The sequence below is a fragment of the Pezoporus flaviventris genome, unplaced genomic scaffold (assembly GCF_033815535.1).
Source record: "Pezoporus flaviventris isolate CSIRO_AGI_PZ_B2104156 unplaced genomic scaffold, CSIRO_AGI_Pfla_v1 ptg000036l, whole genome shotgun sequence".
NCBI lineage: Eukaryota > Metazoa > Chordata > Aves > Psittaciformes > Psittacidae > Pezoporus > Pezoporus flaviventris.
This window is the reverse complement of record NW_026892584.1, coordinates 3,296,269-3,415,251: the sequence shown is the minus strand read 5'-3', so window position 1 is coordinate 3,415,251 and position 118,983 is coordinate 3,296,269. Positions and strand designations below refer to the sequence as shown.

The window sequence follows — 118,983 nt, the reverse complement described above, 5'->3', positions numbered from 1 at the left end:
TCCCACCTCTTCTTCTTTTCGTCCACCTCCTGCCAATTTTATGTGTTGACAATTTGAATTGTAAAATATTCTAAGAAAGCCTGATGTTGTTAATGCTTTCTAACATAGTTGAAGCCCAATTTCTATTTTTGATTGGTTTATAGTCATTTGTGTAATAAATAGAAGCACCTGTTAATGACAAAATTAATTAAACCAACTCGTAATTGATTTTAGGGAGCTTTACTCCAGGCTTTAAAATTTTCAGTTTGCATACATAATTTTCTTTGCTTCTTTTCGTTAACCATCACCTTGAAATTCTTACTTTAATTCCATTTTAAAAAATACTTTATGATGATCCAGTTTTAAAATACTTTAATAATTTCTCTTTCTGGTAGTGCATTGATGGGGTAGATGGTGCTAAGTTATGCCTTTGCTTGAATCACACAGTGAAATTCCTACAAATATGTATCTTACATCAGCTACTGCAGCTACTCTTACTCAGCTCTGTGCATTCCAACTTTTAACTGAATTTCGTAGTCTCCCCTTTATATTATTTTGTGTATTTTAAATGGAGATATTTCATGTTTCATACAGTTTCTTTTTCCCTGTTAGGCAACCAGCTGTATGTATTTCTTGGGAAGAAGTGAAAGCAGTGTGTGATTGTCTCCTGGTGCAAGCTCAAGAAGCAGAAGAACGAGGTTACACTGTCTGTCTAGCTGAGCAGATGATCATGGAGGAATTTGGGAGATGTTTATCCCAGATCCTGCATGCATTATTAAAATTTAAAGGACTGAAACCTGAATAATTTTCAATGTATTATAAAGCCAAGAAGTAATACGGCTATGTTGCCACAGTCTCCACAATTTTGCTACTTAATGATCTTACTTTGATCTTTTGTGGGAATAATTTCATTGACTTCAGCTAAATTATTTTTGAATTATGCTGGTGTAAGTTAAGTCAGCATCACTTGCAACATTACTCTGAATAACTTATTGCTGTTGAAAGTTTTTTTTTTTTTTTTACTAAAAGAGATTTTCTGTAGTTAAGACCTTCTGAGCTAATTCTTCAGTCTTTATCCAGACTCTTACTTAAATTAACTTTAAATTATTTTACTTGATGTTTATGCAAGTACAGATAAGGCAGAAATTTAAGTAAGAATTTGCTATCTTAGGTGGGTTATTTTATGATGTGTGAAACAATTTTATTTCTGGTGGTAGTAGGCAAATCCACTAAGTTTAGCTTTGGGTCTTCTTTGGTTTGGCAACGTATTTTTTCTGTCTGCAAATGCATTATTTTTGGAAAACAGTGTTTTCAGTAGATTTAGTATTTATTGTAGGAAAAAAACCCACACCAGATTTTGTTCAACATTAAATCTGCAAGACAGACGAGCCTCATAAAGAATAGGAGGTAAATTACCTCCTTTTTACTACTACTCTAAAGTACAAGAGATTGTGTTGGGAAAATCTTTCATGTACATACTATTTAGCATTGAAATGTGCTGAATCCCACATTTGCCATACGGTTTCCCTTAAAGCTTGGAATACCTTTGTTTAATTATTCATTTTTCTTATATGGACATTTTCTTTGTGTCATTTCTTCCTCTTCTCATTACACTGTTGAGATAAGACTAGATTTTATTTTCTTTAACAGGAGTAACCTATTTGCTGACATGTTTTTTGAAAAAAAAAAAAGTCATCCAAATGAATTGGTGGATTATATAAAAACGTATGTTCTTTGTTTTTAGACATTTTATGTTCATAATGTATGCTTGTATATTTTTGGCATTTCTGCTTAAATAAATAAAGATATTCTCCATGTTATGTTGATTCATGAAAAATTGACAGGACAGGAGGTGAGACTACATGGTATTTCAAATTTTTGATTAATAAGAAGGTGGGCTTTTTTATTAGTGGTAGTTGATATGTGAATATCTTGCATTCTTTATTTCTGTTTTTAACAACTGCTGCTTGAGATTCCTGAACATCAGAGAAAATGAATTCTCAAAGTGCTCAATAAGTGGTATGGCACCATCTGTACACTTCACCCCATCCTGGGCCCACCAGTTCCGAAGATGATTTCTTCTAATTTTGGAATTAATACTTACATAAAGAAATTGTCTTAAAAAGTATTTGTTAAGTGATAGAATTACTAGGAAGTCTTAAATCAGAAGGGCACATAAGGGCTGTAGAGTCAATAGACAATCCATGAGGAAGCAAAGCATGAAGGAAAGAAGAAAGCAGCTTATATTGGCTTGAAATATATCAAGCCTTTACCATGCCTTGAAATCAAATCTCAGAAATCAACTCACTAAAATTTCCATTGGCATTGAGGTTCAGTAGGATTAATACTAGTAAGCAAGAAAATAGGATTAGGATTTGTGACATAAATCTGGATTAAAAATAGCAATGTGAAATAGAAATGCAAAATAAAAGATTATTGGGAGGAGTAGCAAAAGAAAATACATTGTAAGAGGAACTGTTAGAATCCTTGAAAAACTGAATTTAGAGTAATACAGGCTCATCTTCACATGCATCTTGAGTTGAATACACACAGCAGGAGGCAATGCCATAATATAAAATGGCAAGTTATTAAGCCCAAAAGAGAAATGAGCTCAAATATGCGAAAAAAAAAACCAAGAAGAAAAATAATAAGATTTTGACAAGTTAAGAGGTTGGAAAATAATAAAAAGTAAAAAATTCACAGGGAAAATTTAAAGGAAAAAATGCAGAGAATTAAAATGGATTAGAGAGGGAAAAATATGAAAATTCTATTACCAAAAGTAAATGGTAGAAGTGCAGGGGAGAAATACAAATAGCATTGTATGGGAAATAAATGCAGAAATGATCTACAGCTTTGAGCGACATCCCTAGGCTCTCATCTATGATAGACATGATGTATAATGCTGAGACCTTCACTCAGAGTGTCAGCTAAGAAGCTTTGAAGGAAGGTTTCTGCATTTTCTGCATGAATTTTGAAGTCACTGTATAAACGAAACAGGCATAAATGAAGTTAATATCTATTTGATAATAAAAAAAATACAAGGCACAAGAATGTGTAAGAGTTTACACTGAGGCAGTAAGAACCAACTAGTAGATGTAAAAAGCTGAAATTAATTATCTTTTTCATTATGCAGCAGTAAAACCAATCTGATTTAATATTTTTTATGTTGCAGATGTGATAAGCTTGCCTGTAAAAAACACTCCCAGGCTGTGTGGTGACTAGGATTGTAATTATATTCTGATAACAAAAGATAAATGCAAAGCAGAAGTTGATAATACATACTGTAACAGACGAGCCTAGCAGAAGCAATTTCTGTAATTGTTAGCAACCTCAAAAACTCTGTAAAAGAGAGTTACATAGTCAATAAGGAAAGTTAAAAGCTTTGTGCTCTTACATGTAATGCTTTTTGCATTGTAAAATTATTTGAGAACAACACTGACACAGCCACAGATTTCTTCCTGAAACAGGGAGGAAAGACGCACCAGTTTTATTAGCTAAGGGTAGTCCTTTTGTACTAAAGAAAAGTTTTGTTTCGTAACAAAGGTGAAAACTGTCTTGGTGAAAAGGGCACCAGAAATCCAGTCCTGAGAGGGTCAAGGGGTTGGCATAAAAAGTTCTGTACAGAAAAGATTGAGAAGGAAAAAATCTAGCTGAATAGAATTGGAACATGTGCGAACTGTATTAGGGAGAAAATGCTTTTCAAATTAGTTGATAATTTGACATTCTATTCCATACAAGGGTCCTGGAAATTAGATACTAATGAATGGAACTTCTTTAAATGGCTTTACATGAATAAGAACTAAGTGGAATTGTTTTCAATCACTGCTGCTTCATCTAGCAAAAGAAACCCTGGCCCCAGCAAATAAATACATTAAAAGGAGAAGGATAGCTAAGAAATTAAGCAGGGACAGCTCTCTTTATAGCAACTATTGTGCTCTTCTTGGTAATGGATCTTTATTTCTTTTTACAGTATTTTATAATTTGTTCAATTTCTGAATATGAAATTATGGTATATCAGAAATAGATATATTCATATTTATGAGAAAACAAGCAGGAATTAAAAACTAAGCAAGCCCATGGATTCATAATTCCATGAACTACTTTCATTTTAACCTTACAGAGAAAACACAAAGACTTTTTTGAAACTGGCAATGTGTCAGTCTCATCTGAAAAGAACAAGGAATATTACTCTTTTAAAAATAAGTAAGGATAGACATTATTTTGTTGGGTACAATTGAAAAGTTACTGAAAGCAAACATTCTCATCAAATGTCTTTTTTCTATTTAATTTTTAACCTATGGATATATCAGGCAGTATTTTAAAAGCTTGGTAAACTGTTGTCAAGATCTTCAGTGCAGAGATCTGGGCTCAGCACATTGAAATTATTTCAGAGAGGTCTCTGAAATTCAGGAATTCAGACGCTGCTAAGAGGTATCACTAGACTCATAATCATGCATTTCCACTGAAGGATGTTGCAATGTGGTATGTGAGATCTTATTTAGAGGTGTGGATCGGTACAGAATAAAAATTATGCAGGGAACTAAATTTCTCATATATACGTAACATTGGATGAGAGAAGCAAAACACAATACAAACCACTCCATGAGATCTTTACATAAGGACTGAAAGTTGCTATCTGATGCCTTCCCTATTAGTTACATTTGGAATCTCTCCCTGTTTGATTAGGGCAGGTGTCATCAAACTTAGTCAACTGTTCATTAGGGTATTAGGGATTAAATGTTTCCCTGTCAGTGTATAGATTAAAAAAATTGGAATACATTCTGACAGGAGAACCCTTCTCTTTTTAGATTACTTGTCCCATTTGAGAAGCTGACATATTTGGACAGAAAGAGAAAAGGGCAAATGTCAAAGGAGCCCCAGTTTTAATAGAGAGCAGTATGCAGAGGAACATGAAAGTAAACGGAAGTATGAGAGAAACATCTCAGAAAGAATAGTATCTGGAGGAAAGTAGTGATGTGTACAAAATAGCTTCTAATTCTATATTTGTTTTGCATCAGCTTGAGACAAGTGGAAGCAAAAAAAATTAACTGGTGAATCAAGAGGTGACTCTAAGCTACCAGTATTCATTGATTTCATACAGCTATGGAAAAGCTTAATGCTTTTCTAGAGAATATTAGAAAAGATAGTTCTAGTAGAGAGAAAAAAATGTCTTATTTTATAAAATACTGCTAAATCTAAATTTGGAACACTGTGTACTGTTTTGGTCATCTGTGTTCAAGAAATATAAACTTAATTTGGAACAGATGCAGTTCTTGGAAAGGCTCCTGGGATGAACGAGAGAATGGAATATCTGTCTTTAAATGGAGAGAACAAAGGAGATTGATTTATTCTAGACAAATAAAACCTGAAAGGAGATATGATTCCTCTTTGTAAATAAATTCAGGGCATAAATACTGAAAAGGGATAGAAACTGTTAAAAGATACGTATCACTTGAATGTAGAATGGAAAGTAAGTTTTCCTAGCCATTCAAAGAGTAAAGTTCTGAAAGGGTCTTCTAGATAGGATAGTGTGAGCCAGGAACCTAACCTAATTAAAATGGATCTTCAAAAAACTGCATAATTAATCAGATATTATGGAGACAATAAATTACGTCTGCAGTACAAGGCTTTGGGTGTCTATATATTAGCATATTCAAGAAATTTTGAAAGGAAAACCAGTAGATTATGCCATCTATCCTTTGCATGAATCTCATCCTTTGGGGCTTTTTCTAGTCACCTATGTCACACGGAAAAATATTTCTTCTCCTTGATAGTTTGGAGAAGAGGAGACTGAGGGGTGACCTTATTCGTGTCTATAAATATATAAAGGAGGAGTGTCACGAGGATGGAGCCAGGCTCTACTCAGTGGCAAACAATGATAGGACAAGGGGTAATGGGTACAAACTGGAACACAAGAGGTTCCACTTAAACTTGAGAAGAAACTTCTTCTCAGTGAGGGTGACGGAACACTGGAACAGGCTGCCCAGGGAGGTTGTGGAGTCTCCTTCCCTGGAGACATTCAAAACCCGCCTGGACACATTCCTGTGTAACATTATCTAGGTGTTCCTGCTCCGGCAGGGGGATTGGACTAGATGATCTTTCGAGGTCCCTTCCAATCTCTAGCATACTGTGATACTGTGATACTGTGATATGTCATTCTTAGAACCCTTAACTACTGAATGCTAACAGATGCTGAGGTAAACTGCAGGCATGTGTGTTCACCCTCTTAGAGATATTAAATTCCCCTGTTTAAATGCTCAGGCTTGCATTCATCAGACTTACTTTAGAATTATGAAAGAAGTTTTTTTTTTTTAAGTTGGAGTTATTTTGGGATCCTCTATGAAGGTCATATATGTATTTAATATTCTGCCAATTCAAAGATTTACTTGATGTTTCTTTCTGTAGCATGGTGTTGTTTTGAATCACTTGATTCACATGTGAAATGTACAAGAAAGTGTGGGAAGTGTTTGGGGAAGATGAAGTATATGTTCTGTAGTGCCTTCTAAACTGTACACATTGCTTATCGTCAGCAGTGGACTTTGGGTTTGAAGTTCTAACCCTGTGTGATAAAATTCCATATTGGTTTTCCTTTAGTTTAGAGATCAGTCCAGAATCCATCCAAAATATTTTATTTATATATATTTTTATATATATATATATATATATACACACATGTTTGAAGTAATTATACTTCAGGAGTCAGGCATTTAGAAAGAGCAAGGAATATCAAACCCTGAGCAGGTACCTAGCAGAGTGGGGCCCTGATTCCATCTGGGGCCTCTACTACAGCATAAATTGTTAAAAATACTGCTCGTATGTGTGAGAAAAGAAGAGGTATGTAGTGAATTTGCAAAACCCAGTAGCCACCTTATAAGCATACCCCAAAATAATGCTTTCATAAGTCTTCATTATAGTGTGGATATTTGCCATTCAGTATTACCCACTTCAGAGACCAAATGTGACTCATTATTAAATTACTTCAATCTGTGCTGATGTAGAAGCACCCCTGACACATCTCTTTGTGAGCCATTTCTTCAGAGTAATTGCATTAGTAATAGGCGATTACACTGCAATCTTATGTTCCTACAAAATTAAGGTAATTATTGTAGCTAGAAACACATCCCCGTGTACTCTGTCCTAGCAAGGAAGCTGGTAAAAGGCAATGTAATTGTCTTTTCAATTCTTCAATTCCTTCTAATAAGAGAATCATTAAGGTATAATTATATTATTGATGTGGTGTAGGAGAAGTTTTCATATCTGAAAGAGCATGGAAACAAAATTATAGTTTGAAGATACAAATTCCTAGTCCATAAAGGGGAAAAAAAAGATCTTTTGCATTTAGGTTCCTTAACAAATGTGGAGGAAATGTATTAGAAATGCATGAATGAGTTTGTGTTCTGCACTTTGGAAGTAGTAATGTCTGTCTTTGGAATAGATTTATTATGCAAAAGGTTTTTTTTCCTTTGAACTGGGTTGTCCAGAGAAGCTGATACAGATTTTTTTCTTACTGGATTGAATAGGTATTAATTTATTCATATAGGAGACCTTCTGAATACTAGTGTCAGCTTCTAGTAAGTCTGCATGCTGTAGAAATTAATTTGTGTTTTACTTTTCACCTTTCTTTAAATGTCTTTGAGGAAAACCTGACATTTCACATTTTGTTTAATGCATTATGTTTAATATAACAGCTGAGGAAGAGCAGACAGGCCATTCCCTGAGAACTTAGCTAAGTAATTCAGTGCTAAATAGTCTAAAAGGGATACTGAAAAGCCAGTTTCTTCACAGGTATTATGGGGTGTCAAAATTCATAGGTGGAGAATGCCACTAGGTCATTTGAGGGTGGCAGCTTGTGTTTGGGTGTGGGCTGATGAGAGAATGTTCCATGACAAAAGTACTCCTCGAGGTTTTACTTTCTTTGCCACTTGAATTGCTAAGTGCAAGCTGATGGCCCTGGTGTAGAAAAGAAATATTCACTTATGGAATAGTTCTTGCAATATGTGATACACAGAACTGGTAACATGCTCCAAATTGCTTTGATTTCAGAGGTAAAGCCCAGCAAGCAAGTACGGATTGCTTAATTAGCGTACTAGAATACGAGAAAAGTGTCAGATTAAGCTAAATCTCATTAATGCAAGTATCTCAGCAAATGTGGTATATAGTTGCCGTTTATTAATAATAGTGAATGAAGTGGCTCCTTTAAAATGTCTAGAAATAAAGATTATGATGGGATCATATGTAAGTTAAGACGTTGTAGTGTCATAACTGCTGCATGTGGAATTCAGTGTATCTTACATTTTTGTTTTTCTGCTAGAAGACTTGATAAAAGAGAAAAGGCAAAAAAAAGATAAAGATGAGGGGAATACAGGAATATCTTCCTCCCAAAATGCCATTGGTGTTGTATAGCTGGTATTATGAAAATTGAGAACTTATTTGATTCCAAAGCTTTTCTGCCCATGTCTAGTGGCAATATGAATTCAGAAAATTTATAAGAAAAAAGTAATATCCATGAGGGAAACTTTGGTTCATTTTAACTAATGAGAATCATTTACAGAGATCCAGGAGTTGGGGTATAGACAATGAACTTAAGTAGACTGCCCCACTTCTGTTGTGTAGAAGATAATTGTGACTGCTGAGCAGTTTGTTCTTTATTGAACAGAACTGGTATGATATTTCAGGAACCAGTCCTAGAAGAGATGAAGTCTGGCCTCTGACAAGTCATTCCTGTGTTATGGGTGGTAAAATGAAGATATGCAGGTGGCTTGCCAAGCAAGCAGCTGTTACTTGAATTATAAGGTGATTGATAGGCAGAAATACAGGAAGATATTTTCCACAAATCTACTGTGAGTTCGATCATTAAAATTTACAGTTAATTTACAGCTATGGAGATTTTTAACTCTTTATTAACTCAAGTAGCTAGAGAAGGCTTCTGGCAGGAGCTGTGATCCTATAGGGGAATCTTGCTTGAGTACACCATTAAGTAGCACAGTCTGTGGAAAAGCCGTAAGGTGAAGAGTGTGAGGAGGAAAGAGCAGCAGACACACAAAGCATTATGAACTGTCAATAACCCCCTGCACTGCTGGTGTGGGAAGGAGGTAGAAGGGTTGAGAGTGAGGTAGAATCTAGGAAGAAGGGAGGAGTAGGGGGAAGCTGGTTTTCGATTTGCTGTTATTTCTCATCATCATACTCTGATTAACTGGCAGTAAACTAAAGAGGTTTCCCTAAGTCGAGTCTGTTTTGCCAGTGATGGTAATTGTTAAGTGATGTCCCTATCCTTATCTCAACCCACAAGCTTTTTTGTCCTGTTTTTCCACCCCTGTCCTATGAGAAGGGGGAAGCATAGAGCAGCTTGGTGATCACCCAAAAGCCAACCAAGGTCAGCCCATCACAGTCTGGTGCTGCAGAAAGCCCCTTCTCCCTGAGCAAGAGGTTTTTTAATGGGTATCCTATTATATCACTGCTCCTTTTATCTTCCTGTGCATGTTTTAAACCAATTTTTCACTCACCTTCCCCTGGTTTCAGGATGGAATAGGTACAATGTTGTTACAAACAGTCCAAAAATTCCTCCTTGTTTTCTTTCCATCTTTTCCTAAGCAAACTGTAGAGATCTGTAGCAATCTGTTCAAGCAACCTCCCATATTGTCATTTCAGTCATAGCTTTGATAATTTATCACAAATTTAACCCCATTCACATCCACCACATGCGCTACTACTAGCCTGATTGTTAAAGAGATCTGGCAGGATTTTCCCTGGTACCCACTCATGAATTCTTTTCTGCCTTGCTCAGGCTTGTACGTTTTTGGTATTCTTAATCTTGGATTGAAAGGATTTTTATTATAATTCTATAATGAATACAAAAAGAACATCAGGTAGGCTATGAAAAAGGAAGATATAACTTTTAAGCTGGTTTCTGTGAACTAGTTATTTCAAAACATCTGTATTACAATGACCATTCAAGACAATAAGAACTCTAATAGCATACTGTAGCACAATACAAATGTATTCACAATGCAGAAGGATGTGACATTGGCCCATGCAGTATATGCTTTTGTAAGGAAAGAACTGAGGGGACCCACATCCTCTTTAATCTCTGTCAGAAGTGTCATATCTTGAATGAACTCTGCCAAGCTGTTTGATTTAACATTCTCCAGGTAGCTTGCTATAGCCATAGTGAGGAATAACATATAGGTAGCTCTGTCCATGTAGGACAGATACATAGGTTTTGCATTCACCTATGTACAGCACTGATTCCCGAGGGCATAGCTAACTCATCTTACTGCTTTTTAGCAATGTTGAAAATCTAGGGCTGAGAAGCAGGGCTAATTCACCTGTGAGGAACAGACGTCTCTGTATAGCCACTTCATTATGTAGTGCAGACAGACCTGTAGCACAACAGGAGTCCAAGACCCTTTCAGAGTGTCAGGGCTCAGAGTGCACAACCTCCACCCCCCTGTGGATTTTGCTGTTTGGGCTGAAGGCAGCTTAAATATGGTGCAGGTACTCTTTGCTTAGGAGTAGTTTTTCATCTGAAGCTCATACGCAATCCTTGCCTAATCTGTGTTTGAGCCATTCCTGTACCTGGTTGATAAAGACCCTGATTTTGTCACTTGGTCTTGACAACCTGGCTTGATCTCAGACCTGCTTCATTGCTCTGAGCTTGTCTGGAAATGTGAGCTGCTGGCTGAACCTGGTTACCATCATTGTACCTGTTCTGCTCCTCTTGCTCAGGTACTGTGGGACTGTGTCCATTTCAGTGTGGGCAGTGTCCCTGCCTTCTCACCCTCAGCTCCCAGCTGGTTTCCCCTGAGACTTAGCCCACCCTTGCTGCTCCCTGTCACATAGCTGTTGGAAAGTGAGTAATTTTGCCACATAAAGCTGAAATTTTTACGTGCCCTGACAGTGTCTCCATATGCTAGGAAACATCCTCTCCCCCTCAACCCACCCACCCCCCCCCATCTTATTAGCAGGTATCTGATACTTTGCTTTGTAGGAAAGGTCTATATAAACAGGTTACTGACAATAGCAAAGGACTGAACCGGGTGGGCCAAGAGGTTTATGTTGTCTACTATCCCTGAAAGTAAATCCTTTAACCTTGCTGTGCAATTCTGCATGCTTATTGCCAAGTACTGTCTGCCTACTGTCTGACCTACCTCTGCCTATCTAAAAGCTGTTTATTCTTGCTCAGCTGGCTGTGGTGAGAACGAGAGTATTCTGAGAATCAGTCATGGAGTTCAAATCCAAGTGTTGGGCACCCCATAGGTAATTTATTTTTTCCCTGTTCATCTGCTTAAAGGCCACTTTACAGTGGTTACGAATACAGGTAACAATTGTAAGGTATTGTAAACCTTAGAGAGGTTAAAACCAAGATCTTTAAATGGGTCAATGAGGTCAGGAGAAAGGAAACAACAAAGTTACAGCATTATAATTAAATCTTAAGTGAGAAAAAGAAGATTGAAGAGGAACAATATATGTGAACTTTTTTTAAGGAGAAGAGGGGGAAAAAAAGCCTTCTGAAAAAGTAGACTAGCTGCTCTCCTGTTGTATATATATTTTAGTTTGCTGATGACACCAAGCTGTGTGGTTCGGTTAATGCACTGAAGGGAAGGAATGCCACCCAGAGGGACCTTGACACACTTGTGAGGTGGGCTGATGCCAACCTCATGTAATTTAACCATGCCAAGTGCAAGGTCCTATACCTGGGTCGGAGCAATCGCAGGCACAGCTACAGGTTGGGCAGAGAAGAGATTCAGAGCAGCCCTCAGGAGAAGGATTTGGGGGTGTTGGTCGATGAGAAAATGAACATGAGCCGGCTTCAGTGTGCGCTTGCAGCCCAGAAAGCCAACCCTATCGTGGGCTGCATCAAAAGGAGTGTGACCAGCAGGTTGAAGGAGGTGATCCTGCCCCTTTACTCTGCTCTTGTGAGACCTCAATTGGAGTATTGTGTGCAGTTCTGGTGTCCTCAACATAAAAAGGACATGGAAATGTTGGAACAAGTCCAGAGAAGGGCCATGAGGATGATCAGGGGACTGGAGCACCTCCTGTATGAAGACAGGCTGAGAAAGTTGGGGCTGTTCAGCCTGGAGAAGAGAAGGCTGTGTGGAAACCTCATAGCAGCCTTCCAGTATCTGAAGGGGGCCTACAAGGATGCTGGAGAGGGACTCTTCATTAGGGGCTGTAGTGACAGGACAAGGGGTAACAGGTTAAAACAGGGGAAGTTTAGATCAGATATATGGAAGAAGTTCTTTACTGTGAGGGTGGTGAGGCACTGGAATGGGTTGCCCAGGGAAGTTGTGAATGCTCCATCCCTGGCAGTGTTCAAGGCCAGGTTGGCCAGAGCCTTGGGTGAGATGGTTTAGTGTGAGGTGTCCCTGCCCACGGCAGGGGGTTTGGAACTGGATGATCTTAAGGTCCTTTCCAACCCTAACTATTCTATGATTCTATGATTCTATATGCCTAAGTGAGAATTTCTTTTGTTGACAAAAGGAAATTGCTGTGGGACAATTTATTTTTTTCCACTAACTTGCTACCTTCTGAAAAGATGACAAGCACCAAAATCACATCATTAAATAGTCTTTCTTCAGTGTGAAGAACTCCCACATGAATAGGGAGTGATTTATGAGTTGAATCCTTATGATGAATAGCTCGTATTAGCCACAAATTAGATAGCTAGAAGATGACTGAATTATTACTCACATGACTCAATCACGTAATTATCACAGAATTGGTGCAATCTTTCTACTTCATTTGATCAAGGATAAAAGGCCCAATTCTAATACTTTTAGTGGAGGTAATCTTTGATTGTGCAAATAGTGCCTTGACTTTACAGGGGATGACTTCCCACTCTGGACTTAGAAGTGATTAATGATTCACTGGTAAAATTTAAGTAAGTTCATGATTTTCATTATGTTTCTCACAGACCAGCCAATGTAGAATACTGTATGCTGTAAAATCTGTCATGGCTAGAAGTGTTTGAGTGGAATGGGAGACTTACAAATCCAAGTTCCCCAAGGCTTGGTTCCATTGGTCTGAAATACACTTTAAATTGTCATACTGTTTTTCAAGTATCAGCTTATCATCAGTAAAATCTAGTAATAAAAGTGTTTTCCCATATAATAATTGCTGAACTACATGATTAGTAGTGAAGTGTCACTTTATATGTATCCTAACCTCATTTCCATCTTCTGGAAATTCTTTCCATGCAGCTTTAACACCAGTGTATTCTTTGGAGTCCACAGACTCCAATACACAATGTTTAGAAACACTTTTCTGCCAATTTATCTGAATTATTAGATAACTGACTTATTCCTGGGACTGGCACACTGCCTCCAGTCTTTCATATCCAAATGTATGACTTTCTAAATTAATACATTTGCCGTAAAATTCTATATATGTTGGAATTTTTCTGGTGCTTTTGAACCCTGGAAGCTTTTCCCTCCTCTAAGTCCACCAGGATTTTGGATGACCAGTGTCTGACATCCTGCATTTCAGGTTTGAGGCCTCTCAAAGTGAGTGTATACTTGCTCCAGGTTAGGTACTTAGAGTCAACCATCGTATCTTTAAGGCTGTAGAGACTAAGGAGATGGGGTGGTCTATATCTCTTCCCTCTGTTTAGTTATGACCTGTGTGCTGTCTAAATCTTACAGTCACATCATGTCTTAATCACTAAATTAGAGGATTTATGAACCTTCAGACACAAGCAGAAAAGGTCAGACCCAAACACAGAAGCTAAAGCCTGTCATCTTCACCCTATAACTTCCTGTCACTGACTGCAGTCGCACAGCTTCCATATTCACAAATGGGACCTGCAGGATCACCTGTTGCAGTCAGCTGGGACCTCTTGATCCTTTCTTCTTCTTTGGACTCTGTCCTGAGATTGCCTTTTCTGAGACCTATGTATGACAGTTGTGGCTATGATTCTTTACATTTGATGAGTAGCCCTAACTTGTTTTACAGACACCAAATACTGCCATCAATGGGGTACTAGAAAAAGGATTGTTTAGAAAGACGTCAGTGTCAAACAATAGTTTCTGCTTCTGGCTAGTAGGGAAATTTAGCTCTAGATTTACATTGAAGTGATCAGTGATCCAGCACTTGAATGAAATTTCAGGTCTCAGCTGCACATTTTCTGCTTGTTTTAGGTAGTTATTTGGGTGAATTATAAACATCATAGAATCATCATAGAATGGTTTAGGTTGGGAGGGCTTTCAGAGCTCATCCAGTTCCAGCCCACTGCCACAGGCAGGGGCACCTTGCACTAGACCAGGTTGCTCAATGGTACAGTGCTTACTAATGCAGTGGGCCATATTATTTTTGTGTCTTCATTTTCAAAGCTCATAATTCCTTTTTAAGTACAATTATGTATCATACCCAAAGTGGTGTTCATACTGTGGCCATCTTGTTTACATTTACCAGTATCATGTTACTGTTACTTGTAACTCATTTTTTGAGAAAGGATTTAAAGGCACTTTTAGCGCCCAAATTCTTTCAGCCCTCTTTTTCCCAAGGTAATGAGTCAAAACCACTTCCTGCAGATGGGAAAGTAATGCTAGGTTTAGTTGGGACAGACGTTCAGCATAGGAGTCTGCAGGAACATCACATCTGTCTTATCTCCTTATTTCACTCATCCTGCTCCTGAACTAACACTTCGAAGAAATACAAATATGTCCATACTGGGATATCCTTTCTTGCAGATATCTCTGGTTTTTGTACCTTCAAAAAAAAATCCTTCTTTTTTTAATGTTGTTTATCTCAGTATGTCTTGGAGGTAGCTATAATAATTCCCTTTGAAAACTATCCCCATCCCCAAACCTTCTTGCAGATCAGTGCTTACCAGAGAGCGGTGTGTGCAAACTGGGTCCCTGAAACTGAAGCCTTTTATTGCAAATATTCAGCTTTGAACTTCTGTCAAAGTCCATGTTGTTAGTCCACAAAAGTAAATCTAGGAATCCTTAGTGTAGAGAACAATAAGTCACAGAATCCACAGAACAAGTGCCAAAGGTCTGACTGTCATAAAAAGTTATGCCTAAATCCAGATTTTCCCTGTCTCATTCAAGTCACCAACCCCACATTCTGCTGTTTAGATGCAGCCTGGGATTGTTTTTTGTGGGAGGATTTTTATTTTCTCTATGTAATTTATTTGTCTGTATTTAAGCTGGTGCGCTGACTAGCAAGGTACAGAAGTTCCCTCAAATAACTAAAAATGGGGAACATTCTCACCCAGTCCCTCGATGAGATATTTATAAGAAAAATATATTTGCACTTTGAGATTTGCACTAACAGAAAGATATACCTCAGAAGCTGCCCTATAACTTCTTGACAAGATTGTTTTCTAGAGAGTGGACTACACTAATTTTTCCTATTGATAGTGTAAAACAGGAGTTTTTTCCCCCATTATTTCTCATTAAAACAATGGTAAAGCATCCAGACAACCACTGCACAAGACTCTTGTGGGTTTTATTACCTGACTTATGTCCTTAATTTTTGTCATACTAATAGAAGGATGTTTTTAAAATAACAACATACAGTGGGTATGTATCACTTAGTCACTGCATTTCTCTCTGTTGGTCAGTACACAGTGTTTTATTGGTTCTCTTCTCCTGTTTCTTCCTGTTTTCTAAAGCAACTACTGTTCTTTGCAATTACAACTCTAGGTAAATCAGACATTTGCATGTCTTTAAAGCTATTCTGTTAAGCACTCTTTAGCGTTTTCATGTGGAGCGCTATTACCACCTTGTGGCCATTTAGGCCATCTATTATTGAACTCAAGAAGAGTAGGGCTTGGTATACTGCAGCCTCCTAAATTGACAGCCTTCTCTGCTTCATAGTTATCCTTTGCTTTCATCTGGCTGCACAAAAATAAGAGAATGAAAGAATAAAGAACAAGCAACCCTTACATGTTCTGTGTATTATTCGAAAATCAAAACCATTTCTTTAACAGAAAAAAAAAATATAAAAAAGGCCTTAAATCTTGATTCTGCAAATGCTTGAACCTTTTCTTCTGGAACCCCTTACCATGTTTTCCCCAAAGTTTAGCATGTTGTGGTTGTTTACCTTTAGGAAAAGAATCCAAAAGGGTTGTAAGAAAGGGCATAGTAACTGTCTGGAGACATTCCGAGTGTTCAGTAACAGCAAAGGGAAAAATTATTCAGAGAATCCTCACAGAATATCAGAACAGTTTGGACTGGAATGGACCTCAAAGCTCATCCAGTTCCAATCCCCTGCCATGGCTTGGGACACCTTCCACTAGACCAGGATTCCAAAAGCTCCATCCAACCTTCTCATGTCTGTGGTCGCTAAAATAAGTGTTTGGTAGAAAGGCAGAAAGAAAATTTCAGTTCTGTACCAGGAAATGCTTTCTAATCAGAAACACGGGCTGGTTTGTTGGAGGGATTGTGCAGACTTTAACACTGGAGGTCTTACAAACTGGCTCTCTTGAGATATGGTTATAAGCAACTGATCTTGGAGAATAATTTAGACGAACTCTCGAGTTCCTTTCCTGATGAACAGTTTATGAGCTGAAGAATTATTGGATTTAAAAGTGGTAAAAGAAGTCCCTCTGTGAGGAATTCTTGGCATTTCTTTGGTAGATTGGTTAGCTTGATAGTGTGTGTGTTGGGAAAGGATGCAGTGACAGAATAATTTCCTGTTATGTAAGAACTGGCTTCTGAATGAAAAAAGTTTTGCCTAGAATCCTTCCATAGATTTCTTCTGTCTTTCTTTTCTTGTATAAATTAATAAAGATAAGGCTACCAAAGCTACAAGAAAGAGTTACCAGGGGCTAACTTCTTACTTGTGTTAGAGCCATAGAAAATTCCTGTTGACACAACTTTAGTAGCTGTATTATGTATCTCCCACCAACACCAGCATCAATCTTCAAGCTCTCTCTTCTCTGCTAACTTAAAAAGAAATCGTTGGCCCCAAGGTCAGCACGAAGTTAAGTCCCTGCTGATACACACTTACTTCCAAATGCTGCAGTTTAAAGATTATATGTAGCTTTGTCATTGAAAAAGATACCCAGAAACCACAAGCGTGGCCACCTGTGGATTCCCAAAATCCTGGCAGCATGGTGTAACTTCCAATTCCAGCTATAGGGGCTTGCCTCTGTTGAGACTAAAAACCCAAAGGGACAAATAATTCAGGTAGCAGTATGAAATCATTCTGTTTAACAGCTGTTTGAACAAAACATCTTCTCTTACATTACCTCTTAACACTTGCTTTTCAACTGGTATAAATCCATGCTGTTTCCCAGAACTCAGCACATTATTTTAGTTTGTAGCATTCCAGCCATTGGCGTTCTAGCTCCTCAGCAGTTAGCTACCAAGCAAGTGGAGCAGAACCCTGGCTTGGCTGAGCAGGGATCTTCCTCTTGAACTTAGGTGGGAAAGTTTATGGGCATTGGAAGAAAGGACGGGTGAGACAGGAGCAACAGAGACACTGACACTATAGGGAGAAAATTCATGCAGCCAAAGCCCGCTTGGCTGACTGTATTTGAGAGTGCAAGGCATTCTATGTTGTGGAAGCAGAAGGTATGACCCATGTTACAGGTGGGCTCAGAGCTTGTAATGACAATTTTGCTATGTGTTTACCCTGACATTTTGCTAGGAGGTTTTTGTCCTTGAGGTGTTGGCAAGATCATTTTATTTGCTGCTAACATCACATTTCTGCTTAGATATATGTAAACTAATAGTAAGACCAACTTTTGATAGCTCAAGTTAGTAGTGTTCTCCAGGCTTTCACTTATAAAGGGTCAGGTTTTTGAATGTATTTTGGCATCCTAGGGTTCCTATTGGTATCAAGTTGGATTTATAAGAGCACACAATTTCTTGCTTTAATAATGGTTGAGATTGCATGTAAGTAATTAAAATTTCAAATCTTTTTGGTCGGTCAGCAGCTGACCTCTCTTCCCCTAAGTCCAGAAAAGCGTGTTCTGCATCTCAAATTCATGCCTCCAAAAAATCTGACTTTGAATCGCTCTTGAAAACAGGGGAGTAGAATCCTTTATTGCTTTGATTCTTCTGAAAAATGTACCTCAAGTCTGTCCACAGGTGTGATTTCACTGAGTTCACAAAAGGTAATGTGGTAAAAATTGTTTTATTTTATTGGGGGGGGAGCTTTGGGGGGTTTGGGGGGGTTTTTTTGGTGGTTTTTTTTTTTCCATAGTGGAAAACATTCTTTCTGTCTGAGGTAAAGAATAATGTAAATGAGTAATACCTACTACAGATCATAAAAGGAAAAAATGTATTATATCTGCTTCCTTTTACCCAGCCATGAATATCTGGCTTGTCAACACTGTCACAAATATGTATTTTTGGTAATTACTGTGTTTTATGCTAACAGACAGCTACAGTGGGAAGAAGAATACCAAAATAATGATTAACACAACTGAACTATTATGTTTAATCAAACTGAGTTTTGGAAACATATGTTTGAGGGCTGTGGTGAGAGGGAAAGTACTGGCTATAATGGGCTCTGAAAAAGGAATTCAAATGAAAATGGACCAAAAGGCAGAGAATAATGTAAATATATTTGTTTAAAGGTGCTATATAGTTTGAAGTACATAAAATTAATGAAGATTTCACAGGTGTGGGGATACTTCTAAATAATACACAGACACAGTATCATTTCATCATTTCTTTTATAGCTAGAATCGCTACATTGTTCTGAAGGCCCAAAGTGACAGAAGGATTTAATGAAGAATGCACTTTGCAGCAGGCAGGGGGAGTGTTGTTTATGAAATGAGCACAGCCATAGCTTTCGATTCTGAAATTATGTTCAGATCTGAGATTTATTAAAATGAGGGTTTTTTTAATAACGCTGCTCCACTGGATGAAGTCGGTTCTTAACTGATGGAATTAAACCTACTTTTAAGGTCATTGCTACCACTAGACTGAGTTTCCTAGGTCAGGATTTGACACTCATATGTTGTCTTTGGAGAGCTGTGACTAAGTAGGTGACCAGGATGAAAGCCAAGCAGGCACAATTTGCAAAACCGTGTATTGTAAAGTGGTGCAAAAATGTAATGCTTAGCTGTATAATCACGGTTATTTTTCCAGTCTGTTCCTATTGGTCCTCTACATCTTAGGGCCTAGGTTCATTCTGCCAATGAATTTAAATGGTTACTCTGGACTGGGGGCCAAGGCACACTCTGCAGCTAGTGGAGAGAGAAGGTGATTAAGGTCTTCGCTTAGCAGAACTAACGTTCAAGTGCCTAGAGCTCCTGTGAACAGTGCCATAAACAGTTACCCGATATGTGTCCCCAAACACTGATTTGCAGAAGAGGTGCATAAAATTCTCACACAAATCTTTGTAGACTCCTTTGAGTAGTGTTTTAAGAGCTGCAGAGAACAGTAGATGCGAAAACCACCAGAAAGCTAACGATTCCTGTATCTACTATCTTTTAGATTAGGAGTTCTACAGAAATAGCACAGCCATAAGAAACTGAAGAGCTTAGGGAAGCAGGATGTTATTCCCCTACACTGACATCCGAATAAAAAGTAAACAAAAAATACTCATTCTACTAATATGACATAGGAACTCATATTGAAGTAAGTAATCAGAGCCTCAGTTTTTAATCGTGTCAAGAAATACCACCTTTAATATTGATACATGTAAATAATAGTAATAATATTCATAAATCAGATCAATTATTTTCCAATAGAATGATTTTTTATGAAATAAGAGTATAATTTCAAGGAATCATATGACTTCATAAACATTCTGAAGGGGAAATGATAGAAACAATCTGTTCTGAATTAATTATTTAAGTGTAAGTGGTAAATAGTCAATATTTATATTAGGTACAGTACTGAAGGAAAAAAAATATGCAAAAGGAATGGAACATTTTATCTTGATTTGAGATAGGTTGTATTTTGGCATTTTAGAATGTCCCCTCAGACAGATATTCCATATGAGATTCAAGTCTTCCAGCACTCAGGCTGTATGATTTATATGTACTTAATTAGTGGAGAATCCATGGACATCAATTTAATTAGATATACCACGGATGACAGAACATACACAACTTGAATCTCAGGAGAATTTGATCAATATTTAGGAATAATGTAGTGCTTTGCAAGCAATGAGATTAATTCTCCTCTGCAGCTCAACTCTGGCTTTTTAAAGCTCATTTCTGGGAGTTGCCAAGTGTGGCACATGAATTGTCAAAAACCCTATGCTCTGAGGTATTAAAACTCGTAACAACTGACATCTGTATACCCAGCTACTGAATCTGAGTAACAGAGCAATCTGTGAGTTGCAGGTTTCTGTGGTTGGTCCCTATCATGCTCAGTCCTCACAAAATTAATAATAAAGAATTATGTCAAACCCATTATCAAGCCTCCTCAGACATTTTCAGTATTCTGAGTTCTAGCTAATTTTTCTATGCTAATTTGCATTCTGACCTTTACATGAGTAGACAGGTGGGAAAATACATGTATCCTGTCATCTGCTTAATGACTTCCTAATCTGAATAGACTGATGTTGGCTGTGCCGCCAGAAATTTCCTTTTTTACACTGCACTGATCTTCATTTAGACAAGTTGTAGTGAGACTTCCTGAGAGATGAAGCACTGTATGAAATTATACCTTTTTGGTTATAGGGAATATTCTTTTTCTGTTTTACCCCAAAATGTGTGATTTCCAAGTTTCTTTTGTAAGTTGGCATTAGATGCTGTGTAGATGAAGCCCTATTTAATTTATTCCTGAATTATGGATTAGGTTGTTTTATAGCTCTGCGTGCACATGTCCATAACGTGTTCTAAGAAACTATTAATCAAATTTTTTGAGGTAGTGGTTTCATTTGGACCTCAAAGGACTTTTCTTCCGTGAATAGAACTGTTTGTTTCCTTTCAGAACCTGTGGCCTCCACAATGTCCTGTGCCTGTCAGCGCCACAATTTCATCATGACATGTATGGAAAACAACTTATTTTTCTGAAGGTGGAGTTTTAAATTATTACTTTGTCACTAAATCCCTGGTCACAAAAAGTAGTGAATTTTGCTAAGCACTTTTACCACATCTAAGACTCGTCATCTCTCTCCTTACTAGTCTCTTGCCAGCTAAAGTTTCAATATGTTTAGTCTCTCTCTGTGTATAGAAGTTGTTCCCTGTTGCTGAAGATATTTATCACTTCTCTCCACAGCTTTTCTGATTCTGCAGTGGTTATCATTTTTGCAATGAGCAAACTGCAGCTGGTATCAGCATTGGGAACAGTGGCATAATGATATTTTCTGGTTTGGCTTTGGTTACTTTCATTATAATTCCTGACATTTCATCTGCCTTTCTAGCTGCTGCTTACGTTTAAAATGACATCATTTAGAGGACCATGTACCAGGAGTCTAAGCTATTTTTTCGGAGATAATTCAGGCCATCATTTTGTGCATGCAAAATCAGAGTTGTTTGTGTATATACATTGCTTGCATCAGCATTCAATTTCATCTGCCATTTTGCTGTCCAGTCACTCAGCATCATGCAAGCCTCCTGTTCATTGTCAGAGTTAAATTTGCACGCGGAGTCATTTTAATTCTGGTAAACACTGTAACAAAGTTTGGCTCATTTTTTAGACTTTGGCTTTAGTCTTCGGTGCAGATGTGTGTTTCATCTAATCCTACACGAAAAAGGATTCAGTGTATGGAAATGAGAAAATAAAATCATAGAGAGGAAAGGGTTAGGGAAATTTTTATTTTTTTTTTTTTTAACTGGAACTTATGACATCCTTTTATTGTCTCTTCCTGTGGAAACTAATTGATTTCAAGTTGTGGTTTAAAGGCCATCCTTTACCAGGTGTTTGAGAGGCTGATTATGGAGATATTCCAAATATTTGAAGAATGTGGGTCTGAGATGTAGTGATGTAAGACATGTTTTAGATAAATAAGAATGTTAATACAATAAAACTGTTACAGAAATTGATCTAGAACGCCCCTTTATTGTTTTTTGCTCCTTTGTTTTTGCAAACAGCTCTAAAGGATGAAGAAACAATCTGAAAATTTTACCCCTCTATGTATTCTGGAATATTACTAGTATGTGTTTGAATGCCCTAATTATTAACTGAAAGGATAAGGACTGCCTTTAATAATTAGATTATAATGATCCTTTGTGGGTTTTATAATGTATGCCTTCAGCACTGCAGCACAATGAGTAAGAGCTTTTGGTCCTCCCTGCTTAGACAGTGATGCAAATTTTCCAAGGAACTCGATCCTTTGAGTTTTCAGTATTTCAATCTCAAATATCATAATTTCAAATAGATACGCTAACAAGACTATTCCAGCTATAATGAGCTAACAGCATTCTAATTTAGGTTTCAACTTTAACAAGCTGGTAATATGCTAATTTGATTTAACTAATAACTGTTTTCTAATTTAAAACTTAATTTCTTATTTCAACAGAAAAAAAATTCAATGCTAAGATTTTGTTCTTTTTATTTGATCATAGATTCAGCTGCTTTGCCATAGAAAGATGGCTTGCTATTGAGTTTTGCAAATGGATACTAGTACTGAGCAGTCAATGAAGGAAAGTCCAAGGAAATCAATGAAAAGAATGCCTCTCTATTTTAGTGAGCTCTGCTTCAAGATTATGGTGGGAAATGTGGACATTAGTACTGAAAATGAGCATTAGGAATTACTGAACTCTACTAATGCAGAGAAGTTTGACTCTACTTTTGTTTTCACATTTTTTGAAGCCCATAAATTTACTAAATAATGCTGAACAGGCAGCACATGTGGTATTCACAGTGCACATTTCTGTATCACGGAAAAAAAGAATAAATCCAAACCAAGCAAATCAAGTTTAGTGAAACCTTGTCTGAAGGGCTTGTTCAAAATCTCATTGGGTCTGATGAAAAGAATATTTTGTACATCTTGGAAAGTGAACAGCAGACATTAGTTCAGGTGATGAGTGATGACAAGAAGAATGCAGGCTGACTGAAACAGTGAAATAACCTTGGGGGTTCAAATTAGACATTAGCAATTTGGCAACTAGAATGTATTGCGCTATGCTAAATGTGAGATTATGTAATAAAGTTCTTAAAGACTTGTCAGTCTGTGCACTCCAATGCATAGCAGCATTTTAAAAAAGATGATATTTCATTGCACTATGAATACAATGAAAGTCACCTGCATGTGAAAAAGCTTACATTCGGTATCCTCTCAAAACTTTCCTCATCCTTAATGCGACAGCTATTATATATGGGCCTAGCTTTTTTGTATGGATTAAGCATGTATCCAACTGACTGCTGGACTCAGACCAAAGCATCTCATAAAACATTTTTTTTAATCTTAGAGTGGACTGAAGAGTTTCTTCATTAATGAACACAGACCCAGTATTCTTGGTGACATAGAAATAGAAGTCCTACACATAAATTTTGTGTAAATCTATTAATTTAACCTGGGCTTTGTATATGATATATGGTATGTATTCAATTTTAAAATAAAACAATGTAGTTGCTCTTTACTTTTATTTTAGCATTTCCCTACAGAAAAAACATACCAAGGAAAAATTTCACAATATAACTTTACAGGGGGTAAAGGTGGGGGGTGTGTGAGAAGCAAACAGAGACACAAACAAACAAAACAGAAGGCAGAATGCCATTTACAACTGATCAGATTAATGCAAACAATATTTCTCCTCTTTCTCTCCTTTGGATCTTCTGCTTAAAATTCAACCTAAATCTATACTACAACAAAACAAAACCACATTCTTCAAGTCTGGTTTGTTTCCTCTGGTGAAGGTAGCTCGTCACGTGCTCCCACCTCTGCAAAAAGGGAAAAATAAAAGTAGTAGCACATACGTAAGTATGCATATTAATCTTGGCAATTAAATAATGAAATACAATTTCAGTAGGATACACATTCGTGTTTTTCTTCTCAACTATAAGAGGCAAATCCTTGAACTTTTTGTATTTTAATGTATAAACCATTGGGTTTTTTATGTTAATAATTTATAATCTGATAATTATATCCTGATATAATTTCACCTTTTTAGATACAGCAATGACAGAATGACAGCATTTTAAAAGTTTAATGTTATCCAGTTATGCCTGCCATCCTACAGCCTGCTCCAGCTTTAAAGCTTGAGGGAACGATTTTTAAGAGCGAGAGCTGAAGGCCACTTTTAGTTATCACCAAAGTACTTCTTAGCAGCTAAAATGTTCACTTCATCGTGCAGATCAAAAAGCATTCCCGATTCTGAATGCTGTTAGTGGGAGTTTATCCCCTCCCCTCAAAGGAACATAACTAATATATCTAATGTAGTAAAGTTTCATTTGAGCAAAAATATTAAAGCATCTCTACCATAATAAAGCTTGGTTTTTTACCTCCTAAATCTACAGTTCTGCTTTTGTGGAAGAGTTAGTACTGGGTCTTGCTAATAAATATTGTTAAGGGATAATACAACATTCTGTGTCTTTTGAAACCTGGGAATACAAGAAATATCTCACGGAAAAGCCATTTTATATAATCTGGACATTCTGTTATTTAGTAAGCCAAATAATAATACCATCTTTCCCTAATAAAGACAGCTGTTTGTCATTACTATCCTAAGCAGGGAATTGTTACAACTTTTTTTATTCATTTGTCACAGGGAATAAGCAATTTGTATTTCTTCCATTCTGTTATTTTCTTTGCAAGTTTATATTATATTTTTGACTATTTTGTAGACAGTTTCAGAGCTGTCTGAAGCTCAGACTTTTGTTTGAGTTTAGCTTTGTTTCAAATAAAAAATAATGACAACTCGGGAGCAGCCAGATTTCTTTTTCATGTAATGCTATAATAAAGTATATACCATTCTTTTACAGCTGTAAACTCATTTTTACAATTTTTGTCACAATTTTGAGACTCCACAGGGTTTTTACTAGCAGCATTTTGAGCTGTTTGCCAACACTGAGCTTACCATTGTAGCAATTTCATGATGTGATTTTATTGCAGAGCACATGTGAAAGGGAGCTGTATTTCTTTTGCCACCAGCAAGTGTTTCAGAATTTCAACCAACTGTTCTTGGCATTAAACTGAAGTCTTATTGAATTGATTTATACTAACTCCCATGTAATCAGTCTGTATTTAGTTTGTTTTCAACTCTTCTAAAAGCTGAGTCCACACAATTTTAGTGGTAGCTGTTATTATTTTCACAGTGCCCAGAGTAAATTAAGTGATATTAGAACCCTGCTCTATTGGGTATTCATTGACCTGCAGATTGGCAAGACCACATGCACTCTTTAAATCAGGCCTATTCCTAAGCGCACTAAACTGGAATTGACAGTTCCTTGCTGCCTCGAGAGATTCTGCTCTAAGTCTTGCACACTCAAATCTGTAGCAGACATGTACTTTCAAGGATAAGAATATCTTTCCAGTTAAGTTTCACACCAGAAAGTGAGAAAGATTAAAAAGATACTCACTAACCTTTAAGATGCAAGTAAGTCAAAAATTCAATTATTGTGCGCACAATACTTTCATCAGCCAGTGGTCTTCCAAGGTTCCCTATAAAACAAATGGGTTGTTACTTCATGTTAGCACGGTAAAAAGATCTGTTGTATGTGACATTGTGGCTGGGTTTATGAGTACTCTCAAAACAAAGCTATCTGAAGTCTCTTTTTTCTTAAAATCCTTAACTAAACACCTCCTTTCATGGAAGAGTAAAGCCACGTAAAGGTAGGTAACTGTAATTCTCAGAATCGAAATTGCCCAGCTTTGTATGCTATTGCTGCATAGGAGCTGCTTTGACACCTTAATGGTCATGATCTTAAAGGCCTTATGAGTTAAGTTGCAGAAAATTTATCCTCTATTCTCTATTCCCTCAATGTCCACTAGCCTCAGACTGAAGGGAAAGGTAAATTCAGCAAGCAAATTCATCAGCTTCGCAGAACAGAAGTTCTTTGGATAGTCTGACTTTGTTCGAAATAATCCACTCACAATAAAGTAGTGAATTGTGGCCCAAAAGCTCAGAAAAGTATGTTTTTATATCTAATACAACATACTCCTCTGATCCTATGTGAGTAGACCTTTTGATGTTTTTTAAACGGCCCAGTTTATCAAGCTCCCTGGGAGCTTGTTATTGCACTTTGGGAGGTAGAGAAGTATGCTTTCTGTGTCTACTAAAAAAAGAAAAAAAGAAAATGAAGAAGAGAGGGTAGGAGGAAGTTATCTTGCTTTTTATCAGCAGGATGAATGATTGTTCTATATTGAAGAACAAAGAAGAGGTAATTTCCATAAGATTTTTAGTTCTCTACATACAGATCAGACGGGTACAAGCATCTGGCTGACACTCCATTATTACATCACTGAAAATACTATCCCTTGGTAGTACCATAGAGAACGTGTTTAATCTCAGAAAAGTCTGAAAGACTGACTTTGCAGCAGGAGGAGTGCTTCCATAATGGAAGGGAAGCTTTTAGGGCTCTAGTGGCATACAGGTCAAAAGCCTAGCACAAATAAACAATATTGATGGGGAACTGTGAGGGACACAGAGGTTTCCAGTACACAGAGAATCAGCATTTAAGAATCTATTTAAGGAATTTGCTTCTAAAAGTCTTGAAATCTAGTCTTTGAACTGACACAAAGATGCTCTTATTACATACGTTGATAATACTTGTGGTATTTGAAGCTTTCCTTAATTTTTATTCCCAACCTAAGCTGTTATGGATCTTTGTTATGACTAATCTTTATATTAGTAGGTTACTGACGCAGAATTTTTTACCAATTCATATCTGTTGGATGAATATTTTTCTTCAGCGACTCAGGCATATCGTACATGAATATTTCTATATACTCTATTGACCTAAGTTCTGCATAGCAGAATAGATACTTGCAGGTTCTAGTAAAGAAACAGCTATGCAATTCTTTTCATGAGTTCTTTTGCAGTAATAACATGTTAAGATACTTTTTTAAGCAATCAGCAAAATTTAGCTTAATAAAATTTCTTCTTTTTCAATTAAAGTAAGAATCCCGAGTTCCTTACCCAAGTTTTATATTCAAATATCCTTTGGATAGGTACTCTATAATGAACTTCAGCTTCTAAGAAAACTTTCGATGAGAGAAGAGCATCTAAAATTATGTTCTTAACAGAGGCATTTATATGAATTTTCAGGTCACACTAATTTTAGAGTTGCAGGAGTACCTGGCAAAAAGAGTTCCATAACTCCTAAAAATCATATTCATGTAAAGGAGCTCGTAGTATACCCCCAAATGGCAACATGCTGCTGCATGAACTTCTCTCTTAGATTACAAATGCCTTCCTTTCACATTGTTTCTGACTGCCGAAGTATTACTTTTACACCAGTGTTTGAAGTAGGATCTTCTTTTTCTTTCCTTTTCTCTTAAAAAGAAGAACACCAAACCACCACCACCAAAACAACAAACAAATCAACTGCCACCAAAACACCACACACACAACCCCACTATGCAGCTATGTACCAGAAAAAAATTGACAGTCTGTTCAGAGAAAGTAACAATTAGGAGCTAAATTGACAGTCATTCTGAGAATATAACAACTAGGAAATACATTAGTGTTACTCTTCTACTTACAAAGTAATCATGACCATAAATTTATAATTGAGCACTTTTCATTTATGAACTTATTTAGCATTAGACACATTTACATTGTGCTGGGTGGATTTAAAATTGCCTGTAAGAGCTCAGGGGCTGGGGCTTTGTCTTCCCTCATTAGTGCAGTGATGAGCACACTAGTACTGAAGTAAGCACTGCTTTCTTCAGCTGAGTGGGGAACAGATCACTTTAACAGTCTAAAGATGAGGTTCATCCCAGTCCACTTTAGAGGTCTGCAGCAGATTTGCTTTCTCCTTAGGAAAAATAACCTGGGTTTGTTTTTTCCAGAACTTTCTAGATCTTATTCTGGAGCAGGTTGTCAAAATAAACCCTAAGAGTGTCAGCTTCTCTTCCTAAGGGAATCTAGGCATCTATTGTAGAGGGCCAACTTTGGATGATGAACCCGGAACCAATGAAAAAACCTTTTCATTGTCATTTATTACACTCTGATACATGCAACCTCAAAACATTATGTTGACTTGACTTCAGTTTTGACCAGGTTCTCAATCTCTTGATGAAAATAACCCATCTTGCTTAAGTATAGAAAATATTGCACTTAACATTGACTTTTTGAAGCAATGAGATCTCTTACAACATGTGCCATGCAGCTTTGAAGTCTGGTTTCAGCTCTCAAGTGTGTGTGGGGGACACCAAAAAAATAAATCCCAACACACACAACTTCGCAGTTTCTATAGCTGTTCTTACTGGAAGACTTCTTTGTGGCTCACTTTGGTGGAAAAAAAACATCTAGGGTGACATCTGAAATACTTATTTGAACTTATGAAAAAAAACCCTAGGTTTATTCAAAGTAATATGATCTATTATACTTTAAAAGCAACATAACTGTACTTTTCCCTAGGCACCAAGATGTCTTAAACAATGACCGCATACAAAGAGCACACTGAATGGCCAAATTTCATTTTTCTCCTTTCAGGTGGTTATTAGGTTTTCTGTTAAAGCCTTGTGCCTAGGTAGTCAATCAACTCAAGAACAGTAAATAAATTAATAAACATGCAAACTAAATGAAAAATACCAGCTTTCAGAATTTCGTTACCCGCTTTAATATCCTCCTCAGGCTGTATTTCACGTTTGCCAGTGAAACCATGTTTGTCATTAAAAGATCTGTGGTTATCTACTGCATCTGGTAAACAAAATATCAGAAGAGTTAATTGACTTAACAACAGCCTTTGATATATTGCTTACTTTTCACGGATTTCAAAGATCAGAATGGGGACTTTTGATGCACAAAATGGTGAAGCAGCAATTAATGCATCAATAAAGAACAAACTCAGAAGAAAGGTTATTTTTTTAATGATTCATGACTTACAGACCCTGTCCTGTACTATGCACTTGCTGAAGCCATTACTGAATTCAGAGGAAGTTGTAAAAGAAGTGTAGCTTTGTACATTCATGTGTAATTTGGGAAGTTATTTTTGCTACTCTTTCCTTTAGTTTTAGAGAATGTTGCCAGTAAGTCTGCTTAAAAGAAAACTACAGATAGTTTTTGAAGGTTATTCACATAAACTATCTTACATGCCCCTGGTGCCTCTTCTCTCCCCCTTGCAGTGGGCATTTCGTTTATCAGTAAAAGCTGATCAATACGACCTGCAACAAAGGATGATTCCTATTATCCAGTCTTAGATAAATGGCATTTTGACAAGTACATTTCCCCACAGTGTGTTTGCCAATTTTGTTAGATCTGCTTCAGGGCAAATATACTTTCAGACATTTACAGACACATTCTATGATTCTAATATGTTTAAGAATGCATTAATGCTTTTTTTAGCTAACTTTAGGGATATTTACTACGACTTTGCATTTTTTTTTTAAGGTAGCTGTAGTATTTGTCATATATAACAGAATGAAAAATATAGAAGCATCGCTAATGAATGCTATTACATTAACAAGAAACAATGGTAGAAGGACAGATATTTGAGACAGCTTAACACTGCATGTCACTTTTCTTATGATCTACATTTGTGATTCTCCATTTTTGTAAATCAATGTGTTCCTGTATTTTAAAAACCTTGTACAGTAACTATTTTTCACATAGTGAACTGTTAATATTTAGTTGCAATTTTGTATGTTATTGTTTTAATTTGGTGTGCTTTAATTGGGAGGATGAGAGGGGGAGTAGTATAGAAAAGCCAGGCAGCAAAGCCATTTTCAAATAGAATTAAAGGTGAAATCTGAATTATTTTGAGAAGTCCCCAAATACCACATTTTGTCATTCTTCCCTTCACATCTAAGGCACTAGAACACTTTGGAAGGGGGATGGTATTTGTTATATGAAAAATACATTTCAGAAGCACAAAGAGGGACCAGATGTGCTTCTGGATATAAAGCATCACAGCACAGCTCTGCTTTAGAAAAAACAGGAGTTGGCTAAGATAATTCTATGATACATGCAATAAACATCTAAATGAGTGTTCTCAGAAATTAGTTTCTTCAGTCTTGCAGGTTTAGGTGGAATTACGGTATTCATAGAAAAGTAATCAGCACACCAACGTAAGCTGGTTTACAAGGACGAAAAAAGCTAAACTTCTGAATTTTGAAATTAAGAAAAGCACACAAGTGCTTGACTTACGTGGCCCAAGCAGGTAACCAGCGCTATTCAAAGTCCAGCCCCTTTTTTCTTTTGCCTTAAAGAAAAAGAATGCAGGTATGCTATTGCATGAACTACACAGTGCTTCCTGAAGACAAAGCAGACAGCACTCTAATTGACATTCTTGTAGCAGAAAATATCTTCTGAAAGCTCCAAATACAGAGATATTGTAGAAAATATAAGCCAATAATCTTGAAGCAAACTGTGAACTCTTGCCCTCTCCCCACCTAAGTCAATGATGCTGCTATTGACACCATGTGGTGTGCAGATTTCACACCATGTAAGTGAAACTGCAAATGACACTTTGGAGGCAGAAATTTAGACTCTACTCCCCAAGTTTATATTACTACCCGATAATCACCTTAACAAACAGCGACATTTTCTTTTAGTTGTGTGGACTTACACAGCAGTCTCTAAAAAAGTCCATACATGAACCATCTTTTCCAAGTCAGATGGGACATTCATTCAATTTTGGTCTATAAACTAGGCACTCCTTTTCCTCTTTAGCCATATTACTTGTTTACAAGGGAGCTAGTATTTAAAAATCCCCAAATTCTTAACTAGAAATCTGTTATACTCAAAACATTTTTAGGTGTTGCATCTGTCTAACCCCTACATAAAAATACAGTGTATATCACTGCAAGGTTTACTGTTATTTGACAGCTGAGACACGGATGCTGCCCAATGGGTAAGGACCTCCAATGGTGAAGTTAGTACTTACTGAGAAAACCAGTCCAATTGCTTCTGACAGGGTGGCACAAAGGATTAAAGACAGAAACAGGAAACTAGTGCACCTCTGCATCTGGAAAGAAACAGTGTTACAGCAAGCGGTCCGAGATACCGCTTTGCCTGGATCCCCCGGGGCACTGCGAGCATCCCCGCAGCGGGTGCCGAATTGGCACCCAAACTCCCACTGGGAAAGAGGCCGCGAGGAGAAGTACCTTGATCTGGAGAGCCAAGGGCTTTTTCTCACCGCGGTCGCCGGGCTGCAGTCCCGCGGATGATCGCTCACTGCATGTCCGCAGGTGCGGACCTACACTCTCGACCAGGGCTCCCTCCGCGCTTTATGGGCTGCAGCGCGGCCGCGCAGGAGGGGCACCCCCGGAGGGTGGGAGGGGAGCCAAGAGCCGCCCACCCCCCCGTCCTCCGCCTCCCCTGGGTCATCTTCCCCTCGCCAACCCACCGCATTAGGAAGGGCAAACATTATAGCAATTCAATTAGCGGTATTTGGGAGCGCGGCGCAGGCTGCAGGGAGATAACAGCCCCGGCAATTACGGCTGATTACGGCAGCCTTGGGCAGGCTGGTGAGCAGCGAGGGGAGCTCTCATCTGGGCAGCCTGGCCTGCGCTGTCACCTTCTGCAGCTTCAGCAGGGCTTGGGTTGGCATCAGAAGGCATAAGAGTGAATACAGGTCACTTCTCAGAGACTCGGGCACGGAAGCAGAGCTGAAGACAAACATCTGCTTGTGACGCCGGCGTACAAGATTCCGTGTCTATGCTTTGCATTTGGGAATACTGAGGATGTCGCACACCCCTGCTCTGTTTGTGATCACTGAAGCTCCTCTGGTTCAGGCCCCTCACAGTCCCTTAAAATCCCTTTGACTCTAGCATCAGACCAAAAGGAGTTGAGTCAAAGCTCTGTTGTTGCACTTCCATGGTGCTTTGTAGCTCAGATACTTTCTTTTTTCTTTTCTTTTTTTTAATGTTATATGTGAACGGGTAGGGATGGGGCTGTGATTAAACTAGCCCCAGTCTGTTAATTCATAATCAGTGAAGTTTCACCAGTTTGCTTATCTGAGTGGTGGTTGCAGCTGGCACCAGGGTGTGCAAAATCAAATTGCAAGGCAGAGATTTCGATGTTAGTTCCCTTTTTTTCTAGGCCAAATTGTATTTTCTTTGCAACCAATGGGTTTATTCACCACAAGCCTCTCATATTCATCTTTCAGTAAGCAAAACATCAGATGTTGCACAGCGTAAGTTATACTTCCAGCTCCTTTTCCTGAAGCTGCTTCAGATTAACTGCAAACTTTTACATTAATGCGGAGCCAAGGTGGCTATTAAACAGTGCAATACATCTATCATTCACCAGCTTTAAAGCAAACAATATTTTAATTCAATGTATCCTAATGCTCATAATCCGAGCTGGAAGCAGAAGCCTTGTCTTGTAGTTGTGTTTCTTACTCTCTTTTGGCAGGAGCAGTACAGTTGTAGTAATCTAGCCATGTCCCTGAATCGCTAATCTAAAACTGCTCAAATAAAGATTATTTTATAGGGTTCTTACATGCTAATATATACAAATGGGAAGCTCAAATTTGCAGGTTTCATTTGATGCTTTTTAGCACTTGCCGAAGCTGTTACATCAGCCATTGCGTGATCCTCACCCTTCAGACTAGACAGATCTGGAGAATAGCAATGTAATTTTGCAAAGTACTGTTTTCCTTCACCTTATCAAAAAATGCATTTCAGGATGAAATTGCCTGGCTTTCAGCTCTTAACTCCCCAAAAGTAATTTCTGAAACTTGAAGCTTTCGTGACACCGAGTGTTTTATTTGTTTTATTCAAATAAAACCACAGAAGTTATATCGAGATGCCAAAATTTGCATTCAAGCAATAATACAGAAAAAGTGTTAATTCTGTTATCTTTGACCATAGTTTGTTCATCATGTTCCCATAAAAAGTATTTGAGACACTGTATTTTAACATGCAATTTTCATTCCTATTTTTCATTACAATACTTGCATCGTCTTGTTAAATTACAGAGTAAAATGGTCTCTTCATCTCCACTATGGTCAGATGCGAAAGAAAGTCTCTTTGTGTACTCAAAGGCTTAATCCTTCATTTGCCCATCATACTTTTTGTCTAAATCCATCTTTAAGTTCGTGTCATTTAAATAATTTTATCAGCCGTTTCTTCAATTGATGTTCTCATTCCCTCAATTTTCCTTGGGAAGAATGCTGTTAGTCTTTTTCTCTTCCATAGGAATTTTATATTTGAATGCTCAGGCAGAATACTTAGAATAGATTTAAATCCTGCCTTTTCTAGCCTAGCTCGAAAATAGCCATCTCTGTGACGACATGGTTTATTCTCTTATTGAGGTGACTTTTCAATGTACTAATTCCTCCATTGATTTATTTGTTTGGTTAATTGTAAAGGCTGAATGCAATTTGCAGTAGCTGTTGGGTTATGCCTAATCCTCATCCTAATCCTCATCAGAGGTTCACCATCAGACGAACTCACAATAAAGCTCATCTAAAATTTACTCAATACAACAGTAAGCATTGATAACAAACTGTCTCTAATTTCTCTAAATTGATAGATGAGAGACAGGATTACCATTGGCTGTCTCACACAAGAACATGTATTCTGTTCTAGAATTGTAACAGCATTTCATAATAATTAAATGAAAACAGAGTTAAGTACCGTTTTCAGCAACAATAAAAAGCTTTGTTTTTTTTAAGGAAATAATAAGGATTAAACAAGCTAGAGAATTGAAACATTGGGCTGGGGAAAAAAATTAATTGCATGTATCAAATTGGGGCTAATTCTAGGCTAGGGAGATAAGTTCCAGAAAAAATGGTCTCCCATGCACTGGAGTAATTCTCCTACAGAAGGTAAAGGCTTTATTGGGGGAGTGCCATCCAACTAGACTTGAAATTTGAAGATGTCTATCTTTAAATCTACTTCAATATTTACAGGGGGCCACTAACATTCAGTGTCACCAGTAACTCATGGTACTGGCTTTTTCTTCATTGGAAACAATCGTGTATTTTTGAGATCAGTATTTTAACCCTGAATACAGAGATTTGCCATAACTGAGCATGGAGATCACAAATGCAATGTTTTCAGGGGTTAAATCTAATTCTGAGTGGGAACGGAACGGATTCTTTCCAGCAGTATGGTCATTGGTAGATCAAAGCATCCAGAATCAATGGGGCATTCCAGCTGCCAACAGGGCTGTGGTTTGCTTCACTGATCTGAAGATTTGGTGCTATTTTGTAAGTAAATGAAGACACTGTCACAGAGCTGAAAACTTAATGTAGTATTTCTTGCTGTTCAACAGCATTACCTCACCCTTCAATATTTGTATTTCAGCTGCTCATTGTTAACCTGAGCAGAGATAAGTTGCAGATGACACTGCTTGCCTTTGTCTGAAGATGACATAGAAATGCAATATGCAGCTATCATTTTGAAAGTAGTTTGCTCAGTTTCAGGAAACCCCTTAATTATTTTTTCCTTCCCATGTATAAAACTTGTTTTTTCTTTAAGAACAGAGAACATGTTTTGTTTTGTTTAGATAGTAATAGAAGGGTCATTCTCCTCATCCTCCTAAAGCCTTTCCTATTGTTTTCTTTCTATTTTCCCATTTTGCAATTTCTGTAAAATGTAAGTAATTTTCATTGAGTGAATCTTTTGCCCATTTTACCACCTGCAGCTCAGTGTTAAAGCGAACTGAATACTATAGATAGCTTCTGCATGAAAGGTTTGCTGTTCTGAATTACACTGATATAAACTAATAATTTCCTCTTATTACATCAGTCAGTGTGTATAACATATATCATTGCACACAGCATATATCATTTCGACAATACTGGCTGCCACATGTTAGTTGACCTTATATGTTTTAAAAGTTATTTTGGTTCAAGATGCACATTGATTTTAGACTGTCTATAAAAAAAGAAACAACAGAATGAAAACTTTGGAGGAAAAAATCTGAAAGTTAATTACTATGCACATCAATAATAATTGTGAGAAATGAGAAAAAACACTCGGTCTTGAGTCCCACTTCATAAACCTTAGAGGAATAATGTAGCTGTCCTATTTGGTTAAAATCAACCAACAGGTTCAAATCTATCAGGACAGGATGCTAGTTAGTACAACTACACAAGCTTCATATCCTGAAGAAGTCAGACTAAACCAGCAGTTCTCTTCATGAGGTTTATCTGTGAAAAGCACTGAGAATTTGAAATATCCTACGAAATACCATTTGTATGATTTTCCAGTTCTGATCCTAGTGGATCAATACAGATTGCACACCCTACTGCCATTTCTAGTCTGATGCACCCCCAGACCACTGCTATCTGGACAAGGTGGCTCTATGCAGCTTTACTGAAATTCCAGGAGAGCCACTGCACCAGCAATTCTCTTCGTAGGCTGGGGAGGATGGCTTCAGAGCCACTGCCTCTCTCAGAAGTAAATAAAATATCTCAGTAAGAGGCAACAGCACTTGGATCTCAACTCCTGCTAAGATTAGAGCTCAACTCTTTGGGAGGCACAACTCTGAGTCCTGCAACTTCTGGGAACCTCTGGCTCAAAGAACAGGTTCAGGACTTGTAGATGCAGAGGCTCCTTTCTCAAGTTCTGATTCTGATGCTTGCCTGAAGGAAGTTGGTACTTGGGTTAAGCTTCCATTTAATTCCTAACTTGCCAATGACTTCCTTCACCTTTGACAGTAAATGCAGTGGAAGCTCATACCTATCAAACACAAGCAAGATGTTTCTTCTCCTGCAAGTTCTCAGGAAGACTTACTGCCTACCCACTGATAGGAAATGATGTGAGGAGCAGCTGATGACAGCTACCTGTCTCCTGGTGAGCAATGTCTAAGATGATTACCAAAAGTTTTGAAACTTTTCTTATTTAGAAGCAACAGAGACCTGAAGTATTTTGTCTCAGTGTCCTACTCAGTATGAAATTATATTATTATATCATTTCTCACTTTGATTACTAGGGGTACCTATGTGAATAGCTCTACCCAGATGCACTATGCCATATGCATCAAGTGAAATAAACTTTGTGTATTTTGTCTTTTAATGTTAAACAGTCTGAGATTTCTCTGCTTTTAAAAAATCTTGCCTATGTTAAAAATAATATTAGCTCTTTATTTGAAAACAACATCATCATAGCACAATTAGGATTTCTGTAGTGGCTTTGAGAGCTCAAAATGTGCTTATGAGGCATCATGCAGAAGATTTCTACTATTAAATTATAGTTTTGCATTCAAATCAGAATTTTGCAAATATTGTATGTTTTGCATGGGACTTTATTTCAGCACCTCTGGATAAGTATACAATTCTGCAAAGTATAAACAATTACCACACATTGTCTTAAAGTGTAGTTTAGAATGGAGTGGTACTGGTTTACATTTTGTTAAAGCACAAAATGGAATTAGTAGGATGATATTACACAGCCTTCATTATTCTACTTTAAATGCATCCAACTAGTCTTTTTCTGCTTTGATAAGAAATGACCCATTCCATCTTACAGGCTCACTGTGTAATCTGAAAGTAGGTTAGGAGAAATTTATTGGGTTGCATTGTACTCCAGAAATGGAAAGGCTTGAGAACATTTGATCTCAGGTCAAATACAGATCAGTCCTGTATGAATTTCACATGTTCATATGAATGTTAAGTATGCTCTCTTACTTTCTTTCAACTTCCACTTGTGCTTTTAAACTAGAACTTCATTGCTCTGAGGGTTAAACAGTATCAAGGGTCTTTTTTTCTATTATCACTGCAGACAGATCATGCTGGTTCACTTTCTGTCATGCAAGTATTATGCAAAAATCATACTCTTTATTCTTTGGCTTACAAGTTCTCATAGATTTGTTCAGTTTACTGTATCATCCCAAGAAATGAAGGGAAAGAGGTTTTCTAGCTGCTTATAGACTTGAAATTTGAGTATTAGATGTCAACTTTTTAACATCAAATGTGAAAGGGTTTTTTCTAGGAGTCTACTTGTTCCTGCTTTCTACTGTGAGAGAGATGAGAGCCACAGAGATGATTAGATGACAATCAGGTGTCTGGAGTATGTCTCTTATGAGGAGAGACTGTGGGAGCTGAGGCTGTTTAGTCTAGAGAAGACTGAGAGGGGTTCTCATTAATGCATATAAATATCTCAAAGGCAGGTGCCAAGAGGATGGTGCCAGACTCATTTCAGTGGTGCCCAGCAACAGGATGAGGAGCACTGGCCATAAACTAAAACACAGGAAGTTTCACCTCAACATGAGGAAGAACTTCTTTATGTTGAGGCTAGCAGAGCACTGGAACAGGCTGCCCAGGGGGTTTTTGGAGTCTCTCTCTCTGGAGACATTCAAGACTCACCTGGACACGTTCCTGTGTAACCTGCTCTAGGTAGCCCTGCCTTGGCAGGGGGCTTGGGCCAGATGGTCTGCAGAGACACCTTCCAACCCTAATGATTCTGTGATTCTGTGAGATATTTAAGTCTAATCTTAGGTCCGCCGTGACTCTTCTTTCATCAAAAGAAAAGAAGTTACTTGTGTAATAATCATAGAACCCTGTGAGTTTAATGTAGCTGAGGGACTAAAAGGCTCTGACAGAGATAGAAGACTATGTGTGTGTATTATACAGAAGGTACATAGGTACATATGCCCAGCTTTAGATCAGGGACACTTATAATGGCTGGTTAAATGTCGTGTTTTGGAGAAATCCCAAAAGCTTTTATAAAGACCATGTCAGTAAAGGATTTATGTCAGTACATTTCCTACATTTTCCTATTGAAGTTGCATGAAAAGAAAAGAAAAGCTTCAAGTCATAGAAAAGTGCTGATATGACACCTTGCAGCATCCTTTTATCATGTGAATTCGATAGCTTATTCTGTTCAAGATCACGTAGTTTGTAGGTTGACACATTGTACACCTCTTACTTCTGTAGACTCGTTTTTTAACACCACTTTGCTAATTTTTGTTGTGATCGCTTTGGTCACATAAGTTAAAGAGGTGACTTTTGTAAATACCCAAGTTTCATGAAAGAGAGAAAAAGCAGCAATAAATGCCTTCACATGTTAAGATATTCTTGATGTATTCCTCAGAAAATTATCTCACTCAGGTCTTTTTTACATTCTTTTACATTCTACAAAAGCAGTTTAGAAAAGCATTGAAGAGATGATTACATATACATATATATACACAAGACAGCAATAAAAACAAACTTTCTGTTAACTCTAATAGGCTCCAAAAGTTTATAAAAGTAACTAAATGCATTCATTTCCATAGACCTTCTGCATATAACACTGCTAGATTTTCTCTTCTGCCTCTCCTCCTACTAGGCAATTAAAAAAGTCTCTTCGAAAAAGGGTGCTCAGACAAAGAGTTACGAATGATGTCTCTAAACTGTGGTACAGCTCACTATTGTTCTTCAAAGCTTGTTTTACCTCTAGATACAACCCTCTATGACCCAGAATTTAGATCATGCTTGTTGAAATTGTTTAAATAAGAAGAACTGAAGAAATGTTGCTTTCTAGAGGAAGGTAAATGATTTCTGTCATTTATCATAGCAACTTACAATTAGAAGAAAGCTTATTGTCCAGGTCATTGACTAACTTATTGTGTATATATGAAGGAATGTCTTTTGATTTTATGATGATTTCAATTCCCAAATATAAAGGAATTTCCATTAAAAGTGCTGTAGGAATACAATGCACTCTTTGTCCAATTTTAGTAGAACTGCTATAATTTAATTTTTTCATCACAAGGGGGTCTGACTTCTTTCTTCATACCTTCACACCTTTTTCAATCTTTATTTCTGCTTCTTAAATGGATTTATTTTTCTTTTTTTATATTTCAAAATTTATTTTGTCAGGTTAAAGGTAATTTTTAAAACTTACATTACAGTTCAGTGTGCAAAACCAGTAAGATCAGTGTATCATATTTATCTTCATATAGTATGAAAGAAATACTGTGACAGAACTTGTGAACTTTGAGAACAGGAATAATTGCTTGGCAGAGTAAGTTATTTGTTACTAAGCTAACTGTCTTTTTTATAACAACAACTAAACCATTGTTTCTTCCTGAGTCAGCTTAATCTCTCTACATAGAAACTGCAAAAGCTAGCTCTCTGTCTCAACAGTTCTTTGCTTGTAATCTTCTGGAACGCAATTTAACTTTCTTCTGATTCACCTCAGAAATGCTTCCAGGAACCTGATGATTCAGGATTTCAAGGAACACCTCAACGCAGAGCAAAATTAAAAATAAATTTAAAAACCATACCTTTTAATGTGCAATCTGAATTTGCACATTTGGAAAGACGGATCACGCTAGATGTGGTATTCTTTTGTCTTGGCTCCTCTTATCAGATGCACCTACAGTTGCTAAAATTTGGGTTGATATAATGTAGTGAAAGTTGTCTTCTGGAGAGATTTCTATAGCAGAAACCTTTGCTGTTATTGAAGGGAAATAAAAACATCTTTTACTGAAATTTCAGTCTACCAAATATAGGTAAATAGCTTAGATAAGAGTGGGAAAGGTAAATATATAATATTCTCACAAGTCTATGATATTAGAGTAATTTGGCAGTAAAACTACAGTTAGGATGATTCATACCTCTTTTGGAACTATTATTTCAAGCTATCTATAGGTTCGAGAAGACATTATTGCACAGGTCTTGATGTCTGTATTCAGAACCATAACTGCACATTTCACTAAGTGAGCTTCAGGCAATCTAACTTCAGGTGTATAAGTACCTAAATTAGGAATCAGTGATGCCTCAAGAAAGTGACTATGAGTATTTGTTAGTAATTTCCCTCTCTCTGCTAAAAAATACGAGCAGCTAACATCTTGTGCAGCCAAGATGCTCAAGTCTTATTTAGATGCTAAAGGAAGATGGCATGAATGCCTCTTTACACATAAGAATCCACTTGCCTACATTACCTAGAAGCTTTTAAAAAATATCTAAATGATTTACAAAAGTACAGATTTGTTCTTCAGAACTTCAGCCACAAATGCCTGACTTTATAAGCCATTTCACTGTGTTCTAGTTTTTTATACATAGAATATAAAAGGTTTATTCTTTATCTGAAATTTTAATTCACTAAATGTACAAATGCTGAGGAAAAACAAAGGGTATTCTTTCTTATGATCAGTTCAATGGTTAGATTCCTTTCCTCCTTCCTTCCTTTTCCGCTTTCCTTCCTTCCCTCCTTCCTTTCTGCCCTTCCTTCCCTTTCTTCCTTCCTTCCCTTTCTTCCTTCCTTCTGTTCAATTATTACTGAAAATTTACAGACTCCATTTTCCCTAAATAATCAAATAAAGCAAATTGAATAAACCAGAAAAATCACAGAAATATGCCTGGCAGACAGATAGCTTACTAGTTTTCTTGTATAATTGAATAATACGTATCAAACAAGCTTCTATGTACTGAAAAACCATGAAACGCTATAGACTTTTAAAATTCTTATGCCTGTTTTTCATTAGGTATCTACTGTCTTGAAGAGGTAAATGGTGTGCATTAACACTTCAGGAAGAGAACAAGCAATTTCATAAACATTTCTGTAAAAAACCACTTGTATCAAATGAAAATGGCTTGCTCTAGTCCTTGAAAGTTAGGAAATACAGACTCTGGTGAAGGTTGAAAGGAAGTGTTTCATAAACAAAGCCCTAATACAATACTGAAAAACTGCACATTTTTGATATTCTGTGGGAGGGCGAGTGTTTATCCAGTAGGAAGTTTTAAATTACCAAGGATTTTAAAGATTGTATCTGATATTTTGAATTAGGAATAACAGGTGCGGGAGCAAAGGTGAATTTAAGGAGGGAGGGGGAAGGAGAAATGTTTCATTTTTACTTGCAGACACCTCTCTAGGCTAAAGAAAAATATGTTTTAAAATTTACTTTGTCAAAATATGTGGACAAAATAGGGGTAGGATTTATTTTGCCCACCCACTTTTAGGTAGCTGCATGTAAGCTACTAAGTTATCTCAGAGTAACTAGAGTTAAGAGACCTCTTCAATATGACCATTGGAACTTAGAGTGCATATACATCTAAATGTAGATAACTGTATACTTTAAGATGAGATAGGTCATTTTCTGGACTCCACTGACTAGCTGTCTTTCAACTATAATGGTAGCTTGAATAACTAGTTCTTGTGTAAAATACCTACATCTACACTATGGACACGGGAAGTTAGTTACTTACAAAGGGGTCAAAATTATATCTTGCAACATGCCAAATATAATTACTTTTTGGAAAATGAGAATATAATGCTTGTTTAGAAGGGGAGCATTTTATGCTCTATAAATCAGTTTTTGATTCTCTACTCTGACTTGTTTTTACTTTTGTAGGAGTACAGGTTTTGACTGGGGTAGATTTTATTTTCTACAGAGCAGCTCATATGGTCATTAAGACACCAGTGTTTCAACTACTGCTGAACAGTATTTGCACAACCTGGAGGCTTTCTCTATTTCTTATACTGCCCCATGGGGGCGTTCAAGAATTCAGGAGGGGACACAGCCAGGACAGCAGTCCCCAGCTTCAATACATGTTCACTGTCTTTCAGATATTCCCAATATCTGGCTGGCGCGGCAGCCTGTCTGCACTGGCTTCCTGAGGGACTTTTTGTCAGAAAGTTTATTTAGTTCATGCAAATGTAGCCTACATTCAAAAATTTTTGCTGGTAATTGATGTTCTGGTCCTGTATATTACTCTATTGGTAATATGCTTACCCTTGTAAGTAGAATTAGTACAGCAGTCAACTATTAGAGGAAGTACACTCTACATGTTTTGTAAGTAGGCATTTATTCTCACTGATGAATTCAAGACTGGGGTGAAATTGTACTTCAGCTGAATGCGAAGAAAGATGATGGATGAAAGATGAAATAGGAAATCTCAAAAGGGTATTTTCTCAATTTAGCTTAGAATCTTCCATGTTTTGTGTATTGACATTAAAACAGTATTTTAAGTCCCAGTGGCAAAGAGCTGGTAAGGACTTGGTGAAATCCTTAGTATTTTAAGAGCTAAACTTGGAGCACAGCTGGTTGGAAGAATTCATTATATAGCGTGAGGAAACAATGCAAATGCTTTTGCTACCTTATTTAGCAGCAGACATCTTTTGAATATATTGAAGAACTTTCTTTGACCTTCCTGCAAGGTGAAAATGAGACACACGCTTTTTGTTTGCTCCCCTTCAGATAAACTGAGATGCCTCAGTTTTCAATTAACTCCAGATTAATTGAAAAAAACTCCAGGTTTTCACTGGGAAAAGGAAACACTTCAACAACAGGAACAGGATGGAAGGATGATCATTGTCCAATCTGCTAAGTGGCATGTATGTCTTGATTTGACACTATGAGTGATCGTTTTTGCCTTATTCATTTACCGTGTAAGTTAACTGAAACTGCAACAACACCTTTGAAAAGTAATTCTGAAAAATGTTACTATCTATTAAATCCTGTTTCTGTTAGCAGGCTTCAATCTGAAGCAAACTGGCTTGTTGACCAAAAAAAAAACCCTAACCATGAAGCTGAAAAACCTCATTTTTTGTTGTCCTAAGGTTTCATTGGATTGTTTCAGATCATGGATGTTGTATCAAATTCCAAGCTGCGCTTGTTAAAATGGGATGTTTTCCTTTTTCACTTCTAACCCAGGTATGGAAAAGTCAGGGAATGAAAACAAAACCAAACCCCAAACCTGGAAGATTCACTGACTGCATGAACAGCACAACTTGTCACATATTGTATCTAGTTTCTTTTATCACAAAGGTCCTACGGATGCTGTGTATATAATACTAGCAATTACTGCGGTTTCTGAAGACTAAGAAAAACCTGACCCTTTGAAGTGGCATTTCTGCTTTTTTCTGATCTGAACCTCAGCTATTAGAAATAGCTCAACCATTTTCTTTTCCATGATTACTGTCACCACAGAGATGTTTCTTTTGGTTTCAGAAATTCTTACCGTATCTTTGAAGAGCCTCCCATTTTTCTGTCAGCTACCACTGTATGGCCTGGAGTTAGAAAATGATTTTCATAGTTTATATAAATGAGATTTACTCATTTTGTGTATATTTATGGTTAGCTTGCTTATTTTATTTTCATTTTATTCCTGCATTAACTCCTATTTGAAGAATGTATGTGATATTTAGGGAAATTTTAGTGCTTTGAAAGTCATTTCAATATTTAGAGGTGTCTCAAATATTTTTTATTAAACTTGTGTAAACGACGACCTTTAAAATGCAATGGTGCCAACCATGGAGCCTTGTGAGTCATCCTGGGCTATTAAGAAGCAGACTCATCTTTTTTCAAGATAGCATTTTTATAACAAAGTACTAAGTCACAGACTATTCAGAAAACATTAAATAGTAAACCAGTCCTCTCATTGGCAGAACAATTCCACTGTAAGCAATGAGAATTACATTCATTTGTGTGCATTTCCCTTTATCCTTATCAGTCTGTTTTCTGGATGCTGTTTTATTGTTCAATCTGGCTCCCTGGATACTCTCCATATTGAATTTTGCTGAAATTTTTCTGAAACAGTTCTTGCCCTCTGCCTTTTTCTTTCTCTTTTATATTTTCTGAACCTTTTCCTCTTCATTCCTTAACCCTACCATGCCAATATGTTCATAAAGCTTCAGGGAGTTGAGCAGGACTTGGCTTAAGAATGTATTAACACTGGCTAGGGGTGGGGGCTGTGGAACTATTGTCCCAGTCTTAAAAAGAACATCAGTTCTTTTTAAATAAACATTACCCTTACACCAAATGCAGTACATGGATGTGGTAACCACCAAGCTTCCTTATCAAGCAGTGTTTAAATACTTTTCAATTTCAAAAAAGAAAACAAACAAAACCCCCTAAATTTAGGGTTCTAGCTCTGTATTTGGATACCTCAATATATTATTTGATCACCTGTATATTCTAGTTAGCCTCTTCTGCATCCATTTGCCTGTAATATTAAGTCTTCACAAAGTGGTGTTTATTGTGTGCGGTTCTACAACTAGATGGGATCAGACTAAAAAAAATTCAAACCCTCAACATGTGCCTAACCTTATTTAGGAAACCTCTCCAAGCAGTTTTACCTTGTAACGCATTTATAAAGCATTTATGATTTATGTAATTTAAAACTGTTACAGTCAGATCTAAGCAAAAACACAGGATTGCTTTTCTTTCCCTAAATATGCCTTTGAAAGGAAAGCCATCCTAAGATTCTCTCATTCTTCCTCACTTTCCCCTCCTGCAAAAATTTTTAAGAAGGCAAATCAGGTGGGGATTCAGTTCTTCTTGTGGTTAGGTTATAAATTGCGTTCACTGGTGCTGCTTTTTCAAACATGACATTCACTTTGATGCAGCACATACATAAAAGCACGTAATTTCATAATACATCTTTGTTAGGCTATTGACAACCATATCTGAGTAGAAACTGCACAGGAAAATTGGGATAAACTATAATTGCTCAGACTGGCCTTTGAGCACGACACAGAAATCAGTGGTGTGTTCATGTGGTGAGTATTATGGGATGCTGATGAGTGCAGGCACACAAAACAGCTCATTCGGCAGCAGAGCCACACGAGCTACTCCTCTTTGTCTGCAAATGCTTACCTACCCTCTAGCAGGGAGTCAAGCTGTAGCTTTTCTACCTCAGCAGTGGGTGTTGGGTATGAAGCCGTGTCTCTCCATGCACCCTGAATACAACGTTTGTGCAAGCTCTATGGTCCCAAGTTTCCTCCAGTCATTCAGCTGTATTGCAGAGTTTTCCTTGAAACCACCTTCACCCTACACCTTTTATTTTTACCATCTTTTCTCCTACAAAATCAACGGTGATCCTCTGGCTTTTGTCTTCCACACCAGTTTTCTCCCACTGTAATATTATTTTGCTATATTTCCTTGCCAGTTACCTTTTTCTTTAATTTCCCATCTTCAAACTTTGCCATTCTGTTATGGGTATATTCCTATCATAGATGTTCATTATTACTTTTTTACTGTGTAAGTGAGGATTTGGATTCAGGTCCCCTTCAGGTACTGTAAATCCCAGGATATTAAAGTGTCTCTGGTACACGTTCAGAATTATCTTTTTGAGAAATATGTTGGGATATAAAAATCAGCAGCCCTTGGCACCGGTACTGAAACCTCCTTTGTTTTTATCTGACTGACTTCCTGCAACTTGTAGCTGCAAACAGGCTGACATTGCTCACTGCTGTGAGTTGTTAGAGCCAATATTGTCCACCCATACTAGCTTTGAGGCTCAGCTTTTTTGTTTTCAGGCTTCACCACCATTGAACCTATTCCCAGATCTATTCTGGAAATTCAATTATTCCATCCTCAGTATCCTCTATTTCGTGGTATGGCTGCTGGACAGCTTATGCAATTAGAGAAAATGTTTGTGGCTCTGATCCTGAGTTACTTCTTGTATCTCAGGATGAGTAGTTGCCCAGTGAAGTACCAGCTCTGACCATTTACTTTCTGTTGATGGCTTGTTGGTGTTTATTCCCCCTTGATGGCTTATTGGTGTTTATTCCCCCTTCAACCCTGATTCTTTTAGGAGTCTGGTGAGATCCTTTCCTTTAGTTGGAGACCCTATAAAATGTACATCTGAGTTTCAGTACCACACCCACCACACGGGAAAATTCTTTAATGCGTAGCAACCTAATTGCCAGTACAGTTTTCACTAGTACTTACAACTAACCTCTTTTAACAGAACTGGGTTTACAGAACCAGGCAATGATTCCCCTGTCTTTGTGTGTGACGACTGCTTAGAGACCAAAGGGCCTGGATACCTCTATTCAGGTTCTGTAAAACTGGTAAATAGGTTGTGTCCTATTTATCAGTAAATATTTGTTGTGTCCTATTTATTTCAATAAATAAATTCGGAAATATAAGTAAAGTATTATAAATACAATTCAAGGTATTATAAATACAATATATATAAAGTATTATACTATAAGTAAATAAACCTGGGACTCAATCTGGGAGGCCAGGTCTACTGGGGGCTGGTGGAGCTGGTTTTTGGTAAGAGGCTTGCCAGACTGGTCAAGGAGGCTTTAAACTAGCTGTGTTGGGGGAGGGGAGCATCATTCCATCCCAACACACCCAGTCAGTTGCCAGAATCTATAATAAATGCTTGGAGCAACGTAGAGATATCCCAGCTGCTCCAGCCAATGAGCCGGCTTCAGTTGGAGCTCGGCTCAGATGCCTCTATATGAACGCCCGCAGCATGGGAAACAAACAGGAAGAATTAGAGATGTGGGCACATCTATGGGGGTATGATATAACAGGCATCACAGAAACATGGTGGGATGGCTCCTATGACTGGAGTGTTGGAATGGAAGGCTACAGGCTCTTTAGAAAAGACAGGCCAGGCAGGTGGGGAGGGGGAGTTGCCCTTTATGTTAGGGATAGGCTGGAGAGTATGGAACTCTGTCTGGGGACAGGTGAGCAGTCCACAGAGAGTTTGTGGGTCAGGGTTAAAGGGAATATAGCTATGGGAGACATTATTGTGGGCATCTGTTACAGACCGCCTGATCAAGGAGAACCTGCGGATGAAGCACTCCATAGACAGATAGGAAAAGCCTCACGCTCACAGGCCCTTGTTCTCATGGGGGACTTCAACCACCCTGACATCTGTTGGAAGGACGGTACGGCCCAGCACAAGCAATCCAGGAGGTTCCTCGATTGTGTGGAAGACAACTTCCTTCTGCAAGTAATAGAGGAGCCGACAAGGAGAGGTGCCATGCTTGACCTCGTGCTCACCAACAGGGAAGGGCTCGTTGGAAACGTGATGCTCCAGGGCAGCCTTGGATGCAGCGATCATGAGATGCTCGAATTTGAGATCCTCAGGACAGTGAGGAGAGCGTGCAGCAAGCTCACTGCCCTGGACTTCAAAAGAGCAGACTTTGGCCTCTTCAGGAACCTGCTTAGTAAGGTTCCATGGGATACAGCCCTAGAGGGCAGAGGGGCCCAAGACTGTTGGTTGATATTCAAGGATCACCTGCTGCAAGCTCAGGAGTGTTGCATCCCAACCAGAAGGAAGTGCAGCAGGAGGGCCAGGAGACCTCCTTGGATGGATAAGGAGCTCCTGAGGAAAATTCAAATGAAAAAAGAGGCTTATAAAAGCTGGAAGGAAGGACAGGTGGCATGGGAAGAGTACAGGGACGTTGTCCAGGAAGTTAGGGACCAGGTTAGGAAAGTTAAGGCCCAGTTAGAATTAAACTTGGCTAGGGATGTGAAAGACAACAAAGGGATTCTATAGGCACGTTACAAATAAAAGACAGATTAGGAACAATGTGGGCCCTCTCTGGAAGCTATCGGGAGAACTGGCTACACAGGATTTGGAGAAGGCTGAAGGTTCGGAATGACTTCTTTGCTTTGGTCTTCACTGGCAAAGGCTCTGACTGCACCACAAAACTGTTGGAAGGCAAACACAGGGACTGTGAGAATGAAGACCTTGCGCCCACTGTAGGACAGGATCTGGTTTGAGAACATCTTAAAAATCTGAACGTGCACAAGTCCATGGGTCCTGATGAAATCCTTCCGTGGGTCCTGAAGGAGCTGGTGAATGAAGTTGCTAAGCCGCTGGCCATCATATTTGAAAAATCATGGCAGTCAGGTGAAGCTCCCGATGACTGGAAAAAGAGAAACATAACTCCCATTTTCAAGAAGGGGAAAATTCATGACCCGGGGAATTACAGACCAGTCAGTCTCACCTCTGTGCCTGGCAAAATCTTGGAGCAGATTCTCCTGGAAGGCATGCTAAGGCACATGAAAATCAACAAGGTGCTTGGTGACAGCAGCATGGCTTCACTAAGGGGAAATCCTGCCTGACCAATTTGGTGGCCTTCTATGATGGGGCTACAGAACTGATGGACAGGGGTAGAGCAGTTGATGTCATCTACCTGGACTTGTGCAAAGCGTTCGACGCTGTCCCACAAGACATCCTTGTCTCTAAATTGGAGAGACATCAATTTGATGGATGGACCACTTGGTGGATAAAGACCTGGCTGGATGGCTGCACACAGAGAGTTGTGGTCAATGGCTCAATGTCCAGCTGGAGACCAGTAACGAGTGGTGTCCCTCAGGGATCGGTGTTGGGACCGGTCTTGTTCAACATCTTCGTCGCTAACATGGACAGTGGGATTGAGTGCGCCCTCAGCAAGTTTGCTGATGACACCAAGCTGTGTGGTTCGGTTGATAACGCTGAAGGGAAGGAATGCCATCCAGAGGGACCTTGACACACTTGTGAGGTGAGCTGATGCCAACCTCATGAGGTTTAACCATGACAAGTGCAAGGTCCTACACCTGGGTTGGAGCAATCCCAGGCACAGATACAGGTTAGGCAGTGAAGAGATTCAGAGCAGCCCTGTGGAGAAGGACTCGGGGGTGTTGGTTGATGAGAAAATGAACATGAGCTGGCAGTGTGCGCTTGCAGCCCAGAAAGCCAACCGTATCCTGGGCTGCATCAAAAGGAGCGAGACCAACAGGTCAAAGGAGGTGATCCTGTCCCTCTACTCTGCTCTTGTGAGACCTCACTTGGAGTATTGTGTGCAGTTCTGGTGTCCTCAACATAAAAAGGACATGGAACTGTTGGAACAAGTCCAGAGAAGGGCCATGAGGATGATCAGGGGACTGGAGCACCTCCTGTATGAGGACAGGCTGAGGAAGTTGAGGCTGTTCAGCCTGGAGAAGAGAAGGCTGTGTGGAAACCTTCCAGTATCTGAAGGGGGCCTACAAGGATGCTGGGGAGGGACTCTTCATTAGGGACTGTCGTGACAGGACAAGGGGTAACGGGTTCAAACTTAAACAGAGGAAGTTTAGATTGGATATAAGGAAGAAGTTCTTTACTGTGAGGGTGGTGAGGCAATGGAATGGCTTGCCCAGGGAGGTTGTGAATGCTCCATCCCTGGCGGTGTTCAAGGCCAGGTTGGCCAGAGCCTTGGGTGACACAGTTTAGTCTGAGGTGTCCCTGCCCATGGTAAGGGGTTTGGAACTAGATGCTCTTAAGGTCTTTTCCAACCCTACGTATTCTATGATTCTATAAATACTAAATATGTAGTTCTTAAAATAATTTATAAAATAAGTGTTCTTCCATCACCTCCCTTAAGTATGAAATTATGGAATCTTGGGATCATTCTGAAGATCCCAAATTCTGATCATCCTTCAGGGGAAAAAAAAAAAAGAAAAGAAAAGGAGTGGATGTTATTCCTTTCGAGTCTTTTTTAAGAGACTGCCAGAATCTGGCAGATTACCAACCCTGACTTTAGGGTGATGCAAGTGGCTTTCTCCATTCCTCTCTTTCTTCTCTCTTTCTTTCCTTTCTTCCTGTTTGCCTGTCTTCCTTTTTCTTAGCTGATTCCTTCACTTTCTGGACTGCAGGTCAGATCCTGACCTATTCTGCCTTTTTGTTTAGCTATCTTCTGTTATTATATCTGCTTTTGATAGTGTATTTCCTTCCCAGATACAGCTATAAATTTTACTTTTATTCTGTAGCTATGCCTTGAAGGAACTATATACATTTTAATGAGTGATGCCAAGTTTCCTAGAAACATGTCCTGGTTTTGGTTGGGATAGAGTTAATTTTGTCCCTAGTAGCTGGCTGTGCTGTGTTTTGGCTTCAGTCAGAACAATGCTGATAACACACCAGTGTTTTAGCTGTTGTTGAGTAGCATTTACCCCAATCAAAGACTTTTCTGTCTCTCATGCTCTGCTGGTAAGGAGGGGCACAAGAAGCCAGGAGGAAGCAGAGACAGGATACCTGACCCAAACCAGCCAAAGGGGTATTCCATACCACAGCATGTCATGCCCAGTATATAGACTGGGGGGGAGTCTATAGACTGGGAGGCCCAGATCACCACTCGGGTTGGGCTGGTTATCAGCTGGCAGGAGGTGAGCAAGTGTATTGGGCATCACTTGTGTTTTTTCCCCAGGGGGTAGGATTTATTCCTTCCTATCTATTATTATTATGCTGTTATTTCAATTATTGAACTGTTCTTTCTCTACCTGTGGATTTTTACATCCTTCCCCATTCTCTCTGGGTGTGCGGGAGCAAGGGGCTGGTGGTAGGGTGGGCTTAAACACTGACAAAACACTTTTTTATTCACAATTAGACTTTCAAAGTTACACAATATGTATAAATGCAATAGAGAAAACAGGACCAATAATTTAATTAATAGGAATGTTAGGGGGGTTTATGTGCTGTATGCAGGGTGGATATCAAAGCATTAGCCCTACTGCCTAGTCCTTAACCCTCAAAACTACTTCCTAATCCCTAGACACATAGCTTCTAGAAAATAGGGTTGCGACTATGTGGGTCCATCTTCATAAACCATAGTTATTCCTATGACTTAGGCAAATATTAATTATAGCAGAATATCAGGTACTCTCTGGAACAATGTTTGGCAGTTTAGCATATCAGAATGATGAAGAAATGTTTCATGTCAATGGAACATCTGTATGTAATACTCTTACAGCAGTCACATCTTCCCTATGAGGGTGGTGAGACCCTGACACAGGTTGCCCAGAGAAGCTGTGGCTGCTCCATCCCTGGCAGTGTTCAAGGCCAGGTTGGACAGGGCTTGGAGCAACCTGGTCTAGTGGAAGGTGTCCCTGCCCATGGCAGGGGGTTGGAACTGGATGAGCTTTAAAGTCCCTTCTAACCCAAAGCAGTCTGTGATACTGATTCTATGGAGCATGATTCCTGAATCAAGCTCCAATTATCTAGACTTAAAATACAGGAAAGGTGAGTTTTGTCTTTTGAATCTATTAGCTTTTGACTTAAGAACTAACAATTTCAAGTATACAATAAAGACTTAGTAGAAACCCACAAAGAAAAAACCCATATCTTAATTTGAATTCTTGTTTCCAAATTTGTAGCAATAGTTTTGTGAGCCAGTGTGGTGGTACAAATGAAATTAGCCTGTAGTTGCAGCTCTGTTTCATTTGCTATAGTGTTTTCAAGTAAATATACTTGCAAAATTACTCTTTTTACATTTTGCTGATGAAATTATGAATATTCCAATTTTTTAAGATTGTATTTTCATTATGCAAATTTGTATGAAAAAATTATACTTGTGCCACACATCAACAAACATCTTCATGTGGTAAGAAAGGAAAGAAGAAGTTCTGTGTTTCTTGTGCAGCCTGGAGTGTCTTGGCTTGGGGTTTTTGTTTTGGTTTGGCTTTTCTAGGTACCTTTCGCCTTATTTGTGCTGTACACCTTCACAGGATTTTTTTTGCATTGCTACCATCTAATGGTCATAATGTCTTGCCTTACCTCTAATGGTAGTAATTTTGTCTTGCTCATGTACAGCTTTCAGACAGAAATCATACAATGGCTTTTTGTCTTTTGATCAAAAAATAAAATAGTAGTAAAATACTGAAATTACTGCCAGACTTTCATCAGCCAATTTTTTTTCTGTTTGCATGGTACAGTCTTTTTTCCTCAGTGTTCCTGAATTTCTAATGATAAAGAGGGTTATGATTAATTTGCAGATAGAATAGCCCTTTTCTAAATGCACACTACTCAATAAATGAACAAGCTGCTAACAGTAATTAAAGTAATGTCATCCTGTGCTAAAATTGCTTGTGCTAATAAAGCTAATTGGCAACAGAAAGCATTAACTGTGATTAGTCATATGCATCTAATGTCATCACCAGTGCCTATAATTTTCTACGTAGATGGAATTTCACATCTGTTTTAAATCACTTGTCTGTTGTCTGCCTTGGTGTTCTCTTCTATATTATTGTACCAAAGATTCTTTTACTACAATAGATGATAGAAAAGTTCATTTTCTGTTTCAAAGAACTGCACAGCAGAGAACATATGAAGCATTTCCAAGTCACTTATTATGAAATAAATGTTTGATTTCAGATAAATTAATAAATCTGCATTTTCCTTTTTTTGCATATAGTTTGATACCTATTTCTAAAGCACGTATATTATTTGCAACAGAACATTCATCCAATCAACTTAGACCCAAGCTGTATTTCACAGTAAAGCAAATGAGTCAAAAGATCCATTTCGCATCTGTTATGGAAATCTGCAAAATATCACTATCAGGAAGACAAACTTTCCAGACTTCCACACCATTTATGATAAGACAAATACTTAGCTGCAAGAAGAACACCAATTATTTGCTGTGTCAACCCAAAAGGGCAGACCTTAAGTTATCAAGAGCCAGGCGGCTGAAAACACAGCTTTAGACACCAAAAATTCACTACTTACTTTTTTGCAGCATTCTTTTTTCATATTTGAATATTTCCTCCTCCCTTCGGTTGTTTAAGAGCTCACCAATCACTTCTACAAGTGGTTTTCACAAATTACATTTACTAGGCCTCTCTAATTCACACAGCTTTCTTTGTTCTTTGTACCAAATGGGTACCTTTTTCTAAAACCACAAAGGTTTTCTTGAGTGCTTCAGCTGAGGACTTTTACCTGTGCTGGATGGAGTAACTATTTCACCTAACCCCCACCATTGGCTACACTTCCTAGTTTCCTTTTATCCAGCTGCTTAGAATTATGGATTGTGTTCACCTGATGTTTGGCCTCATTGACTATGTAAAAATGTAGAGCTATGTAGAGCTACCTCAGGATCAGCAAAGGCAAACCAACTGATCTCAGCTCGCAGAGAAATGTGTAGATTAAAGTAAAGGGAACATCTGCTCTTTGAACAGCTCCAATGAGCCTTGTTTTGTTTTGCTGCAACTACCTGGCTTTTTCCACTTCAGATTTCAGGTGTATGTCCATTACTCAAAAAGCTACCTCCTTGCTTGTGATGTTTTTCTAATCCCATTTCAGAGCATGACTTTTTTTCATTATTCTTCATTTTCTAAGACTAGGTTCCAGATCTACTCATAAAAATGCTCATAATTTTGGAATTTGTCGTGCTATTACTCATACGAATTAAGATGCATCACTACGACCCGCCTTGTGGTTTATGTGACATTAATGTCAGTACCCTCACTCTTTCACAGAATCATAAATTTCACAAAGTAAGTTAATTGCAAAGATATGAAGAGCCTGATACTTACCCACATCAAAGCATTCTTAATCAGATTCGATTTCTTGGGTTGTATAGACCACAGATGATTTTGTTTTGTTGAGTTTTCAGGTTTTTTTGAGAGATCCAGTAGAAATCAAGGATACAAATTTGAAATCCCATCTAGAACTGCAGGTATTAATATTCATTTTGTCAGCTGACAACACAACCTTCATGATAATTCGTTCAAAAGGTCCGAGTGACGTGTTTGCGAGCTCAGAGGAGTTACCATATTGGCTCACTTTTACGTGTGCTTCTCGATGTCAGAAAATGTTAACTTTCAGATGACTTAGTTGGCAAAATCCTCCCACTTCTGAGAGGCCAAAGTGGTCCTGTTCTGGTTTCAGCTGGGATGTAGTTAATTTTCTCTCTAGCAGCTGGCGTAGTGCTGTGCTTTGGCTTTAGTCTGAGAACAATGCTGATAACACACCAATGTTTTAGCTGTTGTTGAGTAGCACTTACCGCAATCAAGGACTTTACAGTTTCATGCTCTCCTGATGAGGAGGGTGTCCTGGGTTCAGCAGTAGCAGTCATGTTTCTTCTTCTTGGTAGCTGGTGCAGTGCAGTGTTTTGACTTTCGGCCTGGGAACAGAGCTGATAGCGATGTTTTGGTTTGGCCAAGGACTTTGTGAGCCTCATGCTCTGCCAGGGAGGAAGGGAAGCCGGGAGGAAGCAGAGACAGGACACCTGACCCAAACTGACCAAAGAGGTATTCCATACCACAGCACGTCATGGCCAGGATGTAACTGGGAGTGAGCCGGAAGGGCTGGGAGACTGCAGGGTTGGAGGAGGTATCGGTCGGTGTTTGGTCGGGCTGAGGGGGGCGAGTTATCGGTCGGCTGGTGCTGAGGTGTTGTACTCTCTTCCCTTGTTATTTCCTTTATCATTATTATCATTGGTGGTAGCAGTAGTGATCTGTGTTATACCTTAGTTACTAAACTGTTCTTATCTCAACCCGTGGGAGTTGCATTCTTTTCGATTTTCCTCTCCGTCCCTCCGGGAGTAGGGGGAGGGAAAGAAGGGGGGGGGAGGTGAGTGAACGAGTTACCTGACTGGGTTTAAACCACGACAGAGGGGCATGAGAAGCTGGGGGGAAGCAGAGACAGGACACCTGACCCAGACTAGCCAAAGGGGTATTCCATACCACAGCACGTCATGCCCAGTACAGAAACTGGGGGGAGTTACCCGGAAGGCCCAGATCATTGCTCAGGTCAGGCTGGGCATTGATTAGCGGGTGGTGAGCAATTGTATTGTGTATCACTTATGTTTATTGGGGTTTATTCCTCTCTTTTTCCTTTTTGTCATGATTATTATTATATTTTACTGTTGTTTTAACTATTAAATCGTCCTTATCTCAACCCACAGCTTTTGCATTATTCTTTCTCCCCATTCCAGTGGGGCAAGTTGGGGGCACTGAATGGCTGCGTGGTGCTTTGTTGACAGCTGGGGTTAAATCATAACAAGTCCACGTAGACCTGGAGATTTCTAATTTTTGACAGCTTGGATAACTTTACAAGTACCCAACTCCTTTGTAGTGGCAGCAGTATTCATAAGAAATAGGCACCGTGTCTGCTTGGGCACATAAAATCAGTAATTCACCTCTGAGAAATCTCTAAAAAAAGAGCCCCAAGTTTTTGCCTGCATATACCAAAGAGTAGTATGTAATTGTTGTTAGAGGTCATGACTGCCACTAAAAACCAGTTCACCCACTGTGGTGAACTCAGATACTGACAAACCCTGCCCATGGAGCACAGTTAGGACTTCTGGTCTTGTGGATGACAGAGCATTTGCAAAAATGTTTTACAACCAAAGACTTCAGGACCCAAGTTTAGATACTCTTTCATCTCAGTTAGAGAAGTATATGATCACTATATGGGCCATGTAGCTAACAGGTGGACCATTTACCAGATTTTTAAATCATTGATCAGAATTGATATGCGTCTGAGGCATGCTGTAGGATAATCATAGAGTAGTTACTTAATTCCTTGGCATTCTTCTCATCCCTGCTTCTTCGTATCACCCTTCTCAAACTGAAGTTTTGTCATTTTATGTTCTAAAAGCTTTATGGTTCTTGCCCTCACTTTGGATCTTGCATCCTACATATTTATCATTTACTGGTCTAATGGATAAATAGAGCAGTAAGGGGCAAATTGACCTGCCTGAGAAAGAAAAGCAATACATTGCTACCTATGTAATTGCTGTCCAATTTCCCAGAATCTCACATTTTTTTTGTATTTATTGTTCTTCTGATTAGTAAGCAAGAAATCTGCAAGTGTAACTATAAAGCCTGTCTTTCTCTCACAGGTACTGGTACTGTCCAACATCAAAAGACTGGTGGAATAGGAGTAAGGAATATTTTAAGGGAAGAAAAAACAAATAATTTTTGATGGAAGAACTATCTGTATAATTCAATTTTAGTTAATGCAACTATATGGCTACATGAGCCAGCTATTTCCCTAGGCTTTCCCAATAATCACTGGAGACAAAGGTTCCTCTGCAGGAACACTGAGTCTACCTACTGCAGCTCATGAACGCTGCCTTTTCAAATATAAAACCAATTATCAGACTAAATAATTATGAGGTGTTAACAGATGCTAATTAGACATCACTCTAATCTTTAGCATCTATTAATAGATGCTAATATTAATAGACATCAGTCCAAGCTTTAGATATGAAAAGTGTCAACACAATGTCACCAATAAGTAAAACACAAAAATGTTACCCTGGTCATCATTTAAACGTATTTTCTACAGCAAATGTTTCACCAACACAAAAGTGCCAATTCTGACTAAACTTCAGTTTAATCACTTTGTTAAGAGGTTTTATTTAAGTGCATAGGGAACATTACAAATTCCCTGACAGAATTCCAGTACTACAGACAAGACTGATGATTTTTAGGGCTTTTTTTGGTACTTCTTTTTTCACCATGGAGTTAGCCCACACCAGGCAGATGATTCTGGTGTACTTCATACAGTTTAAAAACTTTTCTTGTAAGATGGAATCTTTCAGCTTCTCCGTATTCTTTCAAGACCACAAATGCCATAGATTGATATGAGTGATTATAGAGTGATGGATTATATGTGTAATTAAGGAGTATCACTATGCTGTTTATATTATTTATTATACTAAAAATCTATGAAAAGGAGGGTTTTTTCCTTACACTGTTTATGAAAGGGCAGGTGTATCTTTTAATATCAAGTTAACAGCTGTTTGAGAACATGCCACCACTATTGATTCTCTGAAGTAATTACCAGTTGTAAAGCTGATGGAAAGAACAAAAGCTTTAATCTCAAAGCCATTTAAATATTGATATTTTTATTTAACACCTGTAATCTATTACAAACAAGTTTTTATCTTTAAACTGAATGTCTTCATTTAAAGTAGTAAAATATACTATAGGAAATGCTTCAGAATACTTTAAATCCTTAGAAAATGGGCAGAAATGCAGAGTGGAAAGAAAACCAGATTACATGCAATGGGACAAGTGGTCATGTTTTCCCTCCTGGTGACAATGCAACTTGGCTCTGCAGCTCAAAGTTTTGAAGTGTTGGCTACTACCAAAGGGAGCTATTGAACTGTGCTGAGCCTCAACTTCTGCAGGGCATGAGGACCCTGCAAATTAAAACTCAAGCTGAGCACTGAGAGTCACAGGGGCTGGAAATCTAGGGACTCTGCCGTCCCTTAAATGCTCTGCATCATCTCAGGCATCAGGTCTCAAGCAGGCCTCTTTCCACTGCCCAGCTGTCAGTTCTTACTCCTCTTGCAGCACGACAGGCCATCTTCTTCCCCATAAATGAACAGGGTCCCACACAGGAAAAATACATCCTATTTGTATCTACCATTTTGCTAGTTTTCAAGAGGCGGGCAATGGAGGAGAACTAAACGAGAAGCAACTCAGAAGTTAAACTGAGCTACTCAAACAGCATGTGACAGTACCACAGTTCCAGCTGATCTGGCATGCCTAAGTGGGTTACAGTGGGTGAAAAGAAAAAACACACTACCTCAGAATCTAGGGTGCAAGAAGTTTGAGTCTAAAGGCTCAGCAGTAGGCAAGTTTTGGGTTGCTAGAGGACTCCCAAACAGTGCTTAGATACTAGTTATATTTCACATTACTATTAGAAATAAACTAAGCAGTTCTGACCTAGTTCCTCATTGTGACAAATTAAAATAGCAGTACACCAAATCATATCTAAGAAAAAGGTAAGTGTAATGCATCACAGATGTGGTGATGTACTCAGGTTTTTGCTTTTGTTTTGCAGACGCAAGGCACTGCAGTTGTATGGATAGCTGGTAAACTGAAGACAAAAGATGTAGAACTTCTTCTGGCATAGTTTAACTCTTCAGATACGGGGTAAGAACAGCTTTATTTCAGTCAGATCTACTGCCTGGATTTGTATAATAGAATATATGCCATTTCTGAATTTTAGCCCTATTATCAAACTGGGGCGCTAATAGTGCATGCTTTTTTGACTGTTACTGGTAAGTTATTTTATCCAGATCTATTAAAAGCCTTCAGCTAATATAAACTAACACTCACCTGTCAGAGGCAAATTACTGGACACAAAGCAGCAGCAGTAGGAATGAAGTGAAATTCCAGTCTCTGTTAGATAGCTCTGTAGCAGAGATGTTTTGCATTGCCTCTTTCAGCTTTAGACATACATGCTTTTCCTTATCAGCCTTCATCTCTATGTAGCTTCTAACACCCATTTACTTCATAAATACCTATGTCTTAAATATGTAATTTTTGCAGTTCTAATAACAGTTCATTCCATCTTTGCAGTCCCCAGTCTTAGTTCTGTGAAATCTTCCATGAGACATCAGGCAAAAAATGCCACATACAACACTGCCAGGATTCTTAATGAATAGAAAGCATGAGCTAATCAAACTGCACAATATATCTGCCACCCTATTTGCAACTGTCATCTTTTGAATGTAGAAACCCCCTCATTTCTGGTGCTGCTGCTCTCCCTTAAGTTCTGTAAGAAATTACCCTGATAAAGCCCTCCTCACACAAAAGGGATGTAAGTACCTTATAACGAAGGGTACTAGGCAGCGTTTACATAGATTCTGCTCTCTCCTCCACTACTTAGAGTAAGAGGAGTTTGATCAAAGTTCAAGTACTATACATCCACTGCCACTATAGATACTGCTATGGCAGCAGCAAAGCAGTGAGCAATCCTTACATATATATTCAGTAAACCAAAAACTTAAATGTATGTCAGCTTAGTAGTAAATATCATTACTTTGTTTCTCCTCAACAGAAAAGCTGTAGTTAATAGAAAAGTTTATGTTTATATTTGAATTTCTAAAACATTCTTAGAGATTTGTAGCACATCAAGGTCCTTCTGTGCTTACAAAACAGTAATTCTTGCCCCATTAAGCTTTCCACTCTGAGGTCAAAAAAGCTTTCTTGTCATGAGAACATACAGTGAAGATTGTCAAAGGTAGCAATATTCAAGCAGCGACATATTAGCTTGGGACAAAGCCGGAGCTAATCAAAAGTCCAGAGACCATATTAAGTCCTATAGTCATATACGCCTGTGGAATACCTTGATGATACATATAGCTGGGTGTTACGACAGTCTCAAAATAATCTTAAAAATTAATTAATTACCCTTTAAAAAATGCCATATTATCAGTTGTATCATTTGTGATACGCAAGACTAAATCTGCAGTCCTCATAGCAAGTCTAGAGAGAAGAGTAAGTCTCAAGACTACTGATGTAACTAGAAAACTATACAACCCTGTATTTTTTTGTCTAGCAGCAGCAGTCATTTCTATTTCTCCATCTTCACATTCCAAAGGGTCAGATTTCAGTACATAATACTCAGCCCATATATAGAGCAGTAAGGGGCAAACTGACCCGCCTGAGAAAGAAAAGCAGTACACTGCTACCTATGTAACTGCTGTTCAGTTTCCCACAATATCATAAAATCGTTTCAATTTCTCAAATCTTCACATTCCAAAGGGTCAGATTGCAGTACATAATACTCAGCCCATGCCATCAGTATAAGTAAGTAAGAACAACTTATTCAGAGGATTCAATTACTGGGCATTCTGCTTCTTTCTTCTAGCGCATCTCACAACTTCATCTTTTTCCCCCATAATTAACCTGAGACAAGCATCATGGCCATGAATTATCTGAAGAAAGTTCTCCCAGGGACACATGTCCATCCTGAGGTTCTTGTTTACATCATTTGCCTATTATTTTACTCAGCCAGCTAGAAAGATTCAACCTTCTTTTTCGAGCTCATTTAAAGCGTGGCAATGACCAAAAAGAAACAAAAGCTTTCTTGAGATCAAGATCTCCGAATCTCCTTCACCTTCCCTCAGAGCTTAACTTCATAATTTACCTGCCTTCTTTCAAGCCAGTATCTTGACATATGCAATACACATGATCTTCTCATTTGACTCTGTTGCCTACCTATAACCTTTTGGCGGCAGACTTTGAACATTTGTTACCATGAAGGATTTCCTGCTCCTAATATAAATGTTTTAGTGTAACTGACAGATCTAATGTCTGCATGAATATGCCACGCTACTCCAACACCACTTTCCTTATTCCTCTCGAGACACATAGCACAAGACTACATTTGGAAGTAGCAGCTACCCCGTTCACTGAAGGAACTGTTTACTTTGTCATTCAGAACATAGTTCATACTTTCGCATCTAACAGAAAATAATGTTGGAGGACAGGTGAAAGAGCACCAAGCATCCTCATATGCAAATTCAAGCCTAACATAACCATTAACCTGCACCTAGTTTTATGATGAAAGCCTAGTTCTGATATACTCTGTTCTACACTGTAATTGGAGACTTGCACTACGCATGCATTACCACATGGAGAAAGCTTCCTCCAGAGCTGAGCCATCTCAAAGGCAGGGGCAGGAGGTTCCATATGCAATGTGCTACCTGTAAGCCACTGGTCTCTGGACTTAGCACAAAGTCAAGGGCAGTTTGTTCTTCCGGCAGAGGCTGGGAAGTTCCTAGAGAACCACCCGGATGAGTGTACTTCACCTGGACTATTTTCAGAATTCATTAGACCACTCCTTAGAACATCTGGAGGCCTGTTCCACCACATCAGAGACCTTCCTTTCTCATACAGGATGTCAGGATGGTTTACATCTGTGCAACACCAAATTCAAAAATGTTCTTGAGGACAGCACTGATGGCAGTTGCTGAAGCAACTAGGTTTCACCACTGAACTGAGAAGAATTTAATGCAGCATGCAGAAGCACAGCAGTTAATAGATTAACAGCATCAGCACAAGCTTACAGATGAACCACTGCCATTCCATCACTTCCAGTGGAAGCCAATAGTGTTGATTCAATAATTACAAATTCTTGCCTCAGTTTCTGGGAAGTTATAAACACATCAGCAAAAAGGCTCAAGTAGTTGGACTACGATGGAAACAGAGAAATATTCTTTAACAGAAGGTGAAGTTGGTCTCGGAAACCAGAGACACCAGTTCCTTCTCCCATCATGTTACACTCAGGCCGGCTAGAGACCACTGAGAGTGTCTACACATGTAGGTATGGGACCTTCAAAATATTTTATACTTACTGAAGCACTCCAGAATGGGCTATACCATAGGCACAACTACCTCTTGCTTCTTCCTAATATTCTATAGTTCAGGGAATTCAGGAAACGCACCATACACACTGCAGTTACACATGTTAAGAAGAGAATATACCCTACCTATTGATGTGTGCACATACAAGTGACTACCTATACTATACAGCTTAGTTAAAAACTGTCTTAAGTGCTTGGACACAGCAATCAATATGAATTATGTATGGATCACATAAATTACACACTTAAAACAATTTAAATATCGTGAAGTCACCACCACTTCTGAGTTCAATTACTTGTTTTCAGAGTACTTCAAAATAGACAGTATTGAGAAGAGCTACACACTTCCTCAGCCCTTTTACCTTTTTAAGCTATTTAATTCCAAACAGACCCTGCAGAAAGAATAGGACCCCAAAATCCCGTGAACATCTCGTAATTCTTAGTTACTACATTTTCTCATTTGAATGTTGGCTGATGAATATGCACAGTCCCCCTGCTGCGCATACTGATCAAAAGCAAAACCCTTCTAAATAAAAAGCACGTGTCAGAACAACAGCTTAGCAGTGACTACAGAACAACCACTCTCTTTAACAAGTACAGCACTAACAAGTCTTTCTGGAAAGATAAAGCAGGAAAAGTATTCTGGAGAAGTCTGGCAAAAACAAGGTCACTTGAGTTTCAGCAGACACTCAGTAGGTTTATCTTAGCAATCTTGTGCCGCTGTCTGATACAAATACCAGCAGAAGACAGTCCACATCTTTCCTGATGATCTGGATGATGGGGTCGAGTACACCCTCAGTAGATTTGCAGACAAAACCAAGTTGGGTGGGAGTATTGATCTGCTGGAGGATAGGAAGGCTCTGCAGAGGGATCTGGACAAGCTGGATCCATGGGCTGTGGCAAACTGTATGACGTTCAACAAGGCGCAGTGCCGGGTCCTGCACTTTGGCCACAACAACCCATGCAACGCTCCAGGCTTGGGGCAGAGTGGATGGAAAGCTGCTCACTGAAAAGCACCTGGAGGTGCAGATTGACGGAGCTGAACAGAAGCCAGCTTGTGCCCAAGCAGCCAAGAAGGAGATACAGGCCAGGATGCTGTTCAGCAATACTGTGGCTCTCAGGATTACGGACAAGACCTGTACTTGGCACTGGTGAGACTCCACCTCAAGTCCTCTTTTCAGTTCTGGGACCCTCACTACAAGAAAGACATTGAGGTGCTTGAATGGGTCCAGAGAAGGTCCACAGAACTGATGAAGGGTGTGAGGCACAAGTCTGGTGAGGAACAGCTGAGGAAACTGAGGGTGTTTAGTCTGGTGAAGAGAAAGCTCAGGGAGACCTTATCACTCTACAACTACCAGAAAGGAGGTTGTAGCAAGGTGGAGGTTCGTCTCTTCTCCCAAGTAACAGGTGATAAGACAAGAGGTAACAGCCTCAAGCTGTGCCAGGGGAGGTTTAGATTGGGTATTAGGAATTTCTTCTCCAAAAGGGTGATCAGGCTTTGGAACAGGCTGCCCAGGGAAGTGGTGGAATCACCATCTCTGGAAGTGTTAAAAAACTGTGTAGTTGAGGCCCTCAGTGATAAAATTTAGAGATGGTCTTGGCAGCTCCAGGGTAATGGTTAGACTTGATGATCTTGAAGTTGATTTCCAACCTAGTTGATTCTATGAATGAGATTCTTTGAACTATCCTGTTGTCTTCTCAGTGACTACCTGTGAACTCAGTGAACAGGGGGAATGCTTGATTAATTAATGTTAGTCAAGAAGATGGTTTACAATTTTACTTAAGTAGAATAATCTTGCTATAAAATCAAGTACAACACTTACACTTGAAGAAGTTTAACTGGTTAATAGGGCATGAATCATGAACTCTGCCAGGTAACAGAGACATGGGTCTGAAGAGGCAATGAGCCTCTTGCAATGAACTCTTGCTTGAGTAGAAGAATTTTACCAGAAGAGTGCTGAGAGATAAATCCACTGCCCTCATCAACTGACATTTTTATGCTTTTATGCATTTATTCCATCTTCCTCAGTTTCAAGTGACTGAGCCTCTATGCACTTCAAAGAGCACTGTGAAATGTGCAACGCTAGGAAGTCAAACCTGTACAAAGGTATTGGACTTTAGTCCATCTCACAAATGCATTAAAATACCTTTTGATAAAGATGACGCAAATTCCATTACATGCAAGTAAAATTTGATTAAACAGGTTGGGTAGCACAGCCATTTAGAAGAACTCTCCACCTATGTTCAAACCTTTGTAAGCCTACCTGAGCAGCATAAAGTGTTACTAAAAGATAGCAAAGGGTGTGTACACCCCCCCTCATCTGCCATAAAACCTTCAAAACACACCTCCAAAGCTTTCTCTTCAAGTTCAGGATTCCCATACAAGTAATAATAAAGTTAGCAGGTAAAAGACATCCTACATCTCCTCAGAACAAACTCACACTACATCGAATCTAGGTCACATCCCAGGCTTAAATTCTGCCCCCCTCACAAGCTGTTAAAACCAACAATAATTGCAATAGTACATGAATAACCTTTGAATAGTACAGGAATTAGCATTAGGTAAGCCAACCCAGTTTACCTCTATTGCACCCTTTAATTAGAAGGCAAACTACACTGAAAGGTGAATTCCACTCACCACGACTACTCACACCTCCACTCAACTGGTATTACCTATCAGGAATGGAGGCAACTGGGACAAAAATCTCTCCCTTTTCAATTTTGATTATTTTTATTATTCAGTTCTGAGATTATTAACTGGATAGCGGATGGATGCGACCATTCATTAGCAGAAGGAAGGACAACATACTAGAGGACTGTGCTGAAATGCAGGCAACAGGGTGAAAGAGTTTCAAGTCATTTGCTCCTAGTATCTCCATCACTTTTAAGGGCTATGTAGCTAGATAATTCAACTTGTTTGCAAGGGACAAATAGCTCCACTGGAAAGGACAAAAGTTTTGCTCCTTACAAGAGTCACTTCTGTAGGCCAACACACTGCTTTCCTGTATTTGGAATTTCTAATTGGATTGCAATTCATATGGTGAAATGAATGGTTTTGTTTCCAAACCTGCTTGCTCAATAACAGATCAGAAAGTGGTAAGAGGACAGCTGCCAACCTTAAAGCTAATACATAAAATATTTTTGGTCAAGCTGATCTGGAAGTAATTCTGAACTGAAGTAAAAAAGCAACTTAGAAACCGATTAGATTTCATCACCTATGAAGAACAAAGAAAAGGACAACCAGAGTTACCAGTTCCACCTGTGATATTGTGGGTTTTTCCCCCCTTCAAATTTCAAACAACTTCCCAGTTTGCAACGATGAGTGGCACTGAAATTTAATGTAGAAAATGCAAGAGGAAGCAATAAGGGCAATGCCATTATACATATGTAGGTTTTGTTTGTTTATTATTTCTGTATGCAATGTAATGTTTAGGCACGTTGCTCGGGATGCCTTCTAAAATAAATCATTGGCCATTGTTTAGAGTATCCTTTTGGCTTTAAATACTGGTCAGGAAAACAAATGATGTAAAAAATAAATGAATATAACTATTACAGAAACAAAAAAAATGATTTGCATCTAAAAGTGCAGGAGGCGAAGTACTTTAACCCTTTCACCAGACAAGGTGGCAATACACACTATATTGCTTCTGTTTGTTTGAGAAGGCTGTTGGAATTTTATACTGACATAGAAAATTATAAATTACACAGAATTAGTTTCCATAATCACTATATATATATACACAAACCAGCTGAGAAAAAACTGGTTTAGAACATACAAATGAAAGCCTCACACAGATCAGTACAGTGAAAGTAACAATTAACATGCTCTGCTGCCAAAATTTGTATTAAAAACACTATATACTTTCAAAATGCATGTACTGTAATTGCATTAGCAGCACAGGCATTTCATTTATTTGACTTGTCTAAAAGGTTTATAGCGTTTTAAATACGCAGATTGTTCTGAAATGTTCCATTGGATAATGCTTGGTATTAAACTAAATCTTGGTGAATGGGTTAAAAGGCAGGTGAATCACAAACACAACAAGCCATGTGCATTTCAAATATTCTAGTGTTTCACCTGTAAGGTATTGTTTCAAGCAAACAAGACTTAACAGAACATATGGCTTTACAGTAACATCAATTTGTCAACTAAGTTGTAGCAATAAATACTTAAAATCTCTACCAATAGACTTACATTTTTGATCTGTTCTGAACAATACAGAAAACAATTACCGATTAAAAAACCTCTTGTAAAATGTTGAACACCAAAAAATTCTTATGTAAATCACTTTTGTAAGCTAGACCAACCAAAATAACATTTATAGGGCATTTCAGTTTCAGAAGAAACATGAATTAATTTTTTTCTTTTCTTTTTACAAGGTGAAAAATGTATGAAAACTGCTAAATACTTTGGTCACACTAATCATCAAATAGTAATGTCTCAAATACATTAGATTTGTGTATTCACTTTTTTTATAAAACTATTCTTACAGCCATTTTAACTATAGTAACACTACTGTCATCATTACGTGGGTAGCAGGATCTTATTTCACAGGCCACCCATTATTTAGAACAATACAATATAAACATACGCAAAAATTATTGGTATTTCTCAATGTGCAATATTTTTACACTTATGAATTTCTGTACAATGTCTTAAAATCTAGAATATAAATGTTGCTGGTCCTGATCCCTTGCGAAATTAGTGCAGCAGTGACTGGCTTCAACAGGGTCTAGATGAAATCCTCAAAGAAACACTCAAACACCTGGATATCAGTTCATTTTCTTCAGCCAAGGTAGCAGACATCACACATCATACAGGGCCATTAACAGATGCCTCTCCTAAATGGGTGTGCTGATCAGTCCTAAGAGGCCAAAAAAAAGATGTAAGTATACAAAAGAAAGACTCAAAACAAATTTGGGTTAGGCGCAAAAAATTCTCCCCACAAAACAAGCACCCCAGATCATGTGTAGCATGACCCTTGAGCTGGAGCATTATCTTATTATTAGCTTAGGCTTCCTCTCATCCCATTTATTTTCTGAAGTCCCCATCGCCTAATTAAGCATAGCGCTTTAATTAACTAAGCACACCTCTGCAGAGTGTTTGGTCTTTATTAACTGAGCTACTAAGTGATCTCCAGACATGTGATACCTCCCCAAGAGAGGCACTGATAAAAAGCACATTTATGATAGTTCTCCAAATCTTATTCCAAAGTAAAATGTAATACCAGGAGTATTTAAGGTTGCATTTCAACATAAGCAGCTAAGACAACAGGAAAAACAACAGTGTCTTCAGAAAACCCAAAATCCTGCTTTAGTTCCTAATCTAATCTACAAACTGCTATTTCACAAGTACTTTGAATGTCAATCCATTAGCAAGAAAAGTTCAGAAGTATTGAGGAAAATAAGGAGCAAACCTGCAGAAGTGAAAACAACAACAGGATATACATTTCTAGATAAGTCAAACATGGGCTCAATTGCTCCAGACTAACACAAAGATTAAATCAGTAGTGCATGAAAATACTAATTGTAAGCAAGAAAGGCAAAAAAATTTCAACTTCCATTCAGTACAGTCTGCTGAATACATCTGAAGAGTCCCTTATAAAATATAAACCCATTTGGAACTACATATGAGAAAAGTTACCTGTAACTCCTGTTCTCTGATGGTGCACATCACAGAGAAGCCACTCGTGGGTCCGTGCTCTACATGCACATGACCAGCAGGAGTCCCCTAGCTAAGTCTTTGGCTGCTAAGCTCTAAAAGCACTTTTTAAGAAAAATATGTACACATTAGACAAATGACAGAACTAAGACAAAAGTAAACACTTTTTAGAGAAACCAGGAAGGTAAGAAGTAATTGCTGCATGGACAGGAAGTCTGATGGTCCACACAGCAGTAAGTCACTTGTTAACTGGGAAGAAGTTCATGACAGTCCTTCTCCTTGCACAGATTGCTGGCCACCAGCCAAAGACCTACCTAGGTGACTCCTCCCACTAGTCATATAAGCATGGAGCCCCAAAAGCACAATTATAGTTATCTTGGTATTTATACTGCGCTTATATGTGTTTCTGCTGTGACAGCCACCTTTAGAGAAAGCCCTGAAATCCACTGCAGCCAGTGGGACTCGAGGGCAGGAATCCATCGAGATTCCATGCGACTCCAGAGTAACGCAGCCAACTGCCGGCTCCGAGAGACCCCTGTTGGTTCACACAAGCATCTTCACTCAGAAGGCAATCGGCTGGTACCCAATGGCTTCTTCCCTACAACTTGACGCTTACCAGCATTAAAACCACTGTCTTGATAAAAACAGTACCTCCAGATAACAAAGAGGCTGTGAGAGACAGTTTAGGGGTTTCCCACTTTAACCAAGAATATATGGTTGTTTTGGGTTTTTTTCTTATTAGAATCCACTTCTTGATTAAATTCATGGGATTTAAGCAGAGCGGGAAGTTCCGTCTTACAGGAGAAGGTAGCAGAGTTTTAGCATAACAGCCAGTACCACTGAGGTAAGACATACTAGCCCATAAACAAGCCTAAAATCCAGAACCTAAATTTGTCAAACATTCTTGCATCTTTCTTAGTTTGCGCACAGTATAACCAGAACATGTAGCTCTTCTGTGTTGTATGCAGAGCTGTACTCAGTATCTTCGCTTACGAATTTTACCCTCACTAGAAATCCAGGCACAGTGCCCATAAAGTCTTCAAAATTATTACTGTCACAGGATTTGTGAGAGAAATACTACATTTTTCTAATAGTTTAAAAGCTGTTGTATTTCTTGACTTTAATAGATTTTAAAAAACATCTAATTAAATACACATTTAGAAAATGTGTATGTATATTCTGAATTCTCATTTTCAGAAACATACCCATTTATGGGCAAAAGTTACTTCTATAATTGCTTCTAATTAAGTAGAATCCTCTCTCCCTTCCGAACATGCTCCTATTCAGAGCATCCTCACCTCCTCAAAAAGAAGGCAGCATACCCAGCTCTGACCCCTCAAGCCCTGCCCTGCAGGAAGAGAAGCAGACCCTACAGATTATTCAAGAGTTTGGTAAATATACACTTAGATTTTCCTACACAGGGTTTTGTTTGAGACAGCACAGTTCCTCTGGGCACCCTTGAACCACATCTCAAGCAGGAAAATGCAGCATACCCCCCTTTGTCTTACCACCAAAAAGCAAGCCTATGGGATTGTGCCCGATGTTCAATAAGCAGTTGGTAGTGCTAGGAAACCAGTGAACTCTTGCCTAGATATTAATTTTAAAGAACTTAGGAATACCTAAATTCCAGAGCAAGGTCTTCATTGATTACTGCCTTCAATGGTCAAAGTCTTCTCACCTACTTTAAAGTCTTGATTGTTTCAGGCTTTTACAATAAAAATGAATCCTGCTCTGACTAAACTCTAGAAAGTAGCTCAGGTATGAGACATCTGCATTAAGCATTTAGAATAATTGGTGATTAACATGTTTCCCTATGTGCATTTGGTTTCAATGAAGCCAGTTTTAAGTTGGGAAGCAAAAAACAACCCAAAAATTCATACTGAATTACTATTCTCAAAGACTGCACTAGCAGTCAGATGCAAAAAAAAAAAAAACAAAAAAAACAACCACCAAAACCAAACCCAACAAACCACAAACCCTTCTTTCCTCCAGTAAGCGTGCTGAGCAATCCAGGCTGCTTCCGTATTTCAGAAAAGTTTTATTTGAAACAAATTATTTATGTATTTCGAAAAATCTTCACATCTACAAGTATTCAGATTAACCTCTGATGAAGACCAGGATACAAACAACAACTGATTCACAATCAAGAAAGCACAGCTTAAGGCATCATTTCCTTTCCATACAGCTGAACTAGTTAGTGGACATCCCCAAACTGTTCTATGGTATAAATCACAGAATAAAAAAAAAAAAAAAAAGGTAGACCTAACTTACACAAATTTTCAGGACAAAGTTAATCTTATTCCCCTAATATTTTCTTTTAGATCACCATTTTCACAACCGTATCTGTTCACTATTCTAACTTAACAACATATCAAAAAAACAGAACAGGGATATTTACAACACCCTGCAAGACAAACAGTACAAGGCAAATACATTTCTGACAACTCAAGAGACTTAGAATCAATAGTAAATATAAATTATGAGAATTTTATAAACAGATGCAAGCACATGTTTATATCAAGCCAATAACAAACAGGAATTCATTAATCCCTTTACATCAATCCTATTAGAAAAAGTTGCAAACTGATATTTATAGTATTGAAGGCATCCTTGAATGCAGTTACCTCTGTTCTGGACTGCTGTTAGTAGGCTGCAGAGCTGAAGAAGCCTCTTCTGTAACCTCTGCATTCTCTTCTACTACATATTTACAAGAAGCTTCCTGCGAGGTAGACAATTTTCCTTCCTCACTTAGAAATAAAGAAAGAAGTTATTTAAGTTTACTTGTAGGGAAATTTCAGGCAACAGGAGAAAACTGGGAGACACATCTGTATTTCACATGCAAATGGATTTGAAGTTATGATTGCAACATGAAGATCAAGCACATGGCTCTAGACTTTACAAACACCTACTAATGCACCGGTGTTTATGTCCATTAAAACTTGGCTGGGTAAAAGGTCAGGAAATACAGTGATTACAAATAAAAATAAGAAATAAGGAATGTGTGTGATGCCTGAAGTGGTAACAATCACAATCATGGTCCTTTACTATACATACCGATAGGATTTCAACACTCTGAAGCCAGAAGTATGCAAAAATGGAAGAAAGTATAAAAGAAATCAAGATTCCCTCAGAAACTGGCATTAATAAAGTCTGTCCATGGAACACATCAGCAGAATCATTAACTCATCACCATCTTCATTAATCTCCCTAATAATTCCACAGTGAGATACGATGTATAGGTTATGAGGTACTAAAACTGCAGCCCAGACTATTTAATGAACATCCCCAGGGAGACAAAACCAAACAATTCCGTGAAAAAGCAGTACACTCACACTACAGAGAGCATTACCATGTAACTAGGTAGCCTCAAAAGTAATTAGCAAACACTTGCATTTTGCCTCCAATTCAAAGCTTTTCTGCCCCTATCCTATACACTCCCGCCTCAGCCACACCATCATGAGTGCATTATGATAAAAATTTGACCATATACATGCAAGAGATAGTTGTAAGGTATCTCTGAAGTAGAAACAAACATCAACCTTATACTTCTGTGGCAACAAACCTATTTATGCAAGAAATTATGAACATCTTAAGGCTACTGATTTTTCATCCTATTCTTACATTCCTCTTTTCAACTGATCCTTTAAATTTCTATGAATCCTTTTTCAGCTCGTGCCTCCTTGTATCTGCAGAACCTGCAAGAAACAGCGCTTTGCACTGCAAACTCTCATGAAGATCCAGTTTTCCCCATCTGAGCTCTCCATCTCATTTGCCTTAATGCTCTTTGCACTTATTTGAAATAAATCACTTGCCACCATCACCATCAGAAATGATCTCCTAATTCTTACTTTTTAAAAAGGCATAGTCTCTACTAACATTCTTCACTTTTAAGTCAATTCAGAAACCATATTCTTGGACATTGCAGCTTTGCACAAAAAAAAAAACAAAACAAACAAACCCCAGTGTGCTTATGATGCTTCTCCTCCCCTCAACATTGACTTCAACACCATCTTCTATTGGCAGAAACCTATATAAAACTTAGGTCTGGAAGCATCCACTTTGCCAGGTACACAGGCCAGAGTAGGACCTCCTCTTGCTACTGTCCTGGGTTCAGCAGTAGCAGTCATGTTTTTTCCTTTGTGTTAGCTGGTGCAGTGCTGTGTTTTGACTTCCAGCCTGAGAACAGTGTTGGTGAAGCCGATGTTTTCGGTTGTCGCTAAGTGATGTTTACCCTGACCAAGGACTCTGTGAGGCTCATGCTCTGCCAGGGAGGAGGGGAAGCTGTGAGGAAGCAGAGACGGGGCGCCTGACCCGGGCTAGCCGGGGAGGTATTCCATACCACAGCACGTCATGCCCGGGGTGGGGGGTAACTGGGAGTTACCCGGAAGGACACGGGCTTCCGGGTGGAACTCGCTTTCTTGGCCGGTGGTATCGTATTCTCTTCCCTTGTTATTTTCCCTTATCGGCTTCACCAACACTGTTCTCAAGCTAGAAGTCAAAACACAGCACTGCACCAGCTAACACAAAGGAAAAAACATGACTGCTACTGCTGAACCCAGGACAGCTACTCATCTCTTAATCTAGAATCCTGCCATTATTTTATAAATTTATTCCAAAAGAAACACTACTTTTCTATCCCATTTTTGTTTTGGAGTATTTGGAAGTTGAAAAAAAAAAACACCTGAGCATTGACTCAGTAAGAGACCGCATACCTCTATCACAGTAGAACAGCCTCTGTATTTAATACCTCACCTTTCAGCTTCCTACATTCCCTTAATCTCCCCTTACCAACCAAATCAAGATCCCAGAGTCCAGTGAAAATTGCTACATGTTTTCAAGATGTGACTGGACAGTGCTAGATAATTTCACCTGGGATCCCTTTTCCAGAAAAGGTTGGAGCAGATTATCTTTTGAGATCCCTTCTGACCTGGGCAATTCTATGATACTGCCTCCCTTTGCATCTCTGTATCCTTTCAACTACAAGAATCGATGTGCTAACACCACAGCTCAAGCAGGAACTGGCACTACATGCTGACTCGTCACATTAATTTCTGCACCAGTATCAGAAGTCACAGAACTTCAAAGTGTGGGTGAACTGGTGGTGTTATTTATTGCTTTGATGATCAAAAGGATGGAAGTGAGAGTAACTGAAAGCCATCCAAAACAAACAGTACTTATCTAATAACACTAAGTAAAATGAATTTCAAATAAGAGCAATGAAAGAACAAACACTGGGAATTTTTTTCTATTGAAATGGACTTTTTTTTTTAAACAAGTTTCAAGATACATAATTTCTTTTCAATCTTTAAAGCTAGAATAGGGACAGATACTAGGAAATTATCCTAAAATAATGAGAAGATGGTTGCATGTCAAAATGCTAGTTGTATGTTCCAATTTGTCAAGACTGGGAAAGGGCAGGAATACACCAGCTGAAATTAACACAGGCATAATTATTTTTGCAGGTCAGACTTAGCAGCTTCTGTTTCCCTACATAAAGATTTAATGCTACATAAAAAGCACTTGATCATTAGATTTAAAGTCATAAAATCTGAGTAGGCAAGATGGAAAGGTGCTTTATTCCCTTGAAAGGATCAAATGTTGATATATACAATATGGAATATAACCATATTGTAAGTCAGCTATTTCTGAATCAAGCACTTTGTATCAGAAGATACCAAAATTAAGGAGTTTGTTCTTCTGGTTATTCTAGAATTCTATGTACCATCAGATCCAGAACAGATGTGTTTGCTTTTCTGTTCATGATGTGTAGGCTTTTTAGAAGTAACACTGGCTCCTGTTTTAAACAGGAAACGACTTTAACTAGTCCAGAACAGATTTAACACCATCATCCATACCACCAACACTGATCATCCCAAATGTCTGACAAGTTACTCAAGAGCAGTGCCTGGCTCGCCTTCATCTTCTGTCCTCCATCCTCCTATATGAAAGGGATGGAGTTCCAATCCAAATCAAACAATTCTGTGCAAAATTCAAAAAGCTTAGCTTTGACATGCTATCAACTGCACATTAAAAGAGTAACTGTAAATAAAAAAAAAGAACACAATAATGTGCATTAGGGTCAAAAGTTAGCCAGTCTTCCTCTAATAAACTTCCACTAAAAGCTTGATAAGGAAAGCCTTATGTTATAATAACTACCTGAAAGGAAAATTTCAAAACAAGTACTTTGGAAAAAGGTTTCTAGTTAATGCCCCAGGAATTACCACTTGTAATGAGATTTTTTTTGATGATGTGTAGTGTTCCATCAACAGCGCTTATTTGACAAGGGTGGGAAGACAATAAATTGGTACGCTCACCTTTTGAAAACAGCCGTTTCAGTTTTAGCATCTACAGTAAGGCTCAGTGTCTCCTTCATGCTGCCGTTCATTACTGTTTCAGTTACCTTGTCTGCATTTTCTATATCGTCCTCTCCATCTGAGCTGGCCTCCATGGCAACACTTCCTGGGGCTAGATACACAGAAATAACTTAGTCCATGGCTCATTATCTAATGAGGAAGCATAGAAGTCAATACAACCAGAACGAAATTTTTGCAGTTTTGTACACTTGAATTCTTCCTTACAGAGAAAGGTACCTTTCTGCAAACCCTACTACACACATATATGTATATAGAGAGAAAAAGCTTAAACACCTACAGATGCTTAAGTCAGGTTCCATAACTATTTTTGTTTTTTTGCTACTGCAACAGGTTTGCCTGAACAAGGCTTTAGCACAATTACAGAGATGTATTATTTTTCTGTGCAGTTAAATTTGTTACACAAGCCCATACAGTACAAATGTGACAGGAAGTTTTCAAGTCTTTGGGAAGTCAGACGAGCCTTTGGGAAGTCCAGTCTCCCTGGACTTCTCATCTGCACTTCTCATTCTGTCTGTTATACATGTATAATACATACAAAAAGCTGAAAGCCAAACACGCTAATTAACCAGTTCATAGATGAAGAAAGAATTATTGCATCCATAATGAAGGTAACTTGGAAAGAGATGAGCAGGAAGAGAAAATTTTAACACACAGAGACTACTGGCCTACTGCCACATAGTAGGAGACTAAAGGCTACCTACCAGTCTTCTCAGGCATCAGCTCAGCTAATAAAGCACTGATACAGGTCAGGATATTTTAACAGAAAACACTCAGCTTCTTTTGTAATGCTTTTCTGTTCTTGAGGTGCAGGCTTTTTAGAGGTAAAAGTAACACTGCCCCCTGTTTAAAACAGGGGACTATTCTAACTAACGGTGATCACCCTAAATGTCTGACAAGTTACATTGGCTCTGGTTTTAAATAGGAAATTCTTTGACAAGTCATTTTCATTACCTGTCAGAACAGAAGCAGAGCCAAATGAGAGGTCTCTGAAAACCCAAATTTTAAAGTTCAAGCTCTTTTTGGGTATAAGTCTTAAAAATTAATCTGTTTGCATTTTAGGATACTTACTCTCTAGGTGTGTTGCAAGAGCAGTTACATTTGCACCCAAGGGATCAACTGGGTCTGTGTTTGTTTCCATTTCCACAGGAGAATTACTTCTTAAGGAATCTTTTGAGCTTCAAATACAAAGTAAAAAAAAATTTAGAAACACTTCTAAACAGCAGAATTAAGTGTTCTTAAAACAGTATTTTTAGTTCTGTATCAAACCTATGAGGCCTACAACTTTACTGAAACTGAATGACAGCAAGTTTGTTTGCGGGAGTCATGGGAAGGCATGCTGAACAGAAGTTTAGTAACGCAAAATCCACCAGACCTGAACTGAGTGTGTGTGTTTGCCGATAGGTTTATTTTACCCTTTATTTAGTTTGATTACAAGTAGTAACAGACATGTCCCTGATAAATAAGACCTGGCTCCTTGTAGTGTTTCCAACGTGACATGAAACTGACTTTCTAAATGCACTCTTTACAACTTGAAAGACGGTTCTCTGCTGAGACTGCCAACACAGCTCTCACTGTCCACTACAGAAGTGATTTTTGTAGCATAGCTATGAGTTTTTCATTCTGAAGAAACGCAAAAGACAAGATTTGGCCACTTGAAACACTTTCCACCATTTACAGAATGTCTTTCTAGTCACTAATGTGGCAGCTCCAAGACTTTATTTTCTAAACCCTTAATGCTGTCATCAACATATCTGCCTCAAGCAATAAACTAGTTTACACTGGGGTGTGTGTGTGGGTTGAATAATTCATTTATCTCTAAGCTCTTTAATGCCTAAACAGACAATTAAGAGCCAGATAACAGGAAGAGTCTGATTGGAGAAGGAATCAGTTCTTGACAGCTAGTATTTGGCGACATAAAATCTACACCTATATGATTAAGTATTACACAGCAGACTTTGGTTATGTTTTATGTGGAGTTCAAGCCAAGAATGGAAAGTGTACCATAGGAACTCTCAAACAGTGCAGAACTGCCTAACCTAAGTACCACAGCTATATAACCATGCAAATTTAAAATAAAAGCAAATACTGACAAAAACCCAAACCTATTTGTGTTATCCATGAAACAGAACCATCACAGATACTTTATGACCCTTACATCCAAGATTCAACCCTTCACCGGGCTCAGTTTAAACTAAAAAATTAATTAAAAAAGAAAAAAAAAAATCCAAATTCTGGTCAGAGATCAATATTAAAAGACCCAAACGTTCTTTAAAAACCCTCTAAAACAATGACATATTAGCATTTGCCCATCCTACAGACAGGGGGCCCTTTGGACACTACACACCTTGTATTCCACCAGAACACTATCAACACAGGCTTGGGTGGAGACAGACACCCCAAGGAAACCAAGCTTGCCCTGAATCACTAATATTCTTACCTCAAAGAGGATGCAAACTCAGAAAAGGAAACCCAACCAGTTTCTTTTGCTGGCATAGGTTCTTCAGTACTCCACACATCAGACCCAACAGAATCCAGACTGGCACCATGTGCTGTCTCCATGGGTACATCAAAGTTAGCTGACCAGTTTGGTGCTGAAAAAACAAGTTCATTACGAAGAAATTTAAATAAAGGACATGAGCGCATATACGCCCAACTCGTTGATTCTCTAAATGTACATTCCAAAAAGAGCAGCAAAATTCATAACTAGACTTTAAAGCACATGCAGAAGAATCCTCTTTATACTGTTAAAGATGAATGATTCCCCAAAAGGGAAATTCTGCTAATAAAGCAGAATTTTAAAAATAGTAACTTGGAGTGTTCTGCTAAAACCTGATATAGCTTCTCTGAAGAACAAATCTAATAAACTGTATTAGATCAGAAGTATAATCCCACTTCAGTCTTTAACCTAATAACATTTGTTACAATTTTTCAAAACAGGTATCTTTAACAATAATTAAAAAAAAACCAAACCAAAATCTTAAGAGCGTTTTTGGTTTCCTATGCACATTTTCCTAAACACAGAAAATTATCATGTCAACTTAGACACAGACAGTCTCTAAAATAATTTCTCATGCACTAACACCACTACTAAGTTTCAGAAAAGTTTAAGGCTTTTTACAACCTAAAATACTTATTTGGATTTTAAATTTTGGAGTAACTTAACAGCATCTAATTTAGGATAGGTCAATTCAAAAATACTTCACCTACCCAAGGGAAACATTTTTGTTAACACTTACATACAAAAAACCAGGCTGTAAAGGAAGCTCTGACTAGCAATTAGAAATTCCAGCCCAGACAGATATGGGAGGAGACCCACATGGATCAAAACTTGTTTGACACACAGATGCCAACGACACCAATCTGACAAAAGAAAAGAAAACCCTTAACTTTTCCTTCTATTTTAATGCAATTCCTTACAGTCTAGATAAACACAGGGTTTTTACCTACTGATGTTGCCAGTTTAACTAATGCCAATTTAGTCCTCTGCAAATTTAACATGGAAACTTTAAAACCAGTTACCTCAGTTAAGTTTCCACATAAGAGTCTACTGACTCACATCTTTCATTCACATATGAAACCAAACCAATGCAAATTCACTTGGCTTTATGTAGGAAGTCTTTCAGAGAGCATTCTTAGATGAAAAGTTGGTCTGAAAGGCTTCCAGTAAAAATAACAAGGTTTTAGGTTTGACAATTAACCTATTAGTTTTTGCAGGCATTCAAGATGTATTAATGCTTACATTTCATCCTTCCCTTTCCAATTCTTCCTTCTCCCCCCTCCCCTTTAAAGAGCAGAAACATGCATTTTAGAGAGACTAACTTGACTCAAGACATGTAAGGAATTCAAACTTGACAACAGTTGTTACCCAAAACTACCAAGTCCACCACTAACACTTTATTAAGATAGAATAAAAATGGTAAATGAGGAAGCTACTACAAAATAAGACTGCTAACACTTCTTTAACCCAAAGCAGATGGGAAAAAAACTACATACGTTCACTTAAGTCTACTTCCATTTTGTCCTCTGTATTGGTGTGTGATTCAAACAAGTCCTGTTTTGTTCCATCCTCTTCTTCAGAATCTGTACTTTCTTCACTGTCAGTGCTGCCCGAACTTAACATACAAAGACATAGTTTATATTTTGCATTTAGTATCAGACCCTAGCCACAACAAAATACTGGAGAGTTTGAGGCTAAAGAGATTACAGCAGCTATAATTTCTGATAGATTAACAGGTATAATTTGTCAGATGCTAATATTCCTCTCATTTTTCCTCTCAAAAAACCCAGGACTAAAGGATTTTCACTTGACCATGTGAAGAGGCTGTCTCATTTCCCCCCACATTTAAGACAGACTGGTTCTATTTCTGACATGGAAAAGGGAACAGAAAAGGAAAGTAAGGAATCAGATATGTTTACAGAAATTGTTGGTCTATTTTGTTTCTTCACACTAAACTGAAGCACTAAAACACAAAACTTTGTTCAAATTATATCTAACAAGATATAACTTGACTTACTGCAAAGTATCTAACAATAAAACTAGTATATCTATTTTAAAGTATCTCCCAATTGTATTCCAGTCCATCCTTTCTAACTACATACATGCTTTAAACACTATGGGCATCCCTCTCTTTCCTGGTGAGCACAACACAAAAAGCGTGGTAATGTGACAAGGTAAGGATGTTCCTGAAACGCATCACAGTAAGTAGCCACAATACCATCAGACAAAACAATTGATTTTGTACAGAAGGTATTTGCAACATCCATTTCAAAGGTTGCAAGGGAAGAAGAGATCAGGTTTGTGACTAAAGCCATAAGAAGGTCAGAAAAAACAAGACTACTGTGGGACAAAGTTCAGTAGATACTATGGGAGGCTGCAGAGCCCTGAGAGTTTTGGGGACCAGATGCTCTTTCCCCTCAATGCAGTTTCCTATGTGGGTTTGTCTACAATCACTCCAGTACTTAGAGATGTCTGCAAGCTCTGCGGAGATACAGAGCTGGACTGTCTTGCCCAAGACAAGAATCATACAATGGTTTGGGCTGCAAGGGACCTTAAAGCCTATTTAGTTCTAGCCCCCTGCCATGAGCAGGGATACCTTCCACTAGACTAGGTTGCTTCAAGCCGTGTCAAACCAGCTTTGAACACTGCCAGGGATGGGGCAGCCACAGCTCCTCTGGGCAACCTGTGCTAGGTCCTCACCACCCTCACATGGAAGAGCTTCTTCCTAGTATCTAATCTAAATCTCCCCTTTGTGGGTTTGAAGCCATTCACCCTTGTCCTGTCACTACACACCCTTGTAAAAAGTCTTTCTCCAGCTTTCTTGTAGGCCCCCTTCAGGTACTGGAAGACTGCTGAGCAGGAGGAATGGCTGAGCAGATCTAAAAGCAATAGGAAAAAAAACAACACCCCAACAAAATTAACAAAAGTTGAAGTACAGGAAGTGCTGGCTAGGCAGGGCAGCTGTTGTCACACCTTGCAGATAACGGCTGGAAGACTGACAGTAGTGCAATCACTCTACTTATTTCTCCACAGAATGGAAATAAGCTAGTTATGCTGGACAGCCTGTGCTAAAAGTCAGCTTGAACCAAAAGACCTGCTCAGTACTGATGTCTCACTGTAGTGTTTACATGAGAGAAACACTTCTCACCTGGAACGCCTCTGAGACTCTGGTGTAAATGCAATATGTTTTTCTTCCCAAATGTCTTCTTCATCAGAGCCACCATCATCAAACTGCTGTATCCGCTCCTTACAGCATGCCTCAAACAAGGCTATATTGCCCTAAAGATGTCAAAAGTAAAAAAATCCGTATTTATGATTAATCATTCTACTTATAAAAAGTGTAAACACTTTTTACACTATAGGCCTGTTCTGAAAAGAATCTTAAACCAGTAGGGGTGGTAAAAAAAACAAACAAAAAAACCCAAAACCAAGCCCAAAACTTTTCTCTAAAAGCAGCAGGAAGACAGAATGTCTTAATGACTTAAAGCTTGTCAAGAAAATATTCAGTGGTGCTTGTTTTACTCAAATACTAACAAGCTGAGTGGACTATCAAAGAATAGCTAGGAGTTTCCATCATGTTTAAGAGCAGCATACAAGAATGACACTGAAATGCTTTTCAGATAACCAGACCACCAAGTACTCCAGCTTTATTTTCCATAGGGGGGTTCACTGCAGCTCAACTGACAAGTAGTATCTAGAGTGGAAGTCTCTGTCCTTACTTTCCTGTCACCGCAATCCCACGGGAAGACTGAAATAGCTTCTATCTGTAAGTGTGCAACAGGCACAAATCAAATCCAAGACTGTTCTTGAGCCTGGCCATACAAATTCGAAGCAATTTTCTTGAATAATGATCTCAAAGAATCAAAACAGTGTCTTCCAATTAGAAAGTCTCAAGACACAGGAACAAGGTAGGGTAGTTATGTTCCAAATGTTACACAAAAGAGTACATATAACAACCACTGCCAAAACTTGAAGGCTGCACTGAAGTTTAAAAGAGTAGTTCTTCTGAGAGTACAGTAACACATACTTACACTTTCATTCGTATTGAGGGTAAAGTTGATGTCTGAGACCCGATCAAAAGAAACACTATAAAAAATAGCAGATGTATACAATAAAACAAGATGTTGCATTATGACATGAAGACATTTAATTTCTCTTATGTTTCTCATTTTCCAATAATATAAAAACATAAGATTAAAGACAAAAAAATTAACACAGTCAAATTCCACATTGAGGAGGCCTGGCATTCAAGTGTGAAATACATTAAACAAAAATACAAGACAATGTTGTCTCTACTCTATATAGTTAGCTGTGAAAATTCAACAAGCTTAAACAAGTGTAACTGAAATAATATATGCAAATCTCAAATACTATACTGTTACGCACTGAGGAAAAAAGAAGTAGATCTCAAGAGTGCCTATTCTGACTACGTTCTACCACAATACAGCTCAAAACCCTGCAAAGATCTATGTTACAGTTCTTGTACCTTCTAGCTCTATACAAGGACCTTCTCAACAGGAAGAGAGAAAGTGGGAAATGTAATATCAACTTCTCTTTCCTAAAGAAAAAAAAAAGATTTTTTTTAACCAGTCACTGGAGTCTTTTATCCAAACCAAACACTAAATACTAGGTTTTACACATCCTCATGTATTAAGTTATCAAGCAGTTTCACTGCAGTGATTACAAAAATGTCTTTGACTAAGACCTGCATTAGGCAAAATAATTTTCTAGGGGAAGCAAGGCTATAAAGTACCAAGGGCACGATCTTAAAGAAATTCCAACTCCTACCCTTGTCAAAACGCAGCTGCTTCTATCAAATTTAAAGAGTATCTTCAGTTGCTTCCTCTCCCATCATATCTTAATCTCAGAAGATTATGTGGTATAAAAAAGCAGCAATGCTTCTTAGATGGCACATGCAAGCTTTAGTGAACCATCGCTTACTAAGCATGTTTCACAGAAGAGCACTGAGACACTTTACTGTATTTTACCCTCCTAGAAACTTATCTTGAAGTGATGCTTTTTACCCTTATCTGTATGTTCTTGTATCCCAAGACATGAATTCTTACAAGAATCAGTATCAACTCTATTTTCAGGAAGAACTCCCATTCTTTCCTGTTCCCCTTATGGCATCAGTTTATTTAGATCTTTGGGGGGGGGGGGGGGGGGGGGGGGGGGGCTGTTGGTGTTGGGTTGGTTTTTGTTTTGGTGGTGGTTTGCTTTTCTTTCTACCTGACTGGTATTCTTCTCATTTCTTCATCACTTACTCTATTTGTAGAAATAAGTCTCAACTGTCTTGACCTTGAAAACAACAAGATTTACATGCCCTTCCTTAACTCTCCCCTACAGAAAAATACACTCACAGACGTGTTTTTCCTGTCATCTTTTCCAGGAAAACTTAAAAGTAGAGCTATTTATCTTTTCTGGTACACAGATTCAGCAGAGGGGGAATGGGAAGAATAAAATCACTTCTGAGGCACAGAAAAAGTGAAAATGCCCCCAACAATGCAATGCCATTGGACTGGCAGACCTTACAAAAGATACATTATATTTTAGCTATTTATTCACAAGTGCTGTGTTTTCATGTAGGCAAACCCAGGACATTATAATGGAAGATAAGCTGTTGCTTTCCTCTGTAAACTGTTCAGGGAGGCTTCTATCAATGCACACAGATGATACAAAAAGACAGGACCGATTGACAACTGCCTCACATCAGTAAAGGCTTGTATTTATCCTCAGCAAAAATACAGCCAAAAACACAGTAAGAATGGAAACTCCCAAGACTACAGTCAAAGCCAGTATAACATCATACTCACTTGCCGATGTCATCTTGATCAGCAAACTTCTCATCGTTGAAGCCAAACTGGTCAATAAAATTGGACGTCATTTGTTGCATCTGATAATCAGAAAAGGCCTGGCAACCCCAGGACCAACGACAGTGATATAATGATTCTAACAATACTCTAAATCCTACTTGCCCATTTTGCTCCAAAGAAATAAAAGTCTCTAATCATAACAAAGGACAGGAAAAGGATTTGTCTTAACCTCTGAATTTTAACTGGTAACGCTGACTACAAACCTAGTTACATCTACTGCCTTGAAAGGTAATAGCAGCTCTCAGTAAGAAAGTTAAATCTCTAGTCCTCCTGTTAATCTCTAGACCTCCGGTTACTCAGTGCGTTCCCAAATGCACCTCAAAACCAGTGAAACACAATACACTAGATAAAAGATAAAGCTATCTTTGTTCAAGATAACATGGATTTATAAATGGTAAGGATTAGAAAATTACATCATATATAGATACTACACCACAGCTGCATATTTATCATGTAGTTATCACTACATCAGTCTCAGTCACACACACCAGCAGCGTCTATTCAGTATGTAGAAGAAGGAAACTACTGAACATTTTACATCTCAATTCAGTGTCACTGACTCAACTGTGCCTTTTTGTATTTAATAAGGATGCCAGTGTCACCTGCCAGCTGATGGGTATATACCCATTAAGGTACACATGGGCATGTTCTCCTATCCATAACAGTAGTTTTTGTCCCTTATTAACGATAGCCTTGGGAAAATGATCACACATTCTCTAAGGACTTCTAGTAGCGTTATTTCCATCGGTAAAGTCAGCCAGTGCTAAGATATCCCAAGAAATACAATTGCCAACTGTCCTGGTTTCTTGCCCAGGGAACTAAACACACAGAGTATATCGCCAAAACCCCTGAAGAAGGTGGTAAACCTCAAAAGTCTGGATTAAAGCACTATGAAAACTGGACAAATAAGGAGATCTATAGAAGGATGATCAGGGCTGGAAGTAGGTCCGAATAGCCTTCATAAGTGGTAGGGCTAAGCCAGGCCAAAGCAAGAACTCTTTTCCATTTTGATCCTAAATTTTAAAAATCTGATAGTTCTGATCAGACCTTAATACTCACATAGTCAGCTTATCAGCATTACACAGGTAGACAATCAATTACCAGCTGTCTTACCTATAATTCCTCTGCTTTCCACTAGTTTGAACTCTCCTTTCCTGTAGAGTATATTCAGTATTACAGATATTAAAAAGTGCATGTGACTGAAAGACATTAGTGAGAATTACCTCCATGGGAAGAAAAAACCCATGTAAGTTAAACAGACTTGTTCTGTTTTACAAAAGGTGCAACACCATTCACCAGGATAAACAAAATTAAAGACATGAATTTTATTACATCAGTTAGTTACAAAACTAATGTGAAAGCTTATCACTATGTCAAAATTGTATACAGTAAGTACATGAAACGCAGTTCTGAACTGTTAGCATATCTCAGATCCTAGGCAGTACCATTCTAATCTCAAATCTCACTCTCATGTCTTTTCAGTATGCTTAAGAGACAAGAAGTGATATTGAGCTAGTGGAGAACAGAGGAGCAATGCTTTCCTGGAGTAGACATTTCCAGAGCCACAGCAAGACAGCACATTAAATGCCGCTGGCACAAGAAACCTTACAACCCAGAACAATGTGACGGAACATTTTCAACAGTGTCAGTTTTGAAGTGTTATTTAGAAAAGGTGTCTCTGAATAAAAGGGAGAGGAAAAAAAAAAAAAAGAAACCTTCCTTTCTGGAACAGAGGGTATTCATTAGAAAACAACAGTATCAAACTAGATTTGGAAAAGCCATAGCCAATGTAATTCTGCACAGGTAGAAGTTAAATTTGACAAAAATAAATCAAAGATGAACAAGTTCCTCAGTATTTTCTCCCCTTATCCAATTCCTAATGGGACCACTTGAATTTTAAAAATCTAGCTCCTATTTCCTCCTGTAGCTACTGGTCTAGAATAACGTATCCTAGCTGAAGCCAGAGGCACCTTCATGAATGAATTTGTACAGCTGGAGAATGCTCTAAGTAATTTCAATGCATTTCCCATCAGTGACTTATCTTGGCTAGTATCATGCTTTCTTCAGAAGGTCACTTTAGAAAGTATATTTCACAAGCAGAGTGGGGCGGGATGGGGTGGGGGGAAGACTAAAAAAAGTGGTGACAAATTTGAAAGAGAGAGTACTTCATCTGCATTTCTCCAGATTAGCTACCTGGATTTGAGGATTTTGCTTTCTCACTGGAGCTGCTACAGATACCACCCAACTTACCAAGTTTGTAGTCAGGTGCACCTTACATGCACAAATAAAAATAAAAATAAAATCACTGAATCAGATAAAAATGCATCAGATTCTTCAAACTTCAGCCACCACCCACAACTCGCGTTTTGACAAGCATCTACTAACTATCAAACCATAAGATGCATAAAGTTCCAAAGCCAGTCTTAGACTAGGTATTTACTACACAGCTCTTAGTGAGCGCTGAAAGATTTTGATTAATAATGTGTTTGGTATAAGATCTATTGGCAGTCATGTGCCATGTGGTTCCCACTTTCACCGACTGTGAAACAGTTGGAAGAGATGCGTATTACAAGTAGGACAGCACTACTACAGAAATGCTGTCATTCTTCATCAAACTGGCACCCAGGTTCTCCATAATCACTCACTGCAAAAATACTCTAACATAATATTAAACCTGGTGTAGTTATCCATTAGTCAGCTTGAAAGCATTAAAACTTCAAGATGGACACAAGTCCGGTTGATGGGAAAATTCCCTAGGCATTCTTCTCTTTTTCATAGTGCTAAATGATAAATAACTATCCTTGAAACACTCATAAATAAGTTGACAAAAGCATATACTGCGTTAAAAAATAAGTGATCAAGTTCACTGGAAATTTAGTTCCAGTGATATGGCTATGTATGCTCACCAGGTACCAAAAGTTAAAAACACTCAAGCTTCTACATACAACCTATAGCAAAAGCAAACTGAAAGCCACATTTGCTTTCACAGCAATTCAAACTTGCCAGAAAACACAATCAGAAGTCACCATTTCAAACTTCTATAGCTAGTAAGAACTAAAGTTACTATAGAAATCACGTTTAACTTGGCCAGACAACTGGCATGTAAAATGCACAGTGAGCAGAGATAGGCATCCACAGCATGATCTAAGACTAACTGGAAGGAACACCAAGAGAGAGACATGTTAAAAACCATACCTCTCTGATCACAGTTGTGTGCATGCTAATCTAAGTTTAAAGTAAAGCCTTCTAGATTTGTATTTGCTTGTGACAGAAATACAAATTCCATTGCCTTTTAAAAAAAAAAAAACCTCTTATTTATTTTTACAAAGAGCAACTTAATGCTGTTAAAAGAATTCAACTCACCTGCTGCAAAGAAGAATCCTGTGAAAAGCCAGTTTCTTTAAAGTCAATTTCATCATCACTGGAAGAATGAATGTGGCAGGTAGTAACCTATACAAAGGAATTCAGTCATTTGCACAATATATGACAGCCATTCAAGTATATCCGTACTATCTGGCTGAATCTTCATTTTTGTACCAAAACAAGAAACAGTTATTTTTAGTTTTCCAAACTGCTACACCACATAAAAAAAGTCCCTGGAATATACAGGGTGATATGGTCCCCCCTGAGCCTTCTCTTCTCCAGACTAAACACCTCAGCTCCCTCAGGTGGTCCTCATCAGACTTGCGCTTCAGAGCTTTCACTAGCTCTGTCACCCTTCTTTGGACCTGCGCCAGCAACTCAGTATCTTTCTTGTACTGAGGGACCCAGAATGAACACACGATTTGACCTGCGGCCTCCCCAGTGCTCACAGGCAGACGATCATTTCCCTGGTCCTGCTGGCCATTGCAGCAGAACCTTTTCTTGGTTAGAAAACTGCTCTGCAGTGGTCAAACCTTCTACCAGAATGCCAATTAGCAGTGGGAAAAAAAAAAAAAACACAACAAAAAAGACACCCAAACAAAACAAACCCCCAAACCTTCCTGTACAGTCCATTACAAGGTAACTGAGATAGTTACAGAATCATAGAATCGCTAGGGTTGGAAAGGACGTTAAGATCATCTAGTTCCAACCCCCCTGCCATGGGCAGGGACACCTCACACTAAATCATATCACCCAAGGCCTCGTCCAACCTGGCCTTGAACACTGCCAGGGATGGAGCATTCACAACTTCCCTGGGCAACCCATTCCAGTGCCTCACCACCCTAACAGGAAAGAATTTCCTTCTTATATTCAATCTAAACTTCCCCTGTTTAAGTTTTAACCTGTTACCCCTTGTCCTGCCACTACAGTCTCTAAGGAAGAGTCCCTCTCCAGCATCCCTATAGCCCCTCTTCAGATACTGGAAGGCTGCTTTGAGGTCTCCACGCAGCCTTCTCTTCTCCAGGCTGAACAGCCCCAACTTTCTCAGCCTGTCTTCACACGGGAGGTGCTCCAGTCCCCTGATCATCCTCATGGCCCTTTCTCTGGACTTGTTCCAACAGTTCCACGTCCTTAGTATGTTGAGGACACCAGAACTGCACACAATACACCAGGTGAGGTCTCACAAGAGCAGAGTAGAGGGGCAGGATCACCTCCTTCAACCTGCTGGTCACGCTCCTTTTGATGCAGCCCACGATAGGGTTGGCTTTCTGGGCTGCAGGCGCACACTGAAGCCGGCTCATGTTCATTTTCTCATCAACCAACACCCCCAAGTCCTTCTCCACAGGGCTGCTCTGAATCTCTTCTCTGCCCAACCTGTAGCTGTGCCTGGGATTGCTCCAACCCAGGTGTAGGACCTTGCACTTGGTATGGTTAAACTTAATAAGGTTGGCATCAGCCAACCTCACAAGGGTGTCAAGGTCCCTCTGGATGGCATTCCTTCCCTCCAGCGTATCAACAGAACCACACAGCTTGGTGTCATCAGCAAACTTGCTGAGGGCGCACTCAATCCCACTGTCCATGTCAGTGACGAAGACGTTGAACAAGACCGGTCCCAACACCGATCCCTGAGGGACACCACTCGTTACTGGTCTCCAGCTGGACATTGAGCCATTGACCACAACTCTTTGTGTGCAGCCATCCAGCCAGTTCTTTATCCACTGAGTGGTCCATCCATCAAATTGATGTCTCTCCAATTTAAAGACAAGGATGTCATGTGGGACAGTGTCAAATGCTTTGCACAAGTCCAGGTAGATGACATCAACTGCTCTACCCCTGTCCATCAGTTCTGTAGCCCCATCATAGAAGGCCACCAAATTGGTCAGGCAGGATTTCCCCTTAGTGAAGCCATGCTGGCTGTCACCAAGCACCTTGTTGATTTTCATGCGCCTTAGCATGCCTTCCAGGAGAATCTGCTCCAAGATTTCACCAGGCACAGAGGTGAGACTGACTGGTCTGTAATTCCCTGGGTCATCCATTTTCCCCTTCTTGAAAATGGGGGTTATATTTCCCTTTTTCCAGTCATTGGGAACTTCACCTGACTGTCATGATTTCTCAAATATGATGGCCAGCGGCATTGCAACTTCATTCGCCAGCTCCTTCAGGACCCGTGGATGGATCTCATCAGGACCCATGGACTTGTGCACATTCAGGTTCTTAAGATGGTCTCGAACCAGATCCTCTCCTACAGTGGGCGCAAGGTCTTCATTCTCACAGTCCCTGCATCTGCCTTCCAAGACTTGGGTGGTGCAGTCAGAGCCTTTGCCAGTGAACACTGAGGCAAAGAAGTCATTCCGAACCTCAGCCTTCTCCAAATCCAGGGTAGCCAGCTCTCCTGAGAGCTTCCTGAGGGGGCCTACATACTCCCTAGTCTGTTTTTTATTTGCTATGTACCTGTAGAATCCCTTCCTGTTATCTTTAATACCTCTAGCTAAGTTTAATTCTAACTGAGCCTTAGCTTTCCTAACCTGGTCCCTAGCTTCCCGGACAACATCCCTGTACTCTTCCCAGGCCACCTGTCCTTGCTTCCACTTATTATAAGCCTCTTTTTTCATTTGAATTTTCCTCAGGAGCTCCTTATCCATCCAAGGAGGTCTCCTGGCCCTCCTGCTGCACTTCCTTCTGGTTGGGATGCAGCACTCCTGAGCTTGCAGCAGTTGATCCTTGAATATCAACCAACAGTCTTGGGCCCCCCTGCCCTCTAGGGCTGTATCCCATGGAACCTTCTGAAGCAGGTTCCTGAAGAGGCCAAAGTCTGCTCTTTTGAAGTTCAGGGCAGTGAGCTTGCTGCACGCTCTCCTCACTGTCCTGAGGATCTCAAATTCGAGCATCTTATGATCGCTGCAGATAGCTCTGCTACATGTTCACTTCTAAGTCTCCAGTTACTGTTGTTTTATAAAATGTGCTAAGAACTTGTTTGAAAGATAAAGCCCAAGTACTAGTCTCATGGCTATAGCAGCAGTTCATTACGCAAAGGGCCGTAGGACCACATACCTTCTTCCATTACAGTGAAAGAGCAATCTTTGTTGATCACTAAGTGGCTGAAGCATTGAAAGTATTCATGAGATCAGTTATGTTCATAGCCTTCACATGTCTAACTTATTTACATATCTTTAAAATAAACTACACAATGTAGGAGTATGCATACAGACCAGATCATCTGAGCTTAGTAAATCCAGTAAGTTGACTGAAGATCACATGTAACAGTAGACCACAGTTCTGCCACCTAGGTCAGGAACTATGTGCTTAACTATTTGTATCACCCATGACTAGATTCCGCTCAACAGCTTGCTTAGGACCGAGAAATTCTGAATCAAATAAGTCTACTCATCCGCACAACAAAAATTTTAAGGCTAATCTTCAGAAAATTAGGAAAGGTGTGCTTAAGATCTTACTCTGGAGACATTATGAATCAACAATTTAGATCAGGTATAAATACTAGTTCCTAAACATATTGTTTTAGCTCAGGATACTTTCTTCAATTTTAAGAGCTCAAACACCCAGATGTACCTGGAGAGTACGTATCTATGGAAACCTAAGAGTGTATACATGGGACAGTACCTCTGGGAAGAAATACTGCGGGGCTGCGCTTCCGGATGTACCCACACAGCAATCATAACTTAAATATGATTCAGTAAGACAACAGGCTCAACTTTCTACAAGATCTGTCTTTTAGCAACTTCTACATCATACTGCACTATACATTACTGCTTATCTTTGAGCTAAATGCTAACCCAAGGCTCATGAGAAGTGATCACACAAGCAGAAACGAAGACTAGAAGTTCAGAAATTCAAAAGACACAGTATTTTCAAGGTGGCGTTTTAGCTACAGGAATTTATTTTAATGCTCTGTGTTCCTATTCAACTGAATATTGTGGAGTTTGGAGATATGTTGTAAACGAGGTTTTACTGCTGTTACATCAAGTATGTCCAAGTAAATGATCACACATCTAAAGATCTAATTATAATGTTTTTAACTATATATCAGCTTAAAATTCTGCCTCTTCAGATGACTTGACTCTTGGCCTTGACGAAGAAGTAGCTTCTAACAAGAGGAAAATAACATTATTCTACGAGCACTATGAACTTCTTTGTATTTTTGCCATGAGGCTGTGAATGCCAGCTGTACTATCCTGGTCCTCTCCACAAGTTGCACAGTTTCAGATTAATTTCCTATTGCTTCTACTGCCACACATTGTGTCAGCATTATGTTCCAGTTGCTATATTGTGCTGAAATAGCAAATTTAACAGACTATTAGTATTACAGACCAAATATAGCACCAGCACAAATTAAAGAAGCCACATGCAAAGCACTCCAGTCCTGGAGAAGTCAGGTATACTCACTAACTCATCTGCTGACACTGGAACCAGCCTCTGCTTGTTAAAGTCTCCAAGTGCTTACTCTTGAACTATAGCTTTAACGTGAGAACACAAAACCTCTTCACACTTACACTTCAGTTTAGCTTTTTCCTAAAAGTGGAATCACTACTGCTGTGCACAGAAATGTAACACATGCACAAGAGAGGTATGCAAAGTATCTTAAGCAAGGTCAGTGACACATGCAATGGGATGCAGGTAGCATCTTCCCATTAAATTTACATAGGCTCATTTACACACTGTCGATAAAGCAATTTAATACCAGCTCCTGCAGTTTCAGTTTGCAATCTTCAAGCAGACAGAAGCTTTCAAGGTCACTCACTTGAAGCTGTACAGAAAACTTCCTTCTTGGTCTGAGATAAGTTATACAAACTGAGCTACTGCAAGATTCCCATACAAAATATTAATGATACAGTGTTGAAAAGTAAAATAAAGAACTATCAACTCAGCAACTAGATGTGCTTGTTGACAAAAGCACCATAGGTAACTAGGTTGTGCTGCTGACAAAAAGAAACTGGTCCCAAGTAAACAGCAGCAATTTTGATACCTTACCCACCCCCTTACTTACCAGGTCCACTGTATTCCTCTTGTTAGTTTCTCCTAAAGAGTTTGTGCAGAATGTCTCCCATCGCTCTCTGACCTCCTCTGGAAGCTCTAGGGTAGGAAACAGCAAGACATCCTCAATTTGATACTACTGACAATGGAGCATGACTTTAATTTTCTCTTCTGCTATACCAGAATCCTCTTAAATCCTTAAGGATTATTCCATCCAGTTAAGTCTAAATAAAGTAGGTCAGCATTTCATTGCATTTAAGCATATATTTAAGGGTCACAGACTCACCACAAAGCCACAGAAAGGTTTGAGTTGGAAATGAAAGTTGGAAATGAAAGTTGGAAACTCATCCAGTTCCAACCCCTTGCCACAGGCAGGGACACCTTCCACTAGACCATGCTGCGCCAAGTCCCATCCAACCTGGCCTTGAACACTGCCAGGGATGGGGCAGACACAGCTTCCCTCGACAACCTGTGCCAGCGCCTCACCACTCTCACAGGGAAGAACTTCTTCCTAATATCTAATCTAAATCTCCTCTCTGTCAGTTTAAAGCCATTCCCCCTTGTGCTGTCACTACATTCCTTTGTAAAAAGTCCTCCAGCTTTCTTGTAGCCCTCCTTTAGGTACTGGAAGGCTGTGCGTTTAAGGACATCTTGTTTTAAATGGAATGTGTCAAGAAAGTATTCTTCTTTTACCCAGTAGCTGCCTTTAATTTACATTTGATTCATTTCCTCAAAATTCGATAATGAAAGCCATAAAGACAAATGTAAGGCCATTAACATTACCTTTAATGAGCTGCTGAACTTGTGTACTGTTTGGCCCCTTATCTGTACTGTGCACAATGCAGTTTGCTATCCGTGTCAGATGACCCATATAGCCATAGCGTCTTCCTCCTTCAGCCCTGTGAGAGACAAAAGGAATTCAACTGCCCACATTCTGAGCAACTGCACCACTGTATTTCATTATGCAACACTCTAGCAGAGTCAAGAAGTTACCCATGACAAACACTGCAGGGGTTCTTAAACAAGAGTTGTTTTCTAAACCCGAAGGTTCCCAAAAGGCTCAGGAATTAAAGATACCAACTGGTTTGACTACACTAAGACAGTTTGGAAGACTTACTTATTAGGAAATATCTGTTCCTGAGAGTATTTTTCTAAACCCCAATGCACCAAACATTCTCTCAGAGCTTTAAGTTGATGATAAGAAAAGAAAAAATACTTAAATCCTAAATGTGCTCTAGCACTGCAGATTAACATTTCATTTAGCATACAGAGCTGGAAAGGTACTACCAACTGAATATGTTTAGATCACTGCTTTTTTAGGAAGGACATTTAAGTAACATACTAAAAGCAAAATTACAAGGCAGTCTGCATATTTTTTGATAACTGAACTGCTTTGTAGACACAGGAATTGCCAGTTTTTATGATACAGAATCATAGAATAGTTAGGGTTGGAAAGGACCTGAAGATCATCTAGTTCCAACCCCCCTGCCATGGGCAGGGCCACCTTACACTAAACTGTGTCACCCAGGGCTCTGTCCAGCCTGGCCTTGAAAACCAACAGGGATGGAGCATTCACAACTTCAGTGGGCAACACATTCCAGGGCCTCATTACCCTTACAGAAAAGAACTTCCTCTTATATACAGTCTAAATCTCCCGTTTAAGTTAACCTGTTACCTCTTGTCCTGTCACTACAGTCCCTAATGAAGAGTCTGTGACAAGCATCCTTGTAGGCCCCCTTCAGATACTGGAAGGCTGCTAATGAGGTCTCCACACAGCCCTCTCTTCTCCTAGGCTGAACAGCCCCAACTTTCTCAGTGTGTCTTCATACAGGAGGTGCTCCAGTCCCCTGATCATCCTCATGGCCCTCCTCTGAACTTGTTCCTTTTTATGCTGAGGACACCAGAACTGCACACAATACTCCAGGTGAGGTCTCACAAGAGCAGAGTAGAGGGGCAGGATCACCTCCTTCAACCTGCTGGTCACACTCCTTTTGATGCGGCCCAGGATATGGTTGGCTTTCTGGGCTGCAAGCACACACTGAAGCCGGCTCATGTTCATTTTCTCATCAACCAACACCCCCAAGTCCTTCTCCGCAGGGCTGCTCAGAATCTCTTCTCTGCCCAACCTTTAGCTGTGCCTGGGATTGCTCTGACCCAGGTGCAGGACCTTGCACTTGGCATGGTTAAACCTCATGAGGTTGGCATCAGCCCACCTCACAAGCGTGTTGAGGTCCCTCTGGATGGCATTCCTTCCCTCCAGCATATCAACCGAACTGCACAACTTGGTGTCATCGGCAAACTTGCTGAGGGCGCACTCAATCCCACTGTCCAAGTCACCGACAAAGATGGTGAACAAGACTGGATTTCATCAGGTCCCATGGACTTGTGCATGTTCAGGTTCTTAAGAGGGTCTCGAACCAGATCGTCTCCTATGGTGGGCCTAGGGTCTTCATTCTCTCAGTCCCTGCATCTGCCTTCCAAGACTTGGGTGGTACAGTCAGAGAATTTGCCAGTGAAGACTGAGGCAAAGAAGTCATTGAGAACCTCAGCCTTCTTCAAATGAGGGGTAGCCAGTTCTCCTGATAGCTTCCAGAGAGGGCCCACATTGTCCCTTGTCTGTCTTTTATTCGCTATGTACCTATAGAATCCCTTCCTGTTATCTTTCACATCCCTAGCCAAGTTTAATTCTAACTGGGTTTTAGCTTTCCTAACCTGATCCCTAGCTTCCCAGACAACGTCTCCCTGTATTCTTCCCAGGCTGATGATGATCAGGTGGAACCATCCTATATCTGATCAAAAGAGCTGAAGTGAGAGCTCTGAATTAGACTGAATTTCTAGCCCTGAGCTATAAACTGACTAGACATTTGCTGCATCAGCTTTTTAAGGTTTCGTGCTTCTAAAATTAAAAAAAAAAAAAAAATTAAAAAAAGCAAAGAAATTAAGACAGACCCACTCAGTTAGCTAGACAAATCTCCCATAAACTTGAGTGAGATCTTTATAAAGCGACAGCAGTTCAGGAAAGAGATTATGACATTTCTTGATTTTCCACCTTTATAATCTAGCACAAGGTAACTGAAATCATGTTATGTCAGTGCAAGATGTCATAAGTAAAGCGTTCTTTACAGGAACAAAGTGAGAGATTTCTGTCTTATTTCTACAACTGCTTAGGTAACAAGTACATTCAAAACAAGCAACATGTGATGTTGGCAAAAGGTTATAATTTCTAATACATGGTATGCCATAAAGAATGTTTGAACTGACTTGTAATTGCCTATGCAAAAAATCTGGAATACAATTGTATCTATCAGCAAATGCTTATTAATACCAGTGAAATAAATAGCTTTTTACTATGTCACACTTTCACCAGCAGAAAGCAGTCACCCTCAAGCTTCTAGAGCTGCGCAACATAAAGTGACAGAATAAAAACGCATAAAAGAAATAATTTCCTGGAGCAGCTAAGCTAAAACATACCTTCAGATTATCTTACAGGCTTACATTTTATATTTGGAGTCGTACCTTTGCAAAATTGGATAAAGGAATGAATTACTTACAGCAGTCTGCTCCCTTCTAACAAATACATTTTTTTCTGGATAAAAAACACAACCTGAGGTTGACAACAACATCGTCCACAAATACTTGAAAACGTGAAATTAAATGTTTCATTCATCCATATAGAAAGCACATGATCAAGAACATTCTTACTCAAAGAGTAATTTTAGGTTGCCATCTATAGAAATACCTTTCCATAATTCTCTCCTATGGGAGTCTAGTTGGACTCTGACCTCATGAGAACACAATAAAAAAACAAAAAGACATTTGGGAAAGCATGTTTTCTACAGTTCAGTTGTTACATTCCCTTTCTTCTGTACCATCCTCTTCATACATACTTGAACATACTTATTTTCAAGTCCGTTACAATAGTAGTACTTACTACATGATTCACATCAAACAGGAAGACGAATATTTTGAAGAGCAGACCTGTCTCAAATAACACACCAGCAAACCAGCAACACCATCCCAGCCAGCTAATTTCAGTATTTTGACAAGTTAAAGCTAACATTTAATGTTTAGTATTTCCTAAGCCTTCAAGAGAGCTATTCTACCACCTCAGGTGAAGACAGAGGTTTTTTTTTTTCCTCCTGCTACAGTTTCAGACAATGCTAGCTACTTGAAACTTCCATTCTTTCAGAAACATGTACGTTTAGAAAACAATCATTGCTAAGGACTTGGCTTTTACTACTCAGAGCCTGTTGCTCCCCAGTATATAATATGCTTTGATGTCTTTATAAATAATTTTCAACTGCTTACTGGAGAAAAGTATTTAGAGAGCAGACTTTGGCCTCTTCAGGAACCTGCTTAGTAAGGTTCCATGGGATACAGCCCTAGAGGGCAGGGGGGGCCAAGAGTCTCGGTTGATATTCAAGGATCACCTGCTACAAGCTCAGGAGTGTTGCATCCCAACCAGAAGGACGTGCAGCAGGAGGGCCAGGAGACCTCCTTGGATGGATAAGGAGCTCCTGAGAAAACTTCGAAAGGAAAAGAGGGTTATAAAAGTCGGAAGGAAGGACAGGCAGCCTGGGAAGAGTACAGGGATGTTGTCCGGGAAGCTAGGGACCAGGTTAGGAAAGCCAAGGCCCAGTTAGAATTAAACTTGGCTAGGGATGTGAAAGACAACAAAGGGATTCTACAGGTACATTACTAATAAAAGACAGACTAGGGACAATGTGGGCCCCCTCAGGAAGCTCTCAGGAGAACTGGCTACACAGGATTTGGAGAAGGCTGAGGTTTGGAATGACTTCTTTGCCTCAGTCTTCACTGGCAAATGCTCTGACCACACCACCCAAGTCTTGGGAGGCAGATGCAGGGACTGTGAGAAAGAAGACCTTGCACCCACTGTAGGACAGGATCTGGTTCCAGACCATCTTAAGAACCTGAATGTGCACAAGTCCATGGGACCTGATGAAATCCATCCGTGGGTCCTGAAGGAGCTGGTGAAGGTGAATGAAGTTGCTAAGCCGCTGTCCATCATATTTGAAAAATCATGGCAGTCAGGTGAAGTTCCCAAAGACTGGAAAAAGGGAAATATAACCCCCATTTTCAAGAAGGGGAAAATGGATGACCCAGGGAATTACAGACCAGTCAGTCTCACCTCTGTGCCTGGCAAAATCTTGGAGCAGATTCTCCTGGAAGGCATGCTAAGGCACATGAAAATCAACAAGGTGCTTGTTTATTCAACACTGTCCCACATGACATCCTTGTCTCTAAATTGGAGAGACATCAATTTCATGGATGGACCACTCAATGGATAAAGAACTGGCTGGATGGCCGCACACAGGGAATTGTGGTCAATGGCTCAATGTCCAGCTGGAGACCAGTAACAAGTGGTGTCCCTCAGGGATCGGTGTTGGGACCGGTCTTGTTCAACATCTTTGTCGCTGACATGGACAGTGGGATTGAGTGCGCCCTCAGCAAGTTTGCCAATGACACCAAGCTCTGTGGTTCGGCTGATTCACTGGAGGGAAGGAATGCCATCCAGAGGGATCTCAACACACTTGTGAGGTGGGCTGATGCCAACCTTATTAAGCTTAACCATGCCAAGTGCAAGGTCCTACAGCTGGGTCGGAGCAATCCCAGGCACAGCTACAGGCTGGGCAGAGAAAAGATTCAGGGCAGCCCTGCGGAGAAGGACTTGGGGATGTTGGTTGATGAGAAAAAAAATCAACACGAGCCGCCTTCAGCATGCGCTTGCACCCCAAGAAGCCAACTGTATCCTGGGCTGCATAAAAGGAGTGTGACCACCAGGTCAAAGGAGGTGATCCTGACTGGACCACCTCCTATATAAAGACACACTGAAAGTTGGGGCTGTTCAGCCTAGGAGAAGAGAGGGCTGCGTGGAGACCTCATAGCAGCCTTCCAGTATCTGAAGGGGACCTACAAGGATGCTGGTCACAGACTCTTCATTAGGGACTGTAGTGACAGGACAAGAGGTAACACGTTAATACTTAAACGGGAGATTTAGACTGTATATAAGAGGAAGTTCTTTTCTGTAAGGGTAGTGAGGCACTCGAATGTGTTGTCCACTGAAGTTGTGAATGCTCCATCCCTGGTGGTTTTCAAGGCCAGGCTGGACAGAGCCCTGGGTGACACGGTTTAGTGTGAGGTGGCCCTGCCCATGGCAGGGGGGCTGGAACTAAATGATCTTAAGGTCCTTTCCAACCCTAACTGTTCTATGATTCTATGATATCCTGTCCTCTTAAAACTTATGGTGTGTTCTTGTAATTTAATATACATGAGTAGACTTTAAAATTTTTAAATATCATAGTAATATATATGAGAAGAATGACAAACTAGCATATTCTCCAATGGTCATGGGAAAAAGCATTACTATGCTACTAAAATATAAAGAAAGATTTAATTTAAATATTAACATTTGAGTGTCTTAAGAACACTGCCAGTGCAGCTATGAATTAGTCATATATCCACTTCACAATTCAAGTCTTATGTAGACAATTGCAGGTAATAAGAAAACTAGTTACTCACTGTTTCTTCTCATTCATCTCCCATGCTTCAAGTATTCGTTCTATTAATTGGCACTTAAGGAAGAGCTATCAAAAAAATTAAGAGCAAAGAATGCTTAGCAGCAGTAAAGTGGAACGCTATAATGCATTTTAGGGTTGTTTTTAACGCATACTGAAGCCTTGCAAGACAACTAATTTCAGGTTCAGGATAAATAATTTCGAAGCATTTAAAAAGTTCATAAGCAGCAGTCATATCCCAACCAGAAATCTGAAAGCTAAGCCTATATTATTTCAACTTCTCTTTGCAGCTGCTGAGTTGTGGTAGCATAAAGCTACTGAAATAGCAATTTTTATTCTTAAAGTAAGAGGAACTCCTCCTTCAAGGAGGATAAGTATTTGCAGGTCTGCACTCATGCCTACTTCAGAGCAGCAAGTCTACTCTATGGCACTTTCACGTTTAACACCCTAAATGGACATAATAAAGAAAAACAGAAATATTCCTACTCATTCCATAAATAAAGTAAAATCAGGATATGTTTTATGTAAGAGTAACTGCTACCACAGCTGGGAAACAGAAAAATTCAAGAGATTCCCCAAAACCCAGAACTTACATGTTTCAGCAAGAGATTGTCCCCAGTGGAATCCTGATCTGTAATTGTGCCATTTTCTGTGCTTTCAAGAGGATTTGCAAGAATCAATGCAATACAAATTTCTACTTGTGTATGCAAAAAGTTATTCCATGTGTACTTAAAGAACATGTCCTGAAAAAACAAATTCAACAAGGTTTACACAAACCAAGGTCTTTTCATTAAACACAACCAATAGTCTCACTCCAGCAAGTCATCTGAATTATTACACTGGAACAAATTCTGTAAGTTTTACAGTAACTATTATTGTGCAAGAAAACCCTGGTAACCTACAAAAAAGTTAATTATTGTGCTTGCTATAATCTGAACACAAGGACTAGAATACTGGATCAGAACAAAAACTCAACTCTGACTGAATTTTAAGCTGTGGTAACCAATAATGCATGTTCAGAGAATGAAGGAAGGAATGACCTTCCCTACTTACACTGCTTCTAGCTTCAGCCCAGAGTCACTGCAAGTCAAAAGTATAATTAATGCCCTGAGCAGGCCTTGAGACTCCTCTTTGAGTTCACTTAACCTTCTAGCATCTACAATACTGTTTATAATGTGCTCCCCACTTCAGTGACATCCCTTACAAAATTATCTCTACCTGTTTTGAACCCATCATCTACTAATTTTATTCTAGTATTATAGAAGGCTACCTCAGATAATCTAGATGCAGTTTAAGATTATTAAATGCATTACACAAGACAGAAAAATATGAAGTTGAGATAAAACAGTGTTCATTTATTTGTATTCCTGGTTCTCCACATTTTCCCTCTTAAAGATTTTTTCAAGCTCTACGTCCAGTTTTAGACTGACTGCAAAACTCAAATGACTGCTGTCACTAGTAAAATGAATTTAATTAATGCAATTGGAACAGTATTAAAAAATTTAAGTCTCATTCAAAACACAGCTAAAGATTCCAAATCCCTCTAAGTTTCCTTCAGTCCTCCTAAACTAAAGACATCCTTCCATACGCTACTAGAGCTAAACAATTACTTTTCCTAACAGTCAAGTGTGCAGAGTATAGCATTCGTGTTGCAGCAAATAGCACAAAGCACCAAGAAGTTTATATGGCTATAATTATTTTTTTCTCTTTATATAAAACCTGCAATAGAAAAGCATGTTCAAACCTCACTGAATTTGGTTTACAAAATAACCTCCTTATAAGAACATGTAGGTGTTCACAAGATGTACATTCCCATAGACAACACACCCAGGAAATAGGTTATGGCAAACTTAGCACCTGGTTGCAAACCCAAGTTATGCAGAGGAATTCCAATGAAGACATTACAAATGCAGTTGTATTAATCAGTTGGAGCAAAAAGTGATTTTAGACTAAAACCATTTGGGGCAAAGAAAATACTTACACTGTAAGTTTGCAACTGCCTGCTTGGAAGTTTACATTTTGTATTCAGAAGCTATACTATAACTTCCAGTATTTTTTGCTGTTTTGTTTTTTTTTTTTATCCAATTACCAACATTTGCATTTTTTGGTCAACCTAAATACAAAGAGTATGTCCTGCTACAGCTGAAGTACAAAGCAGGTAATACTTACAGTACACACTCCACATTTGCAAAATCAGCGAGCTAACTGACTGAAAGTTTGTTGTGCAACATACTGGTTTTAGAGGACTGAAGGCATATAAGCCACCAAGAATATCTGTCCCTTTATGGGACAATGCTGAGATACCATTTGATGTGATGGGTATTATTGAGAGGAAAAAAGGTTTTGAGGGAACAACTTAGGAAAAGAATGAAAACAAGCAGGGGAAGCCTTGAACATGGCTGAAAACTTGAGAACATAAAGGTGAAAAAATAAGCCTGTTAAGAAAACCACTTAATGTATTTATGAGGGTGTAGAGGATAAGAACAATTCAAGTGGTCACAGGAAAATTCATCTGTCAGAAGTCAACATTTAACAGTAAAATCCACTATTAAGGGGTCTTAAATGGTGCAGCAAAAGCCTCAGCAGTCTGAAAAGTTAGGCTACTAAATTATCATCTGCACTGACAGAAAAAAATATTAGATCTTAGTAACAATCCATAAAAATAAAGGCAGCATAAAGTTCTTACCAGTATTACTCCTATGCTGTTAAGCTCTATAAGTTCCTGATTCACACTGCTTGTATTCGTCTGTAGAAGGCTAGATATTAATCTAATCACATTTAAACGCGTGTTTCCCACAGGTGGATCCAACACACCCCAGGTTGTCTTCATGACACTTTTCTGAAAAAGAAAATTGTGCATACATAAAATCCATTAAAATACCAGCTCATCATTACTGTGCACAATGACAGAGTAGTGCTTAAAATATATATACAATTAGTCCTTAAATCTTGCCTTCACCCTGCAAACCCCTAATTTTTTATTCTGAACACTACAGCTTATTTTAACTAAAATTAGCCACACAAAACAGTAAAAACAGATATGAGATCAACGACGTAAAAATTTATTGTTAACTACAGAGAGGATCTCCAAGTAGATGCATTCTACCCAGTCCTGAAAGGAATTAGGAGATACTTCCTAGGAAATGCTTCTTGTTAGTCAATCCAGCTATAGTTTACATTGCTGCAATATACACAAAAGACCTAGGTGAACAGTCTATGAATATTGTAATGAAATATTGTAAGAACTCAACAAACCAAGCCTAACTTAAAAGCAACTTCAGTAAGCAACGAGTTCCTCTGGTGTCTTATTCTCACGTTAGCCAGTTAAACAAGAACTGTGTCACATAACCAGCCAGTAAGAAAAACTGGTATTAGCTACTCTAAGACCTAAAAATCTTGTAGAAAGTATGCAATAGGCAGGAAAATCCGTAATGAAAATATCCTCCCATCTTAATGTACAAACACATTTTGACATGACCACTATCACTGGATGTTATTTGCACCAGAAAAAGAAACTGACATCCTGCTAGTTTGTTTATGCCATTCCTTACATATGACAAAAATCTAAGGATGCTCAAAATGCGTATTTTCTGATGGTTGGACATACTTAGCTCATCTAGTGAAGTCACTGAATATGTTGCTCAAGTATCTAATGTGACCTTGCTTTTATTTTAATATAGACCTGTACCTTGCCAGGTTGTTGCAATAAAGACAACACAGTTTCTTTATTACCTCTTCAGCATTTTGAAATTTTGAGGTCTCATCTTCTTTACGCTAAAAGAATACCACTTTGACCCCCCACCACGTGGTACTTCATGCACCTCTGGTCTTTATTTTCACTTTGGCACACAAGTCCTTTTCCTTTATGGACTATGGAACGCAGTTTAGGGTGCTGTGCTTTAGCTGAAATTCTGCAGTGACAACAGATCATAGGTAAACCCCCTATTTATACATCCTGTATTTATCTTTTGCAACATCATGACATAGGTAAGTTGCCTGACTCAGTTAAAAAGCCTAAAGAATTTAACATGCTTAGAGAGCGCAGGGTATGTGCTGCGGAGCTAGTCTACTTGAGTTCTGGGTGAGTCTAGGGGAGTTGTGCAGGCCTCATCTGGGCCAATGTTCCCAACAACTACTGCATCCATAGTCTGTATTTCTTATTCAGATCAGATTTCCAAGCAGAAAGCAGGACCCACCTTAAGCATATATGGCAAATCTCTTTTCATTGCTTTCTGAAAAAAGTAATTGCTTCAAGGCTATTCTGCCAATTAAACAAAGTTTAAACTGGAAAAGTGTATCAATTCACAGAACACATTGGCTCAGGGACAAGAATAATGAACAGCAAAGCTTTCAAGAGGCTAGAAAGAAGCCTGGGCACTTGCCCAAAGTTTGTCAAACTGGGTTTGCTTTGTTATTATCGCCTGCGTGAAACACAGTCACACTGTGACAGTCTTGTCTCAATTTGGTAACACAAGGTTTCACTTACTTTTGGAGGCTCAAGTAGGAGTTCATGGAAGGATGAAAGTCGTGCTTTTATGGCTTCTAAAACACTTTTATTGACTGAATATTTTGAATTGCTCATGCCAGGAGGACAGATCTCTATATGGCCTTCAAATCTAAAACACACACAATTAAAATTTGATAATTAATATCAAAACTAGTTGTAAATCATCCTTAAAGTATTATTTTGAGTGTGTCATGGTTCTGAAGGCATGTGAAAATAATGAAGCAAGTAAAAACATAAGATTACAAACACAAAGTGTCAAGTAACGGCTGAGCAAGATTTTTCCAAACACTAGCCCTAGTATTTTTAGGTTTATTGTGCTTGAAATCTCCAATACAGTTTTGAGATTATACATTACAGTTGTTCTATTTCCTCTTTTGAGGCACATGAAGAGTTTCACTCATCTACTCATCTATCATATATCTATCTATGATATAGTGGTACATAAACAACTTGAATGTACCACAGAGGACAGCAGTTCAGCAGTTTCTCAACATTAGGTTGTTAATAAAATTAGAAATAACCTTTTTAAAAGTCAATACCCCCTCACTTTACTGTACCTATTTTCATCAAATTCTTTCTGGATACAAGGAAGAGAGTAATGTAATTAGCCTGAGCTGTCAAGTGGTAGCTTCTAGAAAAAACAGCAGAAAGACCAATCATTTGGTGAAAGTGTAATAACACCAACTGCAATCACTTGGTTTGTACTTTTACATCTTCAGTTACAACAGGCCACAAAAATGATTCAGTCATAAGTATGTGAAGACACTATTGCTGAACAGTAGCTACATTATGCAGGCATAATTTAAGTGAAAAAAGAACACTTACGTCTGTCGTCTTGTCTCAAGTAAGGTCAATAGTATTTGGATTGCACTGACTATTGCAGATTCATTTTTTTCTTTATGAAAAATATTAGATAGCAGCTGCTCTATGATTTCTTGCCTGAAAAGAAAAAGTATTGGCATCAGATAAAACACTACCTCCAAATACAGCTGTTAACAGAAGTAGCTACCAGGTGTGTAAGTAAAATTAATAAAGGAATACAGTGAAAACCAGTAGCTATTATCACTCCCGTCCTCACTGTCCTGATCACATTTTCCTATTCCTTCCATTGATCTAGGTTGAGATCCTTCTATAGGATCTACTGAGAAACAGCACTACAAAAAGGAACTTTTCAGTCAGACCAAAAACCTGATTCAGCTTCCCACAACAGCCTCACAAACCTAAACCTGTAACCAGCAAAAGGAAGAATGGAATACAGAAGAATCTTCTCTGGCAGAAACACACACTTGGATTAAATTACAACAAGTAACAGATCAAAGCAAAAGTCTCCCATGAATACTCTGCAAAGTATCAAGCTGACCTCGGCATGTTTGATCCCACTAACTCTGGCAAAGTAGGAAATATTTTAATGAGACACATCTCACCCCAAGAAGTCCTCCAGGTGGGCTCTGCTTACCTGCTGAATTATTTTGCACTACACAGATGACAGTCAAGAAAACTCAACTGAAGAGTGGAGCTTGCCATTTCTAATGGTTTTCAAGGTCGGAAATTAAAAACCTTTTTATGAACTGAAAATAAATCAAGAATGGAGCAAGCCAACTTACTTCTCTAGACTTGCAAGCAGTGGATCCGGTTCTGAACTGTTCTGTACTTGCAACATCTGGTCTCTGCTTAAACGAATAATTTCACAGAGTGACTGTGATGCATTTGAATGCCTCTGGAACAGAAAAACAAAGCTTCACTGTAAGAGTAACAACAAGCTGGACTGTAACTCTTCCAACTAAAAAAGGCAGAAGTTTCACCTCAGACAAATCTCTCCTACACAATAAACGTTCAGACAATAGCTTTATGCTGTAACAAAACCTTAACAAGACAAAACGAGCCTGAGGCATGAGGCAAGAATAATTTGCATATTAAGGTGGCAAAACATAGAATACGTATACAGCTTTGACATGGACTGAAGTGGGACCAAAAAGGGGGAAGGGGGATGGAGTTTACTGAAAAGGGCAGAAAACAGTAAACCCCAAAAATTCTAGTACTATGATGTACAACAACTTGCTGAACAGATAGACCCAGAAGAGCTTCAGACCAATACTTACATCTTCATCTTGAGATGGATGTACAATTTCCACAAGCCTCTGGATGATTCGCTCCTCATTTAGCCACTGTAAAAGTGTTTGTGAATGTAAGAATTTTATCCACGTGAATTAATTAACAAAATTAAAAGTAGTCATTTGACAATTGCGATAAGTCATACTGTTAATATTACTAAACAAGGACTAACAATACTTCAGAAGTAAAAGGTAAAAGTCAGTCTTTCTGAGCAATTACAAAAAATAAAGCCTTATTTTTAAATAAACGGAAAAAAAATAAAAAGATGTTCACTAAAGTCCAAAACTTTTTAAAAACTGCATCTGGCAGTTGTAAGTTAGATATTAAAACCCAGGGGAACAGATCAGCCTCTCAGTTTCTAAATCATCTCCACCAGCACAGTGGCTGTGCTGAAAAAGTACTAGCAGTGCCATGAAAAAACAACCAAACAAAAGCAGCCCAAAACCCCACAAAACCAAACCAAAACCCACACACTGAACTTCAGCACACTAAAGAACTAAGTAAACCCAGCAGAATATAAACCGTTTTACAGTTCACAAATGTCAGATGAAAATCTTTTGAGACACTTTACTTACATTTAACACTTCTTGCCGAGGCTGCGGAGGTTCTATGCAAGTCAGTAGCCTGAGCAGCAAGTCCATGATAGCAGAGGTCCCTATGTGCTTAATAATGAGGTCTACAAAATCATGTTTCTTCTTTAAAAAATCCACAATCTAGAAATTAAAAAGAATTACGCTTGCATTTACTTATCTATATTTCACATGGTAAATTACACCAACCAGATTTAGCTTCTCTCTCCTAGCAAATGGAGAGAATAAATAAGAAGTTCTTAGGACACTTTTGCTACTTAAAGCTTGCAGTACAAGGCAAGATAAACTAATATACATGTATAAAGTAGCAAAAGTGGCACACGACAGATCCATGCAATGTGCAGTGTGTCTTGGACCTCCTCTCAAGCCTAACTGGCTGACCATAAGCTACTTATAATCCACTGCGCTGTCAGGTCTCCTTTTTGGTACAAATTACTCTCATTCCTACTTACTGAGCAAAGCTTGACACAGCAAGACCTTAACATAATGCAAAGAAATACAGAGCTTGCTAAATCACAGAACAGTCACAAACTTAATTTGCTGAGGTCTGACAGCCCACCATTGCAGCTGCTTGCAGTACTGGGCCACATGAACAGTACAACAACATTTATGAACAAGGACTCCAAACATCTCTTAACTTGTTCTACACCAACTCTTCACACCAAATTGGATGCATTCCTACCAATTCAAATCATTTACCTTCACCTTTAACAATTTATACAAGTATCATCATATAAAATACTGAGCTAAGCTAAGCCAAATGGTAAGCACTTGTCCTGGGTTCAGCAGTAGCAGTCATGTTTTTCCTTACGTTGATCGCACACATAGCTCAGGCAAGTATGATGTATTCGATTTGCATTTATCGAAACACATTTTTTTAATCCTGTGCATACCGTTAAAAATGGTTAGCATCTTCAGCTAGCATAGAAGTTGAATGCCCTCTTTTGACTTTGCTGCTATCCTCAACAGGTAGTCATTAAGCAGCACTGCCAAATGCAACTTTATTAGAGAACTCGTTAAACTGGAAAGGTTGCAAATATTTACCTCTTCTGGTTTTCTGCTTATTAGAATACTTAGCACCTTGCTGAAGAAACTGGCCAGTAAAGGGTTTAGAGGAGATTCATTCAGGAGGAAGCTGTACAGTTTCATAAGTAAGGATTCTTCTTCTCCCAGCCTATCATTGATCTGTGAGACATCTGATGTAAGCAGCTCACACGATATGTTTGGATATCTGGGGGGGGGAATAATAAATAAATAAAATCATACTGTTAGTCATACTTCAAAGTTGTCACACTCCCAGCTCTGAATTCAGAATCTGGTAGAGCTTCTGACCAAGTTTTCAAGCAAGGTTGGTCTGCACTAATTAAAGCAGCAAACTACTGCATTGTAATGTAACTGTACATTCAGCATACAAACTCTATTCTTTCCTTTAAGAAATGGACTACTCTGATCTTCAGCAGCAACAGGATAACACTAGGGAAGTGGGGAAAGGAAAGGGCAAGCTTTTATCTTAAGATCTACTATTAAAGTCTCCTGTTCTATCATTAAGCCTATCTGTTCAAGTCTTCTCCTTGCAGAAGCAACTTCTTTTTTTGATAGGAAAAAGTTAGTTACCAAGAAGTTAAGCAGACTGAAGTACTGGACTAATACTGGGGAAAAAAGTGTGTTTGCCTCTCTCTGATATAACAGGGATTATATTAAAATGGCCAAAAGGAGTAGTTTCAGGATATTAAAATATGTATACATACTGTAGTTATGCAGAAGCTCAGTAAACTAGTCAGTCTGACAAAACCTGCAAAACTAGCTAGTACTGCTTCACGACACCAAAGCAGAAGCATAGTCCAGAACACTGAGTAATTCAACTAAGAGGCCATCAAGACCAGTAATTTCCTGCATTTGATGTACTATCACCTACTCAGACTAAAGACAGTTTTGACTGACAGCCTAAGGTTTTTAAATGAAAGAAGCTTAAGTTTCAAATGCTACTAGAAACACTTACAGGAGGCTTGGTTTACCAGAAATGGTGAAGTGCTGCAACTAACAGTGTAGCTTATTATTTTTTTCTCCCATACTGTTTTAAGAAAAAAAAGCTACTGTCTGCATAGACAACTCTAAAATAGGCCCAAAACAGTATAAATTCTTTTATACAAACTGCTAGGTTGACTTTCGAGTTTGAACCTTCTCAGCAAGCTAGCTGAAGTCATGGCCATAGCTAATTAATTCCTACAAAGGAATTCCTACAATTCCTCTGCAAAGGAGGACATTAGTAATCACATGTTAAGTACATTCTTTCATAAGCATCTTCAAAACATCTTTCCAATCATCAATAAAACAAAACCAAGCACTTAACTATACTACCAAATAGGGGTTTCCATTAAAGTGTTTCCTTAATCATCACAACTACAAGATTGTTCATGAGAGCTCCAATTTTTTTTTTTTTTTTTTAATTTTTTTTCTTTAAACCTCCTTTGGACAGCAATTGGTTTTGGATGGATTTGTGGATAAGAGGCTTCCATTTGAAAAAAATGCAAATACTAGACTGACTTTTAAGTTCTACAAAGCCTCCTGAAAAAAAAAAAAAATTGTTCTAAAGATAATGGTATTGTACTAGCAAGTACGAATGCAAAACACACTATCAAATTAACCAGAGTAAGATACCCCTTTCCACCTTCCCAAGTCTCCCCCCCCCCCCCCCCAAAATTTTCCTACTTATATCGAATTTGTTCATCCATGTCTTGAGGTGGCTCTTCGATAATAAATGAAACTAAGTCTTCCAAACATTCTAACTTCAGCAGAAAATCTATAAGTTTGCGATTCTGAGCCTTGCACTCTTGCAGAACATCCTCTTCATCCATCAATTCCTTCAGTGTTACATCTTCTCTCTCTAGAAGTGTATCTATGTGGGATGACGAATGGAGGTCAAATTTCCAAAACATGCTGGTCTGGATAAGAAGAATACACACAAAGCATTAAGTTCACAAATCTATTTAAGCAGTATTTGTAGGTAACACTTCATACTAGTATTTTATAGCTTCTAACCCCAAAGGTACCTGCATGCATAGAAACTTTAGAACTCAAAGGAGACACGACAGATGCTGACAATCAAAAGTTACAAAATCAGGCTTGATTAAAGATGACTGAATACTCTGTAGTAATTTTTGTACCTTCAGCAACAGCCAATATTCTAGCATCTAAATATAAAGTTAGACAGCTCCAGGGTTTTACTTACATGAAAGGAACATGCTACTCTGCATTAAAGAAATAAGGGTAACTCTGTTTTTCATCTATGGACCAGGTTTCAGGTTCAGAACCACGTGCTCAGCAATTAATAGAGCTTGGAAAGATAAAATGAGCACTGCATAAACGCACTTGAGTACTATTCCTACCACTGGAGGACACACCTATGAATGTTAAGGAATTATAACACATTTTAACTTGCTGGCAGTACACAAAGTGCTGGAGCTAATTTCAACACAGGACATTCTCACTCACTGCCCCTCCCTCCACAAACTTGACACACGAGGAATAACATTTGACAATAAAATATCTTATGCAAACATGTGAAAGGGCAATGGCCCCAAACACAAACATTGCAAAAGACTGTAAGAGAAATGGGTAAGGATGAGCAACTTCACCTTTCCTTATAAAAGGCTTTGGCATATGTTAATTTTGTTGCTCTAAGACACTTCGGAAGCAGTTGCTACCAAGACAACCGTGCTATCAGGAAAGAGTATTTCAGCCTATGATAGAGCTTGCTTTCACTTCACATTAAGCTCAATACAAGCGTTCGCTCCACCCACTCCTCTCCAAAACAGGTCTTGGATATGACGTTTAACCTCTGACACAGTATCAGCTGGTCTTACATGAATGCAGAACGTGGACTAAAAGATACTATAGATACTAGAGTGCAGCAATAGAAACTTTTCTTTCCTTCCTTACAATTGGAAGCAGTAATTGGTTTTTAAGCAGTACTCATAAGGAAACATTCCCTTTGTTCCTTTAGTAACTGCCTTCCAATTCAATACATTAGTTACTACTGTGTATATTAGCCACATCAGCTGTGAGGACATGTGGTTACTGCAAAGAATATAGATGAATAGTAGTATTTTAGCAAAAACACATCTGTAAGCTGCAGGGGATATGAGGCAGCAAGCTTAAATGCTTTTGCTGTACATTCTTATAAAAACCTACGACACCCCCCCCCAAAAAAAACCCCACAAACAAAACAACTATCTACTTCTTATGCAAACTAAGATAAAGACAGCTTTAAGCATTTATTTCCAAGTTAAAAGTGGATTCAGCATCCACACTAAAGCTATTTAGAACAGTGAAGTGTCAAATTTAGTACCTGAGCAGTTTAGAAAACAGGTAAAAGTCCAAGCATCCAGCAAACCCCTTATGATTACCTTCAGCAGCAAGACTGACAGTATTTGGCCAAACACTGAAAAGCCTGGTATATTCACTATAGAGAAGTTCTAATTGCTTTCAGGATTTTCACTGCTGCTTTAACCATTACACACTGATCACTTAATGCCACCTTGTTTTGCTTAGCCTTTTGTCAGAATGCATAAGTATACATAACTGCCCCTAGATTACGTAGCTTTCCGTTTAAAGATAAGGGAGCCAAACAAATCAGGAAAAGGTACAGCTAATTTCAATTGCAGTATCAGTACTTATCATCTGAGATCCCATGCACGGATTAAGTGGTTAAAAACAGAAAAATTATTTTCTAATAAAAGAATTAGTAACTTTACAAGTAGGGTTCAAAACATCTGATCTCATGAATTAGCTTAACTCAAATTATACAAAGTTGTTAAACACACTAGCTTGTGGGTGGGTATTCAGCCTACACAGATTTACTGTAAGCAAGTGAAGCGAGTGCATTGTTAGCTGTGGGATAAGTTCTGTTTGGTTTGCCTTTTTAAAGCCTCTAGAAAGCAGATCAGATCATTCCCCTTGCCACAATTAATGAAAGTAACATCTTTGCAAGTAACAACCATCAATGCTAATTCCAGCTGTAAATCCCTCTGCAGCGAATAAAGCTCATTTCAGTAGCTTCAATGTATTTCTCAGTTACTTATTTCAAGAGAAATTCAACAATGGAAAATAGCAAAAAAAAAAAAAAAATAAAAGGCATACTACTGCGAACATGTTACTGCGTTATTTCACAAACTCTCTCGCAGGCAAGCTCTTTTAGGGGTGCTCCCTCAACATGGCAGGTGCTGGCCAGAGATTATTCCGTCACTTTTCAACAGGAGCCCAGGTCCTTTGAAATAAGGAAAGATAAACAACATAAAATGTGCCAAGGATGAAGTCCAGGAACCCTGGAGAAAAGAGAATTTTCTTAGGCGTTATCACCGGCAATAATCTAGAATCAGTCTAACATAGTTCTGAATGGAAATTTAAAAAACAAAGTTGTTATTCTTCCCACAGCCTACTTTTCTATCCTCCCTCCCCAAACCTACCAATTCTGAAATTCTTAATTATCTTCATGTTTTTCAAATTTCAGTCCCATTAACATAGTCACAATTACGCCTGATGTCCACAAATCAGGGGTGCTCCTCTTAAATTTCACTATCTGCAAAGATAAACTCCGCAAATCTACTGGGTTGTGGTACTGCCAATGTTCAACTCCACTACCAATGCGAACAGAAAAATCACATTTGGATTCAATTAAAGATGTAAGAGACTGCTAAACATTGGACATGCTCAAGATTAGATACTTCTAGAAGGAAAGTAATCCAGGATAATACTAAAAACTCTCAAGTGTAGAAAGAAAAAGACAGTAAACGTGCTGCAGATATTTGTCTTTTGTAACTTGAGTTAGCTTTCTATAATCTCTGAAAATTTCCAGATAGCAAGACTAACAGACTTCCAGTTCATGGAAACAACACTTCTGAATGTTCACATCAACTTGCTGATGTGTAAGTTATGTCAATTCAAGATCTTAAGGAACACCTAGCATTCAGAAAAATACTGCTTTGTTTCCCTGGTTAATACTGTTCGCAGATTTGAATGAATGCTGAAATAACATTCCACATGGTAAACACCTGACTTAAATCTGAAAAGAAGAAAGCACCCCACCAAAATGCAGAAAGCCTGTCAACTGCTCTGAGATAGAGGTAACTGAAATTCTCACTTGAATTATTTACTAAAGGGAAGAAATAAAGCTTAGAAACAATTCTTTCAGACCAGAAAGAATATGAAGCTTTCTGCCTACTACAACTGCAGAAAACCACACAGTATTTTGTTTAACAGTAATTAAGTCTGTGGCTCTTTCTAGAGGCTGAAGGCTTAACTGGCATCTCCAACAAAACAAGCTGGTAACAACTGTCTCAATAAATTTCTGTAACTTCCAGTCGACACAGCTACCAAACACCTTTCCTGAACACAGGCATTTCTGCTTTCAATCTACAGGATGAAGATACGAATTCCAGTCAGACAAGCATTGTGGACAATGTCTCCTATACTGAACTTTTTACAAAACAGATGCATTACTTTAAAGCATCCAGAAGTCCCTTAAGCAAATAAGAAAGCTATTAAAGTTACCTGCTCATTTAACTTTTAAACATCATCCTCAGGTAAAACAGATACAAGAAACGCTCTGCATGGAGTTACTTACAACTTGGTGCCTCATACCTCTATGTAACAGGTGGGTATTGGTAGCTACAAGCAGACCCAGGGATCTAGACCAGTGCAGAAACAAAACAGAGGAACCTCTGCTAGTCAGATGAAGGCTGGTTCTACCTGACAACTGGATGTTAAAAGCACATAGAGCTTCCAATAGGTACTTCATAGATTTTGCAGCAATACCTAGTTTCATTTTTCAGCAAGAGAAACTTCTAAAAGAAAAAGCATAGCAGCGTCAAGCTGAAGATTCTGCAACATACCAAAGTCAGAGAAATACTACATAGAGAATTACAACAAGGACTGTTATAAAAAAAAAAATTGACAGTTACATTAGTTTTTTTTATGTAGCACCCTATTTTCTCACTAGAGGGTTCAAGCGCACATGAATCAGTCACTTTTGCAACAGCAAACTTTCCCATGACTAAAATACATCCTAAATTATTCAACCTACTTCAGCAAAACAGGGATTTACAACTCCTGTGTAGCAACTAACAAAAGACAACTTAGTAGTTGGATGCAAGCAAAGCAACTACCAAGAAAGTCCTTGGTGCCACTACAAGCTTTCAAGAAGGTCTTGTATTTCTTACTGATAGAAGCATTTATGATGCAGAAAATCCATTGCATTCTAAAAACCAGAGGCAGGTAGGTTTGGGGAAGGACAAAGTAATGTTGAAGATAAATTATTATGCTTTTATCATTAAAAGAATTTACCCATCTTTGTAAGACCTTTAAATGCATTAAATTTCTTTAAAATGCTATGCATGCCCTTCTGCCAGCTTCAGCTTCATATAACCTCAACCAGTTAGCCTTGAGGTACATTTAATTAGTTCCCAGTTCTATTTTTTTCCCCCTCCTTTCTCCAAGCAACAGAGTAATTAGGCATCATAATCATTTATAAAGTGCTTATGCTTACACTGGAAGCAGACCATCTGTTCAAAGCAAAGCTAAGCACAAGTGTATGTCTCAAATTTTAGAGCTAAACAGAATGACCAGTCACCCCAATGGAAAAAGAAGGCACCTGAGTGGCTGCTTTTCAAACTGTATTTCACTCAGCCAGAGCATCACCCACTATAAGCCTACTGCCTACAACTGCCTGTCCTTCAGGCACCAAGAGGGGAAGTGGAGGACAGTCCCTATGGCCAAGGAGCAGCAAGATGGCAAAGTGGAGCAATCCTCAGGAAAGGGGCCCACAGCCCACCTGAACCTCCTCCTCCTCCCATAAGAGGATCTTTCAGACCACTGCCACCCCCCTCAACTCCCAGAACAGTCATATTTGTCCACATACATTGCCACCACAGTGGCCCACAGATGTCACAAGCTACCTCACTGCCTCTTGTTCCAGGCCCTATAAATACATAGGCCCTGACAGCTGGTCCAGCTGCTGAACTTCAAGGCCCTCAGATTCAAGGATGATTGGAACAAAAAGTTCCCAAAGCAGCAAAGTGAGTGGCTGCCCACTTTTGCATGGGGAAGGCAGATGACACAGAAGACACAGACAAAGCAGCATCAGACGGAGTACACCATGGTAGCGATGGCTATTGCTCATGCAGCTGATGGCGTGTAGCCCATAGAGGTGTATCCACCCCAAAGACCAAGAAGAAATGATGGAAATGGGTCTACCTCCAGCATAGCTCCCCTGGCAACACTGCATCACACCAGGGCTCTTTTCCGTAACACCATAAGCACAGCATCACAGGAGTACCCAGCCAGCACAGACTCTGTACCTGTGGAGGTACATGATACTCTGTACCGTGGAGGCCCAGCTTCCATGCCTGACTGCCCTGAAGGCTTACCCATTCCACTTCTTAGCATTAAGAATTACTTTACTGACTACAGGTTGTGCGAGCCCTTCTCTTTTCATTCTGAAGGGAGGCTGGACTAGATGAGCTCTAAAAGTCCCTTCCAACCCAAACCATTTTATGATTCTACAATCATCTTAGTAAGACTTCACCATCGAGTTGTAACATTCAGGAATTGTGGGGGAGCATTCTTTGCACATAAGCTAGCAACGTTCCAGTGTTTTGAACAATTTGCAGGTAAAGTTTCACTTATACCACCCCCCCCCCCAAAAAAAAAAAAGCCAAACAAAACACCACACCTTCTCCCAAATACCACCAAGAAATCCTGGGTAACCACAAGCCATTTCAGAATACAAGAGAAACACTTCCTCACGCTCATTGACTATTGGACAATTTAAATTTGTACCACAGATACAATTCCTTCCAGACACTGTACTCATTTAAAGCACATACAACCACTATACCTTCAGAGGGTAACTACATACCCAAGTGAAAAACAAGCAAAAGACATCACGTAGTGGTCCTTGTTTGACTGGAAGAGAAACAAGTCAGAAAACTGCATAAAGACACAGTAATTTGCATAACATCCTCTTTTAACAGCTGCCTCTTCCTCCTAATAAGAAGGCAAATATCAGACAAAGGAAAAGGGAGCCTGCTACAGAAGCAGAACAGTTAAGGATTGAGATAGAAATTGTATCACTTTCACCCTTACTTACCACAGTAGCCTTCCTTATTTATGCATACTAGCTGCACTTCTATCTAGACCAGAACTATATATATACACTTTTACATAATATGTAGATAATAGCCATCATGTGCATATACACACATGCCTATTATGACTGTACATCCCAGTAATCAATTGCTTTGGCATGCTGAAGTACATGAACGAGTCCAAACTAGTTAATGTTTATTCAAAGACACCAATCTCTCAAAAACTCAAGAGGTCATAATTGTCCAGCAAAAGCACAAAAATCAGCTGAAATCTATAGCTTGCCATGAAGTTACAAGAGCAATTTTATACCAAGTACATGTGTATCCCTGTCAACTCTTATACTCTATCACAACCCATGGTGCGTTAATAAATTAGATCTTCATTACCTGAAATAGCTACAAATTACACACTGATCTCCCCAGCCCAAATAAAAAGGATGAATTATTTTCTAGTAACTCCACTTCAATAGTTGAATATTTACACATTTAAAACATTTACTGGCCAAAAAATTCAGTTATATTCTTATTTTGAATTCTCCCAACTATATTCAAAACGAATATATCTATGTACTTACAGAAGACAGCTCCATAATAATATAAAAAGCAAGCTAAGCAGTGCATAGCTATTCACAGAACAATTTGACACTGAAGCATGCAGTTTAGTACCAGAAATTCAGTTGCAAAAGATAGTATTACCACACTTCAATATTACAACCTATAGTGCTAAACAGCAGTCATACCTAATATATACCAGTTCATGAACATATTTGCTTTGGAATTCTCCCAAAGAATGAGAAAGTGGGCAGCAATTACACCTCCTGGCACAAAAGCAAAACACTTTAAAACATATTCTCTGCAAAACAAATAGAATAACCACAGCAGTGTGTCTAATGACCCTTGATTCCCGTTGTAAGACCAAAGCAGGGCTGAGAAAGAATATAGTGTAACAGGAGGGTGGGTTAAAGACAAAGTTAGAAACAGCCATCTAGAAAGCAATCCAAGAAAAGCTGCAAGGAAAGGGAAGGAATGGGCACAAAGTCTGAACTGCAGAAAGAAGGTTGTAAATGTGAACCTACAGAAATCAGGTACGTAAGCCTTTAGTGGACATCAGGAACAAGAAAAACTTAAAGCATTCAGAAACCATTTAAAATGCAAGGTTTTACAGATGCAGAAGCTAAATCTACTGCTGTAGGTGAAGTATAATAGTTTCTTACCTGTAAAACACAAATATTTTTTTTTAAAGTTAAAAAACAATGATTTGTATTCTTTCAGGCTCCTTGCCCATTACAGGGGATTCTGGCAACAGCAAAAAATTTTTCAGTCTACAGTATTAGCAGATTAGCAGGACTGAATTAGGAGTGAGTTAGATGAAGTAGATTTCTTCCTACAACAAAAAAAGAAATATTATAATTTGATACTGTTTAATACTTATTTTTAAACCAACTTGAATTAAACATCCCCCTTTATTTTTGGGAGACAAACAAAGAAACTTCATTACCTCATTGAAATAAAACTGCCTTTAAAATCTGGGCTTGACTGTGGAACCTAACAAAAATCCAGGCTCTTTTCTAATAAACAATTAGCAACTGCAGATGAAGTAACATCTTCAGAGCTAGAATAGACATTATTACTAGTTTTTTGCAGCAGTCTCTTATTTCCTTATAACTATTCTTCTTATATTAAGACCCAATCTACCCAAAACTGCACAGAAAAAAAGCCACACAAACATTAAGAATGCCAGTTATTTGGGCATAAGTCTGTATAAACAATTCAGCCAGTTTCAATTTGAAAACAGCTCGACTTGGAAAGAAACAATACAGCCCACATACGAACTTATAAAGGAAACGCATTCAGTCATGAAGACAACTTCTGTTTTTTATAGTTTAATTCTTCCAACGTAAAGCAAAGTACCATTAAAGAGCTTAATTAGATATCCATAACTGGCTTGAGAGTGCCCCGTGCTCTGGTCAACACCAAATAGGCAAGAAAAAGCATCTGATGTAGCTGTTTCTGGCAGCTGGAAGATGAATTTCTAACACAAAAATTCACCTTCCTTCTCCATCAGTTACACAGGACTTTTTGATTTTGTTCTTCATCGCAGGTTTCAAGCAAGACGTTTATTTCTTTTGAGAACAGGGGTAACATCGATCATTTAAAAAAAAAAAAAAAGTACTAGCAACTAAGGCGGCTAGCAAAGATTTTAGCACATTCATTAATTCATGCCCATGCCTACCTAGCATTTGCCCAAAAAGCTCTGCTATCAGAGTTTGTCACAAATGTATCTTTAGCTAAAAAAAAAAAACCAAAAAACAACCACACAAAAACCCCCAACCAAACCACCACCACCAACAAAAACACAACGAAAAAAAGCACCACCACCAAAACACAAAAACAAGCAAACAAAACAAAACCAAAAACCAAACCACACCAACCCATACACCTTAAAAAAGCATTTCAAGTACCCTGCCAAAGAGAAGAATTTTTTTTTTCTGACTTGAAATACCAGGTTATGAGCTCCAACAGTTCTGGAACCAAACCCAACAAATACACATTTGTATTTTTTTCACAAAAGCACAAGGACTCCAAGCCTTTGTACATAAACACTAAACACAATATTTTAATGCTATTTTAGTAACCAGGAACCTAAAGGCAATGTAATATATTAACCATACTATTTTCAAAGATCTTCTGTTTCTCATCTGCAGACCTTTAGGTCTGTATGTCTGGTAGACTTGCCAATCCCTTGCGAGTCAAGTGCCTAACTAGAGCAGAAAAAGTAAGGGACTTTACTGGACTTAAGTCTGCATTACTCAAGCCTGCTTTGTTATCACTTCCACATTTCAAATGCACACCTATGCTCAAAAGTAGACCTTCAAGAAGGGTACTGCCCAAGAAGCTAGCGATCAGTTCAGGAAAGCTAAAGCCCAGTTAAAATTGAGTCTGGCCACAGATGTCAAGGATAGTAAGAGAGTCTTCTAAAGGAATGTTGCGGCCAAAGAAAGACTAGTGATAATGTGGGCCCTCTCTAGAAGGAAACAGGAGACCGGGCTACCTTGGATTTGGAGAAGACTGAGGTTCTCAGTGAATTCTTTGCCTCAGTCTTCACTGGCAAGTGCTCTGACCATGCTGCTCAAGTCACAGAAGACATATACGCAGGCACCGGGTGAATGAAGCCCTTAAGCCCACTGTAAGAGAAGATCATGTTTGAGATCATTGATAGTTCCCTCAGAACCTCTGGGCAATCCTTAAATGAAGTCCCTAAGCCACTGTCCATCATATTTGAGAAGTCATGGTAGTCAGGCAAAAGTTCCTGATGACTGGAAAAAGGGAAATATATCCCCACAGACCAGTCGGTCTCACCTCTGTGCCTGGCAAAATCATGGAGCAAATTCTCCTGGAAGCCATGCTAAGTCACATGAAAAGCAATGAGGCAATTGGTAACAGACAACATAGCTTCACTAAGGGCAAATCCTGCCAGACCAATTTGGTGGCCTCCTACGATGGGACTACAGAACTGATGGGTAGAGGCAGAGCAACTGACTTAGTCTACCTGGACTTTTCACAAGTCCCACACAAGACATTGTCCCACACAAGACACTGTCCCACATGATAGCCTTGTCTCTAAGTTGGAGAGGCATGGATCTGATGGATGGATCACCTGCTGGATAAAGAAGCGGCTGGATGGCCACACCAGAGAGTCGTGGTCAACTACTCAATGTCCGTCTCGAGACCAATAACGAGGGGTATCCCTCAGGGGCTGGTGTTGGGACTGATCCTGTTCAACATCTTTGTCAGTGACATGGAGAGAAGGATTGTGTGCACCCTCAGCAAGTCTGCCAATGGCACCCAACTGTTTGGTGCAGTTGACATGCTGGAGGGAAGGAATGCCATCCAGAGTGACCTTGACATGCTTGAGGGCCAATGCAAACCTCATGATGTTCAACAAAGCAAAGTGCAAGGTCCTGCCCCTAGGTCAAGGAAATACCAGGCACAGCTACAAGTTGAGCAGAGAAGGGATTCAGAGCAGCCCTGGAGTGAAGGACTTGGGGGTGTTGGTCAATGAGAAGCTGAACATGAGCTGACTTCAGTGTGTGCTCACAGCCCAGAAAGTCAACCATATACTGGGCCGCATCAAAAGGAATGTGACCAGCAGGTCAAAGGAGCGATCCTATCCCTCTACTCTGCTTTTATGAGACCCCACCTGGAGTACTGTGTGCAGTTCTCAACATAAGAAGGATATGGAGCTGCTGGAGTAAGTCCAGAGGTGGGCCACAAGGATAACAGGGCTGGAGCACTTCCTGTATGAAAACAGGCTGGAAAAGTTGGGGCTGTTCAGCCTGGAAAAGAGCAGCTTTGTGGAGACTCACAGCAGCCTTCCAGTATCTGAAGAGGACCTACAAGGATGCTGACAGGGACTCTTCATCAGGGACTCTTCATCAGGGACTGTAGTGACAGAACAAGGGGTAACAGGTTCAAACTTGAACAGGGGATATTTAGGTTAGATATAAGGATAGATATAAAGGCACTGTAAAAGGCTGTCCTTGTTGTGAATGCTGGCAGTATTCAAGGGCAGGCTGGACAGGTCCCTTGAGTGACCTAATGGGAGGTTGTCCCTGCCCATAGCTGGGGGTTGAAACTAGATGATCTTGAAGTCCTTTCCAACCCAAACCATTCTATTATTCTATATAGAATGTCAGGTACTAGATGCTAAATAGGTGGATTACATGATCAAGACAGAGACAACTGAATTGAGACTCAGTATCTTCCAGAAGCATTCTATCACCATTTTGGTCACATAAAGTGGTAGAAAGCCCCCTGCCTCATGTTATTTAAACCATGAGCACTTAATGAAACTACAGGTAGCGGCATGACTAGCTTTCTTTTTCTGAGAGACTCAGCTTACAAAACTAAGTAAAACTGCTTTGAATAAGAAGACTGCACCAAGTCTGACCTACAGAAGTTGAATGATTTACAATAATTTTTATCTGGGTATATGCAAAAATAAGTTTGAGAAATTAGAGACAATCAAAACAACAAAAGTTCACCGACATGTAAGAGTTTGAAGTGGCTATCAAGGTTATCTTTCTTCCTCCTTCCCCCATACCCCAGACAATTCATATTTTGAGCAAATCACTCCGGCAATCCAAGTTTTGCCATGCTGTGCACTTCTAAAGGATACATATTCCAATTATACCACATTTTCAGGCACAGATGTCTCTGGTACCCCCACTGAAGTATGCCTTTCCCACAGAATTCTTCTACTTTGATGGACATTACTAGAAAACTCAAGACTGCCTAGCAGGCAACCTTTTTCCAACTGCAATATGCACCCTACTTATTAAGAAAAAGCCAAGAACTTATATGGAAATACCAGATCTACTTACTCTGTTTTCTCTGCAATCTTAAAAAAAAAAAAAAGTATCTTTTTAAGCTCTACTTCCGTGCTTCTCTCTAGAGCATCAGAAGAGTAAACTTGTTACACAGTGCCTTTCAAAACTTTACCATAGCTGCAAGCAGCAAATACAGGGCAAGCCTACCTCAAAGATTTAGTCGCATTTCTTAAGAAACCTGTTTTCAAAGGGAGATTACTTTCATACTCTAAAACTCTCAACTGAAGCGATCATCAGCTGTGCAATATTTTAAGCTGTGCAATATATAATAAATAATTAATTTAATAAATAAGTATATATATGCAAACAGTTTAAAAAAAGCCATTCAAGCAACACGCCATAGTTTAGGGATACAATCTTTTGGAATGACCCTTATTTGAACTGGCTATGTTTCCTCTTATTTTCTTAATGCCTTTTCAAGACATGGTACAGCAATTCACCAAAATACTTCTGGCACCCATTTCTTCCTACAAGTCCCTTCTTTAGTTCCCAATACATCTGTCAGCTGCTTTCTTCCACTGTAAGAAGAGATCTCAACTCTCACCAAGAAGTGTTACTTCATTGCCTAGAAATTACCAAAATAATGTTATAATTAATCCAAATGCAAGTCAAAGTTACTGAAAGTTACATTGCTACGTTACAGGTACTGAAAACTACTGTGCTGCATGCCTAAAGCAAGTCATTTAAAATGCTAGCTCAAAACTTAATATGGTGAAGTATTTACTACACCATTACACAATAGGGCCCTAAAAAGCAATACCCTGCTGATCAGAAACTTGTAAGAAAATTTACTTAAGAACTGAACTTAAGTCTTCTATCCTTTTAAGTAATATTCAGAGTTCCATGCAGATTTTGTCAAGTAAATCTTATTACCATTCCATAAAGTGAAATCCCTAGGGCAGCAAGCAGCACAGAAATTAGGTTAGTCTGAAACATTTGGAAGTCTAGACACAAAACTTTACAGGTGGTTTAGCCACAATAAAGAAAAACGCAATTTCAACTCTATTCCTCTCCAACACTTTCTTTTGTTCAACTGCCAGTTTGTTTTTAGGGTTATTTTGGGATGGATTCACTGGCTGTTGCTTGCAATTAATAATAATAACACCACCACTGCCACTTTTTTTTTTCCTCTACAGAAACCCACTCTGCAGTAAAAGACATTTACCATTTTCACTTGCATCCTGCTGCTTTGTATTTCCACTATATAGCGTCATAGTCACCAATTCACATTTCCAGAGAAGACTTTAATCTTCACACATATAATCTTCACAATCTCAAATTAAAAAAGTTATAGACATGGGGATAATCTATAATCCCTCCCTCTCATATAGATCAGTACTGTAGATGTATGTTTCCACTGTCTCCATTACAACTTCAATATGGGAGGGAATCAGAGGGCTGGAGCACCTCTGCTGTGAAGAGGGCCGAGCTTGGTCAGCCTGGAGAACAGAAGACTCCAGGGAGACTTTAGAACAGCTTCTGGTACATAAAGGAGCCAACAACAATTCCAATCTGGACAAC

General features: G+C 38.8%; 2 protein-coding genes and 1 long non-coding RNA gene across 16 annotated transcripts; 1 reads left to right on the top strand and 2 right to left on the bottom strand.

Annotated features, from left to right (window-relative positions):
• Window positions 1-23,406: 23,406 nt before the first annotated feature.
• On the bottom strand, window positions 23,407-30,960 carry GAL (galanin and GMAP prepropeptide). 2 transcript variants are annotated; one of them, XM_061462875.1, is made up of 6 exons: window positions 30,831-30,960; window positions 30,092-30,146; window positions 29,038-29,109; window positions 28,559-28,645; window positions 25,363-25,440; window positions 23,407-23,720 (listed from the first exon to the last, which is right to left on the bottom strand). In XM_061462875.1, exons 1-6 carry the CDS (start codon window positions 30,909-30,911, stop codon window positions 23,668-23,670), a joined length of 426 nt encoding a protein of 141 aa, XP_061318859.1. In that variant the 5' UTR covers window positions 30,912-30,960; the 3' UTR covers window positions 23,407-23,667. The 2 variants fall into 2 exon arrangements, with proteins under 2 accessions (XP_061318859.1, XP_061318860.1); XM_061462876.1 differs by lacking the exon at window positions 29,038-29,109 and having other exon boundaries at window positions 30,831-30,949.
• A 27,665-nt stretch (window positions 30,961-58,625) lies between these two features.
• Window positions 58,626-58,996, top strand: LOC133274071 (uncharacterized). Its single transcript, XR_009745019.1, has 2 exons — window positions 58,626-58,700; window positions 58,869-58,996. It is a non-coding gene; the product is annotated as an uncharacterized LOC133274071 (long non-coding RNA).
• A 4,821-nt stretch (window positions 58,997-63,817) lies between these two features.
• Window positions 63,818-114,023, bottom strand: PPP6R3 (protein phosphatase 6 regulatory subunit 3). Of its 13 annotated transcripts, none has more exons than XR_009745022.1 (25): window positions 108,069-109,749; window positions 105,639-105,871; window positions 103,974-104,160; window positions 102,915-103,052; window positions 102,327-102,392; window positions 101,832-101,944; window positions 101,053-101,166; window positions 100,207-100,336; window positions 98,407-98,559; window positions 96,314-96,463; window positions 95,725-95,789; window positions 89,968-90,083; window positions 89,198-89,283; window positions 84,196-84,282; window positions 80,773-80,870; window positions 78,991-79,045; window positions 78,108-78,238; window positions 76,456-76,574; window positions 74,900-75,053; window positions 73,531-73,637; window positions 72,403-72,553; window positions 69,143-69,160; window positions 68,713-68,835; window positions 66,071-66,192; window positions 63,818-65,291 (listed from the first exon to the last, which is right to left on the bottom strand). XR_009745022.1 is itself a non-coding variant. In XM_061462838.1 (25 exons), the coding sequence occupies exons 2-25, from the start codon at window positions 108,078-108,080 to the stop codon at window positions 65,240-65,242; spliced, it is 2,658 nt and encodes an 885-aa protein (XP_061318822.1). In that variant the 5' UTR covers window positions 108,081-108,195; window positions 113,287-114,023; the 3' UTR covers window positions 63,818-65,239. The 13 variants fall into 13 exon arrangements, 12 of the variants coding, with proteins under 12 accessions (XP_061318822.1, XP_061318826.1, XP_061318821.1 ...); XM_061462838.1 differs by lacking the exon at window positions 66,071-66,192 and adding an exon at window positions 113,287-114,023 and having other exon boundaries at window positions 108,069-108,195; XM_061462842.1 differs by lacking the exons at window positions 66,071-66,192; window positions 108,069-109,749 and adding an exon at window positions 113,287-114,023.
• Window positions 114,024-118,983: the final 4,960 nt, after the last annotated feature.

Excerpts from the sequence above, each read along its gene's own strand:
- GAL (XM_061462875.1), bottom strand. The coding sequence starts at position 30,911 with ATGCAGAGGTGCACTAGTTTCCTGTTTCTGTCTTTAATCCTTTGTGCC. Across the intron at positions 29,110-30,091 it reads TGGTTACCTGCTTGGGCCAC|GTCGTATTGATCAGCTTTTA; the intron begins GTAAGTCAAGCA and ends CCTTTGTTGCAG. Across the intron at positions 23,721-25,362 it reads GACTTACTTGCATCTTAAAG|AGGTGGGAGCACGTGACGAG; the intron begins GTTAGTGAGTAT and ends CCCTTTTTGCAG.
- PPP6R3 (XM_061462838.1), bottom strand. Across the intron at positions 95,790-96,313 it reads ACAATCTCTTGCTGAAACAT|CTCTTCCTTAAGTGCCAATT; the intron begins GTAAGTTCTGGG and ends TTTTTTTGATAG. Across the intron at positions 75,054-76,455 it reads GGAAGTAGACTTAAGTGAAC|CACCAAACTGGTCAGCTAAC; the intron begins GTATGTAGTTTT and ends TTGTTTTTTCAG.